The 118,198-nt window shown below is 48.5% G+C and overlaps 4 protein-coding genes across 5 annotated transcripts; 2 read left to right on the forward strand and 2 right to left on the reverse strand.

Moving 5' to 3' along the window:
* The first annotated feature begins 884 nt into the window (after positions 1-884).
* LOC144732545 (cohesin subunit SA-2-like) lies at positions 885-46,711 on the forward strand. Its single transcript, XM_078613970.1, has 34 exons — positions 885-1,037; positions 16,996-17,139; positions 17,878-18,004; positions 19,229-19,420; positions 20,900-20,996; positions 21,347-21,423; positions 22,317-22,521; positions 23,226-23,377; positions 23,797-23,870; positions 24,782-24,905; positions 26,303-26,401; positions 26,600-26,679; positions 27,553-27,663; positions 29,507-29,621; positions 30,928-31,045; positions 31,812-31,915; positions 32,281-32,373; positions 32,612-32,701; positions 33,022-33,225; positions 33,679-33,749; positions 34,522-34,609; positions 35,394-35,474; positions 37,014-37,106; positions 37,652-37,820; positions 38,521-38,660; positions 39,169-39,270; positions 39,647-39,795; positions 40,318-40,446; positions 41,275-41,483; positions 42,307-42,517; positions 44,283-44,390; positions 44,591-44,723; positions 45,278-45,358; positions 45,839-46,711. Exons 2-34 carry the CDS (start codon positions 17,111-17,113, stop codon positions 45,860-45,862), a joined length of 3,879 nt encoding a protein of 1,292 aa, XP_078470096.1. The 5' UTR covers positions 885-1,037; positions 16,996-17,110; the 3' UTR covers positions 45,863-46,711.
* Positions 46,712-49,151: 2,440 nt separating this feature from the next.
* Positions 49,152-57,333, forward strand: SPRYD7 (SPRY domain containing 7). The gene is made up of 5 exons (XM_078613976.1): positions 49,152-49,314; positions 51,420-51,536; positions 52,810-52,976; positions 53,531-53,633; positions 55,713-57,333. The coding sequence occupies exons 1-5, from the start codon at positions 49,209-49,211 to the stop codon at positions 55,808-55,810; spliced, it is 591 nt and encodes a 196-aa protein (XP_078470102.1). The 5' UTR covers positions 49,152-49,208; the 3' UTR covers positions 55,811-57,333.
* Positions 57,334-61,022: 3,689 nt separating this feature from the next.
* LOC144732548 (alkaline ceramidase 3-like) lies at positions 61,023-91,748 on the reverse strand. Its single transcript, XM_078613974.1, has 11 exons — positions 91,426-91,748; positions 79,297-79,407; positions 77,548-77,600; positions 73,493-73,545; positions 71,688-71,769; positions 69,338-69,373; positions 67,674-67,732; positions 66,124-66,225; positions 63,353-63,460; positions 62,875-62,920; positions 61,023-61,856 (listed from the first exon to the last, which is right to left on the reverse strand). Exons 1-11 carry the CDS (start codon positions 91,526-91,528, stop codon positions 61,803-61,805), a joined length of 807 nt encoding a protein of 268 aa, XP_078470100.1. The 5' UTR covers positions 91,529-91,748; the 3' UTR covers positions 61,023-61,802.
* A 19,424-nt stretch (positions 91,749-111,172) lies between these two features.
* Positions 111,173-118,001, reverse strand: LOC144732547 (tsukushi-like). 2 transcript variants are annotated; one of them, XM_078613973.1, is made up of 2 exons: positions 117,254-118,001; positions 111,173-116,024 (listed from the first exon to the last, which is right to left on the reverse strand). In XM_078613973.1, the coding sequence occupies exon 2, from the start codon at positions 115,981-115,983 to the stop codon at positions 114,862-114,864; it is 1,122 nt and encodes a 373-aa protein (XP_078470099.1). In that variant the 5' UTR covers positions 115,984-116,024; positions 117,254-118,001; the 3' UTR covers positions 111,173-114,861. The 2 variants fall into 2 exon arrangements, with proteins under 2 accessions (XP_078470099.1, XP_078470098.1); XM_078613972.1 differs by having other exon boundaries at positions 111,173-116,150.
* Positions 118,002-118,198: the final 197 nt, after the last annotated feature.

Consider the following 118,198-nt stretch of genomic DNA (forward strand, 5'->3'; position numbering starts at 1 on the left):
CCACTTATTTTTGCTTCAGGGACAACAGCGGCGGCAGTGGTCGTTCACGGGACCGGCCGTTTGGAAGCGGCGGTCATTAACATTTGAACCGTACGAGGGATAAAATATAAACAATAAACCTCGCTGCGTGTTTGTAACTTTCCTGGCAACTACAACGGCGTGTTAGCTTTAAGCGAAGGCGCTTTGTGTGCTGTGGTTTATTTTGTCCCCCTTCTAGCCGAACAATTTGATCGCCTCAGAGGGCGCACAAAAACAATTGGGCGGGAACAGAAAGCGGCCCCCTCGCGGTGACGTCAACACCCGCGCCATCGCGCTTGTGACGTCACGAGGGGTGGGGTGTGTGCGAGCGTTAGTCGACACCAACTGGAATCGTTTCCATCGATCCGACCGGTGAAAAGTCAATAAGTGCATCTAGCTGCTCGTTCAACAAATCGAACATTTTCGATTCGTGCACACCCATTGCAAGCCAACGCTTCACGGGAAACCCCGCCGGTCGATTGAAAAAAAAATCCACACTCCAGTCGCGATAACCCCAATCCCCCTATTTACTATAACTTGAGTCGATTCCACGATTGTCTCAGCACGATGAATCGAATTGCGACGCGGGCGTTTGAATTGTTACTCCGCCCAAACGGGAACGGCCGCGGGGGCGGGGTGACGGGCGGGGGGTTGAGGGGGCGGGGGGTTGAGGGGGCGGGGCTTAAGGGGGGCGTGGCCTCGCAAATGGTGACGACAGTGGGGGGGGGTTTACATTCTCTAGCGCGGATGCGCGCCGCGTCACGTGGGGCGCGTCGCCGCCTATGCACTCTGGGAATTGCAACGGGGGTCTCCGACGCTCGCACGGCGCTGCCCGGGCCGCTAGGGGGCGCGCGGTGTCGCCCGGGGTAACGGGCGGCTGTTTCCCGCCGACACTTAGACCGCCAGATGGCAGCTCAGGATAAAGCGTCCTCCTCTTGCGCTCTATTCGCCCCTTTTTTTCCTCGGTCGGCCCGCGAGTTGTTTTTTTTTGAAGGGAGAGTGAGCGAAAAGGCGCGCCGGTGAGTGAGAAGGCCCCTTCCCTTTTGCCGCGACGCTCTCGCCGCGCCGCGACGTTCGTTTATTGGTGACGCCCGGTCGCGTCCGTGTCGCCCAAGCCGCCGCGCTCGTTGGGGGTTCGGGGGCGGCCGTTAGGCCAGAGCCAGGCTCGCGCGGAGCCTAGGCCCCGGGCAAGATGGCGGCGGGGGGATTAATTTATTATTTATTTCGCCGCGTGTATGTATATGTGTGTATGTATGTGTACGTACGTGTGTACGTGTGTGTACACGTGCGTACATGTGGGTGCATACGTGTACATGTCGGTACGTAGGTGTATGTGTTGTGTGCGTTTGTTTATGTTGGCATTGGGGTACGTGAGTTTGTGTACATGTGTGTACATGAGGGCAGAGGTGTGTATTTGTGTACGCACGTGTTTAGTATATGCACACGCGAATTGAGATATTCGTACGTGTTACAAAGTTGATGTGTGCGTTTACTGTATACCCGCACTTGTTTACACTACTGTATAAAGACAGTTTATACAGTGCGTTCTACAATCTATTATAGACTCGAAATAGGCTGAACTGCATATACTGTATGTACAATGGCTTAAGGCAGACGGGATGTTAGCGGTGTGTGCATTGTTTTACTTGTTAACTTTCGTCGCGTTTACAATCTTTTATTCGTGGTCGTGTTATTAGTGTTGTGCGTGAGGCTGTCGCTTGTATGTTGCACGTAAAAGGGACACTTGGTGTGTAACTTGTAGTGTTTGTCACGATAACAAAAACGGAACCCGTTGTGTTGAGCGGGGGATGGGCAATTAAACCCACACCAAGTTCACTTCAAGCCCCGCGCCGGTTACGGCGTTCGCTAAATAAACACAAACGCGAAATCATCGATCGCTTGACAGTATATACAGCTACTGGCCCCAACTTAAACGAACATCGGGACAAATGTGACTTTAAAAAAATAGATGTAATTTCCCACCCCCCCTTCTCTCCTCCACTCCCCTCCCACGGAGTGCCGTGTGCGCGTACAAGCAACTGAGGTCATGTGTGAAACACGCCGCCCATCTTACCACTTGTACACTCGGCTCGATGATCTATGGCACAGAGCTCGAGAGGAACCTGGGAATGGTGCCCCCCCATCCCACCCCCAATCTCCGCACCCCCCCCACCACCACCGCCGCCGCGTTGCGAAGTCGTCGACCTTGTAGAGTCGAGATGATAATTTAACCACCGTCTCGATGTCTTTATCCCCCCCCTCTCTCCCCATCATCCACGTCTCTTTAAAATGCTCAAGAGCTGTGGCTGCTGTGGCGGCCACTTGAGCCGATCTTAAAATGGCGGTCATTTGCTCGGCAGACCTGGCGACTGCGGCGTGCGCGGTGGTTCCGCGTGGTGGGGGACGCACACAAATGTGTCTGTGTACTCCTCGTTGGTGTAACTATCACGGCGTTATGCCACGGGACCGGAGGGGGGTTTCTCTTTCTTCTGCTCGATGATAAAATGTCATCTTGGCGTGTGTTGACACGTACACAAAGACAAAGATTCTCACCCTCCCAGTGTAGCCTTGACAGACTGTTGGGGCAAGTGCTGTTAGCGCGCGCGCCTCTGTGAAGGGCGGCGCGGCACCACACGAGGGGGTGGCCTGCACCACGCACGGCCGCCTTTGTCTCCCCCAGTGGCGATGTTTGAGGGGTGGCCCAGGACCGGTGTGCTTGTACTCCTCATCGCGAGTGGTGGCCGTGGGGCTAGGACACAACTGGGTGGTGGGAGTTGCAGCGCTGACCGCTGCTTACACCGCCGCTCCCCGTCAGGCACACACACACCGCTCGACACATTGTTTGTGTCAAATATTTCGCGTACAAATAGGGAAGAAAAGTAACGGCAGTCGTTGTTACAAATGTGTTGCGAGGTAGGAGTTGGAAATTAAAAGGCTGTTGTTAAAGATAAAACGCATACGTGTATAAATGTAAACGTTACTTAAACACTAAATAAGTTAGAGTATTCGTATTTAAGAGCTGGGGTAGGGGTGGACGGAATAATGAAATTGGTAAAATGTCAACATTTGTCCGATTAGTTTTTAACGGATACAGACAACGCGCAAAACATTCACACGTTTAATTAAATACACCGAAATATTTGTAAAATAGAATTGCAAAGTCGCGTTTTCTATCATTCCCCTTAACGACATCGAATTGTGTTGACCATAGCACAATGTACAGTACCAATTACGTGTGCTACTAACTCTCGTATTAACCGATCCCTTGCGTACACGTGTGTATGATGCGGTGCGTGTGGTCTATTTAAACTGCTGGGGGTGGTGATGGTGGTGTGGGGGGAGCAGGAGGCTTCATTGATGGATGTGGAGATGCAAACGCAATACGTGTCCCGTTTTAATAGCTGTGGTGACCCACAGTTGCGTGGGGTTTTGTGACTTAATGTGTGCGCAGATTGGGCTGGGAGCGGGTGTTGAACTGGTTTTTGCAGTTGCGTTTTGCAAAAGCGACGGCCGCCTAACACGGGCAGATAGACGCAACAACAGCATTGGATTCGTAACCGTCCAACGCATCAATGGATGTATTTATAAATGCTTTTAGATTGGTGATGTACGTCTCCCACATTGGCACGTGTGGCTGTAGAAGTTTGTATTGGATTGGTCACCAAAGTGATTATAAAACTGATTCATAACTGAATGGACTGGGTATTATTTGGTATGAATTAGTGATGGTATTTATTTTGATGCTATTTTAACACCAAATTAACCAGTGCTGACCTTACGACGTGTCTGTCTGTTTTGTAACATCCGTGCATGCGTAAAACGACTCCACATACTTGCCCGTTCACGTGTTTCAAGCCCATATTTAGTTCACCCTTGTATTAAACGATGACCCCTAATGAACTTCAGTGCACTACACTGGACTTTTTGGCTGAAGCTAATGGTACAACGATTGGCTTGTGCGTCACGGCTTTGCGTTTTGTTCCCGAGTGTCCTAGAGTAAATTCTGACACCGTCCAACCATAATGCTAATAATGTTATAAGACTCGAGCCTTTAAGGTTTCAAATAAGACGATCACACAAATATCTTGCACTGCATACAGTTCGTCCTGTGTTAACACAGGCGAGGGTAGTTATTGAGTTAACGTTGGGGGGGGGGGGTAGGGTGATAGGTGGTCGTGGAAGAAAAGAAACTAGCGTCATCCTCAAATGCACAGAAGTCGTTGAGGCTTTGTACACAATATGATGCAGTTAAGCACTCAATGTTGGCCGAATGCAGCATGGCAACTGGGTACATCTGTTTGAGGTTCGGCGGAGCCAAACGAGATGATGCGAGTGTGCGTTTGACCACAGCAGTAGTTTATTATCAGCTGTGTCCCTTGCAGCTTTCTCGTCGTGGAAGTTAATGAAGGGGCCATTTTACCATTGTGTGTTTTTTATTCTTGGGGTTTGTGCTATCTCGTCAAAACTGATTTGATAATGGCAGTGCTTGACAGCAAGTGAGGGGTTTAAAGGCCCCAAATGCATAATCCTATACAGTTCTGCACCATCTGGCATATGATACGAACTCGGTATGTATTTAGACCTACTTATATGTAAGAATGTACTCGACATTGTCTACCATGCCAAATGCAGTTAAACCATACAACTGGGAATATAACGAATCTTAAATAAAAAAAAGAAATCTTACTGGAGAGTAAAATTAATGTAAAGCTGAAAATGGCATTGGTCAAAAATGAAATCGAGGTAGAGGTTGATTCCGTGCCACTCCATGTGATCGGATAATAGGTTGGATACTTGGCGTGACCAAACGTGGGTACAGGTGCGATATTCATCGTACTGTGTGCCCAAGGAAGGCATGCAAAAATCACAGCTGGTTCACTCAGTGCAGCAACAGATCATAGTGATGAATATTATATATTGTAGATGGCTGGTTGTGCAAGGTACAGTACATTACAGACATACATGCATTGGAAGACGACGCTTTGTGTGTAAATGCGTTTGCCACAAAATCCGTTGACTCGCTTTTCATAAATGGTAGCCTTTAGTGTAAAAAAAAAAGCATCTATGACACTATCTTTATTATATCTCAGTATTATATAATAGAGAATCTTATAATTGGAGGAATGTTTATGCAGATATCTAGCAAATGAATGTCCCAGAATTTGAAGCCTTTCTCAAGTAAAGGTACAGAAGTCACGCTTGAATGATCATCGTGGACCAATTTTCTCATGTGCCTGCGTGAATACACGCAACAACACGGCAACATGACCATGAAATGAAATCGAGAAGGGTCCTTAAGCTCTTGGGCGCAATATTTCTTTCCCCTTGCTTGTTTGCTCTGAACTGTTTTTTTTTGCCCCTTAAAGCATGCACCTACAATTTCCTTGGTCGATTTGGGGCCTTCGAACTCATTCTTGACACTGGGCGAACGCTGTCTAGAAAATGTGTAAAAAAATGAAATACCCATAGATGTTGTGCCTCTGTAATTTGAATAGTTTTTTTTACTCCCCTATTTACATTGAGTTGGTTTAAAAGCCAAAGTGTAGGATTGATTGTGAGTCATCACCAATTTCTTTAAAATAAAGATATTGCTGCCTTTGGTAATTTTATCTTGATTGACGTTTCAAGGTGACATTGTTTAATGAGCTAAGTTTTTTTGTTGCCTTTTTGGATTGTATCATGAACCAATGCGCACACGTTTGTGATTTCTACGACATACACTGGATGTGATTTAAGTGAACATGTTAGTTGCAGAGAGTGCTATGGAATAGCATTACTTGAGGCATTTCTGAGACAATGCCTGCAAAAGTGGTTTTAATTGCCACTGCTTGACTGCATAATGAGGTGACAAGGCTTGTGTTATTATTCGATTCTGGCTGGCGTGCTTAGTACTTGTGTCCGTTTCTTTGAATAGTGCAAATCTCTAAAGCCGTAAACTCGCCCAACTAATGCGAATGCAATTACAGGGCATACACAGTTTAAACGCACTGTACTGCTTAGATGCACTTTTGATACTATGTTTGGTAACACTTTGTTTTGGTATATTGTCCAAGCCTAAAATAGCTAGAAAATCTAAAAGAAAGCATTTTCCTCCACCCTGTGTTGTTGCCTTATTCCTAGGTAGTATTTCACACATTATTATTTTGAGATGCAGCTGAAGTATCCAACACAATCCGGTCTTATGCTTGAGGGTTTGTGACCGTTTTCCATAACCAAGGCCACGCTGTGAAAGATTGCGTCTTCGATGGAGTTGCGGCATAAAAATAAATTAATAAATACGCCTTCAGGGTAGATTCACACTTTTGAACTGTGCTTTGTTGCCAATGATGTTCTGAATTTGGTTTCATTGGTTCCACATGTTTCGGGGTGACGAATCTTGGCATATTAAAGGTATTTGGTGAGTCAGAGATGCACTTTTAAGTGGTTGTTTGCCATTTATTTTTAGCCAAAAAAAATCAAAGACCTTGGCAACCCTAAGGTGTAATTGGAGTGTGTGTGCAGCATTAACAATTCTCGTTGGATATTTTGCTGCATTATTGAACGTAGTCCTGCTTGCTCAGGTCTGCTGCTTCCTGACTGGAAAGTGCTTAACAGCTGGTGTTATATTTTTTGCGTGATTAAAAAATATATCTGCAGAAATTTAAACAATGCTCATCTAGGTCATATTTGTTTTCGTCCAGGTTGCGTTGAGATGTGTCCGCTGATTATTATGAAGCATGAGCTAGGGCCAAGCACAGTACTGACCTATCTTGAAGAAGAAGAAAAGCACTTAATTGTTGCAAACGTGACTATGCGTATGCTGTGATTGCCTCCTTGAGTATCTTGTCCCCCTTGCCCTGAGGACTGCCCCTCGTTAATCCAACTCTAGCCTGATGATGCATCGTGCTGCATATGGTATACCATGGATTGCACTTTTTAAAACTCTTCCAGAAGGACCCTTCCAAACATTAGTAACAATATATGTTGATCATTGCGAGTGTCTTTGAGGAATGTACAGTACAGTATCTACCGTATACGTTCAGCTGAGACGCAAAAATAACTGGTATTGCCCTGCAGCAGCTTGGCAAACATTATCTCCAATTAGACCCCCAAGCCAAGCCTTGTGTGTCCTCCGAAATGTCATGGTAAATGTTTTTTGGCAGATGACAGCATTATAGTACCTCAAGTATTTAATTGTCGTATTTCTATAGTACTGGCATACACCAATTAAATAACTGTGAGTCCTGGTCATATGCAGTCAAGCACAACCTGACATTTTGGAAACTGCTTTGTGCATTATTTCCTGATATCTGCTTTCCAATTTACACATTCCTCTATTTGTGAGTGTTGGTGCGTGATTTTTTTTCACTTTGTAATACGAAAAACATATCACCGAGGCTGGGGTGGTGGCTACTGAGAGAGCGGAAAGCACTCAAGACGAAGTTTGGCATTACAGAGACGTATACTTTTATTTTTAAATGAAAAAAACGCAAAGCTTTCGAGTGGATGGCAGTTTAATGTAGCTAAATGCAGTGCACCTTACAAAGTAGATAGTTTTGCCAAAGGGAGGGATTTGGAGCAAGGAAAAATAGAGACTGGCAGTCGTTGTGGCTGAGCATTTGCAAATGTGCAAGGTTAAAGGGCTAAAGTGGCTCATCATCTGAGCTTGCTGGTTTGTTGAATCTTGGGATTTACAGTGCCTTTCAGGAAATGCTTGTCATTTTTCCATTGTATATGAGAATGCCACGTAAAAACATTTGATTCAAACGAAAATTATGTAGAAATTCGAAAGAAAAAAACCTTAGTGGAATTAAAAGCTTGCTTGCATTGGTCCTGGTTTACAGACGGATGTCAAAAGAAGCCTCCACGTGTCATTCACAGTGCTGTGTAACATAACATGCCGATTTGGCATTGCCCCTTTTTTCAGAACAAGTCTTCATCATGTGAGATATTCATAAATGGCTATTGTCCAAATTGTTAGCCTAGAATATTTTATCTTTTCTCTGGCCCTGTCAATAATAGGTCGTGCACTTTTTGATTTGAGGCTGAAAAGAAGTGATATAGTTGGCATTAGTTTTAAAAGGCATTGCACATCAACAATGCCACCTACACAGTCAGTATTGATTTTCCTAAGTATAGTTGTCTGGCATTGGGATCTATATCATAGCAGCTGAGAACCCGTTTCCACATTAAATTCAACTAGTTGATTCTAACCGATCTCAAATTCTAAATACCTATATCTTGTGTTCCAAGGAACCAATTCGAAAAGCTTTCTAGAATCTGAAATTTCACACCAGAATAACGCCTGCAGACAGTTTTCGCATTTTAGAACGGGGTTAGGTGCGAGTTGTTCCAAAACTGTGGATCAGTGGTGGGTCTGCAACGAACATGGGGAAGTAGCCCTCTCAAGAGTTGCAATCACAATTTTTTTACAAAACGCCACATTCTTTTTTACACTGCATTGTGGTCGGCGAAGATGTTTTTGTTTTGTAAGAGTTGACGATGGTCTAGAAAGGTTGGGACGGGGGAACCGCTTTGGTAGGTGCTCGGTGTGTAGGGAGTGCTCTCTACTGTGCTCGTTTAATCATGGTCCCTCATCCCGAGTGGATTTTGAATGTTTGAAAATTTAACAAAAACGATTAACTTAAAATTAGTTTTTTTTTTGAACCGAAGTGCCGTCTTTAAACATTAAAGACGAATGTGTGCAGTATTTGGGATGTGTTTCAGCATGGGCTGTTTTGCTATTTCAAGTGAAGTCTTGTTCATTGCAAATTCTGTTATAATTAGTGAAAATTCTATTGAAAACACTTGACCACAATAATTGAATTACATTTTTTTGCCGCATTTCAGGTATTGTTGGCCTTTTGAGGAGATATTTCTATTTGACTTAAATCATTTGGTAGCATTAACAGTGACCTAATATGCCTTACTTGGTTGTTCCAGAAATCGTGTCCATACAGTACATTGTATTGTTTTCACTATTTTTACGTGCGTGAGTTGATTTGAAAAACTATCTCCCTCTTGGCACAGCACAGTTAATGATGCTTAGTGGAATTTCATCAGGTTGCGCCAAATTGAAAGTGCAACTAGATCCATTTGTCTCCTGCCAGCTCCACTGACCATTTAGACTCGTCATAACTTTCGTCAAAACCATCCGTATACAGATATCACACTGGCATGGTGAGGTCTCCCCCACCTCCTTCCCTCTTGTGACGTAATTTTTAACACAATGCCATTCCCTACAGGCCATCTGTGCTTTGAAATAGTTTTTTTCTTTTCCTACCCTTCATACTCCCCTACTTAATTCCAGTCTCTTTAAATGTGAAATACATGGCTTGTTCTGGATGGTACAATTACATTTTCGAGATGTCTTCATGATGGACGAGGAAAGCTGTTTGTGTAGTATTCCTAACGGGCATGGATGAGCATATTGACAGTGCAAAAACATCGTTTTTTAGAACATAAAAGGTAAAGTGTTTTATCTGAATACGCTAATACATATGTGCGACTGAGAAATCATTTAACAAAGGAGGATATTTTCTGCTGAAATTGGAATATTATGGAAGTGCATAGTACCCTTTGCTAACATTTTCATCCCTTTTGTTGGAACAATGGGCATACATTGGAACATACATAGATTGGAAACGGCATTACAGATCTTCAAGTACATTCTTCTTTTTTTGTTGTTGTCAGAAACATGTGTTCGTTGAGTGGAGATTGCTGGCAGTGCTGCAGGTTTTCAAATGGCCACAGAGATGACCTCGGCCTGGCCAGCACTGCCTGTGGTGTGCCTCCCCATTCAACGCTGATGCCATTGTATGCCGGCTGCTTGGGGCCACGCGTCTTGTCTTTGTCCCCTGAGACACGTGCGGCTGTGGCCTGCTTGTGCGGCTCTGACACCGGGATTGACTGGCCACACATGGCCTGCTGACTGCCTGGCCATAACCCAGCATGCGCACGCAAGGGAGACCATCATCTGCTCATTTGGTCACTAAATTCTGGGTGCACGTCAACGAAAGTGCTCCGTTTCGTGCGATGTGAGCGAGTAAGGTTGAGTGGTATTTTTCATTATACATTCTATTTCTGCAAACGCATTATTTAGCATTTCTTATGAAAGAGTTTTTATTTGAAATTATTTTCATACGCTCCTCGTGAATTGACTGCCCTCCCCACTTGGGTTTTGAGTTGAAAGCTTTTGAATTAACAAACCACGAGAGTAGTTTCCCCCCCCACCCCTCCTATCAGCTATGTTCAATCAATGGCTGGATGATGGCCTCCCCAAGCCACCTCCACTTCTCACGATTCTGCAGTGCAATCCCAATTCACCCAGCACCCGCCACCAAACTGATGTGACTTCTCGCTCTCCTCCGTGTAGATCCTCTGAGACACGTTCCATTCCTTGGCTGTTAATCGTGATCATTGTCCATCATTTCTTCTTGTAACATGTCCTGCCCAAGCCCACTGTTTTCTATTTTGAATGTAGCCATGCTTCTTTGTGCAATTAACAAATTCTTTTCTATATATATATTTCGGTTTAACACGTAGGCTTTCATGACCAATATCCATAAGAGTTTTTTGGGTTAGATCGTGTAAATATATAAATTACTGGTGAAACGTCGTAGTCAGATTTGTAAATGTTGTGGCTTGGCTCTCCAACGCAACGGTGTGCTGTACTAGTGACGAATTGCCACGTTCTATTTACGGACAACCCTTACTAGTTGGCTGTGTCGGGTGGTGGCGGGTTTTAACGACACATTTATATATTTATGCGATCTAACTCAAAAAAACCTCCTATATCATTCAAGACAATATTTCTGAGCCGTATATTACAGCAGGTAGTATGCAGTGATTTATAACTTTTTAAAATCATGGAGTTACATATCAAAAAATCCTAGAATCTGCTGTTTCTTGTCACCTATGTTTTGTATTTCCCCGGTGTGCCACGGGGAGGTCCTCCCTTATCACTTGACATTTTTAGTTTCATTGTTTACAAAAATGGAACAGCCATGCTAGATAATATGAATAAAGAGCCAACATACTTATTAAAAGGGGGAGTTGGACAAGGAGACACGATTTCACAAAAGTTCTTAGTGATGGATATTTTCCGAAAATTGGATTGGAGAATCATACGCATAAATATTCGTGGATATAGCACGGTATGTATATATTTATATATTTACGCGATCTAACACAAAAACTCCTCTATTATGCATTGTATTTATGTATGTCGACAACCGTGATAATCGGAGGTTCAGGGCAAGGGCAACAATGAACCATCTCGGATTTACTGACGACATCGGCACAATATCCGAAGGGAATGAGGCTCAGGAAATATTGGATAACATAAAAAAGACGGCTGCAATGATGCGCTCAAGTCAACTAAACAGCTGGAGATCTGTCGGAGGGAAACAACTGGAAGTCACGGCAGAGTATGGGTACCGAGGGCAGTTGTTGAAAACAGAGAATGTTTAAAACGATTATCGTTTTCAATAAGAGCGGGTCAGATTGTTTCAGAAAGCTGCACCTGGTAAGGAACTTAACACACCTTTTACTTTATCGACATTATTTTGCCTGCCTTACGTTCCCTGCATTGCCAATGATCTATATATAGTATGTCACTCGTAATTGTTGGGAAGCAAGTGCCCCGCAGATAATGCTGCTTTGGCATTGTTTTGAGAGGACCGCTGAATGGGCCTGTTCGAAAAACCCCCCGCGACTGGTCGCAGGATGTATTCATGTTGGCAGCACATAGCCCACGCAGCCTGTTGCCCACAACAATTCCCACACGTAGTACAGGTCGTCAATAAATATGAAGTGGGTTGTATATTGCTTAATGGCAGCCCATTTTTATCATCTGAAAGAGTTTGGGTCACGTGATAGTTGTCTCGATGTCAAAGGTGGACCATTAAAGTTCCTTGTTTTAGACTTTATATGGCCTCCAAGATAAATCTTACCAGCTGTTGATGTCAACGGCCGAAATCCTTAAGCTGCAGGTACATTACTTTAGACTGTAAAAAAACAGAAATTAACATAGCATTGTAGTATATTCTGAGAAGGGATCAAACGCTTGGAACCATTCAATTATAGAACAAAAGTCATTCTTCAGTGTATGCGTTCGTATGCCAAAATGGATCACATTTTATACGGTTAAATCAAAATCGTGCAGATTTTGAACGATAGCATGGCTCCGCTGTTGTTTGCAATGCCATGTAGTTATGAACTATCATTTTAGTGTCCCCAGATTGCAGAGACCTCCTTTTTTATGGTTCCCTGGCAACAAGCACGTTTTGCCAGTGATTACCACTTTACAACGTGGCAAAGGTGGTGCTCAAGAGGCACGCACGCATCTCCCTGTGTCTGCTGCAGGGCCTTAAAACTCCCAGTTGGCGTGTTCCTTTGATTACAAACAACGAATTAAACGCGCATCATTTGTTCTTTTATTGCCACGTGTGCAAGCTTTGTGGACACGTGTGTCAGGTGTGGCAAAAACAGTGAATTGAATTCATAATCGGTGCTGCAATGCAGTTAATACGCAATATATTGGCCCTCTGTGCCTTGGCACTTAAGCAACCCGTTCTGGGTTGATTTAAACGCGAGTTCAAGTGCCGTTATACCGTTTGCTCGGCTTATACATTGCAGAAGCTGACTAAAGCTGCTATTGGAAAAGCATTTGTGTTTTTATTTTTCGGAGAGAATGCGTAATCGAATTGATTAAATGTTGTATTTATTTTCTTTATTTTGGAGTGGGGTTTAATTGGTCGTGTATGTGCTGCCCCATAGTTTGTCTCACTGCCAGTTATTTTTTGTTTAAATTCTGCCTGTGAGGCAGATAACTCATATTTTGTTGCATTGCTTGATTACTGGAGTGATTGTGAGATTTGCATTCATCTCCTTTCGACTGCCGAGCACACCAGGGAATCCTAGTTGCATGCTGGCATGTCGCCGAATCACAATTCAACGGAATGCTTGGTGGCATGTGTTGTATCCTTAATGCTACCTTTATAGTGCATATTTATGGCTTGTTACCCAAATTAAATGCCACTTTTTGTTAGTCGTGCGTGTGCACGCGCATATGCGGTACGTTTGTTTTCTTGGCGCATGCAGTGGCTCAGAGGACTGCAGCGTAATAAGAATTGGCTAGATAGGTCGTTGGGAAGCCATGCACCTGCGGCGTGTAAAAATGCAGCGCGGGTCATCACAAATACAGCACGCAGCTGAGCGGGCTGATTAGAAGCAGGCAGCAGGCTTGGCTTAGCTGGGTAATAGTTCTATCATTCAGACAGACGAACTTGCGCTTGCACGCACGCACGCTCACAACCCTGCCCAACCCTCCCCTCCATCTCTCCCCCCCAGCTCCCGTTCCAGCCAAACCCCTTGCCACCACCCCCACCAATGCTCTCGCTTCCCTACCTCCTCCCCCCCCTACTCACCCACCTCTTCCATTTTTTTTAGCAGCCCTGCTAAAGGATGTGGGAAGCCCTGTAGATATGGGATCTTGAGCGCCCACGCACATGCCCCGACTACGCTCTGTTTAAGGCTGAGTGGGACTGAAGGTGATGGCCTCATTGGCCGTTGTTGCGACCCCAAATCTCGTGCTTGTTTAGCCTCTGTGCTGTCTTGCTCAGGCATTGATGTACACGTTGTGGTACCACTTGTATATATTAACAAGGACTTGTCAATCTGCTGAGAATGCTGATCTGAGTTTAAATGTTTTTGGTTAACAAGAAGTGTCAATTGTAACCAGACCAGTACATTAGGAATATTATTTTACTAGGTGGAAGTCTAACACAAGTCTAACGCAAGGAATCCTTTGGATAAATAAAAGTAAAAGAGCTTGGTACAGAATTTATGTTTGAATACATATTTGGTGTTCTTATTGTGAGAGTTGACAAGTGCCGTCATTTAATGGGTCTCTGAAAATAGGTAAATATTAATACGATATGAAATGGAATTGTAAGAATTTGAAGGACATTCCAAGTATTCGCGCATTATAACATAAAACAGCACACAATATAAATGTTTAATTTAAGGTATGTTGGATAGTATTAGATTACGTCTCAGATGTCTCGTTAATTAAAGAACACCTAAAATTACATCTATTTTGTTTTTCAGTGGTTGCATGGTTATAATAAAAAAAAAGTCGGTGATTTCCTGCTCAAATGACCAATGAGGTGTGGTGCCCATACACTGTGAACATCCCTGAGCCGATGGTGGTAATTCCTCGTTCATATGGCAGGGCCGAGTCTATTCGTGTGACGTCGCGACAATGTGCCCCTTATTGTATTGACCCCGGATGGACGATGGGCAGAGTCGAGCCCCAGCCAGAATATGATGAGCTCATCGTGTTTTAGAAAATAACCCCCCCAGCCCCTAAAAACTTACACGGGCTTTGGAGTTTGGATCCACCAACCAAGCCGCAGAGGTTCACTTTGATTGTTATTCATCCCGCTGGCAATTCCAGGGTGGGGCTGTTTGGAAGCGGGCTGCTGCTGGTGGTGGTGGAGGTTGATTCGGATTGGGGGGTGTGGTGGCTGGGTTGTGTGGGCGGCGGGAGGGGGAGGAGGAGGAGGGGGAGGAGGGGGGAGAGGGGGTAGCGAAGCGAGGGGGAGGGGGAGAGGCGGGGCCACGAATCGTCATGGTGGATTCTCGTTTTGAATTCGGCAGTGTGCGTCCAATCCCAGGCGGGTGCCGCTGGCTGGCCGTGGTGCGGTGTTGCGGCGCGTGTGGGGGATGGGCAGTGGAGCTGCTCCTGCTGCCGCTGCTGCTCTGCCACAGCCGTTTAAAGGGGCACTGTATATATATGTGTGGGGCCCTTTTCTCGTCTCTACCCAGACGACGTTGTCTCTTGAGTGGCCGTAGAGGAGCGCGCTTGATTAAGAAAGTGTCGGAATAAAACTAAAAAATACGTTACCTTGTGGAGCCCATCTCTCCTCATTGCTGATGGTTAGGGAGTCTTTGTTTAACATACATTTCGTGAAAGTGGCGTTGTAAAGAAACAGGGTTCGCTCATAAATGTAATCCCTTTTTTAAGAATGCCTTCAATTTTGGTCAACATAATTGTTTTCTTTGAGACATTTAAAGCACGGTGTAATTGAATTTACCTGGGCTTTCATATATATAATATTGTGTGAACACTACATTTGAACTGGTTTTCCATTAAAATAAAATCTAACGGTTAACAAATCTATCACCCCCCTTCTAACTAAACTATATTTGATTTTCATCCAAATATAATTTTAATGCGTGGACTGAGTTTAGTTTGCATTCCCCTGATGTTGTAGACCTAAGTGCAAATGTGTCCGTATTAAGTACTGACAACATTTAAATGTAATTTTTCACCGCAGAACAAAAGAGCTTGCATTCACACCTCGAGTGCAAATTTCCTGTGGAATAGTTTTTCGAAACGATAATTAAATACCATTACAGAACACTTGTGTTGTGTGGGCCTGCGGGTAGTGTGTGTGTGCTCGCATCTACTCGGGCAGACACTAAAGATGTGAACGTGTGCGTGGTTTGTTTCAAGAGGCCGGTTGTGTGTGCAGTTTGCCTGGCTTGATGTAGCCATCTAGTGGCTTGTGCGTGCGCTTGCCTCAGCTAGTTCGGGTATGGCCACTGTGCGCCCTACTCTTCCCGCACACCCTCACTCCCCCTTCAGGGCTCCTCTGTTAGTCACCGCTCATTCCGCTGTTGTTGTGACACTTGAGCCAAGTGTTCAGTCACGGACAAATGTGACTCTTGGTGTGCCATGAAACCAGACTTGGGAGGGCCTGGTGATCAGTCGGGTGCAAGGATGACAATTTGCCAAAATATCCAGCTACTTTACGTGTTTGTGTAAAATTAACTTGTAAGGTCGTGCCCATGGCGACAGTTTTAGTCGGTGACAGAAGTACAACTTGACTATGAAGAAAGCCAAGTGAGTTTAAATCTGTAAACAATGCTGAGCCATGGCAACTTAGAATTTAACATGCACTTTTGAATGTTGTGTCATTGACTGCGCAACAACATTAATCATTACAATATACACCAAGGAGAGCAATGTATTATACATATTCGTTTGTTAATTAGGTCCCCTGATAATGCTTGTACAAGTTTTTATGAGAGCAACGTGAAATATTTGCCCTTGTGTTGGTAAAAGTACACCCTGATTCGTTCGCAGAAAATGCACACATTAATTAATGATTGAGTCTCACGTGAGCCCGATAACGTTCGAGTGCCCAAATTTGTGCAAAAAACGCGCCGTGTTTTAGGTCAACTTGCGGGCAGCCGTGCTGAGTTTTGGCCTTGGGGTTTTTTGTTGAGCAAGCGCAATGGGGGAAATATTTTGTAGGTGAGAGCGACCCGGCTGGTGACGCCTGGAACTGCAGCCGTGCTTGTGCACGGGCTGCCGATTTCTCCATCGCCTTACACCACTGCTGCCTGCTGCTGTGGTTCAGTATAGGCACCGGCCCCCATTAGTTTGTTGTCGGGGGAGATCTTGAATGGTTGGTTTGAAAGGGGATGTTTTGAAACAGCTCTCTGCTGTTTCCGTAGGTTTAAAGTCTGCACATCTGTAGAAAATACATTCTAGAGGATTTGCTGTGAGTTTTTTTTGTGAAAATAACTTAACGCTAGGTTAAGTTATTTTCAATTATTTGCCTCTGACAGGTGGAACAAAAACATCCATGCAAGCCAATGGAAATTATGAATATTTTTTTACTTAACGTGCATATTCTGTGCTTAAAATTAGAAAGTTAAATGGTTGTCCACTCTTGATTCCAATGTTCACCTCCCAAAAGTGGTAACTATTTTATTGACCCTAGGGGGATGAGTTGACCTCCTATAGCGACTTAAACTTGCCAACTCCATTGTGAATCATGAACTGTAAACATATCGAAGCTCTGATCTTATCCCAGAAAATGTAATTTGATGAATGGGAACCCCACTTTTATGATTTCGGGTGATAAGACGAAAATTTTGACGGTGCCACCTTTTGCATTTTGTGTTTTGTTGCGGTTTTAGGGGCTTTTCAGCATAACGGTTGGGGCAGCCCACCCCAAGCTAGCAGGTTCTGGACTGAACTCTCCCCCGCTGTCCATCACTCTCTCATCGAGGGGCCGAGGAGGATGCTGTAAGGATGATTGCATCAGAAGCCAGCGTTCAGCAGTGAGTAAAGCACGTGCTCGGGCTACCCGGCAAACTTAGTCCACGAAAGTGCCTTGTGGTTATGGAGAGGCAACCCCACGTACCAGACTTAGTTAAATATTTACAATGTAAATGTATACACACGCACGTTTGTAAACGTTGACTCAGTCACGTTGAGTACTGATTTCTAATAATAGCATGTAGTAATTGACTGGTTTTCTGTTTAGTTAATATTAATGCCAACACTTTGAGCCCGCAATAGGTTTCTATGTGTTGCGTTGATTTAATGCTGTTGGGCTGCTCGAAATGGCACTTGCTCGCTTGACATGAACTTAAGAGTTAAACTGTGCCGTTGCATTCGCTATTACGGTGATATTTACGTGAACACAATTGCAACAGCTATTACCCGATGACCACACTTGCGAGCATTTATAAGGCAGATTCATGTTCATTGTTCTCTCACGGCTCTTTGTGACGTACACCGCTAAGAGCAGTAGCAACCGCGCGCGTGCAAGGTTCAAATCATTAAGCGAGACCCGCGCCGGTACCTAGACCCCCACTCATGACTGGACCCACGCTCGTGCCGAGACCCGCACTCATAACTGGACCCACGCTTGTGACTGGACTCGCGCTCGTGACTGGACCCACGTTTGTGACCGAACCCACGCTTGTGCCGAGACCCACGCCCGTGCCTGGACCCGCGCTCGTGCCTGGACCCACGCCCGTGCCGCACGTCACGGCTGCGTCGTCTCCCAACAGAGAGAGCGAGCCGTCGGTGCAGTCGGATGGGGAGCTGGAGGAGGAGGAGCCGCAGGACTCCCAGCCAGAATGGGCGGGCGCGGGGCGTGGTCGCAAGCGGGCAGGGCGGGGAGCCCGTGGCGGCACTGTGAGTGGCCCCTTTCACTCTTCCCTCTCACCCCACCACCTCCCGCGCTCTTCATCCGTCTGTCCCTCTCCCTCATTAGCTGGCACTCTCACCCCTACCGATACCCCCCCCCCCCTCCAATTTAACTGTTCCTACCCCTAACGCTTCAGCTGCTGGTTTCTAAAGCTCAGAGGCAACGCTACAAATTAAGTCACACTGTCACGTAACCCATTAATTAATATTCTTTGGTTATTTCGGTAAAGTCACGTAGATAGAAAAATAATTATAAAAAATAAAGTGAATGAAAATAAAATAAAACACTAATGTAGACTGTAGCCTGGTTCTTAATCGGAGTGAATGCAGCTGGCTCATACGAAATTGATTTCTCTAAGACGATGGTACTTTGCAAGCCTACTGGCTATTAACAAAGATTCATTCATGAAGCCATCCATATATACAGACACAGACACACTTTCAACCGAGAGGATGGTTATAAGCTCAGCAATCATTGGAAAGATGTCATTAACCACTTTGGGTCATGACTTGATTTGTGTGTTCTTGTCACCCTCCACCGTCAGCAGTGTGGGTGTGTGGAGCGAGGTGCAATGCTTTGATTTGTGTAGACCTACTGCCGGTGTCGGGGTTTTTTTCTCCTACATTAACATTAGCTGCCCCGCCCATCTCTAAACCTTTATAAACAGTTTGCCTTTAGAGGCTAACCCCCCTTTTCCTGATGACTACCTCTTGTGTTGCGATCAAAACGTCGTGGATTTAGTTTTTTTGTTCTTATTTTTATTTTATTTTTTATAACTGAAAGAACCTGAATAAGTCTACATTATAGACTGCCAGTACACTCACTCAGGTTAAGAACCAGGCTGCAGTCTACATTATAGAGAGCCAGTGCACACACCAAGGTTAAGAACTAGCCTATAGTCTACATTAGTGTTTTTAAAATTATTATTTAAATTGTATTACTTTTTATTCACTTTATTTTTTATTACCGTGAGTTAAATTACATGACTGAAACCAAGCCTACTCTATTAGTAACTGCATTAAGTACATGCAACCCACACTGCTGTTGCAGGAATCATACAGGTTAATGATGCTAGCGCATAGAGTCTGCTTGCTTGTGTGCCTTTGTGTGTATATCCATTGAGTGATGTGCCTTCACAACTTAAATGTATATTACATTAAACGCGATCATCAGCATTTATTTTGACGGGGTGGTGCTTTGGCGGAATACAGGCACCGAAACGCGCGCGTGGTCGGGGAGGCGGCCGTGGCCGAGGGGGGGTTGGGGGGGGCCCCATCGGACGGGGTGGTTCCACGATGGGCCCCCAGGGCCGGGCCAACGGCGTCCACCAGCAGCCACAGAACGGCGAGGTGGAGGCCGTCACGCTCTTCGAGGTCGTCAAGCTGGGCAAGAGCGCCATGCAGGTAATTGCCCGTGATCGCCACCCCACACAACATTCTACTAGAATGTTTACATTTCTTTGTCGACTGACGACCTGCAGAGTTTTTGCCAAGTGTAGAGTTAATTGAGTCATTTTCTTAGCTAAGTCGACGAAAGCAGGCGAACTTTTAGTCCGTTAGCTCAGAGTTATTAAATGTTGGTGTAGTGGGTAGGAGCAATTTATTGTTCCTTTCGTTCACTTGATCCCCCCCCCCCTTTCCATTCCCTTAAAATATTGTTAGATTAGCCGCCAAATCTGTGAACGAGCAGCTAGCACGTGACCATCCATCCGTCTGTCTCTCCAGCCAGCAACTTTTTTTTATTGAAGTGAAAGTACCCATCGTTGAACGACGGTCCTCTGCCACCCCCAATATCCCCACCTCCACACCCCATGGGTATTCCCCACCACCCCCTCCCCGCACGTGCCACCCCCAAGGCCCCCCCTCCACCCGGATATTCTCGCAGTCGCCCCCCACCCGCGCCCCCCCCCCCCCATCTGGCCATTCAGAACGCACGTTAAGCAGCGTGTAGCCAGCCAGCTAGGCAGCCAGCCAGCAACATTTTTTGTAATATACAGTAGTATGATATAGGCAATTACCATACTTGGTCTTTCTCAGCAGTCTCTAATAACGTCACTCAATCATCTTAATCTGTCTGATTTATTTTTCTCGTCATAAATACACTTTATTGACATTTCTCAAAAATAATTTCACAGCGATATGAAAGCAGCTTGTAAACCTGCAGGCCACCGCTGAAAGTGTGGTAGCGAAGGCGTCTGTAGTGGAACTCCTCTTGTTTTATTGGTGGTTATGAGGGATATTGCCCCTGAACTTGGAGGATGATGATCTGGTACGATTACACAAGGTTGAACACTCATCATAGACAATTAATTATTTGGTAATGGATGATTGCTCATCTTAGGAATGTTGTTACACAAAGCAGCCTTGGCTCATAAAGTAAGAGTGGAATGAGTCAACCGCAATTACACCATTTGCACTCTTAAAGCAACAATGGAGTTGACTCTGCTGCTATATATACTGTGAAGAATTGTAAGTTAATGAGGGGTCGGTCTGGTGTGTTAGGAATGTAAAAATGGTCCAACATTAATGCAGAATGCCCATAGAAGTCAATAAAAATGTGAATTTAGTTTGTTGGTTATTGAATGATGACTTCATAAAATCTTCGAACTGTATGCCATAGATGTTTGATGATGTCAAGTATCGGCGGCGTTGTGTGAGATGTTGGAATTGGCACAAGCTGAGAGTGTTTACAGTCTCAGAAATTGACAAATTTGTCTCGGTTGCGCAACGGTGTCCCAGGTCTCGCCCATGTAATATAAATAAACATAATCAGTTTATTGATTGATTGCCTTAGGGAAGCATGACATTACATTAAACACTGCCCATATAATGCCCTTAACCCTTGTTGTCTGTGCCTTTGCTTGAAAATGCATCTGTATTCAGTCTGTGGTGGATGACTGGATCGAGTCGTACAAGCAGGATCGGGACAGTGCCCTGCTTGACCTAATCAACTTCTTTATCCAGTGCTCCGGCTGCAAAGGTCGGTAACATTCACGAATCTTTTTAGTCGTCCATAGCTGAAAATATTAGTTTATGCCGGGTAATTTTGGGCTGGGCCCGTAAAAGTGTTTTGTTTGTTGGATTTTGGGCTTGGTTTAATCACATATGCCACAGTTTATCAGGTCTAAGTTAAACATAACATTTGGTAGTGGACACTTTTCTGTCATCATATGACCCTATGAACCCAGCCAAGTCCAGGCTCTACTGTTCTATAGGTACACTGTCAAAATGAGATGTAATTAATAGGTATGGACACGTTTTGTATCAATAAAAAAACTGCATCTTTTGTCATGTTTGCTGCGTTGTGTGACACTGAATTTTATTCTTTAGGTGTTGTTACTGCGGAAATGTTCAGGAATATGCAAAATGCTGAAATTATTCGGAAGATGACAGAAGAGTTTGACGAGGTATGATTTAAAGTCATGTTTTTGGGTGGTGGTGGTGTGACAAAGTACCGAAGTTAAAATTGTAATATTGTGAGTTTAAGGATCCAAATTTGCATGACTTGGAATTCCAAAGCACCTTACAAATAATCAGGGCAAAACAAACAAAATGACAATGAATGAGGGATGTCACCGGGGGATAAACGACATCCCGTGCATTCACACGAGCTAGCAATTGGCACTGGAAACCCGAGCATCAGCCCGGAGTCCCGGAAAAGTCCAACAAGATAACAGGGCAGAGGGGGGCCCTCAGTCGACAGTGCTGGCACCCCACTTTATCACCACCACCCACCTCCACCAATCACCAACCCATGCCCCACGATGTAACAGCAGTACCAGCACTTCCCCGAGAACAGCGGCAGGGTCCCGGTGGTGCCCCTGTGCCGTGATGTAATATTGGGGTAGCAATTATTTACATGAGAATAGATTTTTCCCCTTTTATCTGGCAACAAAACAGGTGTTAGGTTGTTAAAACACCAAACTGAAACCTTTTACAAGGAATTATGTCTGCATTAACCACAATACTGTGGTCAATATGCAAACAAAAAACATACTCTGATAATATATGTATTGTCTTATTTACATATTGAGTGAATAAAATGAGTACCAAGTTGTGGTTTTCCTTGGGAAAGATTGGTCTCTTTTAGTATGTATAATTTATATAATTTGCTAAATACCACAAGCAGAAAAAAGCACCGCCCAATGCTCGTTTGAGTATGGGTATGCCCACTCTTGAATGATTTTTTTTCTCAAAATAATGTAATGAATCTGCCACTCATGGATGCGGAGGAACGTGAATGTTTATTCAATTACGTGACCTTGAGCCATGAATACGATGCGGCTTGCCTGATGAACAGGACAGTGGAGACTATCCACTCACCATGACGGGGCCGCAGTGGAAGAAGTTCAAGTCAAACTTCTGCGAGTTCATCGGTGTGCTCGTTCGGCAATGCCAGTACAGCGTCATCTACGATGAGTACATGATGGATACGGTCATCTCGTTGCTCGCCGGCCTCTCGGACTCGCAGGTTCGGGCGTTCCGGCACACGAGCACGCTGGCCGGTAGGTGGGCTTTGCTGTGCTTGTGCGAGGTGGTGGGCTTGGATAATAATAAATAATAACCTCCATTTTATTAAGAGTGATTCCTCAATTCCTTAACCCGTATTGTCTAAAGGATCGTTCAGCGTTATTGATGCTTATCACAAGTGGACTAAACCATACCGCTTATGGGTTGAAAATGAAGCAATATGCTTGAATTTTAAAGTTTTTGATGAAACACTCTTATGAATTCACCATTTGAAGTACTCTTTCTGAGGGGGAGTGCGCTGGGAATTACTGCATTGTGTACAACTCATTTGAGTTTTAATGTTGGGTGGCTCCTGACTGGCATTGCCTTAAGTGCATCTTATGTAACTGGTGTAGTCATTGATACATTTTGGCTAAAGTTTAATTTCAAGATTGTTATGTTAATAATCAATCTTAATTGTCCTCATTTTCTAACTTATTGATCGGAATTATAACATGTATATTAATAATTAAATTCATAAGCATCCTAATTGTATTAACTATTTGTGTTTTAAATTATAAATCATCAAAGCAATTAACTCTTCTATTGTGGACAATAACTGAATGTGAAAATAAATCACTCTGGCACTTGGAGATGGTAATGATGTGGAGACCGTTGTCACCACTGCTAATGATGGTTATGTTATTGTGGTGCGGTGGTACTGAGAGCATTACGCTGTGCTGACGCTGGCAATTTACAGCCATGAAGCTGATGACGGCATTGGTGAACGTGGCGCTGAATCTGAGCATCAACCTGGACAACACGCAGCGGCAGTACGAGGCAGAACGGAACAAGAACATTGGAAAGCGTGCCAGCGAGAAGCTGGAGCTGCTCATGCAGAAGAGGAAAGAGGTAGGGTGTTGCTTGGTGTTTTTATCGACAACAATAGTTTTATTATGCTCCATCAATTTCCATGTTCTTTACTGTCGTAGTTTATTGTTAATTGCATGTCTTAACCATCTGTTACATTCGTGGGTGTTTTTCCAGTTTGTTCCACACATTCCTGAAAGTGCTGAAATTGTTCGTTCATATTTATTTTTACTAAATATGTCATGTATGTATGAACTTCTTTTGCACCATACGTAGCCACCCATGCTAATCGGAGGTGCATGGAAGGATAACAAACTAAACACAAAAAAATCAGTTCTATAGAAATTCGTTTTCAATCTAGATGATTTAAAAGTGCATAGCTCTTTCATCATGAATTCAATCAAAAAAGCATAAACGTGTCTTTTACATCCAGCACCTGGGTTTTTTCTTTTCTTCCACAGTTACAAGAGAACCAGGACGAGATCGAGAACATGATGAATGCAATCTTCAAGGGCGTGTTTGTACACAGATACAGGTATTTTTAGCTGTGGTAATGAAATGGCGGAAAGTTGTGTTACAAAAAAACACTGGGCAATAATGCACGCTGAGCAAGTGTCTCTGACTTCGTAAAGCTCAATTTTACGTGACGTGCATCATGCTGTCATGCTGTGCGTGCCAAATAACATTTTCATATGCATATCGTGGCAAAAAAAGCATAATGAAAATAAAATCTCACCCAGGGGGCTTTTAAAACAGATGGTATCTCGTGCAATACGCCTCTTCCTGTAGCATTGGCAGTGCTACTTTGACAATATGATTGTCCTAAATCAGTGGCTACAGCACGTGGCGGCAGCTTTTTTCCCCTCGCCACCTCATTTATTTATTTATTTATTTCACGGGGCCATTGATCCGACGCTTTTGATGTCCTAGTAATAAATACGCCTCAGTGGGGAACAATCATTTGTGGCAAATAGCCAGCGCTGTAAAGCTGTCTCCGCGAAGCGCTCTAAAGTACAGGCCGCAATTCCACCACTGCCGACGGCGGCGTTGTGAAACGGCTCCATTTTTATTACGACTGTTATTGCTTAGCATGTAACTATTCAACCGCTTACCGCCCAGCACCGTTGACACGATTTGGAGTCAAGATTCGATTTGAGCCTCAATGTCTTGTGCAGTCACGTGCGGTCTCGTCTGTAATGTCTAAATTGTATTGTCGCCTTTATTCTGCCTCGTTCGATTTTATTCTGAGCGTTAGTTTAAAGTAATTATTTCAAAAAAATCGCCTACATTCAGGAAAATAGATGTTTATACACCATTCGATGCATCTCATGTATGCCTTAGAAGACATTTGAATTGCTCAATTGTTAACGTGTGCCTAGTTTTGTGCAAGGTACGCACGGTGGAACGGGCATTCTCTGAGCGCATGTGTTGGTGCGTGGGGAACAGGGATGCGATTGCGGAGATCCGTGCCGTGTGCATGGAAGAGATCGGAGTGTGGATGAAGTGCTACAGCGAGGCCTTTCTCAACGACTCTTATCTCAAATACGTTGGGTGGACGTTGCACGACAAGGCAAGGAGCACGGCGTTGTGACGGCAGCATTCTACGATTGTTTCGTGTTCATCGCCAACGACGTCTCACTCGTGTTGTTTACTTCAGATTGGCCCATAGAGTGTCTCACCCAATTACACCAACTTCTCACGGGGTTATAATAGACCCGTCCCAGTATTTGAGAAAGTAAATATTCACATTGTATTTTAGTAATTGTAAATTGGGATTTGGTTTTTGGATCACTGGTGAATGCTGGCCAAGAGTCTTTTTTTTTTCATAAGCGCAATATTTTAACGTGAATCCATACTTGTGCATAGCTTACACTAAAGTTCTGAAATCCGTGCTTGTTAGTAATACAATGTGCATTATTGTTTAGTAAATGTTTTAACATCCAATAGTGCCTCTGGTGGTGTAGTGGGGATTTACACCTTTGCAACATATTTTACATGAGCAGCATATAATTAAATAATGATATACAGCACTGTGATGTAAAATATGTTATAAATGTACATTAATTACCATACAAGTGTTAAAGTACTGCTTTAATATAATGGTTAATATATTCTATTATGAAGTGCTAATTTATTAATTGTAAAGCAAGCCATTCGAATAATGCATTTTATATTTTTTATTGCCAAAATACATGGTATGTTTTGATGAAATTTTACAAAAAAAATTGATTCATTGCTCAAAGTACAACACAAGCACATGTACTCGATCTGTGCATTTCATGTTTTCAGTTTTCATTAATTTTCAGTGCTCTGCTTTTGTGTAGCCGAGGAGAAAAATGTCCTCCCTGTTTTTGGGCACACCTTGGTTTGAGGCCAGGGTTGAGGGTATTCTCAGGCAGCCCTCTGCCTGAAACCCTGTGGGTCCAGAGCTTCAAGCATGGCTTATGGGACAATTGTGCCATGGAAGACAGCTCTTGCTGGTGTCCTTGTGAACACACAATCTACCCATCTCCCACGACTGGTCTAATGAGGTCCTTGTGGCACCGTGTTGGCAGCTCAAATATTCCTCCGCCTTGCTTGATCCTTAACCTCCCGGGTCAGCTGCTTGTAGTTTAAGCCCATTGAGTCCGCGATGTTCTGAATCCAAGTATTCTGAATCTGCTGATGTGCCCAAGGAACTGTAGTTTTTTTTTTATTAATGGTGACTAGAAGCAATTCTGTCCTTTCTGTTTTTTAAATATGATCCATACGTATAACAGACACTTGTGTATTATTTATGGGATTCCTAGCAAATTGTCAGTTCTAATGAGCACTCCATCTCTTAATAGGTGGGAAGCGTGAGTGAAAGGAGCACAGTTTGTAGCTATAGTGTGATGGCTGAGGCGTGTGTGTGTGCGTGCGTGCGTGTGTGTGTGCGTGCGTGTGTGCGTGTGTGCGTGTGTGCGTGTGTGCGTGTGTGTATTGCAGCAAGGAGAGGTGCGACTGAAGTGCCTCACCACCCTGCAGGGCCTCTACAGCAGCAAGGAGCTCACAGCAAAACTGGAGCTTTTCACCAACCGGTTCAAGGTATCTACACGCCCCTTACTTTGCATATGCCACCGTGGAAATAATAAACAATGAAAGAAAGATGTTGAGCAAGAGATTGAAAGGAAGCTTGGTTTGGTCTTGCTTTTCATTACATAGAAACTGAATGCATTTTTTTTTACTCTAAACAACTGCATTGTAAAGCCATCAAGTGAATCTATTGTTTTTTTTGCCACGCAGGACCGGATAGTGTCGATGACACTCGACAAAGAGTACGATGTCGCCGTGCAGGCAATCAAGCTCCTCACCCTTATCCTACAGTGAGTCACACCTGCATCCTGCCGTATCTTAGGCTGTAACCTTTGAGAGATAGGTGACAAAGAAGTTGCATTCGGAGCCTGGAAATTGAGGTAATAAATAACTGGAGAAAACGGTGGAACTGTGGTGTGAAAGTTTTAAATGGTTTGCGATAATGGTGGCTTCATTCATTACACTGTTGTGTAAATAAAAAAAAATTCTTACAATTCCAGTTGCGCATATCAGTGCCTGGTCATGACACAGATTTCCATTTGGAGCTGTTACAGAAAGCAGTGAATTAACCCAACTTCTGGACAGATTGTTGAAAAAAATAGATATGTTCTTCCTTCATTCACCTCTTATCTGTCCTAAGGTGGGCATGGGGGGGACATCTGATCGCAATTCATTCTAAAGAGGTGTTCTTCACCAGAAACAGTTTTGGTCCTCGGAGTTGACAAGTTCTAAGACCATTAACTCACGAGACTTGGGGAACCTGCTTTAATCATTGGTGGCTGAAACCCTGATTGGAATGCAGGATATTAATGACGCCATTGGCGCTCATTCCCCCAGGGAAAGAATCTTTGTTTCGAGCAGCAAACGTTTGTTTTAGTTAGGGCTGGGGGTTTATGGTGAGGATTACTTTGTTTAAAAAAAGAGTAGTACAAATATTCAGAAGGGGAATTAAGATTTCTTTCCGGGGTAATAAATGTTTTGGGAGAATATTTATTATCGGGCCCCCAGCTCGGTGCTTAGACATGGCATGAGCTCGCTAAACCACCAGGCCAATTCCTGTTTGCTCATAATTTGTTACAATGAGAGATGTACGAGGAATTACCCCTGTTTCAGCTGAGACGTATATACCACTCCCCCCCCCCCCCCCCCGGCCTTGCCTGCAGGACAAGCAGCGAGGAGGTGCTTTCGAACGAGGATTGTGAGAATGTGTACCACCTCGTCTACTCGGCCCACAGGCCTGTCGCTGTCGCAGCTGGAGAGTTCCTCCACCGCAAGTAAGGGCCCTTGACAGCACGACGCATTACCCACGTGCACTCGCGTACCAGCTACCGTTCACATAAAGACGCGAACTTCCAAGCACATTGCTTTGAACTACCAGGTACACAATGGGACCGCGTGCGTCATTGCTGCTGTACAGGGGAATATGTAGATGATTCCTCAGGGGCCTTACCGTTACTGCTCGACCAATTTCAACAAAACGGGTGTCATTTGAAGGCTTGTGTAGTTAATGCGAACGAGGTCAAAAGCAAATAATTAATTTATGCCGATTGGCTCTTGAGAATTGAGCATATCCGGCATGGTGCTGTTTATCAACTTTACCGTTTGCAGTAGCCTGTTTAAACCATAGCCATATGCCGTTGGGTTGTATGGAGCAGCTCGTTGGTTGGACGGTGGGGTGGGGGGGCAGTGACGAGATAAAATATACCCATGAGTGTTGAATCTCGATGGGATTCCGACTCCTATTAAATAAGTTTCAAATATATAATCGCGTAATAAAAAATAACCACCAATTGTCTGCCTTATTTACAAATTGCCATTTTTTTCTCATATGTCGAGCACACATTGTCAGTGGCGTGTCGTCAGTTGCAGCCTTGATGGATTCATGTGCCTGAGAGAATGGAAATGTATTTTGCGTGTCGAACAAATATTCAATAATTCGCAGAAAGTGTAATCTTCCTACTATTTGCAATGGCACTCTTTTGCATGAGTATGAGCAAGTGGTGTTTGCCAATAAGAAGGCATAATGATCATAGGGATGCAATGCCTCTTTATATTATGCATTAGTATCCTAGCTTAATGTACCACAACCTACTTTTGTTCTGAACACAAGCCCTCAAAGCGCACCGCCTGGGATCCCGAGGCTCGTTGGAGAGAGCACCCTGGGACGATGCCAATGTCCCTGAACAAGCACTTCATCGTAAAACCCACAGACAAATCCGCCAGTTTCAATCTCCTTCACAAAAAATTGCCTGCCTATAACCGTATCATAACGTAATACGGCAGATGCGGCTATCTTCTGCATCGGGGGACAATTAAGAAGAGCACACAAAACACGGTCCAACATTGTTACACACCACTGCCCCCTCTCCGATCACTGTTAAGCCCCAGCGCGCAGTGCCTGCTGGTATTGACGGTGTGCGCGAGGCGAGATGTGGCATTGCCTACAGGAGACCAGCAGGTGTCAGCACTTTTCTGCAATCGTCTGTCTGCCAGCAGAGGGCACCCTTAGCAGGGTCCACCCAACCCCGGCCCCATCCACAGATCCTTAAATAAACAGTTGTTTTTGTTTCCACGTTTAGATAGAAAAAGAAATACAATTAAATTAATAAATTGAAAATAATAAAAGCAAAAAACCATTTAAAAAATTGAAATAGTCAAATTAAATAAAAATAAATATGTAATAAATTGCATAAAATAAAAACCACGATGTTTTGATCGCAACATAAGCGGCCGAAACGTTGTGAGTTTTTGCTTTTATTATTTTCCATTTTTTTTATTATTGAAAGTTTTTTATTTTTTGTTTTCTATCTACGTGATTTTACCGAAAGACCCAAAGAATATGAATTATTGCAGTCACGAAAGCTTTAAGTCAAGATTTAGTGGTACCAATTTGCTCATTTAGGCAAAATAAGGGCGAATTGATACACTGTTTGATTGTAACGTTGGTGCCTATCCCATGCACACGTGATCAGCAGCTTCCACACATTCGATACACACCACCAAGTTTTCCACCTCTGGTAGCCATTGGCAAGTAAAGGACCTGATCTGAGCCATGGAATCTGCCCATGGGGAACCACACGCGTGTGTGTGTGTGCGTGCATGTGTGTGTCTGTGCAGGCTGTTCAGCAGGCACGACCCAGAGGCAGAGGAGGCGCTGGCCAAGAGAAGAGGGCGGAGGAGTCCAAACGGCAACCTCATCAAAACCCTCGTCTTTTTCTTCCTTGAAAGCGAGGTGCGCTTTGCCAGCAAAGAAAATAGTTTTCTTCTCATAGTTTTTTATATGCGTGCTGTATTAGCATCGTAGTCAAATCAATATTTCCTATGCAACTATAACAGGATTTTCTCAGAAGATAATATTTCAGAACCACTTGTGAAGTCACTTCAGTTATCCATGCAAATTGACACACCTTTTATTATGCCCTGCGAAGAGTATTGTGGCATTCTAATATAACAGAAAGTTTCAATTATCAAAGCTGGAAAAATGCCAAGCTAAGTATCAAAGCAAACGTAATTATTGATTACGATGACTGAAGTTATTGATGACTGGTCTTTAACCATTATCTCACGACACCTGAGAACCCAGTTGAATCGTGGGTGGCTGAAACCTGGATTCTACGTTGGCATCATAGTTGTGTTATAACACGGACCATGAAGCCACCTCCACACGCAAGTTCTAATAAAGAGCACATTCACAGCCACTCTGCATATGGGAAGATAAAAAAAACATTCTATTATAGGCAAAATATAATATGTAAATATCAGCGGATATCAACCAAACTATGTGTGGGGGCATAAAGGATTGTCCTGACATCCGACGACTCTAAAATGGTTCTATAAGTCTATACGCGCTGTCGGTGCTATGTCTGTGAATGTGCAGGGTGGCACAGTTGTAACACTGGTACCTCGCAGCAGGAATATTCTGGGTTTTATTCCTGACTCGGGCACCTTTTTGTGTTCTACATGGGGTTTATCCCCAAGTACTCGGGTTTCCTCGAATAGTAAAAAAACATACAATATAACTGGAGTTCGCCATACACGCCAATGCTAAAAGTTACCTGCAAAATACTCGCAAGGATTACACATGGCAACATCGCCCCCGACTGCGAAACACTTGACAGACCCCTCCTAAAAAACAGTCTTAAGACTTGGTGATCTATCATCGGTCAACAAGTATAATACATACGTCTTGTAGTTGCTGTTTTATTACATAATATCAATGTGGCATGATATATTTCTTATTCCATTCTATTTCTTTTGCATTGCCCCTGCTTTTGTAGTTATTCACACTCCGTGTCAGAAAATAGCAGGAGCTTTAACTTCAACCAGTGTGAACTGCAGTTGTATGCAGTGGACTGGCTTAAAACATTTAAATCCAAACACAAACATTATTGGATCCGGCTCTTGGCAGCATCGTGAGCCTCTAACCTCAACTCCCAGCGCACTTACAGAGTTCATTAAGAGTGACCAGATAAGGGGATTGAACCTGTGTTTGGCGATGTCGATGACATTCTGACCATAGTGCCTCTCCACCGCCTCAGTTGCACGACCATGCCGCCTACCTGGTGGACAGCCTGTGGGATTGCGCTGCCGAGCTGCTCAAGGACTGGGAAGGCATGACGGAGCTGCTCCTTGCAGAGCCCACGCAAGGGGAAGAAGGTGAGGCCAAGAGAATACACATCAGTGGACACCCAGAGCTTCACTTCTCATTGAATATTTTCTGGGTCGCCGGTAGACCGGGATGTGACACGTGATTAGTAGCCACAGCCATAACACACCTCTGATTAGCACGATTGGCTACGTACGGTGCAAAATAAGTTCAACATGCATGCATAACCAGAGGTATATTGGAGGTGGTGTGCTGGGTGTGAAATTATTTTCTGGGTTATGGACCCAGCCACACACAGCTGAAGTGGAATCCTGTGCGAACCCACCCACCTTACCCGATTGGCTCGCAAATGTAGTGAGATGAAAGATTACAAATATTCTGTGGTTTTTAATATAGATCTTCTGATGGTAACACTGCAACATGTTTTCAGAGTGCTGCTTTCTGTATGGCAAATGATGTTGGAGGCTTCAAAGAGATTCATGTTTTGACCACAGGTATAGGTCATGACTTGTGTAACCAATGAAGAAGGGATGTTGTTTGAGGTACAACGATAATCAAATGCATCTGCTGGCAAGAGTAGACCACTTTGCATGAGTTGTAGCCAATTTCTGTAATGTAAACCGTGGTTCCCCCACTCGTACGTGATTTATGTGCATCTTAATAAACATTAAAAGAGATGATGATTGTGTTCCTGCTGCTAATGATGGTGGTTATTGAGGCTATTTAGACATGGTTTCCTTTGTTTCCCCACTTTTGAGTCTTCACTTGTGCCCTGACCGTGTCTGGTTTTGCCATCTTCCATTATTTCTTCACCAGCCTTGACCGAGAGACAGGAGAGCGCTCTGATAGAGATCTTGCTGTGTACCATTCGGCAAGCGGTGGAGTGCCACCCACCCGTTGGGCGAGGAACCACAAAACGGGTGAGTGGACGTCTGGTGGGTGTGTCGCGCCAGCCTTGCTGCATGTCAGTTCCCTGGCTACGTCCATGGCTGTGTTTTTGAATAAGCGTCTTTGTGGGTGCCATGTCAGCAAGGTGGCATAGTGGGATGATGGGTTGCAAAGGCTCAGTCGACATGAACACTGCAGTGCATTGTACATGGTTTAGTTGGGGTTTTACGACATGTTGATACGGCATTTACATACATAATATTTTCAGTCGGTGTCATTTGTGAGCGAAATGACCAAAATGCAGGTATTAATGCATTGCAAAGATCTTAAGCGTTTTGTTCTGGAATTTGTGTGTTTTTTTAAGAAACTGAATTATTTTTGCATGTGAAATTTTCAGATCCTGACGGCAAAAGAGAAGAAGACGCAATTGGACGACCGCACAAAGCTGACGGAGCACTTCATTGTTGTTCTTCCACAGCTGCTCGCCAAGGTGACTCGCACTCGCCTACGCCGCCGAGCTGATGTAGGAAGGATGCAGTCAGGCAAACAAATAGTTCTTCCATCGCACATATGTACCCAGGCTGCGTCCCAGACTTTCTGACATGTTTGTATACTTCTCATTGATGGTCAACCCATATCTACGACCTTCAGGATATAAATGCATAGTTGCATAACCTTGGTTATTATATGACAAAAACCTAACGTTTGTCGAACAACCTCTTCCGCAGTACGCCGTCGACGCAGAGAAAGTAACAAATCTACTACAGATCCCGCAGTATTTTGACCTCGAGATCTACAGCACAGGGAGGTTGGAAAAGGTCAGTGTGCATATGAAAACATTTCAATGGCTTGTTTTTATAAAATCTCGTTCTGCACAGAGGGGTTTATGATGTACATATTTTCAAATGTTAATACTAATGAACCCGAGTATTGCATGAATAACCACTTTTCACATACTCTGTACTCAGAATAAAATTCCTTACACACGGGAGGCTAGGCTTTAAAATACAAGTCGAAAATACGTGACCAAAATTCTTCCGGAAAAATGTTCCATCGTACTGTTTGCTTCAGTAACTTCTGCACGAGAGCTGTGCGCACATTGCATCCCACATCTGCAATGCCTCCCATCTGATTGCAGCACTTGGAAGCGCTGCTGAAGCAGGTGCACGAGATTGTGGAGAAGCACGTGGAGGCCGACGTGCTGGAGACGTGCAGCAAGACCTTCCAGGCGCTCTGCAGCGAGGAGTTCGCCATCCACAACCGCGTGGACATCGCCCTCTCGCAGCTCATTGACCAGCAGGTGGACAAGTTCAACCACCTCGTGGACGACATCGTGCAGGAGGTGGGTCCATTTTAAACGAGCGATGGGATGCCTTGTAGTTGCGGAGCGTTTACTTGGCCTCTTAGCCAAGCCTGAAATGTTTATTTTTAACAGATAAATAAAACACGTTTTTGTGAATGTAGCACCCACCCATTCTGTACGCTGTATGACCAAAATCACTCTGAAAGCATCTGATCTGGGTCAGATCTTGGTAGCAAATTAGGATTGAGCCTGGATAGTGCTTTGTCGGGAGACCACCAAGCACAAGTCACTACTGAAGGCTGTAGGAATATGTGGCACAGGGCAGTGCAGAAAAAGACTTTGTCGTACTGTACCTCTATGCTATTTACCTTCAACCTGCACTGACCAGGGTGGGAAAGTATGGACAATAAACTCCTGTGACCCACACGGTATGGGGGGAAACCTTCTTCCAGCAGCGGATCAACAGTGGGTCTGTACTTGCATTCTCCACAGGGCGAAGAACCGGACGATGAAGAGATCTACAGCATCCAGGCGACGCTGAAGAGAATAACAGCCTTTCACAAGTGGGTCGTTGCAGACGGCAATGCTTAAACTGCGTGACACTTTGGCTCAACATCCTGATACCAAATAGTTCTAATCAGCAGCCAGATTGCAGATGGAGTCTAAGCACTCATTAAAGCGGAACCAATCAAACTTGTTGGCTGTTGATACTGGTGCTGGCGAGCTGTCGTAATACTAGTATTCATAGCATATCCTGCCAGGTTTTTGTCAGCTCCCAATCCGATAATTGCGCGTTAAATTGTTGGATGAGGAGCGAGTTTACTCAGCCCTTCATTTGTTTGTGGTTAATAAAATGAATACCGCTTTGTAGGAAGTCGGGGGAGCTTTCCTGTTGAGTGCGCTGCCCCTGCCCTAAGAATGTGGGAACATCCACGAATGTTACAGGGCTCTAAATGATGTTGCCGTACTCGCATTTGAGCAGGAAACTATTTGATTTTTTTTAATTAACCGTGGTTCTAATCCACTACTGCCTCGGCTGTCTCACACTTAATTAAACATTTCTGAAAAATGTTCTTGAAGGAGCAGTTTTCTTTTTAAAAGTCTACTTTTGGTTAAATGTATTCAATAGTAGTATTTTCTCATTTCAGCCTGGCAACTGTGTGACGGCTCCGCTTCTTAGTCTGTCAAAGGAAAAATATAATGGAAATGCAGACTCTCTTTTCCTGCGTTATTAACATATTAAACAAAATGGGTCCAATGCTCTATTTAAATTGCCATTTGTTGGTCTTTATGCAAGTTGCATGAATTTATTCTGACTCCTCTTGCACTTGGTAGCGCGCACGACCTGACTCGCTGGGACCTCTTTGGGAGCTGCTATAAGCTCCTGAGGACAGGAATTGAGAGTGGAGATATCCCTGAACAGGTATGTATGCGTCTGTGACACAGTCCAGCCAATTACTCATCACAACGCAATGATAATGTCGCATAAAATAAGGTGCAACCAATGAAAACAAAGGCTGTTCCCGGGTTGTCTGATGAGTTTAAAGCTCCGTTTATGAGAAATAATCTTCAAAGTTCGGGTTGGATCCTCCCATCGCAGTGTTCCATGTTATTGATGTTTTAAAACTTGTGATATGGCCTCACAGTGACATCGCAAGAGTGCCGTAATTACACTCATGGTCTTTACTTTTAACACTCTCAACACCAAAGTTTCAAACTCATGTTGGATAGTCTGGAACATGTACCTTTCAGTGTGTTTTTACAAGATGAGAGCTGTGGCTTCTGTTGTCGATTTAAACACGTATTGATTGCGTAGGCAGTGGTGTATAAATGCGTTTAACACAATCCTCACCACCTTCACGAACACTGCCTTATAATAATTGAACATGTACCATTGCCCTCTATTTTTGTAATAAAACAATGTTAGTGACGACAAGTTTCATTTTTCATCTTCCTTCACAGCACCAACTCGCCTCGCTTCGTTAAAGTCCGGTGATTGGCCTCTAGCACACTTAACCTTATTAACACATGTGGAATTGGCTATGACATTAATTTCAAATGTTATTGAAGACTTGTATTTTCAGTATCGACTCTTGTTCAATCTTAGACCACCTGCTTTTGATCGACCCGCGATCTCCGTCCGTCTCCAGACTGTCGTGTTTCTCGTTACACTGCACTGGTGCGTGCTTTGTTGTTTCCTGCTGCAGGTGGTCGTACAAGCACTTCAGTGCCCGCACTATATCATCCTGTGGCAGCTGGCCAAGCTCTCGGAAGGCACGCCTACAAAGGTTAGTTTGTCGAGTTAAGATTGAGCACAATACGTGTCTCTAGTTGCTCCCTTGATGCCAACAACACTTCTGGATATTGCCTTTCTCCTGTGTGTTATGAAGCTTTAAATGAAAAGGAAATACTGTCGATATAATCTTGAAGAGGAGGTTTGTGATTAGTGAAGCACATGCGCAGGATGGAGTAAGGAAAGTTTCCGAGAGAGGCTTTGGATTCGGTACGCAATGGTCGATGACCAAATTCAAGACCTAAATCCAGATGGTGGAATAGTCGACCTTCGGGGTTGGGTGTTGATTTTGCAGCAGCTGTGGGATTTAGTAGAAGAAGAAGAAAGCCATGGTTAGGTATGGTGGAATTCGTGTCATTCGCGTTGATAGCCTCTTGACCTCTACTATTACGGTGTAAAACCTTTCCACTGTGAAAGATTATGCATTTAATTTTGTTCATTCATCTGTTCATTCAACTCATTTTCAATCTACATTATTGCTACTTCTCAAAATAATGTTAAGTCCGTGTTTGCTGAGCCACTGACTCATTGGAAAGGCTTTTAATTTCAAAACACATGTCCTGAAGTTTTGTGTAATGATTTTTGTAACCATAACTTATCAACGCAGATAGCATCCTTGTTATTAATGCCTCACCTGTACTGCATCATAGTTGATGCAAACTGAAGTTGTACTCTTAAATATTAGTTTAAACCCTTCATATCTGGCTTGTTCTCTGGGCTGTCCAGTAAAACCTTAATTCGTAGATTTTTCTTTTGCAAAATTAGATTCTTTGCAGTTTTATATTTGTATACCAGTTTAACTTTTGCGCCTTTTCCCTTGGACGATGTATTATTTGGCAACGTCACGTCATGGGGGAGAGGGGTACTTGTGCAGCGCATGAGTGGATTTTGGTCCCTGTGTACGCACCCAAGCCATTGTATCAGTTGTGCCACCATCTGCATGCTGAAGCTCTTACTTTTGTACTAAATGAGCCTTATTTGTGGTGTGTTTATTGTGGTGTCTAAGCGTCAGGTGAGTGGAGGAAGTGAGAGACAGGGTAAAAGGCAGAAAAAAGTGATGAATTTAGCTCAAAAAGTAGTCCTCATTCTGACTTTCTCTCCAATAACATCAACATCATTATCACAACCCCATCATCATATAAGGCAAATAAAACTTCCAAATTTACAGTAATTTAGTGATGTTTTTAAATTATATCTTGTATTATTTGTGTTTATCCATTTGTATTATACATTTAATTTTAGTATGTGGATGTTATATATGTGTACTATACTGGATTAATGTTATTAAACATTTTAATTTTTCCCATATGATCAGTCTTACATGGGAACCCTTTTCCCGTAAAAACATTGTATCTACATTTGCAAATTCTATTTTCGCGCACATTTTAAAAAAACAGAACCCTCCCGAATGTTCTTGGTTCTTTCGGTAAATAACCAAGAAGATGAATCCTTGCAAAGCTTTAAATCGAAACCTCCCGAATGTGTCCAAGGCCTTGCCGTATTGACAAGTGCGTTTCTGTGTATTGTTTTCCAGGATGAGTTTGTGACTCTGAAAAAGCAAGTGAAGGTTTTCTGCCAGCTTTGTCAGCACTACCTCACCAGCGTCAACATGGCAGTCAAGGAGCAGGTAGGGGGGATCAACCAGAAACTACGGGAAAAGTGGCTTACCTGCATTTTCCATACAAGCCATTAATTTAATGTATTATCTAAGTAAAAAATATAAACGTGCCAAAGTGATTATAAAAAAAAAACCTTACAAATTATATTGCACAGAATTTGATTTGGAAACAATCAGTTCCAATCAACCTACCCACTTTGTATATTTTTATTTCCAATAGTTTAAACACTAACTTTTGCATGCTTGTTGAAAAATATACCGGCTGTCCAGAAATAGAGGGATCGCACAGAAACCTTTCGAGATATTGTGTTCCAATTACATACGGCCTCATCTCTTTGATATCATAATATGCGAATTATTTTTACTTAGTTTCAGCCTGCACATACATTCACTTGATGGGTTTTTTTCACCGTGGCCAGCTATTGCGGCCATAAATAGTGAAATGGCACGGACTCTTCTGGATGTTATAACGATTGTTACCGTGTCTGCGCCCCCTCCTTCCCTGCTTTCCAACCTCCCCACGGCCCCGCGACCCCCCACTTCTTGCACGGCAGGCGTTCACGCTTCTGTGCGACATGCTGATGATCTTCAGCCATCAGATGGTGTCCGGCGGGCAGGAGGCACTGCAGCCGCTCGTCTACAACCCCGACGCGTCGTTGCAGGCCGAGCTGCTCAGCTTTGTCATGGACCACGTCTTCATCGAGCAGGACGACGAGAGCATGGGTACATGCCAGCGGAGAAAGGAACATTCGGCTACCCCTGGCGGCAGCGTTGTGGGACATGTGCCCAGCCCTTTACGTGTTTGATAGGTTTGTGCCAGCTTACTCGCTGGCTACTTGCAGCGTCGAGAGCTGACGGCTGTATGCAGGCTGTGTCTCATATCTGTTCCTTGCCTTGTGATGCACCGTCTGCTGCTATATACGCGAGGCTCTTGATAGAACCTGTGGTGACATTCACTGTGAGCGCAGACTCCTGGTTTGACATCACAATATGGCAAGGGTCTGTTTGTCAGTGTTAATAAAATAAAATAACATTCTGATCCTTCAGCCTATGGTCTTTCTCGACCAATGTTTTCGAGCAGCATTTAACCTCTTTAGTCTTGTAAGAAGACAAAAGTGTGCACATGCCACGATAAAGCTTAAACATTAATCGGATAACATGCTATACTTCTTGACACGACCTGTAGCTCAAGGCCTCAGTACAAAGTTGGGAGATGTTTTTTTTTTATCGGCCAAAACTTAACACAGGGAGACACTCGGCACAATCATTACTTTTTTTGTATTTAGTTGTCCTTCCCCGCACCTCCGATTAGCACGGTTGGCTACGTACGGTGCAAAAGAAGTTCAGCGTACATACATTGCGATGATGTTGCCAATGATGATACTGGTGGATTGACAGCAGGTTGTGTTTTAAAACCACCTAGATGGCGATGAAGAGGATGAGGCAAACAAAATCGAGGCACTGCACAAGCGGAGGAACTTGCTGGCTGGCTTCTGCAAGCTTATCGTCTACAACGTGGTGGACATGACTGCAGGCGCGGACATCTTCAAGCACTACATGAAGGTGAATGCATGTCCCACGCCTTTCTCATCTCGTTTCAATACCTGCAAGAGTGTAGTGCCTAGTAGCTGCAGAGTTATTTGGTTACTTATCAAGAAATTGCGATTTACCTTCATATACAGAGGCATTGGAAGCAGAATATTTACAAGTTTGTTTTACTATACTCGAGCAACCATTGGGTGGTGGACATCTCCATTGGTGGTCCTGAGTACCATTTATTCCACATTCCAACTGCAGGGCCAGTCTGCGTATGATGATCACTGTTGACTTTCCAACAAATTTGGATTAATTTATTCGACTGAAACGATGATGCACTGAGTCAACACCCGGCCGAGATATGAACTTGTCATCTTCACACTGTGACTTCAACGCTGTAACCACGTAACAACCTGGCAAGCATAATTCTAGTTGTTAAAAATGTTAATCCTGTTACATATTTCTTGTTTTTAAGTAAAAAAAAAACTGCAAATGACACTCAATTTATGTGCTCTGTTCATGCCGTCCTGTGCAGTATTACAATGACTACGGAGATATCATCAAGGAAACTCTGAGCAAGACGAGACAAAATGACAAAATCCAGTGTGCCAAAACGCTCATCCTCAGCCTACAACAGGTAAGAATTTCATGTTGAATCAACATTACAGTGCTCCCTCCTTCTTAGTCAATTCCTATTCGTCGTGGGCCATATGCACCCTCTGCTATTCACGCTAGGAAAATCGATTGGAATATAAATACGTTTTACCTTATCCAGCTTTAGATTTTTTTTCAGGATGCGTGTATCTCCTGCTCAGTTGACAGGCGCAGTGGTTCCATTTACCACCTTAGCGCAATCTGATGTAGCCTGAAGGCGATAAACGACTCGATTGAATAAAACCACAACCATCGGTTCAGTAATCCTATTACAGAAACATGTTAAGTCTACCTGCTGGCCATTGATTCTCTGTACCCTCTTACGCCACCCCGTACCCATCGCCCTGCTCTGTGAACAGCTCTTTCACGAGCTGCTCCAAGAGATGGGCCACAACCTGGACCGGTCATCGGCAGCTTTCAACGGTGTCAAGGAGCTGGCACGGCGCTTCTCGCTCACCTTCGGTCTCGATCAGCAGAAGACGCGCGAGGCTGTGGCGGCATTGCACAAGTATGCACACATACACGGAGACGTATCTCCCGTGCGACCTTTTCTTCTACCCCCTTAACCACTGGCATATCGTAGCCGAGCCAGCGGAGAGCTCTCGCGGTATATGGGTGGTTTTCCCTGGCAATTTGGTGTGCCGAGCTGTGACCAAACTGTTACGCTGGCCTCACGAGACACCTGAATCTATCTCGGCGCAAAGAAGGGCCTGGAGTAAATTTAATGCCAAATTCATTGTGTGTGGCATCCGTCGGTACACTATGGGAACACAGCATTCCGATTAGGGTTCAACTGATCCTATAATCCACACAAATGAGGCAATTAACACTTGAACTCGATACTGTTAACTTGTTATAAATGTGCTTTGCTCTACTGCTTACTGAGGCACGTCGCCCACCTCTCCAGGTGGATGTGTTTCTTTTAAAAAAGACTTTCTTCCTCAATCTTCCCACGCTATCGTAGTTGTCTCCAGCGGTGTTGAATTGTTGAATCACTGCCGACTATCTCGGTTTGCCATGTTGATTGCAGGGACGGCATAGACTACGCGTTCAAGGACCTAAACCCAAACGGACCAGCCTACCCGCCGCTCAACCTCCCCTTCCTCGATGTGCTCAGCGAGTTCTCGTCCAAGCTGCTGCGGCAGGACAAGCGCACCCTGTAAGTGACCCACCCACATCTCCTCCTCGCCATCGTCATCGCCACTGCCACCGTCGTTGGCTGCTGTGCATATTCTGTGCATGGCTCACCTTGTGTGGTTATTAAAAAAGCAGGAATCTTCTCAAAAGAGCCTTGATGGTTCCCTGATGTTTTCCTGAGTAAATAAAGGAATTGATATATCAACTGATGAGTTCAATGTCATTGACTGAAACACATTATTTTGTAACGTTGATTTAATCTTCTGCAATATATTACCAGTTTGTCACAATCAATTTGGCTACATGGCATTGATTACTCATAAATGTGAAACTGATATTTGGCAAATAAAAGATCAACAGCCGTTCACAATAATATTTACCCAGGAAAGCCTCGCTGAATTTGAAGATTTTGAAGCAGACAGGTTCTGCCTATGATTTTCTGAACTTAAGTATTCTATCTTGATTTAAGTATTCTATCATGTGGGGCGAAATAGGAGTGACCCAAGAAAACCCTCACATTTGACAAAATAACTAAATATCCACTTTGCAGATAACATTCACCAACCCATGTGTCTTGTGGCTTCACGATTGTTTTGCCTTATGGTTAAGTATAGAATCCAGCCTAATAGCTGCCATCTGTCTTTGTGTGCATGTGTATATACTGGGTTTGTAGCGGCACCGCGCGACAAAACATCACCACTGGGGAGACGGGCAGCCAGGCGTAGTGCTGGCCACAAGGCACTCTCTTGTGCCCTGACGACATTCATAGATATGCACCAACGCCACCTGCCCCGACAGCGTGGCGAGGTTATACAGGGCGAATAATTACATTTGTGCATCCGTGCGACAGCTACGCGTACCTGGAGAAGTTCATGACGGACCAGATGGTGGAGCGGCGCGAGGACGTGTGGCTGCCGCTCATTGCGTACCGCAACTCTCTGCTCACGGGTGGCGGCGAGGACGACCGCATGTCCGTGGTGAGCGGCTCCAGCAGCAAGGCGTCGTCGGCGCGCGGAAAGCGCGACAAGGCCGGGCCGGCGAGACGGCGGCACACGGACGGTGAGAGCTGAACGCACGTACACGCGCAAGACAGTCAATATTCATCGCTGGGTGTTGGTGACATCACCACAGTGCTTGTGCTCGGTGAAAATTTGAGTGACACCTAAAATGTTGGTGAAGGGCTTGCTGGCAGAAGGTGACGGGACAGACCCGGCTATTGTGGATAAACTGACTGGCAGATGCACCAGTCTGTATGTATGTTGAACTCCTTTCGCACTGTACATAGCCAACCATGTTTAGCGGAGTTGCGGTGAAAAGACAATAAAAATGTGTATGCACGCATGCAGATGGTTTTGAAATGTTGATATGAGTAATATTTCTATCCTGAACCATATGCTTTGAGGGGTGCGTGATGTTTGTACAATTAATCGTGTGATATGCATGTCAATGAATGTACAACTTCAATTATAATTCAAGGCAATGGCTGCAGTCGCAGTCGTACAGCCACAGGTAGAAAACACCTTGCCTGCTTGGTCATTGTTGGAAGGGCGATTATTTATCCTACAGTCATCCCTCATTAAACGTTAACTCAATATACAGAATTTTGCTATGATGTAAGTTATACATTTAGGGAACGCATTCGATATACATTTTGTTAAATTCTCATTTACGGAATTATTCATCTATACATTGTTCATATTTTGGAGGGGAAGTTGAGTAATGCACGGTCTGTTGTATGTCCAAGCATGCATCTCATGCTGCTGCAGGTCATATGTGCGTGGCGCTTTTAATGCTGTCCCGATTTTCCGAGATTTATTTTGAGTATTATTAATATTCTCGCATAAAATGATCGTGTTTTTTTTTGCCGCGCACGCCTGCACAGAGGAGAGCAACGACGGTTCGTGGATGGGCGGGCGGGAGGACACGCTGCGGACACCGGGCACCTTCCAGCCGCCCGCCATGACCTCGACGGCGCTGAGGGGAGAGGTGGGGGGGCCCCCGCCGCGGGGCGGGGAGGAGGGGGGCGGCGCTGGCGTGTACCCCGAGGAGCACGACGGCTCGGAGCACGGCTCCGACATGGACTACATGCAGGGGTGAGTGTTAGAACAGCACGTGGGGCGGGGGGGGGTGCATGGCTACCTCCTACATAGGTGGGGACTATGCGCATGGGGGGGGCCTGGCCCCCCCTTTGGCATGGCCCATAAAGGAATATGCAACCCGAGGGAACTTTCATCTCACCAGGAATTGGAAAACAAGCCATTAAGACAACATGGAACGTGGGCTTGTTTGCGATGGAATCCTCGATTAAATCATAGTTTGATTTCAAAATCATCGTGGTAAAAAAAGATGTGGGTAACAAATGTGAACAGATACAACTAGAAATGAAGGTGAAATTGCACATGAAGTTCAGAATAATTAATAATTGTTTACTAAACCAATTACTAAGCTCGTTATAAAATACTAGCCTATAGCCCGTCCAAGGACGGGTGTATTGCAGTAAATCTGAAAGTTGCAAGCGAAAAGCAGATGGTGATGTCATATTAATTGCATCCATTAGTGTGCAATTTGTAAGGCCGCGGTGACAGACTTATTTAATTTTAACGTTATAATCCCTTGTTCATCACGACGTCCTTTTTACTTCGATGTCTCAACAGCGTGACGGAGACCGCGTGACGTGAGGGGTGTGCCTTAGTAGTGACGGTTGTGAGTTGATGCTGAGGAGGGGGGATGAAGTGGCCCCCCCACCCACATGTGGAGTGACGTCACCCGCTCATGATTATTAATGAGGGGGGGGTCCATTTGTAGGACGTCACCTGGTCATGATTATTAATGAGGGGGCTGTTCGATGTGGAGTGCCATCCCCTGCGTATGATTATTAATGAGGGGGGTGGGGGGTGATCCATGAGGAGTGACGTCACCTGTACATGATTATTAATGACGGGGGGAGGGGGGGTCCATGTGGAGGACTGGTCGACGTGGAGTGACGTCACGCGCGTTACACACAGACAGACATTCTTGGCTCATTATGAGTAATATAAACAGTACAGTATGTAATGCAGTTACATTTTAATAAATGTAACTGTAATATATTGGTGTTAAAATCGGCTTTTGAGGGAATGACTTCAAGGTACAATTGAGAAGCAAAGTTATCCCTTTTCTATCCAGGTAATGCTTTGCTGCGTGCGTACAAGTTTGAAGCTTCAATCGTCAGATAAAAAGACATTAAAATCATGGTCAGGAGCTGTCTCAACATTCAAGTGACAACACTGCATTGTCTTTATTAATGGTCAGAGTGAAATCAATAAGGTTGCCATGGTGATACACTTGTACATACTTTAAAGACTTTTTGACAGCCCAAGACACACAGCCCATACACGAATTAGATTCTCTGCTCAGGAAATGGGGGCTCGGTGTTTCTGGGTCAGGTTTCTCATAATGGATGTCGCTGACATCCTGCTTAAGCCATTGTGGCTGGATGTCTCTTAGGGGGATCTAAATGGTTGCACCAGAGATGCTAATCAAGTCGAGCAGAGATTCTTGGTTTCAATATAGGTTTCGGCCACCTGTAGCTAAACCACTTAATTTCGGTTAATATTTCAGCCGAGTAACCAATTCATGCAAAAATCCACCAAACTTAGTTTTTTCTCTAATACCAAACCCAGCTCCAAGGACTAAAATGTATAAGCATGGCACATTGTAACTAAGTTGGCTACTCTACTGTGAATGTGATGTCACTGTCGTCATACCATTTCAGCAGCAAATATTCTTGTCCGAAACTACTTTAACATCATGCATATCACTGCAGTAATGCCGACCCAACGCACTCACAATGTTACCTTTGCACGATGCCACGCGCAGCGCGCAGATGTCGTGGATAGACCCGCAGCGGCCAGCTACCGTGGACGACGGAAAACGGCGAGAGCGCTCCGTCATCAGCTACGCCAAGCCCAACGCCCGGCCGCCCGTGTGTGTACCTTCGCCGTCACTCCCAGCACACTGCCCACACTCGAGAGATTTTTTGCGTCCACCGAATTTTGTTTGTGCAACAGTACATCGCAAATGCAAACCCACGTGCGCACGATGGCGTTTTAGTTGCCGCTGCTGTGCTTCTCCGTCCCTTTCTTTCTGGGTGACATTTTACACGTGCTTTAACTGAAATCCCGCAGTGCACGTGGTCCCAACTTGATGGAGGATGATGAGGAGCCCATCGTGGAGGACGTGATGATGTCATCAGAGAGCCGACTTGAAGACCTCAACGAGAACATGGGCTACTTCGATGACACACTGGATATCGACTTGGTAAACCATAAAACCTTATTAGTGACGACAGCTGCCTCAGATGATTGCAGAAAATTACATGTGCTCTTTCCTGAAAGATATTAGCGAATCATAAATGTCAAATTCTACGCTGCCAAATAGTGCCTCCTTGTTGTTGTACACACAGACCATTGTGTGGTGCTCATCTCTGGCACCTAAGCGATATTCTTTATTCCTGTGACGGGGATAAATCTCCATATGTTTATCACCGATATAATGCAGAGGTGGAATATTCCACACGCACTACAATGGAATATAATTCAAATCCCTTTTTTAAAAAATCGGCATGAATGTATGTTATGGTTACTTGTAATCTACAGTGGCTCCCTCTTCCAGTCGAAGCCACGTTGCTTTACAAACAAATGTTCAATTCTTACCCACATTACACAGAGAGAGAGAGCGTGCTTCACATGTATAGTGGAGAATAGGTTGTAACGGTTCGTACCAAGTTGGCTCTTGGTACGTATTGACGAGTTTTGCTGCAAGTGCTTTTGCCATGTGCCAGTGTTGACGAACGCGCTGTGTGCGGCATGCAGCCGGCCTCCAAGAACCGGCGGGAGAGGAACGAGCTGAAACCCGACTTCTTTGACCCCGCCTCCGTCATGGAGGATGACAGCGTACGTAGCAAATTCACTTCGCTGGCGCCTCGTTTGTCCCTGCAATGGCCAATAGCGTGCACTTACGAAGTTGTTTGTGAGATCGAAATCCAAAGCAGGGACGTTTTTTTGTTGTTGCCAATATAAGCAAGATATGACAAAGAATCATTAACCAAAGCCACAGCTGCTTAGCTCTGACAATTAATTATATTGGTGGATTGCTAAACTTTACACAAGCAGAACTGTTATGCCTCGGTGACTGACTAATGCCCAGTTAAAAATACAGTGTTAATGAATGCACTGTTTCACTCTACTCCTGCACGATATGAACACGATGTACTGCATTTAATGAAAACACTCATTGTGTGTAACCACTGCTGCACATAGGTGCGTTTTTATATTTAGATGCTCAGGGCACCAGTGTTGGATGTCCTGCAGGAGTGAGCATTGTGTACCTAATCATCACATATACATATATTTTCTATGTGTCTTGTCGCACAGGTTTTGGGAGTCTCCATATTCTGAGTGTGGTGCAGTACTTGCTGTCGAAGCAATCTCCCAGCCTCCCTCTCCAGCACCCACCCACCCAGCCGTCTTGAACCCCACCCTCAGCAGAAGAGAATTTGCAAGTGTTAACGCAAGCAAGTTGGGAGTATTTAAAACATGAAAAGGAGATTAAGAAGAGTTGTGCTTTGGAGAGGTTTATTGCCTCTCTTGCCTTTTTAACCTGTTATTTTATTTTTTTAATAGTTCCGTGTAACACAGTACTTTATCCAGATAAAAGATCCTCAGGTGTACCATAGTCTTAAGGATGCATTATATAGCCAGCACGTGTGTTTAGAAAATGGATCTTTTTTCTTTCGTCATTGCTTATATTTTTTATTTTGTTTCATTATTTTTATTGCAAGTTGGGAGAGGTGTGTTAGAGTAGCTTGCCAAACACTGTGCATCTTTTCTCATTTCCTATCTTGAGGCATAATAATGTAAGACATTTGTAATAAGACTGACCGCTCCACTCAAGCTACACAGGAATCCTGGAATGGATGGATCCACCTGGCTTCTTGGGCAACGCAGCAACCGATGAAGCTTTGCGCATAAAACTATTGTCTGATGCTATATCGATTATAAATCTTTTTATGTACCCTGTACGTCGTAAACGTATATCTAATGTGGCATAAAACAAAAATGACAAAAAAAAGATGTTTAACATGGGAATTTAAGATAAAAGTTTTAAAATGATTTTTGTAACACTTTGGAATGTGTTAGTATGTGTTCCTTGCGTGGAAAATCAGTTGTAAATACCCCGATCTGTGCTGTAGCACACTCCAGTACACGCGCACGCAACAGCATTTAATAAAGTCCCGTTTATAGAGAGTGCAGCTTGTGATGGCTTTGCTTGTGTGCGATATGCGTAACGCGGCAGTACATTATGAACTCGTTTTCCAGACGTCGGTGGCGTGTAATACCTGAACCATTGCTGGACCGCCCTTCCTTGATCAACCCTGCACTAGCCAGCGCGTTGAAATATCGTCAAACAAACCCCCATGACCGACATCGCGTTGGGAGGCATTCATCCAGTCGTGGATTGACAGAGGGCTGTAAATGATTATGAATCCTAAAAGCACACCATCTTTTTGTTACATATTCCTGGTATCCTGTATGATGGCCATCTGTGTATTTGGTAAGGTCCCACTCGGTACAGTTTGTGTTTCCCGAAGTGACCTAGACACAAATTATAGCTCGACGAAAGTGGCTTATCATGTGGGGATTTATAGCCGCCAAGTACTCTAAACACGTGTTTCTAAATGTGGAGGGAAAAACCGGAGGGCCCGGAGAAAAATCCACGCGGCCACGGAGAGAGAGACATGCAGACTACAAATATACAGGCATCGGGGTCGAACCCCGTGACCTCTTGTGTAGAACCCCGTGACCTCTTGTGTAGAACCCCGTGACCTCTGACCTCTTGTAGAGAACCCCGTGACATCTTGTATAGAACCCCGTGACCTCTTGTGTAGGGCCTCTGACCTCTTGTAGAGAACCCCGTGACCTCTTGTGTAGAACCCCGTGACCTCTTGTGTAGAACCTCTGACCTCTTGTAGAGAACCCCGTGACATCTTGTGTAGAACCCCGTGACCTCTGACCTCTTGTAGAGAACCCCGTGATATCTTGTGTAGAACCCCGTGACCTCTTGTGTAGAATCCCGTGACCTCTTGTAGAGAACCCCGTGACATCTTGTGTAGAACCCCGTGACCTCTTGTGTAGAATCCCGTGACCTCTTGTGTAGAACCCCGTGACCTCTGACCTCTTGTAGAGAACCCCGTGACATCTTGTGTAGAACCCCGTGACCTCTTGTGTAGAACCCCGTGACATCTTGTGTAGAACCCCGTGACCTCTTGTGTAGAACCCCGTGACCTCTTGTGTAGAACCCCGTGACCTCTGACCTCTTGTAGAGAACCCCGTGACATCTTGTGTAGAACCCCGTGACATCTTGTGTAGAACCCCGTGACCTCTTGTGTAGAACCCCGTGACCTCTGACCTCTTGTAGAGAACCCCGTGACCTCTTGTGTAGAACCCCGTGACATCTTGTGTAGAACCCCGTGACCTCTGACCTCTTGTAGAGAACCCCGTGACATCTTGTGTAGAACCCCGTGACCTCTTGTGTAGAATCCCGTGACCTCTTGTGTAGAACCCCGTGACCTCTGACCTCTTGTAGAGAACCCCGTGATATCTTGTGTAGAACCCCGTGACCTCTTGTGTAGAACCCCGTGATATCTTGTGTAGAACCCCGTGACATCTTGTGTAGAACCCCGTGACCTCTTGTGTAGAACCCCGTGACCTCTGACCTCTTGTAGAGAACCCCGTGACCTCTTGTGTAGAACCCCGTGACATCTTGTGTAGAACCCCGTGACCTCTTGTGTAGAACCCCGTGACCTCTGACCTCTTGTAGAGAACCCCGTGACATCTTGTGTAGAACCCCGTGACCTCTTGTGTAGAACCCCGTGACCTCTTGTGTAGAACCCCGTGACCTCTGACCTCTTGTAGAGAACCCCGTGACATCTTGTGTAGAACCCCGTGACCTCTTGTGTAGAACCCCGTGACTTGTATACCAGGCGAGGTATTTAACGTCTCGTCACCGTGGCGCCAATTGTTTTGAAATTGTATTGGAAGCATTTTTTGTCACCATATCTCCAACCAACGCAACACCAATATCCTCGTCTTAAGCACTGCTCCGACAACTGTTTGTAAAAGCGCCATCTAATTAATACACGTGCATATACAAATGCAATGTTGTCGACTAACGATGGGAGCGGCGGCCAAGTAAGAGAAGAACGCGCTGCCGATACCCTCGGTCCAGTGTTGTTGGAGCCACAACAGCTCGTGCGCAGGTGCTCGATTGTTAATTAGGCAGAAGCGTGCGCGATGACATTTGGGAGGCATTTCATCCAGCAGCGGATAGCTCAGGGCTGCAGATGACATGGCAGGACCGCGAGAGGTGGCAACGTCCTTGGGGGGGGGGGGCGGGGGTGTTAGCCTGCAGACACTTGGTGGCTAGTTAACAATTCACAATGCGTGGGTTTGTGATCGCGAGTAATTGGGATGGAGCCACGTTCACAGATTCGTCATTGTAACCCCACCCGCTCTGACAGCATCGCATTAAATGTTAAATACGAACCATCAACTCCAAAATCCCCCCACACCCCTCCTGTATTCAGCTCATTGGTTTGATCCACCGAGTACCCCCCCCCCTCAATAGAAACGTTCGTTAGGACGCGGTACAAATAAATAACGACCACGTGACCGTGGGCGAATTTAAGTGACGTCATGTTCGTGTTTGGGGGGGGGGGTTGATTGCAGGACATAGTGCGATGAGATGATGGCGGCATTGCGATGGTGTTTTTCCTGCTTCATGAGCGATGGTTCGGCTCACATCCCCCTCAAGGAGATGCCCGTGGTGCAGCTCGACACGCAGAACATGGGTGAGTGAGCGCGGTTACCTCAAAAAACCTCTCCTGGGTCGGGAACCCCGACTAGGCCCGAGCTTCATCACGCACCCCCGACGTTTTCCTGAAACCTCTGCCGCGTATAGAGCGCATCGTCCGGCAGAGGCGCGTCTGCTGCTAACCCCATCCTCCGCACCTTTCCTGGAAAAAGCAAATAACAGCGTGTGGAAGTTGATCGATCGCAGGGTGATTGCTATTAGCAAATGTTTTCCCGGGATAGGTGGGAGTATTTGTGTGTTGCGGCGAACGCATGTTAATATAATAGCGAAGTGGACGGGGTGGTTGATGGATCCATGTACCAACAACAACAACAACCAGATTTTTGCGATGTTGCGGGGGCAGTACAGCAAGTGGGTTCCTGTTACAGTGGCCAAGGCCTTCTGTACACAGCTGTCTGTTGTTGGGGTGATGTCGGCGACTTGCCTCCCGTTTCCTGCCCCGAAAACCCAAACCCACGACAACAATTGGTTAAACCTGCCTCTTGTGGACACAAACACATCGTTCAGACGCGTTGATACGTTAACGTCTACATTACTATCGTGAATTGATTGTTAATAATGTTAACGTTGCTATTGTTAATGACAATCTTGCATGTTTGAACGTACTGTATGTTGAACTTGTTTCGCGGCGTATGCAGCTTAGGCATTTAAATGAATCACGTGGGCGATGCATCAGCTGTTGCTAATGACTTGTTCTTATAATATCTAAGGAATGCTACTGTTCCCCAGGCACTGCACATATATAGAATGTGTATCACTGTGTGCAGTACTTTGTTGTTTGTAAAGACTATTGTACCTTTTGTGGGTGTGTATACTGTGCATGTTTTTGTGCATCATCATCATCATCAGCCGCGTTCTCGCTACTCATTGGTGGGTGAAGGCTTCCCCAAAGCCGTAGCCACCTCTCAGGGGTTCACCATGCAACAATCTGTCAGCACCAGCACACGAGCTGATTTCATCACTCCATCTCCACCGCCGACGTGCTCGGTGTTCATAGTTAACGGCCCCTTTTGACGTTAAGAGTCGCGCATGACAGCATGGTGAAGTCATTGCTTAGTGTACAGGGTGTGTTGTGTTATTGCACCCATTAAGCCGGCCAGGTGATGGTTGCACACGCCTGTAGGCCGCTGTGGAGGCAGCGAGGGTCTGTGGATCGCACCAAATGGTGAGGAACTCCCTTCCCAAGGGCGTCTGGGGAAGGGAGTTCACTCCATCCACAGTGTTTTTCCCACCCGTGTGATGGGATCGAGTGTTAACCCCTCGCACGCGTGAGTTTTCTCCGGGTGCTCGCTCCGGTTCCCCCCCCCCACCCACATGTGAAGGTTCGTTAATTGGCCGATAAGATCGTAATGCACAGAGGAACGCAGAGCTTGGGTATTCGTTGGCGTGGTCCCAGCGCGCGGCTGACTTCCCGCTTGTCTGGTTCCTGATGCCTCTGAGTCGGCCTTTGCGAGAGTGAGCAAATCGTGTGTTGGAGGTGCCCTACAGGTTGAGATTATATTAGTACAGTATTAATGTCATTCATGTAATGGGTTTGAATGTTTACCCCTTGAATGCCTCCTTGAATCACAAATTTGTCAGCAGGGTCTTGCCGATTTTGCTGGACCAGTTATATTTGGGTATCAAACAAATTACAAGCACAGTAAATATTAAAGGAATAATACTTTAATTATTATGAACAATATTACAAAATTTACTCAGCAAAGCCTCATCGAGGACAAATATTCGTGTACTTCAGGGTCCTGCATTGGAATGTTAGACCAAGTACCTTGACCATTACCGACGGAAACTAGAATTTCCTGGAGAAAACCCCTTTTGATGGTAATGCAGTAATCTTGACGGCATTCATCTTGGCAAAGCCACCCTGAGTCTGATTTTTTTTCAGGAGGGATATTTGACGAGTTGTGTTTTTCACGAGCATGTGGGTGATACTTGTAAGTGCCTGGAGACAGTACTCATACGAGTGGATAAAGGTTCGTTCGTGAACCTCGTGGATCGGGGAGTTTCTCAAATCACAATCCAGTAACCACGCCCGACCATGAGAGCAGGCCACTAATTCCTTGCCTCCCATCTTGCCAATAGGTTGTGACGTGGTGGTGGTAAAGAGTGGCCGCAGGATTTGCGGAACCGGAGCATGCCTCGCCAACGCTCCCCTGCACCAGAACAAAAGCTACTTTGAGTTCAAGGTGCAGTCCACAGGTGGGTGCTGCTCAGCACATTAATTTGCATGGCTGTTCGTGTAGGCAAAGCCCATACCTGTCAACCCATACGGTTTACTCGTATTCCTGTACAGGGAAATTCAGTTATCAGGTCCATACGGCGTACAGCCGTTTCAATACAGGCAAAACACATTTTTTCGTCTTTTTTGTGTGTTTCTCCCTTGTAATGGGACTTTGTAGGATGAATGTTGAGATTTATAACGATACGGGGTGACCAATAAGGTCTGAGTTGGTCTGTAATAAGGTAGGGCACTGATAAGGGGTTGAGAGGTATGAAAGCCAGGCATGCATGCACGTGCATTTTACATATCCTGTATATTTCCAGGGAGAAGTGGTGGAAAGATGAGTGCACTCTGGGTTGGTATCCAGGTGACCAGTTCTTTTACGAGGATCATGCTACACATGATCGACAAATGGAGGCTGAACCTGGTCCTGAACTCTCCGTTGTATCAGCCTATTCAGTACCTGTTATAGTTGTGTGCTAAACATCAGCACTCAGGAGACATTTGCCTCGACATGCATGATTCTGACCACAACTGCTTGGTGTCTGCTGTGCTACTTCAGAAGCTCCACCTTAGCAGCAGCTATTAAATAATTGAGTCTTGTCAGATGAGCTACTTCAGCTCTTGAGCTGAGGATGCTTGCACGAAAGACACAACTATCACCTGTTGATTTCCATTGTTTAAATTTAAACTCACCATTTTGTTAGTAGTAGTAAATGGTATTTTAATAATTTGTATACAATATTAATTTATCTCCAACCAAAGGCACACACTTTGATAATATATCCTAATTTACATGGCAGCGGACATCATTCTTTGTCCACCTTGGCTGATTTTCCACGCAAGCACTGACAAAACAAGTGTTTACAAACATAAACATACGACCAAATCCATCACACTGCACCCGACCTCGCCAGATATGAGAAGCTATGCAGGGTTGAGCCTGGACAGTGGCTTAGATGATGTGATCACCACGCACAGGCGCTTGTTGTAGGCTGCTGCGGGGCTACGTCGTGGGTATTGCGGCTTGACCCATTGCTAAACACACACGGACCAGCGTGGTCACGTTTAGTCATATAGGCTCCACAACGTGCATGGCTTGGAGGGGACAGGGACGACGACTCATCCAGCAGTGGATTCGCAAAAAGGGTATTATCCACGTTCCAGGGAGCCCAGGAGCTGGGGCCCTTCATCGCGGTTGGTAATTGTCTCCCATGCCCCCCCCACCCCCCGGCCTGCCCGCCGAGGAAGGCGTGTGGGGCGTTGGCGTGGCCACGCGCAAGGTGGACTTGAGCCGCGTGCCGTTGGGCGGTGACACGGAGAGCCTGGTGCTGAGGCACGACGGCACGCTGAGCCACCGCAGCGAGGAGTGCAACCGCCTGCCCGCCAATAGCCTGCCGCAGGAGGGCGACGTTATTGTGAGCTCGCGCACACCCACACGCGTGTTCGTACGCACACACGCGCACGCACAGCTCGCTAGTGGTAACACTTACCTCCGATTTAGCACGGTTTCCTACATACGGTGCGAAAGAAGTTCAACATACGTACATAATACAACGCAAATGCACACAAGTCACGATCACACACGTGCACAATGCTCGCTCACAGTCCCACACATGAATACTCCACTCGCTCAATCATATACGTACTTTCACACCGCACGCTTACAATAGCGCGCACACATATGCATAGCTCGCACATGATCACATGCCCACGCGTAAGCTGAACCCGTGGTCACAATCGCATGCTCACGCACAGACTCGCGCACACCAATCACTCTCAAACACTCGCACATTCACAATTAACCCTTTCCCATTCCGAGATGTTTAATTGCGTAAGCGAATTTACGCCGGCATGCACACCACTCGTTCACAGTCGCATCCGCAAGTGCGCCCATTGCACGCCCGTGGTTGTGCATGAACAGTGGCACGTTCTCACAGCCTGTGGTGTTCGTGCGTTGTGCGTTGTGCAGGGCATCACGTACGACCACGTGGAGATGAGCGTCTATGTCAACGGCAAGAACACGCACTGCAGCGCCTCTGGCATCCGTGGGACGGTGTACCCCGTGGTCTACGGTACGTGCACCCCAGCCCTGACCCCACGTCAAAGTGTGCCTCTGAGCTGTCGCTCACTAAAACTAATGCAACTCCTGAGCAAGAGCCTTCATTCTAACTCACTGTTCACCCAACCTGGAACTTTTCATCGGTATCATTCCATTGCTCAGCACTGACCAAATCCTTGACTCAACATTAGCATTAATATTAACGTTAACACTAATCCTAAGCACAGTGCTTGCATTAGAACCTAAGCATGTCCCAATGCTAACACTCTTGCTAACGTTAACAGTAATATTAAACCTAATGTTTAAACCTCACCTTTGCTACATTCTCGACTTCTGTTCCCTCCTGCCAACTCGAGCCACGACCTTGACACTGGTGCTCGTAAAGATTGCGAGTGGCGTTGTCGAGGGGCCTGATAACGTAAGAACATCGCCCTTTGAGGTAGCCGTGCGGATCGGAGGTCAGCGTCGAGCTGGATCACAGGCGGCGGTGGTGGCGGCGTGCGCCTGTAATCCAGCACGTGTTGCGTCATACCCTGGGCTCGCCAGGAGAAGGCAGCACAGCAAAAATGTGAACTCTGCCGATCTCGTCTGTGTGGATGAGATGGTGTTTACCCCCTCCAATGCTCATTAATGGGCTGATAACATTATTATAGAGGACCGCAAATAAATTTCGAATTAAAACTTCGGTGACTGCAGGAATTTATGCTTTTGGTTCTTTCGGTTAAGTCACGTAGATCGAAAATAAAATTAAAATAATATTAAAAAATAAATTAAGTTTGCTTTTATTTTTTATTAAAAAAAAATTTCCCCATCTACGTGACTTTACCGAAAGAACCAAGAATATAGAACCGCAAAGCTTGGGCAATTGCTGGCGCTCGCTCACCCCGTGACTTCCTTCCTGCTTTATCTGCGGTTCTTCGCGCCTCCGAGTCATTCTCTCTCTCCGAGAGTGAGCGAATACCGTGTACGTTAGACGTTGTAATGATTACAAATGAGAATCTCTTGTTTGATTCTAGGTATCTGCCTGTGATTAAACCGGGTTCTCAAGTTTATTTGAGTTGATGTTCACAGTCTGGTTACCAGTGACTGCTCACAAAAACACCATCGCCATCAATTTATTTCTACACTTACTTTGGCTCAAGTCTAGCTTGGAAAATAAACAAAAAAAACTGTTTAGCTCTTATGGAAAAGTGGGTGGGAAAGTGCTGCCCGTTAGAGTCTGTGTGTGTGCCAGAGGTCACTTGAAGGGGGATCTCAGAGGCAACTCTGTGATGTCCCTTGTTTTGGGAGGTATTTATCCAAACACAACGGGGTGTAGTAGTAGGTTTTTACCCTTTAAACTGGTACAAAACTGACACCTTTATACAAGGCATCATGTTTGCAATAACCGCAACACAAGCAGTCAAAATGCAAACAAAAAGAAACAACTCTGATAATGGTAATGATAAGCACTGTCCTTGAAGTTGATTGGTCCACACCCGAGACAGCTTTTCTTAGAGCCTAGTCTCCATTGGTGTTGGACCAGATGACGCCAAAAGGCGTACAACTCAAAAACAGTGCACTATCAGATAGTGCCACTTGTAAAGGAGGTCTCATAGTGTAAATGCTTACCCCGAGCTCTCAATACTCTGATAGTGCACTGTTTTTGAGTTGTACGCCTTTTGGCGTCATCTGGTCCAACACCAATGGAGACTAGGCTCTAAGGAAAGCTGTCTCGGGTGTGGACCAATCAACTTCAAGGACAGTGCATATCATTATCGTTATCAGAGTTGTTTTTTTTTGTTTGCATTTTGACTGCTTGTGTTGTGGTTATTGCAAACATGATGCCTTGTATAAAGGTGTCAGTTTTGTACCAGTTTAAAGGGTAAAAACCTACTACTATATTTTGCCACTGGTAAAGGAGGTCTTATAGTGTAAACAACGGGGTGTGTTCGCGCCGCTCTGCGCGAGAACCCAGGTGTGGGATGCTTCGTCTCGGGGACGCGTCGCCGGCAGCACGATCGGCATCACTTTTTGCGAAAGAGACAAAAAAGCGTGCAATGAAGTTAGAACGTCACCCTTGCCCTCTTGTGTCGTGCGCTCCGATTCACAGTGGACGACAGTGCGATCCTCGACTGCCAGTTCAGTGACTTCTATCACTCTCCGCCCTTGGGATTTGAGAAAATCATGTTCGAACAACAGATCTTCTGAGAGTGTGGCGTTCACACTGCAGCGCGAGTGTAAGTGGGTGTGTGAGCGCTTGCGTGCGCTCGTGTGTTTTTTTTGACGCACGCATCTGTGTGTATGTGTGTGCGTGTTTTAACCAAGCCATTTTCTAGTGCTGTGTCCGACAAAAATTTGTTACAAAAATTACAGGAATTATAGGTAATAACCGTGGTGAACCATGGTTTCAGTTTTACGAAGCGAATCATCTCTGCCTCGCCTTATCCCCCCATGTTGTTCACGAATTTGAGGTGGCTCTGTTTGTAATAACTTGAATGCGAAGACAGTATCTCATGTTAGGCGATTTGTCTGGGCTTTTTGTTTAAAAAACCAGCCGGGTTTAGTCCAGAAGCTGAAGGAGTTCGTGTTGCCGTCCAGTGGCGAGAGTTCTATTTAGGCCACTGGCATCGCATTCCAGATATTATACATTAAATCCACTTTTTGTCACCGACAAGAGAATGAAAAACCACAGGCAAAGGTTTTTTTTGCGTGAAACTGGAGATGGAGAGACGCCACTGGTGACGATTCAGCTCGCTGCTTGAATTAATTATGAAGATCGCTTTGTGTTTTTTTAAGCCTTTGGTGTTTCTGCGCAAAGATATATTGTACGTTGGTAAATTGGCACCTTTGTTGAATATGTAACTTTCATTGTACGAATGCTTTCTTATTTTCGTGATATTTGGTACAGATTGCAGCCGGATGTTACATATAAATTCAGAGATAAAGAAGACATTATATTTAATTGCTACAAGACGTCCGATTTTAAATCGTGCTTAATGATAAATACAGCTTCCGCTAAGTATTTTTGAGGTCCCATTACGTGTGCTTTTTCACGGTCGGTTCACACTTTGCCGTTTGCCGTCGTGTGCATCGTGTTCGTCCCGTTTTACGATGGGTTTTCTTGTTACAAAAAGAGACTGCACTGAATGTTTTATTCGAACAGTGACGCCTCACCAAGACAAGTATTCTCCATGCTGTTGCAAAGACCTCTTGCTTTCAAATCCTCATATATATATGTGTCCGGCGTGTGTGCATTATCCTTCTTAATCGCAACGGTAGAAATATGCTGCGTTTTTCATTGAGGCATTGGAAGAATTGTACCATCAGCCGCTAAAAACCATCGTCCGATTTGTGATTTGTCCGTGTGTGCGTGCGTACGTCTGCCTGCCGATGTCCTCATAATTGCATAGCTGTCAACCCATACGGTTTACCCGTATTCTTGTGCAGGCAAATTGAGTTTTCAGGTCCATATGGCTGACAGCCGTTTTCAATACAGGCAAAACATTTTTTGTCTTCGTTTGTGTCTCTTCCTTGTGATGGGACTTTGTAGGAGGAACGTTGGGTGACCAACAAGATCTGAATTGGTCTGTAATAAGGTGGGCACTGATAAGGGGTTGAGGGGTTTGTAATTTTCATCATTTTGTTTAATTTATAAAGCACTTTGTACGATACACTCATCAACTTGCTGTGTGCTTTTCCAAACTTTCACCGAGTAAAGCTAATGAAATTGGTGGAGTTATCTTATTGTTATATTTCCCAGTCGTCGTTGTGTGTGTGTGTGGGGAAGGTCATTGTGTGTCGGTCTCAGAGCCCAAACCCCACCTTTTGAGAACTCGTCCACAACCGTTTTTTTAAAGTTAAATCGCCAACAAATAAATAGTTCTACAAACTCGCCCTACAATCCAGTAAACCCTTGTGGATTCGACACGTGTGGGGCTCTTGCCTTGCCGAATTGTCAAATATCCCGACTTATGTACAGTGGTATTCCCCAGTGTCTCCTGCCACAATACATTTTTTTTTTACAAAAAAAGTTTTCCAAACTCTTCACACACCGTACGCATTGACACACACCCTGCATCAATTCTATCCAAAACTTCGGATTTGTCTCGCAGACTAAGGGATTCGTACTTTGGTCCCTTTCTATGACTTCCTGACGAAGGTGTAGACGACGTTTCCGAGAGGGTTCGGCTTGCACAGAGCGCACACACACAAGGTGAAGTTCAAAGCGACGGTTCTGCACCGGCGCTCGCCACCGGATCGAGTGGTCGTTTTGGTCGCGACGCGCGGCGTCACAGTACGCGCTGGGCCGAAATTGGACCATCCGGTACGGCAATTCGGCTCGCGGCGAATTGCTAATACACCGTACATTTGCCGAACGCGCAGCCGTGCGGAATTATCACCCAATTTACGAATGATCAAATACCGCAATAACGAGGTTTTACTGTAACCGCGATTATTCTGGTCTCCCCTTGAAAAGTTTGGGCTGTTGTCTGAATAAAGGACCTCGCTAAATGAATCGACATTGTTGGGCACTCTTGCTTTGTGTGTGTTTCTCAGTGCAGTGGGGTGCAAGGCAACTCTCGAAGCAAACCAGAGGCAGACACACGGGAGGGCCTTGCAAGCACACAAGTTGTTTTAATGGCACTTTGTTGCTAAGGTTTTTTGCAAAAACCTCAATCCTTAAGACACGGATGAAAGCATGATCATGATTAGAGCATACACTCCGCAGTATATATTTGCATATATAGAGTTACGTATTTTGTACTCTCTGCGTGTAACCGTTTATACATCCACATTTACACAAACCGCAAGTGCGTCAGTGGAGTATTAGCAAGTTGATGTGCACACTTCACGTGCTGTTAACTATTCACTGGTAGCGAGATATGCGTGCTCTCGGTCGGCTGTGTCTTCGCACTCCTCGGGGTGACCATTTACTTTGTTAACCGATGATGGAGAACGTATTTAGACTTTAAAGCGATGTAGAAATGTAGGCTGACCCTGAAAGAAATCGGATTCTGGGCTGTCGTTTTTGGATTTCCCTGGATCTAAGCATAGACTTGGACTATATTTGTGCCAAATGTCAGATTTCTAGGCCTTGTAGAACATCACTAGAATGCTCATCAGTCTGTCGCAAATGTCAATATCTGTTCGATGATCGATGTGTCCACATGACTGGACAAATCATGAGTTTGGAGCCCTCTACAGAGTCCTTTCAAGCCCTATCAACACCCATCACAACCATCATCCCTCCGGGGGTTGATAAAATGAGCACTACTTTTTGAGGCTGCATCAAGGGATGCAGGAGAGTCAACAGTAGTTATCCTGTGCATAGACTGGTCCCCGTCATAGGAATGTGGAACTTCCATAAATGGCTTCGGGTCACCAAGCTGTTATTAACTCTGCCACGACTGACAATGGAGCGCTTTGATTTGTATGCGCGACAAGTCTTCCTGCACGTTCTCCACGCCATTAGAATGTGCTGTGCTGTATAGATATATAGAGAACTGCAATGTGCACTATAGCTCCCCTTTATATATGGGGTCACCTTAAAGGTGTGCAATTATAATTCAACAGTCGTGCGAGCGAGGTTCCTAATACGCGCACACATGCGCGCGCGCGGAGATCGTATCTGACGAGTCTCATGCCTCTGGGACTTTCCCGTGGCGATGGAGAGACGCCGCGGCGCATCGAGACTCGGGGCTCCGTCCCCCCAGATGCCCGTCGGCGTCTCGGCTGCGCTTCGTTCAGTTGCCGCTTTCGTTGTTGGAGCTGTTGAAGATCGCTCGAGGTTTTAGCTTGTGTTGGCGAACGCTTCATTTCTTGCATTTCCGAGTGTGCACCCCCCTCCTACTGTCAACCGTGCGGTTCAAGCTCCAGTCGACCCCCAGCCGGATCGAGATTATTCCCAAGGTGGGGGGTGGGGGGGGGTCAAGTGCTGAGATGTCAAGCTTTTTCAACAGGGCCCTACATTCATGAATTAAAAAAAAAATCCACGTTTTTCTCTGGCGAACGTCAATAGAATACCAATTTTCAGGATCTCGTGGGTGGAGAGGGGGGATTAATCAACCATCGCCCCCCACGGAGTCTATAAAGCTTAGCGGTGAATAATACCTCCATGAACACTGTGTGCATTCATATTATACTCGTACATCACACTGACCTACAGGTGTGTGGCTGTGTGTGCGCGACAGTTGATGCGGGCCGCCGCTGCGTACGCACATGAACGTTGCGCCGTGCGCACGGCGTGCGCACGGCGTAGAGTCGCCACACGTGGTGGAGTTGCCACACGTGCCGCACCAGCGGACGAAGCAAATCGCTTTCCCGTTGCCGCGTGACCGGCTCACCCGGTCGTTGCGCGGCGCAAATTGGCAAATTATCTTTAATTGTCACCGTGGCGTCGTTACGGGGCCGTGTGTGGGCGGTGATGCGCGTGGTTTGGTGTCGGGAAGCCACGGGGTCACGTTTGCTCCACAATTCAAACGAAATTCAAGCGAAATTCTACGCGTGCACGTACGTAGCCAACCGCACTATTCTACCCACCGTTCGAAGCTCTCAAATCCTCCGCTTTGGCTTCCTTGGACAGAGAGCATGTCATAGGCATGTCACGATGTGTGTATTTAGCATCAATATAAAGTTTAAACGTTGGTGACAGTGTAATAAGTAATACATAATTCACAGCCCTCTGCCAATACATTGCTAGATGAAGGCTTCCCCAAGCCGTGTCTGTCACGGCGGTTGTTTGACCATACTTCACCACACTGGTCAGTGCAGGCTAGTGCAGGCGGGGTATGCAGGTCCGGTTGGGATGCCACTTGCCACTGATGTTGGTCGTGGCTGGGACTTGAACTCAGGTCGCCGGGTTCATTGTGCAGTGCGCGAACCGCTGTGAGCCACAGCGCTATTCGCAGTCCATCCATCGAAGCACACGTGTAAGAATTGGACTTCTGTGATAAAGAGCTTCCTAGCTCATCGGATTCCTCCAGGATAATTAAAGATTCTGAATTGGACCTATTTTAATTTGCAAAAAATGTTACGTGTTTCCTTTTAATTGTTTCATTAATTACTACCAATTTACCCAGGAGAGCCACACTTGAGTCCATAGACTCATTGGGGATGTTTGGCCAACACTGGAAAACGGGAGTTGCAGACAACCCGGAGGAAACCAATGCAGAACCAGGCGGAGAACGCAGAAACTCTGCACAGAAGGGCGCCCGAGTCGGGCATCGAACCCAGGGCCTTCTTTGCCGTAAGGCACCAGGGTGAACACTGCGCCACCTTTACTGCCCAGTGGGGTCTACCTCTGAATCGACTGAATTCGGCTACTGGTCTGAATGAACAAGAGGGAAAGACGGTGCAGAACACATCGCAAATATGAGAGGGTACAGGTGACGCGGTGCAAATGAGATGGACAAAAAACATCTTTAAATCGAAGCGTTGATCGTGAATCGTTTACGCGTCATTTTTTCGGACATGAATGTGGACTAATAGTGCAAATTCATACTGTCTTCACAAACTACAGCCTCGGCTCAACATTACCGCCGTCATTGATGGTTGTTGCCGTCTTCACAGTTGAACCCCCTTACAGGACGTGCTTGCGACAAGCACTTGTTACCACCACAGCTCGGCTTTGTTCGGTTTCACGATTACAAAAATGACACCGCCCGTACGGCAGTGACAAACACGTTCACAATTTGTGCCTTCTCCGCTCGTCTTGAATGAGCACAACATGAGCGGTGCAAAACAAAACACGATTGTACAAATAAGCGAACAGAGAGCAAAAGCGTTGATTGTTTCGAGACGGCTCGCTTCCTTCATGTCCACGCGCTCGCTGCCGGCCGGCGCTCAGCACGGCTCCTGCAGGTCACCGCCGCTGCGCCCTTCATCCGGGTGCCGACTTCGGGTCTGGAAGCGAATTGGCCCTGCGGGGGTCGGGGGGGGTGTTCTGTGCCACCCCACAAAGGGTTGCGTTGTTTTTTTTCTGTCCTCCGCCACGATTCCCCGTTTATTGCTTTTTGTGTAGGCTCCGTGATAGGACGCACAGCGACGACGAGTGCCCGTTTTAATGACGCACGCTCACGCTGTGTGTAGAACGCGCTCGGAACGCACGCACGCACGCAAAGCAACGCGCAAGAATTTAAAATAAAATAAAAGACACCGACAAAGTCCCCACGCCCCCACCATCGCCGACTCTCCTTGAAGTTCAGAGATGTTTTGGCGCGTCCACCTCCATCACCGGCCACACTCCGGCAAGGAACTAAACATAGAAATGGTCGCGAGTTAAACATCGCTCGCGCGTCTGTAGTTTTCACTCGATTATTCTCGTATTCTTGGTTCTTTCGGTAAAGTCACGTAGAAGGGAAATAATAAAATTTTCTTCCTGTGGTTTTCACACCTAATGATTGCTTGTGTTGCAATCGAAACGTCGTGAGAATTTGTTTTTATTTCCCTTCTACGTGACTTTACCGAAAGAACCAATAATATGAATCCCTGCCGTCACGAAAGCTTTAAATCGATTATTCTCGTTACCGTTTTCTCTCCGGATTGTAAGACTCGCTTTGTTTCAAACCCCTCCTGCATTTTAAAGCAAAAGTCAGGGGATGGCGTTGCGGTCTTATAATCCGAAGAACACCAAGATGTGGTCTTTATCTCGTTCATTATCACCACCTGGAAGGCGGCGATTGTCCAGAGCAAGAGACGACCACTCTCCCCATTGCACACAGGGCACCGCCAGCCATTCAATATCTTATCAGTAAATATCTTATCATTCAATATCTTATAATAATGATTGTTTTTTACCCTTTTATCTGGTAACAAAACTGACACCTTTTTTTTTTTTACCAGGAGTCATGTTTGCATAGACCACAATACCTGCAGTCATAATGCAAACAAAAAACATAACTCTGATAATGTAAAAAAAACAATTATCATAATTTTTTTACTGGCAAATGAGGTACCAATGGTGATTCAATATCTTATTCAATATCTTATCGTAAAATATCTAATTCAATATTTAATTCAATATCTTATTTAATATCTTATCATTCAATATCTTATCTTCCATTTAAAAGCACGGCATTCATGATCACCATCTGGGAGACGGTGGCTGTCCGGGGCAGTGCCGTACTCTCCCAGTTATAAAGCAAACTTTTCCCCCTCTTCTTCTCTAAATGACACCAAAGTGTTTGGGGCGTGTCTTTACTTTCAGAGAACACGGTCACGACATCGTTTTACACGCAGAGGTGAAGTTGTGGCTGACGCCACGGAGGTCTTACCCTGAGCCGAGGCTTGCACTTCAAGTGGACGGCCCTGGTGTGGAGGCTGCGTGGAAACAATCGTGGGTCACTGCGCTGATCGTCATCATGAAACGAATTCATTGGTAACCCTGTCTCATTGGCAGTGATGCACAAATAACAAATAACTCCTCGCATTCGTCAATAACACCGTGGCCCTAAAACAGTCGAATTCGTTTTTTTTATATATAGTAGGGAACATTTTGGGGGATTGGCTCTTTTTCATAGTACGTGCAGGCTCATAGGACAATCTGTTGTATGTGCATAGGTACCTTGTGTGTAAACATTGCCACTAGGGAGACAAAGGCGGCCGGGCGAGGTGCTGGCCACTCACCCCCTCACCCCCTCGTGTGCCACAGTGTCGGCCTTCATAGGTGCTGCTCGCTAACAGCACTTACCCCAACAGTCTGTTCAGGCTATGCGGGGGATATTTGTGTGTGTGTGTAGCGCTTGCTCATACCTGAACAGAATGTGCAGGTACGACCCCAGTCCCGTCAGGATGTGCCACCACGCGTGGAACTGCGTGACCGCTCCCAGGACGGGCACTTTTACTCTGCCGCGAACATCCCTGCACACCGAGATACGGGCATCAGCTCACTCCTCCCGCTTGGTGACGCCAAAACCAGCCACGTGAAAACCAGTTACATGAAAACCAGTCACGTGATCATTTACAGCCCTCTCTGTCTATCTGCTGCTCCGCGAAGGCCTTTCCCACCTGCGCCTGCCGAGACGCACCGACCTGTGTTTCCCAGGTCACCCAACGCAAATGTGGATTCCACAAAGAAAGTTTCCGGACAGGTATGTAATGTTAACGAAGAAGTCGGTTTGCCAGTCCGCTGATGGAGGGGTTGATTGGCCAGTGCGCATTGGCAGTGGGGGAGACCCAGGACAGAATTTTTAAATGTGAGTAAAACCCAACGTGTGTGTTTCTAATGGTACCACTGATCGCTGTGCGGCTTTGCGGAAGTCACTTCGCGGCGGTCTGATGTGTGCGGAGTGACGGCCTCCGATCCGGAAACACGCTTTTACCAGATCTCAAGCATGTGGCTTAATTAGAATGTAGGAGACTCACAGTTTACCCCCGCCCCCCCTCCCTTAGAGAGGGAGAGAGAAAGATTCATTCAGAAGTACGGGGACTCACGGGTAAGTGAGAAACACAGCCAGAACCACTGTCAATACTTGCCGAAGTTTTGTGGTCCTATACCGGGATGTTTGGCCAGCGTTGATCACTGCAATGTGCAGGTGTGCTGCGCTCGGAACGAATTGGCACGTTCTGTTTACGTGACGAGCCGTGTGAATTGGCTGATGGTTTACCGAGCACCAGTGCTGGGTTCTGACCAGACCAGCTCTGCCGAGCGGCCGTGTGCAAGGCATGTTGCTGTCAGCCACAAGGCGTGTGCAAGGCATGTTGCTGTCAGCCGCAAGGCGTGTGCAAGGCATGTTGCTGTCCGCCGCAAGGCGTGTGCAAGGCATGTTGCTGTCAGCTGCAAGGCGTGTGCAAGGCATGTTGCTGTCAGCCGCAAGGCGTGTGCAAGGCATGTTGCTGTCAGCCGCAAGGCGTGTGCAAGGCATGTTGCTGTCAGCCGCAAGGCGTGTGCAAGGCATGTTGCTGTCAGCCGCAAGGCGTGTGCAATGCATGTTGCTGTCGGCTGCAAGTCAAGACAATTTCATTTTTTGCTTCAACGCGTGGCGCCTTTCTGGCACAAGTCTTCCACCCACAGAATCGATGAAGCCACCGCCATCGCACTCTACTGACATCCTTTAATTATTATTTCGTTATTCATTTTCGTTCAAATTGTGTGGCAATTCTCCCCCCCCCCCCCCCCCATGTGAGTTTGTTCGATTTGCGCCATCGGTCTTGCGTCACGATACAAAGAGTCCGTCAGGAAAGTTCGCTGCGTGTCGGGGAACAAGTTTGCAGGTCCAACATATTTTTCGCACATCTGTACTGTACGTTGAACTTCTTTCGCACCGTACGTAGCCAACCGTGCTAATCTCGGGAGGTGCGGGGGAAGGACAACAAACTATGGGTCTATTTGTGAGTATATGTCTCTCTGTGTGAGTCTGGCTCTCTGTGTGAGTCTGTGGGTCTCTATGTGAGTCTATGGCTCTCTGTGTGAGTCTATGGCTCTCTGTGTGAGTCTGTGGGTCTCTATGTGAGTCTGTGGGTCTTTGTGTGAGTCTGTGGGTCTTTGTGTGAGTCTGTGGCTCTCTGTGTGAGTCTGTGGGTCTCTATGTGAGTCTGTGGGTCTCTATGTGAGTCTGTGGGTCTCTGTGTGGTGAGTCTGTGGGTCTCTGTGTGGTGAGTCTGTGGGTCTCTGTGTGGTGAGTCTGTGGGTCTCTGTGTGAGTCTGCCTCTGTGTGTGTCTAGGTGTCTCTGTGTGAGTTTATGGGTCTCTGTGTGAGTCTATGGGTCTCTGTGTGAGTCTATGTTTCTCTGTGTGAGTCTATGGGTCTCTGTGTGAGTCTATGGGTCTCTGTGTGAGTCTATGTTTCTCTGTGTGAGTTTATGTTTCTCTGTGTGAGTCTATGGGTCTCTGTGTGAGTTTATGTTTCTCTGTGTGAGTCTATGGGTCTCTGTGTGAGTCTGTGGGTCTCTGTGTGAGTCTGTGGGTCTCTGTGTGAGTCTGTGGGTCTCTGTGTGAGTCTAGGTCTCTCTGTGTGTGTCTAGGTGTCTCTGTGTGAGTCTATGGGTCTCTGTGTGTCTATACGGGTATGTTGAACTTTTTTTGCACCGTACGTAGCCAACCGTGCTAATCTTGGGAAGTGTGGGAGAAGAACAACACATGGCTTTGAAAAAAAATCCTTCCAATGCCCTTTTTATCCTTAAAAAAGGGGGTTTCACACACTCCCCTCTGAGACTGTGCCATGGCAGTCAACCCAATAGTTTCGCTCCCTAGCTGGAGTTGACACAAACACAAAACCAGACAGACTGTTGCCTCTGTACCGCCCGTGCCGTTGGCGGTGACAGCCGTCGCGTGACGTCGAGGCGCGTATGGTTAGTTCACTTTCAGAGCTGTAAATGGGGGCGAATTAGAGCAAAGTGCAAAACCGAGCGTCACGTCATCGGTAAACAGGCCGAAAGGCCATCAACTCGCCGAACTTTACAAACCACACCCCAATCACCGGCGGCTGTCCAGAATTCAACCCCGGAATCCGGTGCGCGCGTCGCCCCAGGCTGGGAAACTGGGGCCCGCCCCGACCAACGGTGGCACGCTCACGCTCGCTCACCTCCAGGTGCTGCAGAAGATGTTGTCGACGTTCCAGAGCACGAACCCCGCGAGGAACACCCCGACGAACGTGTACGCGTGCGGGCGCAGCTGCGGGTAGACCCTGAGAGGAGCGGGCGAGACGGCGGGCAATCGTCGGCAGTTGTCAATCCGGCGATATAAGTCGTCCTTCATGGGTGCTGCTCACTGACAGCACTTGCGCCAACAGTCTGTTGAGGCTGTGCGGGGGATCTTTGTCTTTGGTGATGAACGGCACTCCGCCGGAGTAGTCACGATCAGACTCGCATGGAGACCCACAGACCCACAGACTCGTGTAGAGACGCACAGACCCACAAACTCGCATGGAGACCCACAGACCCACAGACTCGTGTAGAGACGCACAGACCCACAAACTCGCATGGAGACCCACAGACCCACAGACTCGTGTAGAGACGCACAGACCCACAGACTCGCATGGAGACCCACAGACCCACAGACTCGTGTAGAGACGCACAGACCCACAAACTCGCATGGAGACCCACAGACCCACAGACTCGTGTAGAGACGCACAGACCCACAGACTCGCATGGAGACCCACAGACTCACAGACTCGTGTAGAGACGCACAGACCCACAGACTCGCATGGAGACCCAAAGACCCACAGACTCGTGTAGAGACGCACAGACCCACAAACTCGCATGGAGACCCACAGACCCACAGACTCGTGTAGAGACGCACAGACCCACAGACTCGCATGGAGACCCACAGACTCACATACTCGTGTAGAGACGCACAGACCCACAGACTCGCATGGAGACCCACAGACCCACAGACTCGTGTAAAGACGCACAGACCCACAAACTCGCATGGAGACCCACAGACCCACAGACTCGTGTAGAGACGCACAGACCCACAGACTCGCATGGAGACCCACAGACTCACAGACTCGTGTAGAGACGCACAGACCCACAGACTCGCATGGAGACCCACAGACTCACAGACTCGTGTAGAGACGCACAGACTCGCATGGAGACCCACAGACCCACAGACTCGTGTAGAGACGCAGACCCACAAACTCGCATGGAGACCCACAGACTCACAGACTCGTGTAGAGACGCACAGACCCACAGACTCGCATGGAGACCCACAGACCCACAGACTCGTGTAAAGACGCACAGACCCACAAACTCGCATGGAGACCCACAGACTCACAATTTGAGTACGACGTTTCGCCAGTACTTGCAAATAGCATCATCAGGTGACAGTCAGATTTGTGGCTGTCGCCTGATGCTGGTTGTAATTACTGGCGAAACTTCGTACTCAAATTGTAAATGTCGTGGGTTTACTCTCCAACACACCGGTGTGCTGTACTAGCAATTTAATTGGCACGGTCTGTTGACGTGACAAACCTGACTCATTGGCTGTGCCGGGTGGTGGCGGGTTTCACGACGCAACATTTATATATTTACACGATCTAACCCAAGAAAAAACCTCTACGATGGATAACATTGTCCACGAAATCCCGACTACGCGTTCATGCTGTGGGAGGTTCTGTTCGACGAATGGTCTTACCAGGTGACGATATACGCAGCTCGAAACACCACCGCAGCCACCAGGATGCTGTACATCACCTGCCAGCGTGACATCGCGCAGTTTAGAAGTCGCGTACAGAATGCAAGAATCGGCACTGTGGCTGCATTGGAACGCGCGTTTGACTACGTGCGGTGCGAAAGAAGTTCAACGTACGTACAATGCACAAGTCAATGTAAATTGCGGTCGATAAAATGAGTACCGCTTTGTGCGGAAGGCAACAGCGGTTGCCCCGTAGACAAACCTGCACCTGCCATAGCAACGTGGAATTAGGTGATGCTCACCAATGTCACCATGCTGATTTGAGCAGGAGCCCACTTCGACTTGGTTCTAATAGGACCGTGTCACCAATGTACACGGCCCTTTGTCATTCCACTGCTGGATGAAGGCCTCCCTCCGCACGCCGTGGGGGCTTTTGTGACCGCACTTCACCAGGTGCGCGTTGGTGGGGTGGGTGGGGGGCCTTTCTAGATGGCATATGGACTACAAATGAACAGGATTTGGGCCACCCGTGGCGGAGTGATGATTGGTCACAATGCCCTTGACGTGGCACAAAACACATTACTGCAATAGCCGAATGATGCGAGTGGCCTCATATCGGGCAATTCATATCGTGGCGTGCTGCTCAGTTCGTCTGCTCCGCTGCCTCGATGTGACCGTTGATGGCCCTGCCCTGGCCTGGCGCCGGAAGGCGGCGGCCTCCTCCTGCTGCTGCTGCTCCCCCTGCCCCCCTCCCCTGCTGCTCCTCCTGCTGCTCCTCCTGCTGCTCCTCCTGCTGCTCCCCCTCCCCCTGCTGCTGCTCCCCCTTCTCCTGCTGCTCCTCCTGCTGCTGCAGCTGCCCGGGCGCCGCGTGGAGGCCGCGGCCGCGGCCGGCAGAGGGCGACTCGTGGCCCTGGACAGTGCGACCGCGCGCGGCTGCGTTGGGCCACGGGGGCCACAGGAGGGCGCTCGAGTGAACGCCACAGACGTCGAATGTAACAACCGCCGCCTTAAATGGGTGGAAATATATGAAATCGACAACTACAGTAATGTAACTTTTTGTTTTACCAGGCAAGCCCCACTGAGCTGAGTAGCTCTTTTTCAGAAGCGACCTGGTCACGAATCTTAGCTCAGCGAAGTGGCTCATCATCACGTAGCAGCCACACACTCTGAACGCGTGATGTTGATTCTAAATGTGAAGGGGAAAATCGGAGGACCCCGAGAAAAATCCACGCGACCACTCGGTGAGAGGAAGACACGGGAACTCCAAATGTACAGCAGGCGTCAGGGTCGGGATCGAACTCACGACCTCCTGTATACCAGGCGAGGTAGCTAACATATCATAGCCACCGTGGGGCCATAGACGTTTCGGGCTATGGCCCTTTTTCATGTTTGCATTTCCACGTGTCGTTTTGAATAGGTTGGGTCACCAGGCGAGGGCGGTTGAGGGTGTTCGATGCCAGGCCACGGCTATCAGCAGCGGCGCGTGACGTCTAAACCGGGCCTGGGTCCCCCTTTTCACCAATGCGCACGGCCCAGAGTGGTGAAGTATGGTCACACGGCCACCCTGACGGAGCGGATCGCGAGGAGTCCTACGTCCAGCAGTGGATTTACAGAGCCGCAAAATGTCACGTGCGACACGCTGGGGTCAGAAAGGCCGCGAGTACCTGGTGGAAGACGGGTTCCTTCCAGGACAGGTAGACCTGTGTGAAAACAAAGCGTCACAAGCACAACACGAGCAGAACGGCAACAACCGCGGGAACGAACGCACGGCGCGAGCCACCTGGGGACTGCGCGTGGGGTTCGGGATTCGGGATTCGTGATTCGTGATTCGCGGCGGAATGCGACCACGGTCACTCGGCTCGCACGGCGGCGACGGAGAGCGGACGCCCCGAGCTCTGCCGTCCTTTGTGTCGCTCGCTCGCTCGCTCTCCGTGTCCCAGACTTTGACGACGTGGGCGGTGGGGGGGGGGGGTGCGATGCGGTTTTTATTTCACTCGATCCGCGGCGGGAACATCTCGCTTCGGCAGGCCCGGTCGGTCGGTCGGTCGGTCGTGGGGTCGTTCAATCAATCAGCTCCCTTCCTCGGGGCCAACGGTGGCGTTGGCGCCGGTTTGACGCGTGGCCGCCCCCCCCTGCCCCCCCCCTGCCCCCCCCCACCCCCTGCCCCCCCCACCCCCTGCCCCCCCCTGCCCCCCCCGCCCCCTGCCTCCCCTGCCCCCCCTGCCCCCGCTGCGGTCGATGGGCTCGGGGTTGGTGGCGGCGTGCGGTCCCCCGCCGGCAGTGGGGAGGATCGTGAGCTCGGCGCGGTCTTCGCGTGCGAGCTCACGACGGACACCGGCGTTGCTCGGCTCGCAGTGGGAAGGTCGCGAGTTCACCTCCTGGTTTGTTGCGAAGGGTCAAACTCCTGCTGGGGAAGTCCGCTTGGCAAAGGCCGCATTCTCTGGATTAGAGTATAAGACGCACCGTTTTTACCGGTATTTTAAAGCAAAAGTTGGGGGTGCGTCATTTTCTGCAAAGCGGTAGATGAGCGTGTGACCAGAGTTGCATGGTCAACACCGGTGACGATTGTCTGAATTGGTTCTGGGCCACCCCTAGGTCGACTCAGCCTCAAATGAGTACCTGGTGCGATGTTTAAACATCGCCACTGGGGAGACAAAGGCGGCGACCCACCTCCTAGTGTGCTGTGCCTGCCTTCATAGGTTCCCGCCAACAGCACTTGCCTCGACAGTCTGTTCACGCTATACGGGGGATCTTTGTCTTTGTTGTATAACCGCATTGACAGTGGTCACAAGCAGTGGCAGATCTCAGCTGGGGGCTGGGGGGGGGGCAATTACTCACCCCCCCTCCCCCACCTTAAGAGCCCTAAAATGTTAATCGGAATTTAATTAATATTTAGCACGGAAATTTAATTTAATTCTATTTTTTTTGCTTGAAATGAAGGGACAGCCGCCTGTCCCTCCATGAAATGTTTCTCCCGCTGAGCACAAGTTTGAGTTGTCTGCTGTTTATTATCCAGCGCGTATTTGTAATTCAGAGAATATGGTGGTGATGATGATGATGGGCATTACTCAAGAAAGCCTCGTGGAGTGTAGGGGCAAAGTCTGTCAATCCCCAGTCAAGTTTCTCACTTGGATGGACACCGGAGTGATGAGAGAAAACCCCTGCAGGTAACACTCCAAACTCCACACAGATAGATTCAACAACACACTCTGATGCTGCCATCCCTTTGCCACGTTTAAGGCCACCATCGCCACTCTCTCATCCGTGAACAGAAGCTTCAAAGCTCATCGGATTTCTCTTAAAAGAGCCCATTGTCAATTCACTGCTGGATTAAATCCTCTTCAAGCCATGTCGGTTAATGGGAGTTGCTTGACCATACTTCACCACGCCGGTCCGCGCGGCTCGGCTGAGGGAGGGGCATCAAGTTCATAATTGGTGCATGCGGACCAATATGCAACCTTTACATCATAACACATCGATATATTTATATATTACCCTTGCATTATCGGATGACTAAACCACTCGGAACACGTCCAACCACGCTAGATATGAATCATATCTTTCATTTTATATCGCGCCATTCATGCTAAAAGCATCCCATCACGATGTACATTAATTATACGTAAGGACCAAATCCCACGTGCAGCCACTACCAACGTGCAGCCTCGGAAGCTCAGCAGCTTTCGAGCCTGGCGAGCGCACAGTGCAGCAAAATCGTTGTCCTGTACTTCTATGCTCCCGTGCGTGCGCTCACCGACGTGGCGAGGTGTCGTCAAACAGCGGTTACATCCCACGCGGCGCGGGGAGGCCTCTCACCCGCCACCGCATTGACGAAGGGCTGCAGTCGCTGTTAACTCGCCACGAATAATTTCTATTTGATTTTGACAAACCCAGAGCGACGTCCACACCTTAGCCTCAGGGGCTGCAGGCAAGGGCGGTCTCCCCAATCAATGTGCGTGGGTCCTGGGAGCGTGCCACGTGCCAGGGACCGGCAGTGCTGATGCTGTCTCTCACCGCCGTGACGAGCAGGCTGTAGGCGCACAGCAGCCCCGCCAGCGGGTAGTTGTGCGTGTTCTTGGGCTTGAAGCATTCGTAGCTGCGACAAAGACAAAGATCCCCCCCGTATTGCGTGAACAGACTGTTGGGGCAAGTGCTGTTCACAAGCAGCAGCTATGAAGGCCGGAACGGCACACGAGGGGGTGGGTGGTCAGTGCCACGCCCGACCGGCCTTTGTTCACGCGGGCTATGCGTAAGCAAACTTTGCCTACACAGCACGAGTGTTTGAATGCGTGATGAAGCGACGCTTTACAAATCGATACTAATAGCCTCTCTTACAAATTCCTCGAGCCAATCTCCACGATCGATTGTCAGAGTCTGAAGTGCTGAACCCTAAACATGACCGTAATCTAATTGTCGCGCTTATATTTTAATTCCAAATAGACCCTGGGCATTTCATGCCGGAGTTTACTTACATGAAGCACTCACTGCTGTGTTTGCAATTAAAATGACGAACGATTTGCAACAATTCCCATTCACAGGATCAATGCAATCATAAATGAACTACGGTTGGGAAACATGATGAGAGCGATTCCAGTGATCGTAAGAGTTAACGTCAGTCTCTTTTTAAAAGCAGATCGTAAGTCTGTTTACGGCCCCTAAGCCTCTGCAAAATTCCACATTGCCATGATGGGGGACGGTGATTCCGTAGGAAAACCATTTGTTGGCTTCGCACGGACTGATCGGTGCCGTCTTTACCCATGTGGTATGCAGCTGACGTGTGCAAGTGGACAATACTCTGTAAGTCTCTGTGTCTCTCTGTCTCTGTGTCTCTGTGTCTCTCTGTGTCTGTGTCTCTCTATCCCCATGTCTCTATCTCTGTGTCTCTGTCTCTCTGTGTCTCTCTGTCTCTGTTTCTCTCTGTCTCTATGTCTCTGTGTCTCTCTGTCTCTGTGTCTCTCTGTCTCTATGTCTCTGTGTCTCTCTGTCTCTGTGTCTCTCTGTCTCTATATCTCTATCTCTTTGTCTCTCTGTCTCTGTGTCTCTCTGTCTCTGTGTCTCTCTGTCTCTCTGTCTCTATATCTCTATCTCTCTGTCTCTCTGTCTCTGTGTCTCTCTGTCTCTGTGTCTCTCTGTCTCTCTCTGTCTCTGTGTCTCTCTGTCTCTGTGTCTCTCTATCCCCGTGTCTCTGTGTCTCTGTGTCTCTCTGTCTCTCTGTCTCTCTGTCTCTCTGTCTCTGTGTCTCTCTGTCTCTCTGTCTCTCTGTCTCTCTGTCTCTCTGTCTCTCTGTCTCTCTATCCCCGTGTCTCTGTGTCTCTGTGTCTTTGTGTCTGTCTGTGTCTCTGTCTCTGTGTCTCTCTGTGTCTGTCTGTCTCTCTGTCTCTGTGTCAATCCACGCTTCTGCTCTCTCTCTTCTCGCCCCCTTCACTGGAACAAACTTCCCCCTCCACATTAAGTGGTCACCTTCATCCACTGGCTTCCACTCCGCACTCAAAGCTCACTGCTTGTTCCCGAGCTCGCCCCACGACCCCCTGAATCTCCCCCTCATGTCCGCCACCGTTACTTCTCCCTCTCCACATTCTCATCATACGGCTTTCACTCATTCACCGTCCCTTCAATCGTTCACCGTAATCAATTTCGCTTTCACCGAATTCACGCTTCAAAGATTTCTCCCCGGCCCCCCAATCGCTTCCTCTCAGTCTATTTCATCCACCTCCACCTCCGCCGTCACATCCATGCGTACCGCTGCCCACTCTTCGTGAAGCTGCTCAGAGACGGCGCAACATCCATGGTTGTGAGGTGAGGTGCGCGCTGGCACTCACAGGCAGTAGACGAAGATGCAGCAGCTGTAGATCATCGGCAACTCGTCCAGCAGCTGGGAGAGGAATTGCAAAGTTTGATGCACGCGCGAACTGAGGGAGTGAGTGGATGCGAGCGTGGATACATCGACGGCGATGATGGTCTAATGGGGTTCGGTATTCATCGATGCTTGAGATTATGGGTCCCATGTGAGTCTGTGGGATTTATGTGCGTATTGAACCGATATTAGTCGACTCGCGTATCGGACCAAAGTGTCCAGTGGGCTGACTTTAAAAGATTTCGCGGGGAAAAAAATGCATTGTGCAAGCCGAAATTGAATCTAGTTTCATAACGATGATTGCGTAAGTGACTGTGCAACATTGTATTTGTAAATCAGATGACAACTTGTATGTTGCGTCACGGTATGGAGTCTCTGGTCAGACAAGTTAATCACAATGAGACGACACTGTCCTTAACACAGAGGAGCTATTAGTTATCAAGGAAAGTCGCTCTTTAGAACTCATTATAACTCCTTAGAACTCTTTAGAACTCTTTAGAACTCTTTAGAACTCTGACCTTATTTCCAAGATGCCCGTCCATTCACCCCCTCCGCGATTTGATGAATTGTCAACGGATTTTTGGCCGGTTAGGTTTGTGAAATAGTGTTAGGAGAAGCGGCAGTATTCACAGAAGGAGAAAACAACACGCACATACAAAGACAAAATACTCAACAACAACAACAACACAAACCCGCACAGGTGGGCCAGAAACCCATTTGCTGCCGTTTACCGATTGCCCTGCTGATGATTAAGTTACGGGCAGAGCCAGGGTCCGGATATAATTACAGTTTCCAGCAGCGTTTGTTCGAAATAAAAATGAATACGTGGGGAAAAAAAATCCACGATCACGGCTGTGACTGACGACAGCTCAGGGTTTGTGAGCCTGACATCGACAACGAGCGCACGGACTCATCGTGCGCCATCGCCAACCCACGTGGCTCCGCTCCGTTCCGTGTATCGACATTTAAATAATGACATGTTTCAATCGCACGGCATTATTGGCTTTACAGACCAATTCTTAGGTTTTTTTTCGGTAAAGTCACGTTTCAACCAGTCTACACAACAAAGGCTAATTCCTAACAGCGTGCTTCAGCCGCACCGAACCTCACAATGGCTCCTCCCACCCTCAACCAGTATATATACAAGGACTGTTTTCTTGGAATTTCTCTCACTTGATGCAGCAGTCGTGCTGCGACGGTTCCACCTGAAGACGGAAGCTTGTGTTGCCTCCGAAACGTCGTGATTTTATATTTTATTTTTATTTTACTTTTATTAATTTTAATTTTAATGTTTTACCCACGTGACTTTACCGAAAAAAAACCCCTAAGAATATGAATCTTTGCAGTCACGAAAGCTTCAAATCTAGAATTTCCAGACCAATGTTAATTGGTATTCGCGTTGTTCTCATTGTGGCAAGGCTATCACGAAGGAAGGGCCCCACTGTGCTTCACGGAGCCTGCAGTGGTTTCTCAGCAGGCGGTGTGGCGATCACAAAGTGAGCAACTTGCGAGTGCAATCTTTCAACTTTGGCAAATCTTGACCTTGACGCCGGCACACGCGACTCGTTCCGAATCAGAATTTGTAATTATCCTGGAGGAATCCCATGAGCTGAGATGCTCTTTTCCCCAAATGTCCAGTTGGGTCACGGGGTCAGGCCATCTCGAACGAGCGCTGTGAAGCAGACGGAACGCGGCAGCAGCAGTACCAGCCGCCGTATTTTACGGTTCGTACATCCGCAGTGATAATCAGGGTGGCCTGCGGACTTGGCAAACAAGAGGCGAGCGTGCCTCCGCCCGGCCCGCGTCACTGCACCCCCCACAACCCCCTTGGCTGTCCTTCTTGCGCGCTCTCTCTGCGATCCGCCGACCCCACCCCCCCCCCACCTCGGGATGACGACGGCTGTGTGCCACCTCGCACGGTGCTCCAAGCAGGACGCGCGCGACACCACGCGCCCGTCTGGCGGTGGCTCGTCACGTGCGCTCGTCGCAGGGGTTTGCGGTTCGGGGCGCGGGTGCCGCCCTGGTTAATGCCACGGTGCGGGATTAGCCTTTAGAATGCCCGCACAAGACGCAGCGACGTTGTGCGACGCAGTGCGTGCGCGTGCCGGCGTCGCCGTCTGGATTTGCCCAATTTTGGGAAAAATTGTTACCGCAAGTTGCTCGGTGAGGGAAACGGCACAGCGGTGCTGTAGCCACCAGCTGTGGCCACCAGCTGTAGCCACCAGCTGTGGCCACCAGCTGTAGCCACCAGCTGTGGCCACCAGCTGTAGCCACCAGCTGTGGCCACCAGCTGTAGCCACCAGCTGTGGCCACCAGCTGTAGCCACCAGCTGTGGCCACCAGCTGTGGCCACCAGCTGTGGCCACCAGCTGTGGCCACCAGCTGTAGCCACCAGCTGTAGCCACCAGCTGTGGCCACCAGCTGTAGCCACCAGCTGTGGCCACCAGCTGTAGCCACCAGCTGTGGCCACCAGCTGTGGCCACCAGCTGTGGCCACCAGCTGTAGCCACCAGCTGTGGCCACCAGCTGTGGCCACCAGCTGTGGCCACCAGCTGTGGCCACCAGCTGTAGCCACCAGCTGTAGCCACCAGCTGTGGCCACCAGCTGTAGCCACCAGCTGTGGCCACCAGCTGTAGCCACCAGCTGTAGCCACCAGCTGTGGCCACCAGCTGTAGCCACCAGCTGTGGCCACCAGCTGTAGCCACCAGCTGTGGCCACCAGCTGTGGCCACCAGCTGTAGCCACCAGCTGTGGCCACCAGCTGTAGCCACCAGCTGTGGCCACCAGCTGTGGCCACCAGCTGTAGCCACCAGCTGTGGCCACCAGCTGTAGCCACCAGCTGTAGCCACCAGCTGTAGCCACCAGCTGTGGCCACCAGCTGTGGCCACCAGCTGTAGCCACCAGCTGTGGCCACCAGCTGTAGCCACCAGCTGTGGCCACCAGCTGTAGCCACCAGCTGTAGCCACCAGCTGTGGCCACCAGCTGTAGCCACCAGCTGTGGCCACCAGCTGTGGCCACCAGCTGTGGCCACCAGCTGTAGCCACCAGCTGTGGCCACCAGCTGTGGCCACCAGCTGTGGCCACCAGCTGTGGCCACCAGCTGTGGCCACCAGCTGTAGCCACCAGCTGTGGCCACCAGCTGTAGCCACCAGCTGTGGCCACCAGCTGTGGCCACCAGCTGTGGCCACCAGCTGTGGCCACCAGCTGTAGCCACCAGCTGTGGCCACCAGCTGTAGCCACCAGCTGTAGCCACCAGCTGTGGCCACCAGCTGTGGCCACCAGCTGTAGCCACCAGCTGTGGCCACCAGCTGTAGCCACCAGCTGTGGCCACCAGCTGTAGCCACCAGCTGTGGCCACCAGCTGTGGCCACCAGCTGTAGCCACCAGCTGTGGCCACCAGCTGTAGCCACCAGCTGTGGCCACCAGCTGTGGCCACCAGCTGTAGCCACCAGCTGTAGCCACCAGCTGTGGCCACCAGCTGTGGCCACCAGCTGTAGCCACCAGCTGTGGCCACCAGCTGTAGCCACCAGCTGTGGCCACCAGCTGTGGCCACCAGCTGTGGCCACCAGCTGTGGCCACCAGCTGTAGCCACCAGCTGTGGCCACCAGCTGTGGCCACCAGCTGTAGCCACCAGCTGTAGCCACCAGCTGTAGCCACCAGCTGTAGCCACCAGCTGTAGCCACCAGCTGTGGCCACCAGCTGTAGCCACCAGCTGTGGCCACCAGCTGTGGCCACCAGCTGTGGCCACCAGCTGTAGCCACCAGCTGTAGCCACCAGCTGTAGCCACCAGCTGTGGCCACCAGCTGTGGCCACCAGCTGTGGCCACCAGCTGTGGCCACCAGCTGTAGCCACCAGCTGTAGCCACCAGCTGTAGCCACCAGCTGTGGCCACCAGCTGTAGCCACCAGCTGTAGCCACCAGCTGCGAAAACTTATCAGGAGCACTCCCGAAAAGCTCCCGCGACCCCAACAGTGAGGCTGTCCCCCGGGGGCAAGTGAACATAAACCGACGAGACACTTGACTCACCTGCATGTGGTAGAGGAGAGTCATGTGAAACCACCAGGACCCGATGCCAACGACTAAGGAGAAGAGAGGGAGGGATGGAGGGAGGGACGGCGGTTGTAATGCCGCGTGCACGCGCGCGAGTCTCTCCTCCGCTCTGCCGTGTGCCGATGGGTCGTGTTTCAGACCCGCGCGTCGTTAGCCGCGGAAGGTGAATAATCCACTCTCAATCGCGCGAGTCCATGTGTTTGTGAGAATCATAATGCGGTAACTTCATTTTAACCGATATCATTGTAATTTACCGCAGCAAAAACCACCAAACGGCTGCTCATTGACACGTTCGCACGTGGCCAATGCGTCAATCTGTCCCCAAACCCACGCGCTGTCCGCGCCCTTGTGTAATTACGCCGCAGCGAACATTAAAATGACAAAACTTTAAATTATCCTGCTCATTTCCATAACGATCCCTCCCAGGGCGGGCTGAGCCATAACAAGCCACAGGGAAGGTCGACATCGCTCCGTCTGCGTTCGCACTGTATGTGCGTGCGTAGTCATTCGTGACCCCCGCCAGGCTGAAGCCATCACGGCATGCCCTGCACTTCAGAAGCCGGCTTTGACTGTGGGCGACTGTCGCCCCACATCCAACCTGAACAGCTTCACAGCGGCGAGACCCTGGCGCAGCCAGTGATGAGCTTCCTGTCGGCGTGACCACCCGACTCCAGCTCTGGGACGCGGGGATCTCTCACGGGCGCCGGCCAATGCTGAATCCCGTGAGAAGGGGTCGCACGTGACCACATCGCCCCACGTGCGCCCGATCGGGTGAGAGCTCAAAAAGCTAAGCAGGGACTTTGTGCCTGGAGAGCGCTTGGATGGGCGGCCGTCACGCACACGCAGCCGCCGCGGGCTGCTGCGGGGCAATGTCGCCAGCGGAGGACGGTGCAGCGAAAGCCACTGTTGGACTGTACTGCTCTCTCACGTCTATGCTCCCTGCCTTCACCAACCCGCGTTGGCCGGCGTGGTGAAGTATAAAAGGCGCAGCCCTGCAACAGCGAGAGAGTGAGAGAGCGAGAGAGTGAGAGGGCGAGAGAGTGAGTGGGCGAGAGAGCGAGAGAGCGAGAGAGTGAGAGAGTGAGTGGGCGAGAGAGTGAGAGAGTGAGAGAGTGAGAGAGCGAGGGAGCGAGTGGACGAGAGAGCGAGAGAGTGAGAGAGCGAGGGAGTGAGAGAGTGAGAGAGCGAGAGAGCGAGTGGACGAGAGAGTGAGAGAGCGAGTGGACGAGAGAGTGAGAGAGCGAGTGGACGAGAGAGTGAGTGGACGAGAGAGCGAGAGAGCGAGTGGACGAGAGAGTGAGAGAGCGAGTGGACGAGAGAGTGAGTGGACGAGAGAGCGAGAGAGCGAGTGGACGAGAGAGCGAGAGAGCGAGTGGACGAGAGAGCGAGTGGACGAGAGAGCGAGAGAGCGAGTGGACGAGAGAGTGAGAGAGCGAGTGGACGAGAGAGCGAGTGGACGAGAGAGTGAGAGAGCGAGTGGACGAGAGAGTGAGAGAGCGAGTGGACGAGAGAGCGAGTGGACGAGAGAGCGAGAGAGCGAGTGGACGAGAGAGTGAGAGAGCGAGTGGACGAGAGAGCGAGTGGACGAGAGAGTGAGAGAGCGAGTGGACGAGAGAGCGAGAGAGCGAGAGAGTGAGAGAGCGAGTGGACGAGAGAGCGAGTGGACGAGAGAGTGAGAGAGCGAGTGGACGAGAGAGTGAGAGAGCGAGTGGACGAGCGAGTTACCGGCCAGGCCGAGGAAGGCGGCGATGTATCGTCTCTCGAGGCCGGAGCGCAGCGTGTGCAGTGCCCCGTAGAGCGGCGGGACGATCATCACCACGTTGCTCACCGTGTTCCCTGCGGGCGGTGAAGGGGTCACGGGGTCACCATCGCACACAGAGAGAGAGACGGAGAGAGAGGGGCGGCACGACCCGACCGGTCATCGGGGGAACCGGAACGCTCGCGGGGAATTGTGCAGCGGCACGCCGGCGGCGATGATGTCAGAGAGGGGGTCGCCGCCGCCTCCGTCGCCAGCCACGATCGATCCGCCGCTGGATGAACGCCAACCGAAGCTGCCGCCATCTGTCGCGGTCGCGCGTTGCGACAATCCGCTTGAGTCGCACGAACAGCGGGCGTGTGCTGAATCAATCGCGACGTGATTTGGTGATGCTGCTGCTGCTGCTGCGTTGGCAGTGGTGCAAAAAGCACAAGTAATAATAATAGTCGTCGTCGTCGTCGTAAAACTCAACACGCTCGTGAACAACGCTGCCTTAAAAAGGAAATATATACCATGGGCGACGTTTTAGGCAATGGGCCTTTCTCGTTCTCTGTTGAGCCGTTTAACAGGGAAGGTGCCACTGAGTCTCATGGCTTCCTGCTCAGGAGGACCCTGCCGTGGGACGTTTGGCCAACCTCTTGAGTGTGTGCGTGTGTCTGTGGGTAGCGGTTAGCGCTGCGCTACAAACCCAGCGACCCGGGTTTGATTCCCGTTCACGGCCAACACCGGTGACGATTATCTGAACCGGTCCTGGGCCTCGCCTAGGTCGACTCAACCTCAAATGAGTACCTGGTGCGGTGTGAAAACATCGCCACTGGGAAGACAAAGGCGGCCGGGCGTGGTGCTGGCCACCCACCCCCTCGTGTACCGTTCCGGCCTTCATAGGTGCTCGCTAACAGCACTTGCCCCTACAGTCTGTCAAGGCTATACGGGGGACCTTTGTCTGTGTAAAGAAACGAGTCTGATCCACTATTGCTGGCGTGAACCATTCACCCTGCCGGCAACCCACTTGCTGGTGGCTCTCTCGCTCACACCGCGTCTCCCTCTTTGTGTGTTCCACCAACCCTGGCCTCGGGCCCCCCCCCACCCCCCACTGCCGGCGTGGAGCCACCGTGTGTCCACGTTTGGACGCTTCGAGTTACGCGAACTAAACATAAAGCAGGTCGCTCGCATCGTGAGCGGGTTCGTACCACGCGGAGCCATCCTCGGGGGGCGACCTGCGCGCGTGTTTACACGTCGCACGCACTCGCTTGTCAATTAGACCGCCGACAAAACAGCACGCGTTAATTACACGAACGGGCGTGCAGTCTGATCGGATGACGATGATGATGGTGGTGGTGGTGATTGCGATACATTTTGCAAGGGGCACTGAATGAATTAGTCGCTTACAATCGATTCTTGCGCTCACGATACATGCGCGTCTGGGAATCAAATATTTTGTATCGCTGTACAATATATACGTACGCTAATATCGTCCGCTCATTACCGATATGACGACACCCCAATGATAACATCATACATATCTCGATTACCATCTAGATCGTCCTGTTTCATGGTCGCCCGTGACGAGGATCCCAAACTTTGTGTGCGTGTGCACTGCCCCTGGTGCTGTCTGAGCCACAACAACAACGACGCCGCCTTGCAGGACCGTCGGCTCACGCGAGACACGCGCGAGACACGCGCAGTCGCGGTCGTTACTCAAAGCCCCACCCAGCACGCTCATGAAGCAGCTCGCTGGCGATCGCTCTACACATCCCGGTGCCAAACGGAGGATACGCTCGTACATAAAGGGCATCGATCTTGACTCCGTTAACTTGAGAGTGGCCGTGTGGTTCCGTGGTTGTGTGGTTGTGTGGCTGTGTGGTTGTGTGGTTGTGTGGCTGTGTGGTTGTGTGGTTGGGTGGTTGTGTGGCTGTGTGGCTGTGTGGTTGTGTGGTTTGGTGGTTGTGTGGCTGGGTGGCTGGATGGTTGTGTGGTTGTGTGGTTGTGTGGCTGTGTGGTTGTGTGGCTGTGTGGTTATGTAGTTGTGTGGTTGGGTGATTGTGTGGTTGTGTGGTTGTGTGGTTGTGTGGCTGGGTGGTTGTGTGGTTGTGTAGTTGCGTGGTTGGGTGATTGTGTGGTTGTGTGGCTGGGTGGTTGTGTGGTTGTGTGGCTGGGTGGTTGTGTGGTTGTGTAGCTGTGTGGTTGAGTGGTTGTGTGGCTGGGTGGTTGTGTGGTTGTGTAGTTGTGTCGTTGAGTGGTTGTGTGGCTGGGTGGTTGTGTGGTTGTGTGGTTGAGTGGTTGTGTGGCTGGGTGGTTGTGTGGTTGTGTGGCTGGGTGGTTAATCACTGGGTGGCTGTGTGTTTGGGTGATTGACTGGCTGCGTGATTTGTGTCCCTTGCCACAGAACATTTTATCATGGAGACGAAAAGTTTGATTCCGGATACGGTCACCTGGGAACTAATTAGTCACGTCAACCGCAGAGTGATGTAGCCATCGCGATTTAACCATTCGCAAGTGTCGGCAGGCTATCGTGCACCAGTCTCGGCCCCAAATCACATTTTTTCTTAAAAAAACAAAAACCCCACAGCAATATCGAATCGGGCCCGTTGCTGTGGCTCAAAACCCCAAATGCGTCGGTTCAATTCCCGGTTGGGAATCGACTCCGGGGATATTTTCATCACTTCGGGGCTGATCAAATGAGGTGCCTGTCGGGAGACTGGTTCAGGCCAGGGTCGTGATGTGACATTTTTGCCATCAGCGGAATTGGCTTTGCCGCGCATCGCCAGTTTGAGCACGGAGAGACTGCCTGACTGACGGCTTTATAAATACGGCAACGTTGGCACAGTGGCCTTATGTAACGAAATTACCTGGCCCACTTCGCCCTAGACACAAGGATAATGAATCTCAAAGGGCTACTGCTCGGTTACGTAAAGCGACAATGAAAAATGTCACATTCCCCCAGGACACGTAATCTCCCCCGCAACGTCACGTGCCTTTCCTCCCTGCTCGTTATGCGGCGGTCCCCACCTTAACGATCTGTTGCGCAAGGACCACAGAAACGCCCGTGTTGTTCAGACGTCACCAACTCTGTCCGCAATGCGATGGAGGATACCGATCGACTGCGTTGGTCTGCGTTCGCTCGAGAGCTGTTTGGTTGCGCAGACGCGTCTCCAAGGTGCGCAGAGCACGCGTCCCGGACCTCCACACGGCTCCGCGGAGTGCGTGGCGAGTTTGTGGGGCACGTGGCCACGCGCAGGCGTCAGAGACTCGTCAGCAGGGGCCCTCTGCTCGGGCTGTCACGTGGCCCAGCGGTGGGCGGGGGTCGCCGCTCGTTGCAGAGGTTCGCGGTTCGAATCCAGCAGCTTACCCCTCCCCCCCTGGTTAATACGCACAGCAGTCAGGGCCGTATTATCTAATAGGATACGACGACTAAAGGGCCTACGAGTTATTATTTACAGTTTTGTTTGTATGATCAAAAAAAATGTAACCATAGTAAAAAAATATAGTTGAAGACATTTTCGCTTTTAATATTTTGAGGCTCACCTTGTTTTAAAAAAATAAATTTCAAATGAAATCTGCTTATCTGCGGCACACAGCGCGCGCGCTCCCATCGAATTCGGGCATGGGCTAAATAATGAGCGTATCAGTAACGACATCTGTCCAGCGTCTGGATGAAGTACCGAGTGACACAAGCGCAGTGGCAGCGGCACCCGTGACACGGGGCAGCAGCAGCAGCAGCAGCGGCAGCACTAGCTGATGGGGAGTTGATCACTCAAGGCCGACGAAACAGAAGTGCCCAGGGACTGCAAGAACCTTAATCCGGCCCTGATATCGGTGATAACCGCAATTACGCCACGCACAATCCGCTTCGCAGGGGACGTTCAAGACTCCCCCAAGAGAGGAGGCCGTCGTGTGTCGGCGTGGGGGTCCAATTTGCCGCATTTGAAAATGACACAGCAAATGTAGTCAATTAGGATAAAGACGCACACACATATATATAACAGCAGTATTGACGCCCCCTTCGTCGCAGACGAAGAATCCCAGTTTGCTGGCAAGGTGCTGGAGCCGCGGTTGTCTCGCTGAGACGGCGGAGTGGTTCACGGCTCACGACTCACGACACACATTTCGTGAAAATCGAATTGATTCTTAAATCCATCTGTGTGGACCCTTGACCACGGCTGCCTCATAGGCATGGTGTTTTTGTTGGCAATTATCTTGAGTGCTCCACTTTCCTGCCACGTGCAAAACGCGCCTTTAAATGTAACCAAGCCGATCTCGCAATGCGGGACAAAGAGACTTAGTAGAGCCCTCCGGCTACAACGATGCATTTATTCGTCAATATTGATCCTTAAGCTCACGGTGCACTTATCGAAGCGTGCACGTGAGAATCGATGACCGTGTTTTAGATTCGTAATGTCTTTCGTGGGTTCCGGAGACTCGTGCAGCCACTAGAGACGCTACATTCCCCGCGGTGTCGCCGAGCAGCGCAGCCCGCGGTGTTCGAGAACGTCCCGCGGAAGTTGACACCACGATGCCGCCTCTGAGACCCCCCCCACCTTCAAATGACCTCTGGTCCACACAAGAAGTGGCAGTGCTTTCACACTCACCCGTCTACACGGAAATGAATGTTCGTTACGTAACAGTCAAACCGATATTTAACAATTCTCATAACTGGAATTTATCCAAACTCAGTTCCAAAGAACCAAATGTCAAATTTCGATTTAAAGCTTTCGTGACTGCAGGAATTCATCTTCTTGGTTCTTTCGGTAAAGTCACGTAGAAGGGAAATAATAAAATAAAGCTGTCTCCCCGACAGACCTGGTCTTCACCCGAGGACGGCTGCTTGCGTTGTGGCCGAAACGTCGTGAGAATTATTTTATTATGTTTTATTTATTTTATTTTATTTTTTTCCTTCTACGTGACTTTACCGAAAGAACCAAGAAGATGAACCAAATGTCATTTGATGGTTTTTTTGTATGCTGTTATCGGTGACTCAGCTGAGCCCACTCAACTTCACTGCCCTCGAGATCCCGTCTAAATCTCTGGCTGCCGAAACGTGGATTCGAACCCAGATTCTCAGCTGTGCGGGGCCCAACGCTGTGACCTCGAAGACACGCGGCTATAATTGACGCTTCATTCACTTAGCACGGTATTGAATTGTCACTCCCCTAATTACTTACTGCTATTACGACAATACACTTGTGAAATGTGACCCAGATTTCAATAGCGAGGCACGTGACCAGGTCTGCCACCTGTGCTCGTTTTCTCCATGGACTGGCCTCTTTTTGAGGCGGCTGCTCTCCCGGGGAAAGAGCGAGTCTTCCCGAAACATCAAAACCATCCGGGGTTGTTGTTGTTGTCAGTTGCGTACAAACAATACACCCCTCATGGCAACGCATGCACATACAGATCTCCCCTCTTCTGGTGGTGCGGTGAGATTTCCTTATTTCCCCACGATCTGTCCCTGGTTATTTGGACTCGAGTCTGCACAGAGCCGGACATTCCTCAAACCTTGACGAGGTGGCGGCTAGTAGGTGCAATGTTGTTGAAGCGGGGACGTTTCCAGCACAACAGGACCGGTTTTTCTGGCTTAAAGGCCACAGAGAAGCCGGCAGTGCCGTTTCATCATTTGTGTGTCTACTGTATGGTACAATTCATCCTGGCTCGGCACGGGATGCGGCGAAGGAGAAAGCGCAGAAATAGTTTAGTTCAGGGCACTTTCTCGGGTGCATTCACAAAAACGAGCTTACGTGGGGCATTGACCTTGTCGCAGCTTGGCAGAGGCAAATCAACAAAACCTCTCAAGGGAGGGGGTAGAAGGTCACAGAATACCAAGATTTTAAATTGGCCCTGATATGATAGTAACAATGTGTTATATGCTGGTAAATACCCGAGGGTACACGCTGTGTGCATCGCGCACCTGCGATTAGCACGGCAGGCTACGTACGTTGCAAAAGAAGTTCAAGGTACGTGCACACATTGCCTGGCCGCCAGCATCAGGGCTCGAACCTAATCCCATCGCAGAGCTATGCCTTTACGAACGTGTATCGTTAGATCAGTAAAATGATCATCTAAACCAAATAAATTAGCAGACTATGCCTCCTTCTCGTATCTGTTCCCTCCCACGTAAAAAAAAACTATATCTAAAAAATATATCTAAAAGTATATTTTTGCACACATCCCATGAGTCACACGGCATTCTGGGTGTGAGTGATTTCAACACAAGCAAATAAATAAGATAAAGGAGGTCACCCACAGGCTATCTGAGCCAAACTGACATTCAGGCTTCTTAGGATCCCGTGGAATAAAAGGAAACTTGAGCCTCAAAGGGACTGCCATGACTACTGGATGAGGTTTCCCTTCATTAAGGCGTAATGCTTCTCAGCGGGGTGTCTCCGGCTTGTGTAAAGGGATTCCGTTGGATCGGGTTCACGATCACGAGATAATCAGCTGTTTCACCTGCACCGTGTTAAATTGTTTTGGCATTATCAGAGTTGGGCTGAATAATTTGACGACTGTATTTGATTTTCTTCATTTCCCCCCCATATTTTTTATTTCTTCTCCAGGACAAAGAGTGTTCTGCGGGGTCGCGCTAAGCGGGGTCTGCCTGTACTGTAATCATCACTGTACCGTGGCTTATCAGGGGTTCCCCACCTTCGGCAGGGCGGATGTCGGCGTAGCCACCAAACGTTAAAGGGATCTGAGTCATCAACCACAAAAAAGAGGCAATTTCAAGTTTCAGAGTCCCACAATCTAACCTCTCGCAAACGCTTACAAAGTCACAGCGTCTCCCGACTCAAACGAGCGTGGCGGTCGGCAGCGTGTCCTCCACCTGATAGACGGACTGCCTCGCTCACGGCACAGAGAGAGGCCACCTCTGCCTGTGGAGGAAATCATCGCCCAAAATGTCACCTTCACTTCTACGGCCCGCACTGTTGTTGTTGTTGATGAATGCGCTGAGGTTTTTTGTTTGTTTGTGTTTTTTAGACGTTGGCACCACTACGAACAGAGAAGGAGCGTTAAAATAAATATTTAGTTGTTAACCGGTTGAGTTGGTTGTGTGTACGTTGCGTCACAACGCGATTAAAACAAAGTACAGTATGTTAAGTTTGATTATATCGCCGGATCGTGAGAGATGTGAGCGGGCTCTGGCAGGCGTTCATCCAGCAGTGGATGAAGCATAACCGGCGATGACAGCGAAGACGGCGAAGACGAGTGTTTTGCCTGTTGACAGCACAGATGCGTATTTCCGATAGCATTAATCCTAGGCGCACATTGTTGTGGAAGGTCAACCTTCATTCATATTTACTACGACCAAGAAAAGAGTGTAAATTCCACGTTAATATGACAGGGGCCCAGGGTTTCCACAGAATGCTTTGTGATGCTTAGTGCCTGTCTGAAAAGCCTTTTGGAGGCCACTAACATCGATCTGGGCCTCCTCACACACTCACTCACTGAGTAGTGACAATTTGGAGATGTAGTTCCATTCAAAACTCGACGTTAATCGCGAATGTTCGGGTGGCCACTGAGCTGCCGACGTTTGCAAAGGAACCAAATGACAACAACGATAACAGTCGGAGAAAAAAAATAACCCCAGCTCACAGACTATGATTATCGTTGGGTGGAAATTGACTCTCGCTACAAATATTTTAATCCGTTTATTTTTAATGCACGCGAGTTGTTTTGGCTCCTCCGACGAATGAACACTTGCTCTAAATAGCGCATCCATTCCACAAATAATTGCAAAATTAATTAACGGGTTGATACGTTTGGGCTACACGCGTGCGAGCGGCACACACCGTGCAACCTGTGTCTGTGCGGGGTTTTGGTCAGACGTTCATTGGTTGAAATTAAACCCCACACCCGACCAGAGTGGCGAAGTGTGGTGGAACTGATCCGGTGTGTTGGCTCGGGTTGCCACCAGTCCAGGTTAGACCCAGACGGCCCAGCGATCTGCGTCTGTGTTCAGGTGGCAGGAATCGATTTGTACCGAGGTCTGGTACCGGTACTTTGTTGAGTTATTACTGTAGGATGTTGCTGCTGCTGATGCTGCTGATGCACAGTGTTGATAGACTTGGGCTGACTGAGAAATACGTCCCTGGAAGAGGTGGAGATCCTCGTGGGGACACGTGCGTGGGGACACGTGCGTGGGGACACGTGCGTGGGGACACGTGCGTGGGGACACGTGCGTGGGGACACGTGCGTGGGGACACGTGCGTGGGGACACGTGCGTGGGGACACGTGCGTGGGGACACGTGCGTGGGGACACGTGCGTGGGGACACGTGCGTGGGGACACGTGCGTGGGGACACGTGCGTGGGGACACGTGCGTGGGGACACGTGCGTGGGGTCACGTGCGTGGGGACACGTGCGAGGGGTCACGTGCGTGGGGTCACGTGCGTGGGGACACGTGCGAGGGGTCACGTGCGTGGGGACACCTATGCCCAGCAGTGGTTCGATTTCAAAGGGCCACCAAATTGACTGCTTGTTTAAAAGCAGTGCACGCCACAGTGCAAACTTACTGTTTATAATAAACATTAGCTGTCACAGAGTGGTGCATTTAAGGTGCAAAAACTAAGGGTTGTTAAGGCCAAGAATGTGTTTGTGTATAATCTAAATATAGGAGTCAGTCCACGTCTCTTGAGTTGTACCTGAGACGTGGAAAACAACGACCTTGGAGAGCAACCTCACAGTTGGAAATGTCTGTAAATGTTTAACTCGAGCAACTGCGTCGTTTTCCTTGCCATTATTGTCCACACAATGAGCACATTTGGCGTTTGTACGAGTCGAAAAATCAAGCCGTCGTGGCCGATGGGCTCGTGTTTGCTGGGGGTGGTGCCATTACCCCAGGAGTGTTGAATCAGAACCTGTATTTACCCTGGAGGAGAAGTCTAATGAGCTATATCGGGCTTTTTCACAGGTGTCCAGTCGGGCCAGGCCAGGTAGGGGGGGGGCAGTGAATGGGTGGCACCTTCCACTGGGCGGCCACAATGTCTAGCCAGGCCACTGCTGCTGACTGCCGACCTATCGAGTGGAAGACTTTCATTCATAATCAGTCTCCTCTGGGACAGACTCTGTGGGCATGTCAATTATTTCAGTATCGCTCTCCACCCCATGACACAGCCAATCAAATCGAGGTGGCACGTGGGGACATTATGGCAGTCAAATTGGTTTAACAGCAAAGTGAATAAATGTTGAAAAGCAGGCACAACCTGAATTTTGTGTTTGTTCTTATCCGAAGTTTTATCGGAGATTACATCCAGCATCTGGTTGTACGTGTTAATCTCTCGTCTTGCTGTGTACCCTCCAACAATCCACAAACTCATCCATTAACTTGGCCAACCGTCACAAGATAAAGACTCTTGAGAATCACTGAAGATTTTCTGAATAAACACAGAGCATTATCATAATTACCTGCAGGTTTCATCTCATATCCATGGTATTTTCTGGAGGACGTCAGGATTTGAAAACACACATACACACATGTACTCAATAATGCAATTGGCCACATTCCACGCAGGATCCTCCTGAAAATGAGCCTTGAGACTGACTCAGGGCAGTTTTCCTGGGTAGATAATTTGTTGTGACTGGATAATTATCAGCCTGCTCTAGGAATAGGTAGAATCAAATCTGAGTCACTTTTAGTTATTTATTCTCAGTTAGTTTGAAAGATTGACACAATCTTCAGCATTTGTATCTCTCGGTGCAGTGGCAGATTTCATTGAGACTAATATTGTTGGTATCTAGAGTATTGAGGAACCCACCCACCCGAGTGCGATTTCCAGCCACGGCTAATATCAGTGGCGAGTGGCATGGGGACCAATCACCAACAACCCCAACACTGTATGTACGTTGAACTTCTTTCGCACCGTACGTTGCCGACCGCGCTAATCGGAGGTGCGGGGGAAGGACAACAAACGGACATGGCACGGGGAGTCCATCATCCATTGGTGGATTGGGAACGACTAGAATTACATTTAATTCTCGTTTGCCCTCTGACAAATGCGTATGGAAATCTCGCGAGTTTGGTTTTTACAGTCGGTGGTGCGGCGCTGAACGAAAACATTTTACCCGGCTCCTATCATTTGGCTCGTGCGTGAAATGTAATTCATCACCGGTAATTGGTTTTATTGTGCCATCCCTGTTCAAGGACATTAATAAAACGCGGTTCGCGTAGCGCGGCGGTTCGAGCACGTGACCTCCACCTGAAGGTGAAGGGTCTCATATTCCAGCAGGGTTCACTGAACTCATCGCCCTTTGCAAGGTGGGTTTAATAAAACGAGCACCACTTTGTGGGAAGGTGACTCAGCAGTGATCATCCCTGTACGGACGAGACTGCCCACAGCTATAGGAATGTAGAATTTCCACCAAGGTCGTGTAGGGCTGTAGAGGGAAATGAGATGTGTGTGTGTACAAGCATTGCCCACGTTGAGCATGGAGAGACCGTTCTACTCGGCTTGATTGTATAGTGGTGAAAGGTACTGAGTTCTTTTTTTACGCAAATGTTTACTCGGAAATGAGTGCTGGGTTCGCATGGAACGAGGCCACGGCGCGCGAGCTGAACTGCGGCTGACGGTGGTAGCACTGCACCCAGACAGCCCTCGCGAGCATCACAGTTGCAGTCGTAGAGCAATGCCAAGCATTACGTAACTACAGTTTAATCATTTAGAACTCTCTGTCAGTCCCGTACTGATGAAGGCCTTCATCCAGTGTTGGTCACGATGGTTGTTTTGACCATACTTCACCACGCCGGTGGGTGCAGGTTGGTATTGGTGTTGAAGCCCAGGACCGCTTCAGGTATCACTCGACACCGATGGTAGCCGTGGCTGCGAATCGAACTCGGGTGACGAGCAAGCGGGGGCTAAGGCAACCCAGGTAGTGGGGCACAGGTGGGTCGCCCTGTTCTCCGAGTCAAGCACACGACGCGCACAACCCTCACTCGACATTGTCCAAGTGGCAGCTTGTAACACAAGCACACACACTCACGTGTGCACACACCTGCAGGTGATGACAATGCCCCACGTCTACTCGGGAAATCCTCACTGATTCTCGAGACTATTTTTGTTGCTGCCCACAATGCGAGCGGCGTGCGATGTTTGGCCAAGTTGATGAATTGGTTTGTTGGAGGGTTGCGTACGGAGAGAGATAAACTCGCACATGCAAAGACTCCACCTCATGGCACCTTCCTCTTATAGCTTAGAATAATAATAATAATCATTTATATTCGTAAGGTGCATTTCATCCGTAGATTCCCAATGCGTCCGTCATATCTCGTGCAATATGTCACATGCTATTTTGGTATAGCCGTGCGTACCACGTGTGCATTAGGTGTGTTGGGATACAATCTGGCACAAGGGAAATGTACAACAGTGAACCATGCCAAGGCCCTTTGTCAATCCGCTGGCGGACGATGTCCTCCATCCACGCCATATTGTTGATCATGGGGGTGTTTGACCATACTTCACCACGCCGATCAGCGCGGGTTGGTGAATGGAGGTTCCAGAGGTGGGGGTGGTTCAGACATCACTCGCCACTGATGGTAGCCGTGGCCGGGAATCGAACTCGGGTGGAAACGCCGAGCTCAGAACCCGGTGCGCCAACCATTGAGCCACCGCTCCGACCACATCACATCGCCATACACAGGTGATCGCCATACACAGGTGATCACCATACACAGGTGATCACCATACACAGGTGATCACCATACACAGGTGATCACCATACACAGGTGATCACCATACACAGGCGATCACCATACACAGGCGATCACCATACACAGGCGATCACCATACTCAGGCGATCACCATACACAGGCGATCACCATACTCAGGCGATCACCATACACAGGCGATCATCATACACAGGCGATCATCATACACAGGCGATCATCATACTCAGGCGATCACCATACTCAGGCGATCACCATACTCAGGCGATCACCATACTCAGGCGATCATCATACACAGGCGATCATCATACACAGGCGATCATCATACACAGGCGATCACCATCATCATCGTACGACACTGTGACTACAAGCCGTGCCAGTGAGCGCACGCGACTGGTGGGTCCATGCGGATGGAGGGGTGTGCGAGCGAGTGTTGGTTCAGTACTCACAGAATTCTGCGACGTACACGCTGACCACGTAATTCTCTTCGCACCAGTCAAGAGTCGCGGTGGGCGGTCCCCAGTAGCCTCGCGTGCTGTCCACGGGAGCCATAGCGCAGTGCAGTCAACACGCGCTGCGTGTGTGTGTGTGGAGAGGATGATAACGCAAGGAGGCACATGCAGACAGACAGAGAGAGAGACACACACACACGCGCGCGCAAGGAAAATGCAGTTGGCAATGGGCTACAGCTGCTGGCTGCTTCGTGTGGTGCGCGGTGCGCGCGCGTGAATGAATGAATGAGAGAGGAGAGGGAGGGAGCGCAGTGATGTGTGTGCGGGTGGGAGAGAGTGTGCGCGCGTGATAAGAGTGTGCACGCGCGCGAGGGAGAGAGGGCGGGGGGGTGTGTGTAAGAGAGAGCGCACGCGTGCGCGTGTGTGAGACTGTGTTCAAGTGTGCTGTGTGCGTGCGTGGAGGGGGGAGGGGGAGCGGGGGAGCGGTGGCGCAGTGGTTAGCGCACTGCGGTACGGACCGGCAACCCGAGTTCAATTTCCGCGCACGGCCAAATGATTCTGATCCATTCCTGGGCCTCCCCTAGGTCGTCTCGGCCTTAAACGAGTAACCAGGTGCGGTGTGTAAACATCAGCACTGGGGAGACAAAGGCGGCCGGGCGTGGTGTTGGCCACCCACCCCCATCGCGTGCGTCGTGCTGGCCTTAATAGGTGCTCGCTAACAGCACTTGCCCCAACAGTCTGCCAAGCTACACGGGCGCCTTTATTATCTGCATGCACGTGCAAGTGGATGCGTTGTTCCAGGTCACCTTGGACATAAAGGAGCCAGGCGGGCTGCTTGCCGCTTGCTCTCGACTCAGCATTTAACCCTCGCGATGCGAGACGCCGTTGCCACAGTCACTGTGCTCACTGATCAGTCGGACAGGTTCCCACCTTGACACGGTCGAAGGCAGTGGCGTCGTGACGACAGCTTCGATCGGTCAGGTGGGGCCCCCAAGAATGCTCTGATTAAATTAAAATTAAACGTGGAGCGTAAATGGAAGCATTTTCGTAGAAATCAATTTAAACCGTACGTAAGTTACTCTTTGGTTTTTTCGGTAAAGTCACGTAGAAAATAAAATCAAATAATAGAATACGACGTTTCGGTTGCAACACAAGCAACCATCATCAGGTAAGATTGAATGATGAAGCAGACACGGAAACAACACAGGCAGACACGCTCACACGGTGTGTCTTTGTGTGTGTGCCTGTCTCTGCATGCGTGTCTGCCTATGTTGTTTCCGGGTCTGCGTTTCATCATTAATTCTTACCTGATGATGGTTGCTTGTGTTGCAACCGAAACGTCGTATTCAATTAGTATTTTATTTTCTACGTGACTTTACCGAAAGAACCAAAGAGTAATTCCTGCAGTCACGAAATCTTCGAATCCGTAAATAAGTAATTGTTATTTTACACTGTTAAACAAACACACATCTCATGGTGGCTGTCAAAGGGGCCCACAACTCATAGCTTTGGACCACCAGTGGAGTGGCCAAAGCACCCCTGCCTACCCCCATGCTCGTTACGCTGCTGATCGAAGCACAGAAACGAATATTGTATTTTTAACGCGCACACAGAGAGAGAGAGAGTGTGATTCAGAGGCGTGGAATCCACGGGAAAGCGGAGAAGGCATGCAGCCACAACCGGCGCCACCAACGATTGTCCACGTTCTGCAGCCCTATATGTATTGGGATCTTTGGCCAACTCCATCACCACCACAACAATCACCACCACCAAGCACCAACATCGATCGCATCATGGGACCTCCATTGCCAATCTAAAAATATAATAATAGGTTTTACCCTTTCTGGCAATATAACAGTTATGTTAAGATATCAAAACGCCAAACTGAAACCTTTTGCAAGGAATCCTGCCTGCATTAACCACCCACACAGAGTACGTGTGGTGAACATGCAAACAAAAAAAGGTTTCAGTTTGGTGTTTTAACATCTTAACACAACTGTTTTATTCCTAGAAAGGGTAAAACTTGTTCTTATATTTTGATACTGGCAAGGGAGGTCACATGATGTAGCTGCTGACCTACAGATCTCAATGTCCTGATGGTGGCATTGTCTTTGTGCTGTTCGCCTTTTGGCGATGTCCTCTGGTCTAACACTGGTTGAGACGAGGCTCTAAAGAAAGCTGTCTCTGGCGTGGACCAACCAGTTCCAAAGGCAATGCATCATTTACTACCAGAGCATGTTTGTGTTTGCATGCTCACCACAAGTGCATGTGGTAAACGCAGACATGATTCCTTGCAAAAGGTTTCTGTTTGATTTTTAGCAGCTTAATACAACTGTTTAATTGCAAGAAAGGGTAACACCTATTCTTATAACGTAGATCGCCTCGGCCATTCGCGTTTTCGATTAAAATCAGATTGAATGCAACCGGAGGCGTACAGACTATCATTTATTAGCACTCGTGCAGCAATTGTCTTTGTGTTCATTATCATGTCCCACCCGTTACTCTCGTCCACTTTAAGCTTTCCAGCTAAGCTCAAAAAGCCTTCATGCATTTGCTCTGCCAGTTTGTGTGTGTCTGTCTGTAGTCCGTACCATGCCATTGGCGCGTGCGATGGAAACATTGCCCAGGAGGTCGATCCCACCACTGTCGAGTTCTGCTGCTCGACACGACGAGAGGGCTTCAGGAGGGAAAGGAGAGTTCGTGTAGTTCTGCTGTTCCCTCTCCTGCAGCGGCTCACGATTCTGTCTGGTCCAGAGTTTGTGCGGGGTGCGTGGTGGACACAGTCGCACTGCTGTGGCTTGCCTCTTTCATTTGCCGTTTGTTGTTGATGTGCGCATCGGACCGTTGATGTTCTGATGCGGTTGGTGGCCACGTGAGTGTGTTCGAGGATGAATGTCAAAGCCAAAAGGCGCAGTGTTACGGCTCGACGAAGGAGACGTGTTTAATATTTAATGCGTTCAAGTGATAAGGACATCTCCATTGGCGGTTCTGAGCCATTGTGGAAATGACATTTTCATGTGGCAGGAACCAGACTTTCCAAAAGACAAGCAGCTTTGAACTGGCGAGGTTCAAAGAACGCCGTTTTTGTGTTTGTTTTCACTCGAGGAATGGTCAAAGTCCCCTATACGTGGTCATATACAGTACGTGCATGTATGTACAGTATGTATAACTTCTTTCACACCGTACGTAGCCAACCGTGCTAATAGGAGGTGCGGGGGGATGACAACAAACTAAACACAAAAAAGCAGTTCTACAGAAACGAGTTTGTAACCTAGATTTAGTTTTTTTAAGAAACAGGGAGGGTACAGAGTATCCCCTCTCAATTACCAGCCAACATTGTGGCTTGCGCCGTGGCTGCTGCACATGAGGTGCTGTCGATACGACAGCCCTCTTACATTCACGTGGCACCACAGTGGTGGTTCACGCTCGCCGCGTTGCGCGTCCCATCTCGTTCGAGCTCAACTCGGGAGGCTGCGCATGAAGGATTGCCACGTGCGACCAGGGCAATGTGTGACAGGGGCCATGGGAGACCTGCTGGGCCACGTTGTGCATTCTGAAAGCGTTGGGGATTTGCATACCTGTCCACCCCTTATCAGTGCCCTACCTTGTTACAGAACAATTCAGACCTCATTGGTCACCACGTGCCCTTATCGCAACGTTCATCCTGCAAAGTCCCATCACGAGGGAGAAACGCAAACAAGTAGACACAATTATGTTACTCAACAAAAACTGTTTTATGTATACATTTTGATCATTGGTGTCAGTACAATATTATTCATGTACATCCAGTGCCGGATTAAGCTAGTGCGGGGCCTGTAGCATATGTTATAAAGGGCCCTAAATAAAAAAAAAACACATAAATATTAAATATAATTTTTACTTGCATAGTAAAGTAATTGTATTTTTTGTATTTGCTATACAGCCAGATAATACGACAAATCGCTAACCTTAAACATCCAGTCGTTCATAAAAGTTGAAGGCGGTATAGTACTATAGTAATAGAGCAAGTGCAGAATCACTGAACCGGAATTGATAGCTTGAAAGCATTTAGCTCGGGCCCCCTTTAAGGTGCGGGGCCCGTAGCTGCTACATATGTAGCTACTTGTGCTGATTTGATAATCCGGCACTGTGTACATCCCAATCCGCTACTCGCTACTCTCCAGAGTGAAAAAAGAACTGTCCCACGACTTTTTTCATTTGGAGTTATGATTATTTTGTGTTGCTCCTATTGAAACGGCAGTACGCCGCACGGACCTGCCAACTCAATCTCCCCGTACAACACGACGGGTAAACCGTATGGGTTGACAGCGATGGATTTCATAATAAAGGGTTTGGGTTAGATCGCGTTATTTATAAATGTGTCGTAACCCTCCACCACCCGACATGCCCAATCAGTAAAAAAGTGTCACGTTGACAAAAGACAAATAGTTCACTACTTTAGCCCACCGGTGTGTTGAAGAGTGAATCCACAACATTTACAATTTTTGAGTTCGACGTTTCGCTAGTATTTGTCTTTTGTCAATGTGACACTAGTTTTACTGATTGGCCGTGTCGGGTGGTGGAAAGTTACGACACATTTATAAATAACGCGATCGAACCCAAAAAACGTTTATTATGAATAATATTGGTCTCGAAAGCCTACTACGTGTTAAACCAGCTGTGGATTTGTACTGAACATCAATTGTCCTCTACGGCTGTGCTGTCCGCCTGCCTTTCGTCCATTACCCGCATAGACCAGCGCGGTGAAGTATGGTCAAACAACCCCCACGGCCACGCGCGTCGTGGGGAGGCCCTCATTCAGCAGTGGATTGGGGCGAAGGGCGGTGTCACGTGCCTGTACAGTGGACGTCTCTCGAGTGTGAGCTCGGAGTTTGCGGCTGCACGGAGACGGCCTCCCCGCGTTGTGATTCGCGTTGGCGCGGGTGGGGGGTGTGGGGGAGCGGTGGCGCAGTGGTTAGCGCACCGCACACCAAACCTCGCCAGTTGGATCCCCGCTTAGGGCCAGCATCAGTGGCGATTATCTGAAGCGGTCCGGGGCGCGGGGGGGGGGTGGTCCTCCCCCAGGTCAACTCAGCCTACAACGAGTATTGCCTGCCTGGTGCGGCGTACAAACATCGGCAGTGGGGAGACAAAGGGGGACGGGCGTGGGGGTGTTTTAACCAGCCCACACCCCTCTTGTGCGCCGTGTCGGCCTTGATAGGTGCTCGCTGAGATCGCGGGCAGCTCTTGCCCCCAGCAGCCTCGGATTTCTCACTCGCCTGTTGGGGTCTCCTCGAGGATGGTCTTGGACACGAGGATGGTCTTGGACACGAGGATGGTCTTGGACACGAGGATGGTCTTGGGCACGAGGATGGTCTTGGGCACGAGGATGGTCTTGGACACGAGGATGGTCTTGGACACGAGGATGGTCTTGGACACGAGGATGGTCTTGGACACGAGGATGGTCTTGGACACGAGGATGGTCTTGGGCACGAGGATGGTCTTGGACACGAGGATGGTCTTGGGCACGAGGATGGTCTTGGGCACGAGGATGGTCTTGGACACGAGGATGGTCTTGGACACGAGGATGGTCTTGGACACGAGGATGGTCTTGGACACGAGGATGGTCTTGGACACGAGGATGGTCTTGGACACGAGGATGGTCTTGGACACGAGGATGGTCTTGGACACGAGGATGGTCTTGGACACGAGGATGGTCTTGGACACGAGGATGGTCTTGGACACGAGGATGGTCTTGGACACAAGGATGGTCTTGGGCACGAGGATGGTCTTGGGCACGAGGATGGTCTTGGACACGAGGATGGTCTTGGACACGAAGATGGTCTTGGACACAAGGATGGTCTTGGGCACGAGGATGGTCTTGGACACGAGGATGGTCTTGGACACGAGGATGGTCTTGGGCACGAGGATGGTCTTGGACACGAGGATGGTCTTGGGCACGAGGATGGTCTTGGACACAAGGATGGTCTTGGGCACGAGGATGGTCTTGGGCACGAGGATGGTCTTGGGCACGAGGATGGTCTTGGACACGAGGATGGTCTTGGGCACGAGGATGGTCTTGGGCACGAGGATGGTCTTGGACACGAGGATGGTCTTGGACACGAGGATGGTCTTGGGCACGCGTTGTGACTTGCGCTTGCGTCGGAACTCATGTCGAGATGCTGCAACAATGAGATGGGACTCATTTCAAGAATGCTGATATATAACTGTACTGTATAAATATATCCCACTCAAATAATATATATGGAGAGATGGGAGAGAAATTCGATTTTATTTTAAATCCCTCTTCGTGGCTGCCTGCACCAATCTCAGTTGTCTTATCACATCGTTTTAACTCTCCCCACTGCCCCGACCTCTCTGTACGGCTCGTGTGGGTGTCGAGCAACAGCTGCAGCGGTTAATGAGCCAGATAATTGCATCAGGAGTAGCGGATTGGTGCCTCGCCGGTGATGACGCCTCCTCCTTCGAATCTGTGAATTGATTCGGTATATTTAACACGGTGTGGGCTTTCGCGACCATTATGATGCATAATAGAGGGGGGTCTTGGGTTAGATCCAGTGCCGGATTATTGTAGTAGCACAAGTAGCTACATAATGCTGCGGGCCCCGAACTTTCAAGGGCCCTGCGCTAAATGCTTTCAAGCTATCAATTCCGGTTCAGCGATTCTGCACTTGCTCTATTACTATAGTACTATACCGCCTTCAACTTTTATGAACGACTGGGTGTTTATGGTTAGCGATTTGTCGTATTATCTGGCTGTATAGCAAATTAAGAAATACAATTACTTTACTATGCAAGTTAAAAATGTGTATTTTAATATTTATGTATGTTTTATTTAGGGCCCCTTTATAACATCATGCTACAGGGCCCGCACGAACTTAGTCCGGCACTGCCACCACCCACACCACTTCACATTTTGCGCACAATTGTGTCGCGAATCGATGCTGAGACAATGTCGTCCGTGTAGACGAGGCCCCGAGCTGCTACAGGGGGGTCACGTTTACCCCACGTGAATTTGCGACAACAAAAACACCCCCCAAAAACATTGGCGCGTGCGTCGCGAAACTAAAAATAGGCCACCGGTAGTCAAGTATGGACACGGAGATGCGTCGCTACAAGTCTTGGAAAGGGCCGCGGGCATTGGGGCATTGACGTTAGTGCTGGGTATAGGTGTGCTCATACATCTGAACCTCACCCTAGCCTCAGGCACGGACGATAGTGGTAAGGATAAAACAATGGCCATGCTGACCTTAACTCTTGCGATCATACGCCATGAATTGATTTCAGCCGGAGATGTCTGGGACTGAGCTACAGAAATACCCCCCCAATCAGTCACTGGCAGCCGTCACCTCAACCTAACCCTTGTCCTACCCTCCGAGAGCCTTCACCGTAACACTTGCCCCAAACCCATGGCGGATTTTGTCGCTTACGTGAACGCCTCGTGTCGTCCCAACCTCCTCCCAGCCCCCCGCCCCCCCCGTGCATTCCAAAGCAATTGTTGTGGCTGCGTCTTATAATCCGGCGTGTCTGTGTGTGTCTGTGTGTGTCTGTGTGTGTGTGTCTGTGTGTGTGTCTGTGTGTGTCTGTGTGTGACCAGGTTTGTACATACTCTTAGTTCTTTCGGTAAAGTCACGTAGGTAAAAAATGAAATTCAAATTAATAAAAATAAAATAAAAATCACGACGTTTCGGAGGCAACACACGTCATCAGGTGGGACCGTCACAGCCAGATTTGCTGCATCAGGTTTGTACAATTTAACTTCATTGACACGAGGCGCGCACGCCTGGGCGTGTTTGACTCTCACTCCCCTGGCTGATTGTTGTTGTCCACTCCGAGTCCGACGTCTCTATATGGGCGCTATTAAGAAGCAGGCCCCATGGTGTGTTGGCCCTTTAAGACCCACGGTGTTATTGAGGAGCGTGCTGCGTCCGTTGGTTGTGGCTCGCTCGAGACGCCGACGTGCCACCTGTGGTGACACCAATCGTGCGTGGATCTTCTCCGTGTCAGTGGGACCCCTTCCACTGGACACCACTGACGACCTCGCCCACCCAGGCTCGCTCTCTCTCCGCACACAGTTTGCACGGCTTTGAGTGAAGCCGATTCCATCGATGTCCCGTGGAACAAGCGCCGCGATGTTCATTGAGAGTCGCTGTGATATCGTGTAGCCACGCGACGTCTCTCTCCTCCTCCTCGTTCGCAATTTGGATGGCGAGAGCGCCCCGGGGGTGGGTGGAGGGGACCACGGGGTGATGATTGTGTCGACGTTTGGTTGCGAGGTGGACGGAATGCGTCGGGATGGGTTCGTTGAGTCGTTTGAATGTTCGCGGCGGGGTTTTCTCCGGGCACTGCGGATGCTTCCCACGTGGCAAATAACAACAGCAGCAGCAGCAACAACAACAGCAACAACAGCAACACAAAACCCCGCACGAAACGTACGTTTGGCCAACTTCCCAAATGCAGGATCCTCCTGAAAGAGAAGGAAAGGAGTCTTCGCGTTACTCTGGGCGGCTTTATGTTGTAAACCAGCGGCTCTACGGTATTATGGTAATGGCAGGAAGTTGGTTGTGTCGTGTGTCGTGTACTCTTTGTTGGTATTGTCGAGGTTTTTTTTCAGTTCCTCGCCCAATCTCACTTGAGCCGCCCTGCGTGACACTCTCTGCGCCTGCATTGCGTGTGCGGCCTTACGTGCGCATGTCTCGTGTGCGCACGTGTTGCAAGTGCACGTGTGTACGCGTGTGTGCACGTGTGTACGTGTGTGTGTACGTGTGTATGTGCACGTGTGTGTGTACGTGTGTGTGTACGTGTGTATGTGCACGTGTGTGTGTACGTGTGTGTGCACGTGTGTGTGTACGTGTGTGTGTGCACGTGTGTGTGTACGTGTGTATGTGCACGTGTGTGTGTACGTGTGTGTGCACGTGTGTGTGTACGTGTGTGTACACGTGTGCACGTGTGTGTGCACGTGTGTGTGTACGTGTGTGTACACGTGTGCACGTGTGTGTGCACGTGTGTGTGTACGTGTGTACACGTGTGTACGTGCGGAGCGGTGGTGTCGCGGTTAGCGCTACGCTACGCACCTGGCCACCCGGGTTCCATTCCCGCTCACGGCCAACACCAGTGACGATTAATTGAACCGGTCCTGGGCCTCCCCTAGGTCGCCTCAGCCTCAAATGAGTATCTGGTGCGGTGTGTAAACATCGCCACTGGGGAGACAATGGCGGCCGGGCGTGGTGATGGCCACCCATCCCCTCTTGTGCCGTGCCGGCCTTCGTAGGTGCTACTCGCAAACAGCACTTGCCCCTACAGTCTGTTAAGGCTACACGGGGGATCTTTGTCTTTGTGCGTGCGTGGTTTTTTTTTCGCCTCCAACCGTCAGCACGAGCGCTTTCCTCGAATCGTCGGGCGATCTTTGTCGAGGTCTCCCACGGCGGCGCTCTCTCTCTCTCTTGTTTGTCTCTCGCAATGTCCAAAGTGCACGCCTGTGGCAAGCGCGGCGTCGGTGCCAAGCTAGGTGCAGTATATTGGCTGTTGCGCCGGGCGAATAAATGTTGAGATTGGAAACTAATTTCTTGAGAACTGCTTTTTTGTGTTTGGTTCGTTGTCCCCCCCCCCTACCGCACCTCCGATTAGTGCGGCTGGCTACGTGCGGTGCGAAAGAATTTCAACACACATACTCCAAGCAAGACGGCGTGTTTCTCCTGTGTGGCTCAAGCGAGCGAGTTAAATGTATTTTAGCTTAACCAGGTGGGATGAGTCTCAATTGCAAGAGTGGACCTGGAGAGTTAGGCAGTCCAGCACTTTATCTCCAGTGGCAGCCCTCAGCCATTGGAGGAAATTACACATTTATACGGCAAGAAGCAGGCTCTGATGGGACAAGTGGCATTGTTGACTTGTCTGCACCAAGCGATATACCCTCACCAGATGGTGCTCACTTTACTGATCCCAAATGGATAATGATGATTGTGATTATGTGTTGGCAGTGATGATGATGTACATGTTTCCCATATCCGTCCAGCATTTTGAGGTGCGGTGTAGCCTTAAGCTATAACAACAACCGCCATTCGCCACTAAGTGGCGGTGACGTCAACACGACGATTGTGCCAGGCTATGTGCACCTTGAGGCCACGTGAAGTGTCGAACGCCAGCTGGCACGAGGTCACGGGACAGACCCAGGTGCCACGGGTCGACTGACTGAGATGAATGGCTGATGCACCACCTGTGCCCCCTACTGTGCAAACTTGCTGTGCTTTAGCCACCCGGCGCTCCGCTCGTTGTTGTGAGCGTCGCTCCTCCGCCCTCCGTTGTGTGAGGCCGATCTTGACACCTCTGGTACTAGTCATCGGCAAATCCACTCAGCTCCACATCCTCCTGTACCACATCACTCCATCTCTTCTCTAGCCCGTGCCGCGCCCGTTTATCCCCCTCGATCCGGCCAAACAAAAGCTGTTTCGGCATGCGGTGGCTGGGCATGCGGGCTACATGACCCAGCCCACGCAGGCTTGCCTACCAGCGGAGCTCACCGATGGGACTTTGCCCAGATCTTTCAAGGATTTGTTAGCTCCTCACACAATCCAGCCTGGTTAAACCCAGTATGGATCGTAGGCAGGCCAGCCTAAATGTTTCTAACCGGCGAAGATGTTCCATTAGGGGGGTCCACGTTTCGCAAGCGTAGAGAAGGGAGGGAATGACTGTGGCCGAGAAGACCTGAAGCTTCGTGCGGAGCGACATACCAGGTAGCTTCCACACAGTGTTACTCAACTGATGAAAAGATAATGCCGCTCGACTGATTAGGAGTGAGACCTCTGCTGTCAAACCGGAGCCAGTCATGAGCACACTGCCCAGGTATGGGAAACTCTCCACGCTCTCCACAACTGCCCCATCACCAACTGGGAGTTGTGGGGGTGGAGTGTCCGATGGTACAAAATACCCAGGCAGGTGCTTAGTTTTGGTGGGGTTTATGGTAAGGCCCCACCTCTTAGTGGCAAGCTCCAGGTTCAGCAGCAGCGCCTCCAACGCCTCCTCTGAGTGAGCAGCAATCACCAGATCATCAGCATACATAACGTGGTTGAGCAATAGGGAGCCATCCCTTGACCGCACCTGGGCCTCGATCAGCCTCCCATTGTATCTGTACTAGATGCAAATTCCTCCGGTACAGCTATTGAAGGCTTCACGAAATACAAGTTCGAAATAGATGTTAAATAATGTGGGAGCCAGAGGACATCCCTGTCACACCCTAAGGTGTACAGGGAATGGCTCTGGCTTCCGGCCACGTAGTTTTACCCGGGCTTACTCACCATGATGAAGGTCCTTAATGATCGTGAGCAGAGGGTCAGGGACTCCGAAAGCACGAAGAACAACCCAGAGCCCAGGCCTACTGATGGTATCATAGGCCTTGACCAGGTCAATAAAGCAGAGATGTAGGTCTTGTTGGAATTCCCTACACCTCTGCTGTAGCAGACGGACAGAAAATATGGCATCTGTGCAGGACCGCCCTTTCCTGAAACCACATTGGGGCTCCGCAAGCCTCTCCTCAGCGTGCCTAGCAAGGCGATGTTGAATAATCTTTGCCAGGACCTTTCCCGGTACACTGAGGAGTGAGATGCCCCTGTAGTTGTTACAGTCTGTGCGGCCCCCCTTCTTAAAGAGGGGTACCACCAGGGCATCCTTCCAATCCTGCGGAACCCGTCCAGTGGTCCAGACTGTTGTTATGATGTCATGTAGGGAAGTCTGTGCACAAACGCCACCCTCCCTCAGCATTTCGCTTGGGAGATCATCTCTGCCCGGTGCCTTTCCTGGTCTCAGACTCCGGATCGTCTTCAGTACTTCCTCAACAGATGGCACCTCAGCCAGCCACTCACAGGGGGTGACTTCTTCTCCCAATATTTGAGGCACTGCAGCCTCAGCAGGGTAATCCCCACTTTGTCCCACGTTGTTTTCCAGGATTATGGATTTCCCCTCCCCCAGGAACTCACAGAAATGCTCAGCAAATCTGCAAACCTGCTCCTGGGGGTCGGAGATTGAATCACCATTATTTCCCCTAATGATGATAATAGATATGGCACTGCAGGTTACTTTTTTGATGGAGTTAATTAGCGATTTGTCATCGCGGGCCATTGAGGCAGACTTCATCTCCTCAGCAACTCGTGACCACCACACATCCTTGCAGCGCCTCACGGCTCTCCGAACCTCTGAATGAAGGCTGGGGTAAGCTTCCTCATTCTAAGACGTGGGATGCTGTAGCCGATGAGAGTGGGCCTGTCGCTTTTTTTCAGCCAGCCTGAACACCTCCTCTGTCAGCCAGGGTCTCTGGGGAGGTCTGGACCGTGTACCCAAAGCAGCCATTGCAGCTGCATGTGGCACAGACCTAAATCTCGCCCATTTCCCCTCGACATCAGGAGGAGTGTGAGACGATGCCAACCCCAGCCGCAAGTGATGATGAAAACCGTTGGTAAGGCTATTTTAATAGACACAATAGACAGGAAGGACAAGTTAAAAGGGCTCGGATAATGCACATGCATAATGTACGTTGCCTCAATAACCCCCTCCCTCCCCATCATTGTGCAAGAGCGCAGAAGGGTGATCGACACATCTACGCCTCTATATAAGGAACGAAACAGTAAGACTTCTTCACAAATTTGGCTGTCGCCTGATGAAGCTAGTTGTAATTACTGGCGAAACGTCGTACTGGCGAAACGTCGTACTCAGATTGTAAATGTTGTGGCTTGGCTCTCCAACACACCGGTGTGCTGTACTAGTAACGAATTGGCATGTTCTGTTTACGTGACAACCCTTACTAGTTGGCTGTGTCGGGTGGTGGTGGGTTTTAACGACACATTTATATATTTACGCGATCTAACCCAAAAACCTTTAATGGATGAAATTCTTGCTTGCAACTTTCATCAGCTAGCTGAGACCATGCCACTATGGGTTTGAATGGGGTCCTGGGTGTACACCCACCACCGGAGTGGAAGAATGGCAGGCGCATCTTACAGATGACAAGTCGATGGTCAGTGGTCGGTCCTGGTGTCAAGGACATGGGCCCACATCCGCTGGCTGTTCCGTCACGATGTAGTCCAGCAGATGTTCTTGCTTAGACCCGGCATGCATCCATGATGTTGTGTGGATGCGCCGATGCCGGAACAGCATGTTGGTAATTACAAGCCCATGGGCTGCATAAAAATCTAGCAGCCTCCTGCCGTTGTTATTGAGCTGATCTGGCCTTCCAATCACTCCAGACCAGGTGCCAGCATCATGACCAACTCGGGCATTGAAGTCACCCAACAAGATGACTCTATCCCGAGGGGCCACTTTAGCTCGCACCTGTGACAGGTCTTAAAGGCATCTGACTCATCGGCCTTGCCTGCATCCCTCCACGGATGTTCGTCTTCGGTGGGGGCATAAGTAACCACGACCACCACTCCTCGCCTCTGATTGATGGGAAGGCGAGCCCAAAGTAGCCTGGGGCTTACAGCTTCCCACACTTTACCGCCACGCTCCCACACCCCCTTCATTATTGTGTTCAGAAGAAGAGCCACTCCCTGTTGTTTGGCAGTCTCCTGCCCCGAGTAGAGGACTGTGCACCCCTCATGGTGGCAGGAGCCAGAGCCGGTCCACCGGACCTCCTGAATGCCACAGAGATCCAGGTGGTACCGGTCCAGCTCCCAACAGAGGAATGGCAGCCTCTCCTCCGCAGTGAGCATTCGAATATTCCACGTGGCCACCCGTAGTGTTTTTTGTTGTTTCTGGAGGAGCCCCGAGGGTAAGGATCAGTCTCCTGGCTCCGCCAAATGGGGTTTGGCCAGGATACGTCATAGACGCCTGTCCCCCCGGGGCCTCCGGCACAAGCTTATTAATTACATTTTGTAGCTATATACTATGAACACACGCACCTAAGATATATCCCAAGCCACGGTCATAATCCTGTGGCGAGTGATATCTGAACCGGTCCTCGATGCCATCCTTCACCGACACTGACCGGCGTGGTGAAGTATGGTCAAACAACCTACCAGTAGGAGCTTGACAATGGGCTGAATAATAATATACCATCATATGGTGTTGTAATGGATGATGATCCATTTAATTATGATTAACACATCCCTCATCTTTGGACACCGTGAAATTCAGTTGAGTCGGTTTGTTTTTGGATGAGGCCTATTGAGCCACTAAGCCCCGCGGTATTTCTGTGGCCACGCGGCTGGCACGGTGCATGGGGAGGAAGGGTTTCCAGGGGGCCTGCGCAGGACAACATCATAGACATTTTAATTTCCTTATTAACACGGCTTAATGCATTATAATTATCATCACGCCCGTCGGTATCCACTGCACATTTCGTCTTTTGTTTCCACTTTCCTCTCTCTACCTTGTGCCAATATGCTCCAAGTACTGCCACAGCATTCTGACACCAATCTCTAACGTCGTCGTCAAGCCATTGCCTGTTAGGTCTTGATAGAATAATAATAATAACAACACAGTAATACATACAAAGAACGAAGTACTGTACAATGTAGATCAAGTGAAGAATCCAAAATAACATTATGCATGGCACTCGTGGGAAGAAGCGCCCACACGTGACATTTGAAATTAAATTTATAACCAGCAGCAAGGGCTAAAGTTGCATTGAGTTGCTTTCTGCAGCCAGACTGCAACATATTCGATAACGACGATGGAGGAGGATTAATAATTGACGTGTGAGACGAATCGTGATGAGCGTGGTGAGTCACAGTACCTCCCGCGGGCCATGTTCACACGTGCGTCTGACCTCTGCCTCTTCAAGGGCGGAGTTCAACTTTTACGAGCCGTCCGATGGAATTTATCGCCTGCAAAGGGAATTCGCCCTTGGCACTGACCACAATCCACCGGCGCACGCTTCACTTGGCTACTCGCCACGGTCTGACACATTTTTAAGCCCGTGCGCTTTTCTCTTTGAAATATTCATCCGCACGTAGAGGTGGAGCCCTCCTATTAGTCTCCCCACGTGCAGCACCTGCACACTCGAAAGAGCACTTTGTGTGGGGAGCCGTAGCCGTTCCGACCTTCATCGGTCATACTCACTCAGCACTTGCCCCAATAGTCTGTTAAGGCTATATGGGGGGGGGGGGTCTTTGTCTTTGCAATGTTAGCGTAACGGTTAGCGAGTTGCATTGCGAACCTGGCAACCCGGGTTCGATTCCCGCTCATGGCCAACATCAGTGACGATCATCTGAACCGGTCCTGGGCCTCCCCGAGGTCGACTCAGCCTCAAAATGAGTACCTGGTGCGGTGTGTAAACATCGCTACTGGGGAGGCAAAGGCGGCCGGGCGTGGTGTTGGTCACCCACCCCCTCGTGTGCCGTGCTCGCTAACAGCACTTGGGTGCTCGCTAACAGCACTTGCCCCAACAGTCTGGTAAGGCTATACGGGGCATCTTTGTATTTGTACAAGCCGCCCCATAGGGGCTGGAGGGTCAGCACACCTCAGTTTCTTATCGTTTAAAGTTAGTTTAATATTGACTTTTGAGATGTTGTATTCTCCCTCTTTTTAAACAAAGTCACGCTACGGGTGTTGTGCATGTGCGCAGGTGTGCACACTCATCCACACACTATGGGGAGCGGTGGAACAGTGATTAGCATGCTGCGCTACAAATCCAACGGCTTGTATTTCATTCCAGTCCAATGATGACAGCAGTGGCAAGGGGTGTCAGGATTCCTCCTGGGCCTCTCCTAGGTCAACTCAGCCTTAAACAAGTATATCAGGACCGGGGAAACAAAGGCGGTCCACCGTTTGCTCGCCAAAAAACTTTCTCTCCAACAGCCTGTGAAATGAATAAGATCTGAATATCACGAGAGAGGAAAAAACCCATTATAGCAGAATCGTTGCAGGAGCCGGAAAACCACGAGCTTGAAACGACACAACAATGTGGAAAAAGCACTCAGCCTTTGTGCATTATGCAAAAGCCCATTAGGAGTTCCTGAAGAACTGTATTGTGGTCCACTGTTGAAGGCTACATGGGGAAATTTGTCTTTTACGCATTGACTATAGACCCTTCATGATAATAATACGTGATGTATTGTCATCCTACTTTACTATTCACCACTGTACTGCCCTTCTGCCCGCTCCCCTGTTTTTGCAAATATCGGTCGATGTATCTGTCTGCCTTTAGTTGTGTCTTTCTGTCAATGTGTTTGTCTGCCTATCCTCATCTCTGTCTCTTAATTTGTCTCTTAATTTGTCTCTTAATTTGTCTGTATGCCTGCCTGCCTGTCTGTTTTCTTATCTGTCCGTCCATGTGGCTGCCTGCCGTGCGACTGCCTGCCTGCCTGCCACAATGTGCGTGTCTGGCAATACAAATTAAGAGACCTCACTGATAAGAGCGAGAATTGTGCCCTCGCTGAAAGTTCTCTATCACATTGTAATTGACGCTTCCCCAATGACACTGACATTGGCTCGGTGCGCTGACAAAGCCACCATGAGCCCCACGAGCCCATCTCTCTGCGACTTTCCGCCCGCGTTCCGCACGCACACGGCGGCGACTGCGGGGTTAAATGTGGCAGGGGCTCAGCGGGATATTTTGTTGGCGTGAAGCACGCAGTGTGGTTTGCCGGAGCAATTTTGTGGGTAGCTGCCCTTCGCAATGTGAGCAGAGTCCGTGAAAATGTAATGTCTACAGCGAGGGCCATATATGGCACCATTATTTTTTAAAGCGGCTGTTATTCGTATAGGCGCCTTAGCCGCTAATGTCCAGCAAAATCATCCGGAAAATGTATTTTATGGAACCGTAATCAGCTCACTGTACAGAGCTGCATGGATACCCTATAAATAATTCATGCAAAAAACAGCATCCTGTTTATAAACGTTCGGCATTGGAGCCCTAATCCCACGTGAAACGCGGAGCCTTGTATTACACACTCCATTGGGCATAACCAACACCAATACAAAAATACGCTCATGTAGCCTACATAGACTGATGGGGCAAATATTGTTAGTGAGCATCTATTAATGCTGGCACGGCGCACGAGTGGTCGGCCCCACAGCCATGCGGGGCCTTTTCTTTAGCGTAACACGAACACGTCAGGTAAGTGGTGACGATGTCCTCGCGTGAAGGCGACCGGCGATTTAGCGAGTGCCTATTAAGGTCACCATGGTCGTACATTGGCACGAGGTGGTATTTGGTGTGGAGCATTATGGGTGCGTAAATAAATCGGCATGAATAGCCCCATCCCCGCTCGTCTCTGCACAAAAAAATGCCGATGAGACTCAGGTGACGCAAACCGGCCGGTCATAACGCTTCCAAATAATAGTAATAGGTTTTTACCCTTTCAACTGGTACAAAAACTGACACCTTTATACAAGGGATCATATTCTTGGTTCTTTCGGTGAAGTCACGTAGAAGTGAAATAATAAAATAATATAAATATCAAACAATAAAAATTCTCACAAAAATTGTGAGAATTTTTATTGTTTTATATTTATATTATTTTATTATTTTCCTTCTACATGACTTTACCAAAAGAACCAAGAATATGAATCCCTGCAGTCACGAAAGCTTTAAATCAAAATTTTACAAGGGATCATGTTTGCAACAACCACAACACAAGCAGCAACATGATTCTGGAAGATCCCATTCGGCGATGCGTGGAGAGACATACGAAGGTCTCTTCACTTGGATACGGATTTGTTTCAGGTTGAGTGAACCTCAACAATGGAGCAATACTCAACAATGATACGAAACCCATCGAAGTAGAAGTCTTTAACACACTACTTGGGGGCAAGTGCTGAAAGCGAGCGCCTGTTCAGGCTTGCGCAGCGCACGTGTGCATAGTTACATTACCAAAATTGTTCCACTGCTGAAACAAGCGCGACCTGGTTCTCATCTCAATTGCAGCTTTTTAGGCGGGCGGGGAAATTACAAATTGCTACGGTTGGGAGTCAGTCATTCGAAAAAACAACTGCTGCTCACTTTGCACAGAAGTGGTATGGCAGGTTTAACAACCTCGTTGAATTGTTATATACATCGTGCGCTCTGGGCTAAGGTTGAACCAAAAAAAAACCCTTGAGGTGCTAAAATGCAGGTGCTTGGTCAACGTGGTTGTTGCCTGCCCCGCTTGCCCCCGACTCCCACCCCACTGCCAACCCCGCTGCCCACTGCGGTTTTGTGAGCGCGTGACCCTCTGGCCACTGACGGCGGCCCCGAGGGGTCCCTCGGCTCAATTCGCTGCCGTGACACCGTGGGGTCGTTTCGACGGTCCGGGGTCGTTTTCGATGGCGTTATCCCGCACCAGCTTGGCCCTGTGCCTGCACTTTACTAATAATAACACGACGTAATTTAATCTTGATTTGAAGCTTTCGTGACTGCAGGAATCCATACTCTTTGGTTATTTCGGTGAAGTCACGTGGGTAGACAAATCATAGATAAGTAGGCTACTTCAGCAGTTGTTTCTTGCGGTGGTTGTCCCACCTGATGACGATTGCTTGTGTTGCGATCGAAACGTCGTGATCGATTATGTTTCTACCTCCGTGACTTTACCGAAAGAACCAAAGAGTACAACATAATTTACTAAAAAAAGACAAAGACCGCACCAGGTACTCGTTTTGAGGCTGAGTCGACCTAGGGGAGGCGCAGGACCGGTTCAGATAATCGTGACTGATTTTGGCCGTGAACGGGAATCGAACTCGGGAGCCGAGTTCTTAGCGCAGCGTAGCGCTCACCGCTACACCACCTCTTCCCACTCAGAACACACACAATGACACACACACACAATGACACACACACACAATGACACACACACACAATGACACACACACACAATGACACACACACACAATGACACACACCAACACGTGCAGGCTCACACCAATGAATTCCAACGTCAAAATAAAGGATTCAAGAAATAGGAAAAGCCCTGAAAATTAAGTTGCGTCTTAAGCCTCGATTTAAGGGGGGCAGTCAGTGGAGCGAACGTCCAGTGGACGTGAATTCTACAGCCCGGTGTTGTTCCCCCATCGTCGTCCTCCGCTGTGTCGTTCCCCCATCCTCGGCAGTTTATTGTCCCTCCAATCGTGACACCACCTGCCTCTTGGCTGCCTCCCCGACGGTGACCGATCCGAGCCGTCCACCGTTGCTCATCGGCATCCACCCTCACCCCGGGTCACCCCCTATCGGCAGGGCGGTTCACTCCCGTCAGCCCCCCCCCTCCTGCCCTCCACGCTCAGCAAAACTCGTCAGTCTCCCGACCTGTATCGCGAGCACCGTAAACGTGGTCGCAGGGGGGCAGCAGGAGGAGGTCACCGTGACCCTTCGCCTCCCTCCCCCCTGCCCCCTCTCGAAAAGGAAGGTTACCCATCTCGTCCCACCTCGAACACCAACAGCAGGCGTCGTCATGCCCCCCCCCCCACAACGCTCGTCCCACGACTTGCTCCCTTGACGCTCCTCTCACCACCGGAATCGCGGCGCGAGGCCAACACCCAAACTTAAAGATGTTGCCGCGCTCAACTCCCAACTCTTATTCCCTGGCCCCCCACCGTCCGAGGACCCCCCCCCCCCCCCAGGGTGGACATCGAGATCTCCTGGACCCGCACCTACGACTTGGCGCAAGCGCTCGTTACAAATTCCGCCTCCCCGTCTCAGTTTTTTCTGCACCCCCCCCCCATCACCACCATCACCACCTCATTCTCCTCACCAGAAACCACCGGCGCGTTCTTACCGGGCTTGTGCGCTTACCTGAACATAAAAAAATAGGTAAAAAACACTTATAAAAAAAAAGTTATCAAATGTTTTTAAATATATATTTATTTACATTTTTTTATTTTAAAATATATATTTTTAAAGATGTTTCCCCACCCACGACATCGTCCTGCCCGCTGGCTTTGCCAGAACTCACGGTATCGGTCTCGCCCATCCAAGAGTCTGTCCAACCGTTGTTTAGGCCCCCGCCACCCCGAGCTCCCATCGGCTGGTCTAGATTTCAGGTCGCAAATGTCTCTCTCGTTTCTTCTTCTGTGCTGCCCACCGAATAGTCACGTACAGCAGATCATCGATTATGTTTATCCGGCAGCTTTCGGAGGGGAAGGGGGCGCCGGATTTTCAAAAACGCAGCAGATGCCGTCTAGAAGCCATCGACACCAACCTTCCTGTTACATCCTGAGAGGTCCTCAATCTAAATAATACATTTCACGTTAAAATCTCTTCCAGTGATTCTGACCCCGAGGACCCTGCAAACTCCCGCCATATCACCAACTTATCAACTTTCTACAACCTCCTTGGAGCGCCTTGTCCTTGTCATTACCAATGTCTGCCTCCACCAGTCAGTCTGCCTACTGCCCAGCCCGCTCCACCAAGACTGCACTTGTCAAGGTCATCGACGAAATCCTAGCTCAAGGCCCTCACCCGTTCTGGCCACCACCTATTTCGGCCCTCACCCACTTGGGCCCTCATTTGTCCCGGCCCTCACCCGTTCGGGCTTTCACCTGCTTAGGCCTTCACCCATTCCGGCTGTCACCTGTTCGGGCCATCGCCTGTCCCGTTCGGGCCCTCACCCGTTCGGACCCTCACCCGTTCCGTCCGGCGTACAGAGGACTTTAATCTGTGACTGTGCCGCCGAGTTCTCGATGAGAATATTTCAAACAATGCGTCCTATTCGTGAATTATGCGAGTGCTATGAATTGTCTTGTTGTTATTGACATTATTTATGAACGGCTGTAAACAAATTTCGAGGACACTCATTTCCCTGCAATAGCAGCGTGCGCAGTGCTGGTTTACTGGCCGAGTTGCCTTTGAGAGAGAGAGATTTGCATGATTGAATTGAGCGTTTTTCATCTACTCCTTCCCAGCATTTTCAATGTTTTTTTTGTGTATAAAATAATAAATCATCATCATCCTCATATTGTGTAACATACAAATTTTTGCCATACAATTAATTTTACAATCATCACTTCTTCGAATAACCAGAATCATGGAAGTATGAACAGCACAAAAGGCCATTTGAAGAGATCGTTACATTTTATACAGGATGGTCCAGATGTCTTTTCACCCCCATTTAATTCTCTAAAACTTAATATTTTTAAAAGCAAGGTTTATTTAAAGCTGAATATGAATATGCGAAGGAACTCTTTTTTGGGGTCAATTAATTGGGGATCTCAAGACATCCGGACCACCCTGTACAGTATTCTACGAAATAATCTTAAACCCCTCGGCTCCTGGATGTGTGCATCGACTACACGTGTATGTACTCCATGCGTATATGTATTGCAGTATGAACGTACATTCACGTACATTCCAGCATCTTTGTTGCTGCATAACTACAGTGCTGAATGTATGTTGGACAGTATATGTGTATGTAAGTAACTACGTGCAGCATGACACAAACACTGTACAGTACGTGCTATTCACCTTATTTGCATACGCCCACGAATTGAACAGTAACAGAGCTTTGTATTCCAACAATTCTTAGCGAACATTTGAATCTACACATTGGCACAACTACGGCACAAAGATTCCAAACAAGGGTGAAATACAAAAGTCTAAAAAGCACTTACCAACATGAACACAAACCATCATCATCATCATCACAGCGTTCACCAACCGTCATTTAACAATCGTGTTGCCGGCTGGTTAAAATTCCAACGCACTCCAAAAACCAAACAGATCTTAACTTGAAAGCTGCGTCACTGAGCTTGCGTGTTCTGCGCAGTCCAACATTGATTGGGGTTCTAGCTACGTTTTCGAGAGCGAAAACCTTGAATAGATTTTTAACAGTGCCCTCATTTTTACAACGACATCACAGCAACCGATCTCTTTATCTCGTACGAGGGAGAGTCTCAACGTCGTGTTGTACCTTGACACGTGAGGGCATGTGATTAGTCTCTCCTCCTTGCAAGTAAAACTAAGCATTGATGTCAGCCCTCTTCTTCTGCGTCCAGAAGAGCCACCTGGACGATTAACTAGCCTGCTGTCCCGTGACTCAACTTTTCAACGTAGGCCTCCTCCACCTCACCACACGCACATTCACTCCTCGCAACTCCGTGTAAGGAATGAGAATACACTCAACACATTCGTCACTAACACTGTGGCCTTAAAAGGAGTAGGAAGAATATCTCATAGGTGGCATTTCGGCCAGTGGCCTCTCCATAACAACACAAACTAAGAAGCGGCGTCCTTCACTCGTTTTCAGAAGGGGCTCACTTTCGCCGATAAGACGACGTCAGTGTGAGGGCTGCCACACTGTCTGCAAGTGGTGTTCTCACTATTTGGGTGTTGCGGGGGCCGCACTAATGGCGTCCAGGGCACACCAGTGCGGGCCTTGCACTGAAGAACGCTGGGCCAGAGAGACAGTGTTGAGGACAATAGATGGAGATGTTTACGCCATGGGGCCCAATCAGAATTAAACGTAAAAATGTTTTCCTGATGAACAGTTATACAATTGTGCATATGAGTAATGATATTAATAGCTATCGTGTAACAAACAAACCCTTCAATAATCAAAAGTGTATAACTAAAGAAGCTTATTTGTATGAGTCAATTCATAGAAGGGCCATTGCGCAAAACATCTCCTTATATGTACGTTTCCTTTTAAGGCCATACACTGTTATTGACAAACTAGCTTTTTGCCCGGCAAAGGTCGGGTGTATTGCAGTAAATCTGAAACTTGCAAGCGAAAAGCAGACCGCGACGTAATATTCATTGCATCCATTCGTGTGCAATTTGTAAGGCCGCGGTGACACAGACTTATTTCATTTAAAGGTTATAATCCCTTGTTCATCACGTCCTTTTTACTTCGATGTCTCAACAGCGATACTGAGATCACGTGACGTGAGGGTTCTGCCTTTGTAGTGAGGGTTGTAAGTTGACTCTGAGGAGGGGGGAGGAGGCGCCTTGCCCCCCCATGTGGAGTGACGTCACCCGCTAATTATTATTAATGAGGGGGGGGGGGGGGTTCTCCATACGTAGTGACGTCACCGCTCATGATTATTAATGAGGGGGGCTGGTCGACGTGGAGTGACGTCACGCGCGGGACACAGACATTCTTGACTCATCATAGTAGTAAATGTGTTGAGTTTGTTGTTTGCAGTTGTTCATCACTGCCAATGCAGCAGTATCACCAATCTCTTACAATCGTACCAGCGCTCTCCACGAATAATCAGGGCACGTTTATCAATCATATGGCGTGTGCAATACGTAACGTTCATCGGAATTCACCAAGGCAACGGGGGACGCCACGTCAGGTTCCAAGCCGGCACGTCGGCGAATTTCTTCGGGACGATGCCATGAAGGGGATGTACAGAGACCGCACCTGGCCGGGATGGTGAGCCGTGCGGCACATGGTTATTCAAGTGTGGTCACTGCCCATTCCTTCAAATGTGACCAAACAGTCGCGTACGCTTAGAGCGTGTAACCACTTCAGTTTCCACTGCGAAGGGAGAGCACGGCCGTGCTGCACGTGGAAAGGTACGACGATGGCTCGGCTAGAGCATCTCGCGCGCGGGGAATCTGTAACACGCCACGTTCACGCAGCCCCCGGTCACTTTGTGCGTGGCGGCACGACCTTTGGGGTACCGTGGCTCCCAGCACTTCCACGCGCCTGCCAGGGGGAGGCCCAGGGTCGCTGGCAGCAGGGCCAGAGATGGGTCGTCGGACACCGACAGCTGAAGTTCGAACAGCGACCTCAGCTCGCCCAGCTCGGCTCCCAAAAGGGTGACTCCTGACTGGCAGTTGTCAGAAAGGTCCAAGACTTGCAGTGTCCCCTCGAGACCCCGGAAGGTTCCTCTGTTAAAGTGTACATCCGGAGCGAGGTTACGGAGGGATAGGTGTGTGAGGTCCTTGAGGTAAAAAAAGGCTGACTGTCGGAGTCGAGTTATGGGGTTCGAGTCCAGGCTGAGGTATTGTAGGTCTGCCAGGTGTCTCAGAAGTTCCGGTGGTGGCGCCTCCATGAAAGCGTTTGCAGCCAGGTTGAGACTTCGTATGCGCAGCGTTCCAGCAGGAGCACCACCACCACCTCCTCCTCCCTTTCGCTTCAGGGCGCTGATCCGATTGTGGGACAGGTCAAGGGACAGCCTCTGAACCCCGATCACCGGCAGGTCCGCTTCGAACGCGCTCAGGTCGAACTCGTCCGACAGGGCGTTGTGGCTCAGGTCGATTATGGACAACGGAGCCCTCTCGAAGGCGCCCGCGTCCACCTGCCCCACCGCGTTGTAGCTCAGATCCAGCGCGTCCAGGTAGCGCAGCCTGGAGAAGGTGCCCTTGCGCAGGCGCGTCACGCCGTTGTGACTGAGGTTGAGAGCCAGCAGGGTCGTGTAACCGGGTCCGCCCGGGTTCACCGTCGGGCCCAGCTGGTTGTCCACCAGCGAGAGGTGCGTCGTGGTCAGAGGCAGAGCGGCGGGGAAGTCCCGCAGCCCCGACGACGAGCAGTCGACACGCGTCAGGCTGTAGCTGGAGAAGCGGCCGAAGCTGTCGAGGTGACACGCGCAGCCGTCGGGACACGACGGGTCCGCGTTGGCGCCCAGGGGTGCCAACGCGGGCCAGGTGAGGCACAGGAGGAGCAGCAGCGGCAGGAGGGGGCAGGCTGGGCCGTGGCCTGCAGGAGGCATGGTGGTGGTGATGGTGGCTCAGGGAGGAGCAGGCCAAGGTGCTGGGGATGAGATGAATGTCCAAGTGAGCGTTGCTGTACGTGCGCATTGGGCAACGTTGTCAGTCACGTTGTCATCGTCGTCGTCACCAGCAGGAGCAGCAGTAGCGTTGTTGGCAGCAGTTGATTCTGCAGTAGCAACAGCGGCAGCAGCAGTGGCATCATCATCAGCAGTAGCAATGGAACAATCGCAGCACCGTTCATCCTTATTAGCAGCAGCAGCAGCTATAGCATGAGCAATATTTGACAGTAACAGCTATATCATCGCCATCACAAGTTGTCATAAACAATACACCGTGTGTTGACGGGTGTATGTGTTACGTAAAAACATGTTAATAATTTACATACATTTGTCATTCCACTGCTGGGTGAAGTCCTCCTCATGCCGTATTAGTCACGGGGGTTTATCAATCAGACTTCACCCAAGTGGTCCAGGGGCGGTGAAACTCAGGACCAGTTCGGACTCTCACTCGTCGATGATGTTAGCCGTGGCCGGGATTCTGGCTTTGTGGGCTCTGCGTTCATATTCTTAGGTTTTTTCGGTAAAGTCACGTAGGTAAAAAATTAAAATTCATAAAAGTAAAATAAAAATAAAATAACAATCACGACGTTTCGGAAACAACACAAGCTTCCGTCTTCAGGTGGAACCGTCACAGCACGACTGCTGTATCAAGTGGATGGATTTGAATGAAACAGCTGAACCACCACCACCACCACTCTACGAACAGCAACATCGTGTAACACCGATAGTGACCTTTACATAGATGCACTCGCATGCGTAGTAGTCGAGTGTGTGCCAAAGCCGCGGGCAGCGCATAAATGTCAGGAGAGTTATTATTATTTTTAAGTAAACACCGCCTTGACCATTTGCAAGAGAAAGTGTATAATTGTTTCACGATTAAGAGCTAAACGCGCGTGCAAAGGAAGTTTACGATTGTAGTAAATGTTTAAATTATCCGAGTGACTCAACTTTTAAACATTGTTATAAATACGGGAACAACTAAACTTTTTGACAATTAGACATTTCTTCGGGTGGGACAAACGTAATATTTTATGAACACAAAAGACAACTAAATGTTTTGTCTTCACCGACAATCACTCAGTGTCGCTACCCATTCGTGAGTTTTAACAAATCTATGCTCTGCCCACTTCGAGTTAGAGAGGCATCTCAGTTACATTACAACTTTACAAACGTTTAAACAAACTTTGTGTTCAGTGCGATGTACACTCACCAGGTCACAGGCTTGCTTCAACACAGCACTTGTCTGTGTCGCTACCCTCTAAGGCTTGTATGCCGATAAACTTTTTACTCTGTGTTATGTACCGTATGTTTAACTTCTTTCGCACCGTACGTACCCAACCGTACTAATCGGAGTGACCTTGACCCTGGCCAATAAATAACTGGATTCTAAGTTTTGCAACAGCGGTTGTTTTCGTTTCATTTCCATGTAACAGCCTTCCTCCGTATTTGTCTCTCTGCCTGTCTGTCTGTATGCCGATCATTCTATTGATCTGCTGCTGTAATCCCTTACTTCTCTTTATCTGCGTAACTCTTGTAGTGTGTGTAAGTCCGTTAAGCTAATTTCCAAGTTCTGCCTGCCTGCCTGTGTGTCTATCTACAATGCGGTCCGTCGTCGTTCAGCTTGTTGGGGCTGTCTATCTGCCTACCTATCGTCTTGTCTTGCTGCTTGTCCGTCCGTCTTTTACTTCGCTTCACTTTAGAAGAATCTCCGTTGCGGGAAGGAACTCTGTGGCAGGCGTCTCTCTCTGTCTCTCTCCATCTCTCCGTGTGCGCGCTCTGTGGAGTTTGGCGGGGTGCTGCGTGAATAAGCCCACACACACACACGTGGTGATGGGTGGGACAGACCACTGTTACGTCAACACAACTCGGAGGAGGAGGAGGATGTGGTGGAGTGTGTGCCTCTCCACAGAGCGTGTGGCTCTCCACAATGTGTGTACGTGTGTCTACGGTTATACGCATCAAAGGCAGTGTGTGTGGCACGTGGGGTTTTTGGTGCGTTTAAATGCTGTGGCAGACCATTATGTGGGCGTACGAGCCTGCCTTGCTTGCACGTTATTGCTTTGGCGTCGCATATTAAAAGAGAAACGGAGTGACACACACACGCACACACGTGTGTATAATTTACAGGCCGTTCTTGTTTGACCCGAGGCCAGTG

The sequence above is a fragment of the Lampetra planeri genome, chromosome 43 (assembly GCF_965212315.1).
Source record: "Lampetra planeri chromosome 43, kcLamPlan1.2.h2, whole genome shotgun sequence".
Lineage (NCBI taxonomy): Eukaryota > Metazoa > Chordata > Hyperoartia > Petromyzontiformes > Petromyzontidae > Lampetra > Lampetra planeri.

What these genes read in the sequence shown, in the direction of transcription:
- LOC144732547 (XM_078613973.1), bottom strand. Translation starts at nt 115,983, where the DNA reads ATGCCTCCTGCAGGCCACGGCCCAGCCTGCCCCCTCCTGCCGCTGCTG.
- SPRYD7 (XM_078613976.1), top strand. Translation starts at nt 49,209, where the DNA reads ATGATGGCGGCATTGCGATGGTGTTTTTCCTGCTTCATGAGCGATGGT. An exon ending in CGCAGGAGGGCGACGTTATT is followed by an intron (nt 52,977 to 53,530) that starts GTGAGCTCGCGC and finishes TGCGTTGTGCAG; the next exon opens with GGCATCACGTACGACCACGT. An exon ending in GGTGTACCCCGTGGTCTACG is followed by an intron (nt 53,634 to 55,712) that starts GTACGTGCACCC and finishes TCCGATTCACAG; the next exon opens with TGGACGACAGTGCGATCCTC.
- LOC144732548 (XM_078613974.1), bottom strand. Translation starts at nt 91,528, where the DNA reads ATGGCTCCCGTGGACAGCACGCGAGGCTACTGGGGACCGCCCACCGCG. An exon ending in ACAGCCTGCTCGTCACGGCG is followed by an intron (nt 69,374 to 71,687) that starts GTGAGAGACAGC and finishes GTTTTCACACAG; the next exon opens with GTCTACCTGTCCTGGAAGGA. An exon ending in GCTGCGTATATCGTCACCTG is followed by an intron (nt 66,226 to 67,673) that starts GTAAGACCATTC and finishes CGCTCCTCTCAG; the next exon opens with GGTCTACCCGCAGCTGCGCC.
- LOC144732545 (XM_078613970.1), top strand. Translation starts at nt 17,111, where the DNA reads ATGATTGCATCAGAAGCCAGCGTTCAGCA. An exon ending in GTGTTTGTACACAGATACAG is followed by an intron (nt 23,871 to 24,781) that starts GTATTTTTAGCT and finishes CGTGGGGAACAG; the next exon opens with GGATGCGATTGCGGAGATCC. An exon ending in GGCGAGGAACCACAAAACGG is followed by an intron (nt 31,916 to 32,280) that starts GTGAGTGGACGT and finishes TGAAATTTTCAG; the next exon opens with ATCCTGACGGCAAAAGAGAA.